Below are 144,179 nucleotides of genomic sequence, written 5' to 3'. Positions count from 1 at the left end.
GGTTATACCGTGATGCTGGCTCAAGTCTTGATACATCATTGCTACTTCTTCTATGCCGATCATTTTCTTTGTCAAGATGATATCCATTATGTCCTTCAGAAGATTGCTAAATTTGAATTTGAGGACTTATGGCACAGAATAAGACATTGGAATAGAATCTATCCTTATAGGCCTTTTTATAGGGTAACATTATAGGGTAACATTGGTTACAGGATTCCAAAAGTTGAAGATGACCAGTTTTACTATTAACTAAACTGTTCCATGATTCGAAAAGAGTGGGATATATTGAAACAGCAGAAGAGACAGTCACTGTGGCAGTCATTGCAAGAAAAGACACAACGAAAATCTTCTAGTTCATCCTGATGACGTTTATTTCTTCCAGTAAGGTTGTTACACTGGATGCCACCGACAACAAGGTTGAATTTGCGAAATCTACTCATCAATTGCTCTAACTGATCACCATTCAGTTCTTGCATATTTGTTTTCAAAGGTATGCCAAAACAGTAGAAGGCAACCTCTGCATCACTGATCCCAGAGAAAAGAGACATGACATGGAAACATGGAAGTATTTCCACCTCATCAGGTTCAAATGGAAAGGCTTTATTCCTTCTAACCCATACCAGATTCCATTTTCAGCACTCATCGAGAACATACTTCTGGACACTCGAAGGTGGCTCATTGTCATAAGCTTCAAGAGCCTTACAGATCCTTTCTGTCAATTTGGCACTTCCTGTACATGTTTATAAACAGTTCAACTTTGTTCTTGGATCCCATGAAGGCCATCATTTCTTTGTCAATGGAAAAGCATCAGCACATGGAGGAAGCAGAATAAGAGAAAATATGTTCTCAATTGGCAGAATTATGAATATAGCCCTTTTCAGTGTAGTAGCATGAAAATGCTTCGAATCTACAAATTCTGGCTCTACATCGAATAAGTACTGTGATATTCCAGACCAAACATTAACTGGAGCAAGTGCCATGTGCTCATAGTAGAAATAAGAAGACTCAATAGCTTCTTCTGGAAGTGTTCTTTGAGTTATCTGATCTGGTTTGGTATGAATCCCAAAACCAATCATTGGATTTAAAAGATGAATTTGCTCATAGTAGAAATAAGGAGACCCAATAGCATCTTCTGGAAGTGTTCTTTGAGTTATCTGATCTGATTCGGTAGGAACCCCAGAACCGATCATTGGAATTGAAAGATGAACTGCATGATCATCTTCATTAAGAAGCTTCTTTTCAAACTTCCTCTGCTTCTTCCTTTTCCAGAAATCATAGCCCAAGTTTCGCCTTTGCTTGTTATTAGGGTCATTGTATAATGAATTCTTACCTTCTACTGGAAGAAGTACATCAGTAACTTTAGCCATTTGATCAGCACATATAAAATCTGTCAATTCTGCAATTGATGAATCTGAACCACATTTCTTCATGGCTATTGAAGCCTCAGCCTCTGAGAATCTCATTTTTGTCAAGTATAACAGTTTACTCTCCTCATCAGAATCAGAATACAAGATTTCCTCGGTATCATAAGAACTATCAATATCTGTGAAATCATCCTGAAAAATCACTTCATAATCAGATGAGTTGTTATCAGAATCAACATGTTGCATGGGTGCGGATTTTTGATGAGCCTGTACCACTGTATATATAATCTTGCCATTGCATCAGATTACTATTCGCATAAATTGGTTTCTCTCCCACAGAAAAGTATATTTCAGAAATGACCTTCACTGAAAGATGATAAGCCACTGTGTCAACCTGGAATGAATGATTGAATACATCTTAAGTTTATGAAAACATAAAGAGAATTTCTCCAGTTACTTGACAACATTGCTGTTCAGTAACACCAGAATGAGAGTATTCAAGATAAACAGATTTGGGGCATGAATAAAGCCACAAGTACAACAGTGTATTGTCAAAATTAGACCTCGTGGGGATCATGATATTTAAATCAAACAGACATTGAGAGTCAATCAGAAATAGAATATTGGGGCATTTTGAAGGCTCATAACAATATGAATATTTGGGCATTTTGAAGGTTCATCTCAATAAGAAGTAATGTTGAGCATACTTTTAGCATCTGTATCAGTAAATGTTGGGGCATTTTAAAGGTTCCTTCAGACAGATCCATGTGGGGCATTTTGAAGGCTCAGATTAACAAGAAGCAAAGGTTGGGGTATGCTGAAATCACATTTCAATCAGAATCAAGAATGTTGATATATTTTGAATGCTCATATTAGCAAATGTTGGGGCATGTTGAAAGCCCATATCATCCTGTGTCAAGATCATTGATTTGAAAAAATATTTCCAATGAGACAGAAAGATATGAAGAATGAAAATGGTGAAACAGTGACAGTCGAACTGACTATACATAATTGCTTCATTCATCAGGCAGTTACATTATGATCATATTGTTGAACAAATATTTACTCAACAAGTATGTTTTCAAATACCTAATCTTCTTAACCGTATGTCACCTGACAGTGTGTTCTTTGTTAAGCTACATCATGGTTGCATGAATAATGATGGTCCATTTGTAGACCATTCAATCCAAGGATCAGTTCCTCTAGACCTCGAAATCTGAATTTGGCCTTTTGTGTGTCGGTGATAATTGAAAATATTTCTTTGAGATTCCTGGCAGTTAGTTTCAACCATATTGTTGAGGTTACGAAGCTGTTTTTCACAATAGTTTTTGCTTACTTGATGATATTGAAAAGGGAGACTCGACTCTCAATTATATTACTGTTATTCCCGTTGTTATTGGGATCATCATTGCTAGCCAAGATGAATTGAGTTTCCATCTATTTTTGGGTTTTATCATGTGCGTTTCATCCCCAGCAGCAAGAAATCTACGGATATCTTTCTATACATTGATCCTATAACTGAAGTGTTCCTACTTTCTACAATGCTCATTATGGATGAAAACATGATCAGTATCACATTTGCCTTTGCCCGAGATGATATCAAGAGCAGTTAGTGTCTCCTATTCAATTCAACACTAGCAATTCTGGTGAATTTGACCAACTTCAAGGTCATACCAACATCATACTTGAATCCCCATGGAGTTTTGTTCTCAAATGGTCTTGTGACATCATACAAAAGTTTTAAACACTGTGCAAAGAATTTTCTTGAACATCTGAGCAGAAACTACAGGAAAGGATGAATGTGTTATCAAATATTTTACGAACATCTGAGCAGAAGCCACATGAGAAGATGAATGTGTTGTCAAATGTTTTACAAACATCTGAGCAGAAACTACATGAAAGGATGAATGTGTTGTCAAATATTTTACGAACATCTGAGCAGAAGCCACAGGAAAGGATGAATGCGCCGTCAAATGTTTTACGAACATGCTATTCTGATGTTGAACCAATGTTACGATCATATGGTTTCCATTTATTGATCAAGTCTGTCTTCTTCCACCCCAAGATTAGAAGTGAGATATAATGAAGAGTTCTTTCCACAGAAGGGAAGCAGAAATTTTAACAACAAGAAACTAGAGCCGACTAAGATTGAATGACAGATTGTTGTTAAGCATCTCGACATGATATGATCCAAGTTACCTTGTTCGAGAACCAATTAAATGTGGAAACATGAAAGGAATTGAGATAAATTCTCCTTGTGATATGTTTCAAGAGTCAAATTAGAGCAAACTCTACTCTCCTAATTAATCCCTGCTGAGTTAGACGATAGATTTTTTTTTTAAAAGATGACATATTCTCTTTTCAACGATGAAAGCTTTATCGGATTTCTGCACAACTCCAAACGAAGAAAATTGGTTTTATCCAAGGAAAAATGAGACATCAAGGTCATAGGTCTAACTACGGCAAGAGTTCCACAAATGAAACATTTCTTTAGAAACTTTCATGAAGCAAAGAAGACATAAAGATACAAGTTGATCAGATGATTTTGTAGAAATGCAAGCTTGACAGCATAAGTTTCTACACTGATATCCATAGGTAACCTTGGCAATAAATGATAAATTGAAGGAAGACCAAGTTCACCACTTTGAAGTCAAATGAAGATTGCATCAACATTCATGCATTCATAAAAATATCATTTACACAATAGACAATGCATTACATTGATACATCTGAGTGCATTCAAACATGAAGTTTTACAGATCTTCGGAAGAACAAGAAGATTCAGGGTAAAAAAATACCTTACACGAAGAAGGTATTCAAAACCACAAATACAAGAATCATGCAAACATCTGAAGAAGAGATGGACGCAATCCACAAAAATGAGCATTATCTTGAGATTGGGGCATGTTACCCAATCAACATGTTATTTTGAAAAAAAAATGAGAAAACGATTTCCATAGTTTCTCATTCAATATTTTCTAAAAATGAAATTGATGAAAAGTAAGAAAACGATTTCCTTAGTTTTTTTTACTTAGTAAACTATTTCCCACATCTGTAAGTCCTTCAGTGCATGATGTTTTCAAAACCTTCGGGTCATCTGTAAGTCCTTCAGTGCATGATGTTTCCAAAAAGCCTTCGGTAGCTTTTTGATGTTTTCAAAGCCTTCGGGTCATCTGTAAGCCCTTCAGTGCATGATGTTTCCAAAAAGCCTTCGGCAGCTTTTTGATGTTTCCAAAAAGCCTTCGGTAGCTTTTTGATGTTTTCAAAGCCTTAGGGTCATCTGTAAGTCCTTCAGTGCATGATGTTTTCAAAAACCTTCGGGTCATCTGTAAGTCCTTCAGTGCATGATGTTTCCAAAAAGCCTTCGGGAGCTTTTTGATGTCTTCAAAGCCTTAGGGTCATCTGTAAGTCCTTCAGTGCATGATGTTTTCAAAACCTTCGAGTCATCTGTAAGTCCTTCAGTGCATGATGTTTCCAAAAAGCCTTCGGGAGCTTTTTGATGTTTTCAAAGCCTTAGGGTCATCTGTAAGTCCTTCAGTGCATGATGTTTCCAAAAAGCATTCGGGAGCTTTTTGATGTTTTCAAAGCCTTCGGGTCATCTGTAAGCCCTTCAGTGCATGATGTTTTCAAACATTTCCATCCTGCTCAAAAGAAGCCAAATGAAAAAATTATTGTCTTTTTCGTCTTTGCTCTATTCTTGTTAACACAAGGATGAGCAAAGAGGGGCAGCTGTAGACATCATTTTTTTTCATTTAAATTTTATTATTATTATTAAAATTATTATTACTAAATATTATTATTATTATTATTATTATTATTATTATTAATATATATATATATATATATATATTACAAGCCTAAAGGACCCAAAGGCCCGTTTTACAAATCTAGAGGCCCGGTTATCAAATCCCAAGCCCAAATGGAAACCCTGAATTGATTTGGGGTTTCATCTAGGGTTTTCAAACCCTAGCCCCCAGCCGCCGTCCACATCATCAGCCGTTGGATCTGGCAAGATCCAACGGCCCAAAAGGGTTCCAGATTGAAAACCCTAGGGTTTCTAACCCTAGCAGCCAGCCGTTTCCAGATGCTTTCAGCCGCCTCTGATGATTCCAGGTGGTCCAACAGCTGCTGCCGACACTCCAGAACGTCACGAAGCAACCCACGTCGAGCCCTATGGTGAGTCACCACCATAGCTATGGTGACTCACCAGGCCTTTTATCCTTTGGACCGATCTGAAGCCATCACCGGTGGTGGCTATAAAAGCCACCGTCCCCTGCCAGAAAGAAAAAAAAGAGAAAGCCACGAGAGAAGAGATAGACAGAGAACGAGAGACGAACAGAACGGGAAACAAGCAACAGAGACGAGCAACAGAGACGAGCCACGAACTCACAACCAGCAGTAAACCAAAACAGAAACGAAGAGAAGAAGAGGAACTTACCCTTGAAGCCTCGCTCATTGCCGGAAATACCGATGGTCACCGGAGTCTCATTTTTCGAAGGTAAAAAAAATTAGATCTACATCGATCTAAAGAGATTTAGGGAAAAAGGATACTAGAACCGTCATTAGGGTGTTTAGATCTATCTTCTGGGGGGTTTTGTAAATTTCCGGCCACCATTAACGGTGGCCGGCGGCGGCGATCGCCACCAGAGAACGGTGGCCCGTGGTCGCCGGGATTCTCTCCGTTGAGAGAGTTAGAGAGAATTTTTAATTCTCTCATTTGTTGAGAGAAGAGAGAAAGAAGAGAGTGAGGAAGATGGCCTGAATGGCCGGCCATTCGGGGTATTTAAACCCCTCCCCGAATGACGTCGTTTTGGGGGAGGGGTGTGCGTGTAATTTCCATCATGGGTAAACCAATTCCGTAGTCACTATAGTTTGTAATCCTTACGATTTAGTCACTGAAATAAAACTTCAAATGTTTTAAATTAGTTTCTTAATTTTACTTTATTATAATTTAGTCCTTTACATAGAATAATATATATTAGGTAAAATAACAGATTTAGTCCTATAATTATAATTAGTTTTATTTTAATCCCGAATGCATGTTTTAATTTGGCATTCGAATTTAAGATAATTTTATTTTAGTCACTAAATTTATAATAGGCAAAATAACATGCTTAGCCCTAACAATATTACATAATTAATTGTGAATTAAATCATTTAATTTTAGTATGTTATAATTTAGTCAATTTTCATTTTTTTTAATTTTTATATTTTGCTACTATAATTTCAATATTATTTATTTTAGCCACTCTTTATTTATATTGTAATTTTTGTTTATTTGAAATATATTTAATTATTATTGTTAAGTATTATTATTTAATTCATATAAATATATATTAAGTAATATTTATTTATTTATTTTATATCTTACATATATAAATTATATATTAATCTATTTATCATTATCATTTTTATAAAAATATTTTTATATTTATTTTTTTTAATATCAAAGAAAAGAGCTGTCTTAAAACACCTAGAAGCCCTTTTCTGATATTTCTAAATAAATAAATATTTTATTTATATATATAAATTAATAGATTTTCTTAAAAATAAATTTGAAATAACAAGATTATAAATTAAATATATCTTTGAATTTTTAAATTTCCAATAATAGAGACAATTTATAATTAAAAAGTACCAATTTTGGGCGTTGTAGGGGTGCTAATCCTTCCCGTAACCGACTACGAATCCCTTTTTATTATTAAAAAGAACGAATTTTTGGTTATAAACGCAGATCAGTTCATCTTTTAACTGATGTTTTCTTAAAAACTCTTTTAAAAGATAATTTTTAGGTATTCGACCTACCTGACCCAAAAGGCCGATGGCGACTCCCAAATTATTTTAAAAACCATTTATTCACATCACTTTTCCCACCAAGTAAAAAAAATTCGTGCCCGGGCGAAAACCGGTTACGATAGTTATGACTACAAAAATTCCGGCAATCAAAGTCGCCCAAATAGGAGGCGAATAGCCCAGCAGATAATCTGTAATGTTCATCGGCCACTACACTTCCTCTCAATTCGAAGCCAATCAGCAGCATAATTCATTTAAAAAAGAATGCTGGAAATCAAAAGGACGATGATCGCTTTTCATTTTAATTCAAATAAAGAGGGTTTTATTTTAATTGAAAATGGGGAGTCGAGAATCGGAATGAGAGATGAAGCTGTTGCACTTGCACGAACGCTGAACGTGCTCCTGCTGTTATAACGGTGATCAGTTAGATTACGTTAATGCCCCCTTTTGAGTATTTATGTTTTTGTTCCAATGCTTCGGGGTGGGGGGGGGGGGGAATATGTTTTTGGCCTAATGATAATTTTAGCCTTGAAACTTTCAAAAATATCATCCTAGCCCTTAAAGTTTGAGTAAACTGCTCGGTTGTCACTTAACTATAGGGGTAGTTCCATTTTGATCATTGAATTAAGAATGTTATCAATCAGATATTACTAAACTATTAAAATAGTTCCAATCAATTCATCAACTGTTAACTCTTAATTATTATGTTAATGTGATAATTAAGAAAAATTGTATAATAATATATTTGACCCTTGAAACTTATAAGTTTTATTTGCAGATAAAAGGGGTAAGATGTCTAATAAAATGGATTGAAGAAAAAAAAAAAGGAAAATAAGGTGGAACAAGGGAAATCAAACCTACATCTTTTGGGGGTTGAACATCTTTAATGGTAGAACCAATCTCAATACTTTATATATAGTTGACAACATAAATAGTTTTCTGTGAAAAAATTAACGACAGTCTAAATTGAAATATTTAATGTTGACTTGTTCATTTCATCTCTCGAGAGAGGTTGAAATCATCAAAGAATTACCACTAAATGTAGGTAAAGCTTGGGTTCCTCGTAGCATGCGTGTTCCGAGGAAGTGCAATTCAAAATGCTACCAGGCTCGTGTTCTACGTGTTCTGAATAACAGACATGTAAGCAATATATTTTGGCTGAAAACAGAACAGAATAAAAACCTTTTGTGTATCATTGCAATTGTTTTAGTTTTACGTCCTGAAGTATTAATGTTACATACTGTTTTGACACAAGCATGTTTTCAAAACTGGTTTTTAACCATGTTTTCTTTTCTGTTGCGGGTAGTTGAGCTTACAAAGTTTGATTATAGGTTTTCAAATAGGTTGGAAACTGATTTACAAAAGCTCAGATGCAGGGTGAACTACCATGCTCTGAGATTCACATATCCCATTCTTGAAATGTAAAATCTTGATTGAAAGGACGAGGATGAAAGCCAAGCGTTTTATTGCCTTGCACTTGAGGTAGAGAGCACTCTGTTGTTAATCATATTGTCTTTAGGTATTACAGTACTTGAAAGATATTTGGCTGTTACAATGACTGCACATATCGTTTGCCATAGGTTTGAACCCGATATGCTCGCATTTTCCGGATGTTATTACGGGGGAGGAGAAAAGGAAAGGGGGAACTCGGCGCAATCAAATATGTTTATTTTGGTACGAACTGCAGGTGAGTAACCCTGAAAAGGTGAGAAGGCATGGAAGATGCCCGCTGACTCCAAAGGAAATTGGTCTAATGCTAAGAGCATTGGGTTTCGGCAGTGATGTTCGCATTTACGTGGCATCAGGTGAAGACACTGGCCCCTTTGAAAGCACTCTTCCCTAACTTCCATTCAAAAGAGACTATAGCCAGTAGCCACCAAGGAGGAGCTGGCACCATTTGCAGCTTTTTCGGGTGGTATGGTCGCACTGGATTATATTGTCTGTGATGAAAACAATGTTTTCGTCACAAACAATAATGGAAACATGGCAAGAATGTTAACCGGTCGAAGGTATGGAGCTCCTTTACATTGTATTTAGCTTGTTTTTGTAAGTAAATCATATCGATAACACATTCGACCAAAATTTTATCTATCACAGGAGATACTTTGGGCACAGATCAACAATTCGACCAAACGCCAAGAAAATGCATAAACTGTTCTTGGATCGAAACAATATGACATGGGACGAGTTTGCTTCTAAGGTTCGAACTTATCAGATCGGCTTCATGGGGGAACCAAAAGAGGTGAAACCCAGTAGGGGCGAGTTTCATCAGATAGCTGCATATGTGAGACTAAGGATCTTAAATCTAGTCAAGATCAAACTCCTAAAGACCACGAAAACAGTAAAGAGAAGAAGGATGGTGTTGTACTGAGTGGTGAACAAAAACAGAACGTTGAAGAGGATCCCGATTGGACCGGCATTGATTATTTAGATACCGGTGGTTTATCTAAGGAGTTGCCTAATGCGGATAGTAGTGTGTTAACCAAACATGGACAGTCCTGTAATACAAAACTTGGCTGGCGTGGTCTTGCAGATTGCAAAGCCTTTTGACTGAGAACTGTTGGAGCTGGCCAAGATCCCGAGATGTTGATTTTACATTTGCTCATACAGGTGGGGAGAAGTGAGAACCTATCGGCGGTGCTTCACTCGAGAAACTGCAACTCATAGTATTCGGCATCCTGCACTACCTCTTTCATTGAAGGAAATGGGTATGCTTCTGCAAACAGAAGCAACCAATGTAGCCGAAGCATCGAGTAATTTAATCCTCCGTCAGTTCTGCATGATTACGAGCTTCAAATTTAGATCTTTGTGAGCATTTCAGAGATGATGCAGGTCAAAGGAATACCCACAAATCATATGTTTGTACAACAATTCAATGTTCTCTTTTCCATCTTGGATTAAAGTACCTAACTTTTGTATAGATAACTGCAGATTGAAGGCAACATCAACCGAGTAATGGTGCTATGAAGAACCAAATAAAATTTTGCAGTGAACGTTTAAAATGTATTGATCAATTTATCCTTCATTCAAGAAAAATCTGGGGATTGAATTATATGGTCAGGTTCATCTGATGAGACCATGTCCTGTTTTTATAATAATTGTCCCCCAACTTGACAGAGGACAGCATCTGTGAGTACAGATTATATGTTTCGACATTTTGACAGCTGAAATATGTCTCAACAAAGGTTACTGCCATCATTGCTTCAAACAAGATTCCAATCCCAGAAAGAAAATTAAATAACCTATGAATTCAGGCGTTTTTACAAACAAAAAATCACCCTGACAGATTTTATTTACGTGTCGGATATATTTTCAAATTTTTTTATCGATTTATCAATCCTTGCAAAAAGGCGCAGATCTATGATGACGTGGCACCAGCTCGGATAAGGCGCGGATGACAAGCCTTATCAAAAAAGGTATTAAATCAATAAAGTTTTTAAAAAAAATCCCTGACAAGTAATTAATTTCTCTTAAGGTGCTAGATCATTAAAATTTCAGATTTGTTTGCCTTCAAAGTCGTGAGTTGGCATTCCCCTTTTCAGATTTCATGGTACTAATTAATAATGAATATATTATTTTTGTTTTTATATTTAATTTATGAAATATCTTTCATATTTTTATTTAAAATTTGTTAAATATGTTATTAAATTCAGATCACTTTGATTTCATGTCGCCCATATACAAATCTATATCTTAAACTTTTAGCACTTCATTTCTTATCTTAAAATTTTATTTATCAGTATAAAAAATTAAGATAACCGACAAAAGAGTAGTAAGCGGATTAATTTCACGTCGACTTTTTTTATTATCAAATTTATAAGTTGAATATATATATATATATATATATATATATATATATTAATATATCTTTTTTATATTTTATTTTTTCTAAATATTTATTTTTTAAAATAAAATAATATTCAAATGTTAAAAAAATAAAATATCTAATGTCAGTTTATAGTTATGTCGTGTTTTCTTTCGGTCAGTACAACTCGTTCAATAGGATGAAAAATAAGTTGATTTTTTTTTACATTTGAGGGTAAAAATACAAGTTAATTCTATTCATGAACTCATTATATTTTAAAAATAATAAAATATTTTTATGCTTTAATTTTTAAAAGGACTGTCGTAACCGGTTTTCGTCCGGGCACGAATTTTTTACTTGGTAGGAAAAGTGATGTGAATAAATGGTTTTTAAAATAATTTGGGAGTCGCCATCGACCTTTTGGGTCAGGTTGGTTGAATACCTAAAAATCATCCTTTAAAAGAGTTTTTAAGAAAAAATCGATTAAAAGATAAACTGATATGCGTTCTAACCAAAAATTCGTTCTTTTTAATAATAAAAAGGGATTCGTGGTCGGTTACGTTTAGGGAAGGATTAGCACCCCTACAATGCCCAAAATTGATACTTTTTAATTATAAATTGTCTCTATTATTAGAAATTAAAAATTCAAAAATATATTTAATTTATAATCCTATTATTTCAAAATTATAATTATAAAAAAAATATTAATTTATATATATTTATAAATAAAATATTTTTTTATTTAGAAATATCAGAAAAAGACTTCTAAGTGCCTTAAGACAGCTCTTTTCTTCAATATTAAAAAATAAATATATAATTAAAATAATTAATATATGATTTAAAAAATAGGATATTTATTTATTTAAAAATATCAGAAAATGAACATCTAGTTGTTTTAAGAATGCCCTTTCTTAATATTGAAAAATAAATAAATATATATTAAAATATGATTATTAAAAAAGTAATTTATGAAATATAAGATTTTAACGAATAAAAAAATATTATTTATTATATATATTTATTTATATAAATAATAAGAATAATAAAAATAATAATAAAATAATATTACAAATAATAATTAAAAATATAGTATTAAAAAATAATCAAAAATGAAATTTGAATGATTAAAATATAAAATTATAAAACTAGAGTACTAATTCGAAATATATAAAAGATGGGCATTAAAAGTGTAATTTAACCATAATTCATAATATGGGATTAAAATAATAATTAATAAACTATGAGGGACTAAATTTGATATTTACCTAAATATATATATATATATATGCTGATAAGGACTAAATTAAACTAAAATAAAATTAGAAGACTAAATTAAAATAATCAAAAATTTCTTTCAGTGACTAAATTATAAGGATTACAAACTAGGATGACTGCGGGCAGGGTTTACCCCTGATGAAAATTACACGCACACCCCTCCCCCTAAACGACGTCGTATGGTGAAGGGTATATCAATACCCAAATGGCTGGCCCTACGGGCCAGCATCTTCATTCTCTTCTTTCCCTCAGTCTCTCTAAAAACGAGAGAAGCGTTTCTCTCTCGCTTCTCTCTTCACCGGATGGATTCCGGTTTCCTGTCGACAGCCGTGTTCCGGTCGATTGCCGCCGCCGGCCACCCCAAATCGAAGCCCGATTTTCCCTTGTCCTAGATCCAAGCCCCGTTTTTCCTAATAACCCTCTGATAACCCTAGATCTAAAATAAACCGAGGGTTTTTTACCTTCGATTAAACGGTGGTTTGACGACGTTTGGTTTCCGACGCCGCTTGGTAAGTCTCTTCACTCTTCTCTCGATTATTTTTCGTTGCTTTCTGTCTGTGTGTTGGTTGCCCCTCTGTTTTGGTTCTCTCTGGTCGTTCCTTTTTTTTTGTTGCAGATATGGTCGATGGCTTTTATAGCCATCGACGGTGTGGCTCTCGGACCGGTCTCAAATGGTGACCCTAGGTGAGTCACCGGACTATGGTGGTGACTCACCATAGGGTTTCAACGTGGGGCAGAAACGAGGTGCTTCTGGAGTCTTCTGTTGGTGTCGTCGTGGTACTGGTGTGTCGACAATGGCGGTGGAGGCGTTGACAGTGGGGCATTGGACCACCTGGCAGTGAAGCGACGGTTGGAAGCTTGGAGATAGCTGAGGCGGCGCCGCGTGGTTGCCCTAGGGTATCATACCCTAGGGTTTTCGTCTGGAAGCATCAGGACCGTTGGATTTTGGTCAGATCCAACGGCTGTGAGCAATGGCGGCTGGGGCATGAGATGAGAAACCCTAGTTGGGTTTTAGGGTTTATGTTGAGCTTCTGTATCTGGGCCACATTGTTTAGGTTTGCAAACTGGGCTTGAGTTCTTGTAATTGGGCTTTGTAATATTTAATAATATTAATAACAATAATAATAATAAATAATGATAATAATAATAAATATATAAATAAAATGGGTAAAAAAATTAGTATCTTCAGCTGCCCCTCTTTGCTCATTCTTGTGTTAACAAGAATAGGGCAAAGATGAAAAGATAATAAAATTTTTTATCCATTTGACTTCACTTGATTATGATGGTAATGTTGAATAATTTCTTCTTTGGGATTAGTTCTTCTAATTATAAACTTTTCCACTGGGGATGACAATTTATCTCCTTCTGTGATGTAATCTAGCAAAGGTTGAACAAGCTCTTCTCATTGTGAACTTTTTCTTCTTCAGATGAGTTCTTCTCATTGTGAACTCCTTCTGGAAATGCTGATCCATCGAGTGATGAATTCGAGCAAAAGGTTGAACAAATTATTCTTCAGATGACGAGTTCTGCTCATTATAAACTCTACCTGGCAATGTTGACCCATCAAATGATGAATTTAAACAAAAGGTTGAACAAATTCTTCTCATTATGAACTTCTTCTTCCTTCTTCAGATGAGTTCTTCTTATTATGAATTCGAACTGGTAATGTTGATCCATTGAATGATGAATTCAAGCAAAAAGTTGAACAAGTTCTTCTCATTATGAACTTCTTCTTCCTTCTTTAGATGAGTTCTTCTCATTATGAACTCTAACTGGTACTGTTGTTCCACCGAGTGATGAATTTAAGGAAAAAGTTGAACAGGTTTTTCTCATTATGAACTTTCTCTGGAAAAGCTGATCCATCAAATGATGGATTTGAGCAAAAGGTTGAACAAATTCTTCTCATTATGAATTTCTTCTTCCTTCTTCAGATGAGTTCTTCTCATTATGAACTTTTTCTGGAAAAGCTGATCCATCAAATGATGGATTTGAGCAAAAAGTTAAACAAATTCTTATCATTATGAATTTCTTATTCCTTCTTCAGATGAGTTCTTCTCATTATTAACTTTTTCTGGAAAAGCTGATCCATCAAATGATGGATTTGAGCAAAAGGTTGAACAAATTCTTCTCATTATGAATTTCTTCTTCCTTCTTCAGATGAGTTCTTCTCATTATGAACTTTTTCTGGAAAAGTTGATCCATCAAATGATGGATTTGAGCAAAAGGTTGAACAAATTCTTCTCATTATGAATTTCTTCTTCCTTCTTCAGATGAGTTCTTCTCATTATGAACTTTTTCTGGAAAAGCTGATCCATCAGATGATGGATTTGAATCTTTGCTAAAATCTTTGAAATTCCTGTCAAAAATCACATGGATAAAATGAATGAAAATGCACCTAGTTTTGCAAATGTCTAAATATGATGCATGAATGTTGATGCAATCTTCATTTGACTTCAAAATGGTGATCTCGGTTTTCCTTCACTTCATCATTTATTGTCAGGGTCACCTCTGGATATCAGTGTAGCAACTTATGCTACCAAGCTTGCATTTCTGAAAAACCATCTGATCAACTTGTATCTTTATGCCTTCTTTGCTTCATGAAAGTCTCAGAAGAATTGTTTCATTTGTGGAACTCTTGTCGTAGTCAGAACTATGACCTTGATGCCTCATTTTGTCTTGGATAACACCAACTTTATTTGCTTGGACTTGTGTAGAAATCCGATAAAGCTTTCATCTTTGAAAAGAGAATCTATCATCTTTGAAGAGGTAAGATGTAGATATGCTTGACTCAGCAAGGACTAATTGGGAGAGTAGAGTCTGTTCTATTTTAACTCTTGAAACCATCACAAGGAAGATTTATTCCAATTCCTTTCATGTTTCCATATATAATCAGATCTCGAATAAGGCAACTTGGATCATATCATATCGAGATGCTTAACAACAACATGTCGTTCAACCTTAGTTGGTACTACTAGTTTCTTGTTTAAAATTTTAGTTCTCCTTCTATGGAAAGAAATCTTCATCTTGTATCAATAAAGGAAAACCATATGATAACAACATTGGTTTAACACCATAATCACTGGTTTATAAAACATTTGACAACAAATTCTTCATCTCCTGAGGCTTCTGCTCGAATTGCTGGTCAATAAAGCTCTTTGCATGGTTTTCAAAGTTTTTGTATGATGTCACAAAACCACTTGAGAACAAAACTCAGTGGGAATACAGGTGAAATACTGGTATGACCAAAAATAGTTGGTCAAATTCACAAAATATGCTGGTGTCGAATTGAATAGGAGATACTAATTGATCTCGATATCATCGTGGGCAAGGGCAAATGTAATACTGATCACGTTTTCTTCTGTAATGAGCATTGTAGAAAGTAGAAATACTTCAGCTATAGGATCCATGTACAGAAAGATATCTGTGGAATTCTTGCTGCTGGGGATGAAACGCACATGATAAAACCCAAAATAGATAAAAATTCAGTTCAGTCCTGGCTGGCAATGAAAACCCCAGTAATATCGGGAAAGAGCAATATACATGAGCTTCTTTCTTCAATGTCATCAAGTAAACAAAACTGATGTGAAAAACAGCTTCGTAACCTCAACAGCATGGTTGAAACTAACTGACAGGAATCTCAAAGAAATATTTTTCAATTATCACCGATACACAAAAGGCCAAATTCAGATTTCGAGGTCTCGAGGAAATAATCCTTGGATCGAATGGTCTACAAAGGGATCATCTTTATTCATGCAACCATGATGTAGCTTAACAAAGAACACACTTTCATGTGACACATAGTTTAAGAAGATTGGGTATTTGAAACCATACTTGCTGAATAGATATTTGTTCAACAATAGGACCCTAATGCAACTTCCTGATGAACGAAGCAATTATGTATGGTTAGCTCGAATGTTACTGTTTCACCATTTTCATTCTTCATATCTTTCTATCTTATTGGAAATATTTTCTCAAATCAATGATCTTTAACACATGATGATATAGGCCTTCAGCATGTCCCAGCATTTTGCTGATATAAATATTCAGGATACATCAACATTCCTGATTCTGATTGAAAAGGGTTTTCAGCATGCCCCAACATTTGTTTCTTGTTAATCTGAGCCTTCAAAATTCCCCACATGGATCTGTCTGAAGGAACCTTTAAAATGCCTCAACATTTGCTGATACAGATGTTAAAAGTGTGCTCAACATTACTTCTTGTTGAGATGAGCCTTCAAAAATGCCCAAATATTCATACTGACGTGGGCCCTCAGAATGCCCCACATGAATCATTTCTGTCTGAAATGGGCTTTCGATATGCCCCAATATTCTGCTTCTGATTCACTCTCAATGTCTGTTTAACTGAAATATCATGATCCCCACGAGGTCCAATTTTGACAATGAACTATTGTAGGTACTTGTGGCTTTATTCATGCCCCAAATCTGTTTATGTTGAATACTCTCATTCTGGTGTCACTAAACAGTAGTATTGTCAAGTAACTGAAATTCTCTTTATGTTGTCACAAACTTAAGAAGTATTCAATCATTCTGACAGAAACGTCTGAAATATGTGTCTTCTGAATGAGGTGACCATTTTCTGTATCTGGAGGGATTTAGTCAGGCAATTAAGTAAAAATAGCTTGGTAATCCGTTCCAGGCTGACACAGTGGCTTATCATCTTTCAGTGAAAGCCATCTCTGAAATATACTTTTCTGTGGGAGAGAAACCAATTTATGCAAACAGTAATCTGATGCAATAGCAAGACTACATATACAGTAATACAGGCTCTTGAAAAATCCACACCCATGCAATATGTTGATTCTGATAACAACTCATCTGATTATGAAGTGATCTTTCAGGATGATTTCACAGATATTGATAGTTCTTCTGATATCGAGGAAATCCTGAATTCTTATTCTGATGAGGAGAATAAACTGTTATATTTGACGAAAATGGGATTCTCAGAGGCTGAGGTTTCAATAACCATGAAACTGAAATTCTCTTTATGTTGTCACAAACTTAAGAAGTATTCAATCATTCTGACAGAAACGTATGAAATATGTGTCTTCTGAATGAGGTGACCATTTTCTGTATCTGGAGGGATTTAGTCAGGCAATGAAGTAAAAATAGCTTGGTAATCCGTTCCAGGCTGACACAGTGGCTTATCATCTTTTAGTGAAAGCCATCTCTGAAATATACTTTTCTGTGGGAGAGAAACCAATTTATGCAAACAGTAATCTGATGCAATAGCAAGACTACATATACAGTGATACAGGCTTTTGAAAAATCCACACCCATGCAATATGTTGATTCTGATAACAACTCATCTGATTATGAAGTGATCTTTCAGGATGATTTCACAGATATTGATAGTTCTTCTGATATCGAGGAAATCCTGAATTCTTATTCTGATGAGGAGAATAAACTGTTATATTTGACGAAAATGGGATTCTCAGAGGCTGAGGTTTCAATAGCCATGAAGAGATGTGGTTCAGATTCATCAATTGCAGAATTGACAGATTTTATATGTGCTGATCAACTGGTTAAGGCTACTGACACACTTCTTCCGGTAGAAGATAGGAAGCCATTATGTAATGATTCCAATTACAAGAAAAGGCAAAACTCGAGCTATGATTTTTGGGAAAGGAATAAGCAGAAGAAACTTGATAAGAAGCTTCTTAATGAAGACGATCATGCAGTTTATCTTTTAATTCCAATGATTGGTTCTGTGGTTCCTATCGAACCAGATCAGATAACTCAAAGAACACTTCCAGAAGATGCTATTGGGCCTCCTTATTTCTACCATGAGCAAATTCATCTTTCAAATCTAATGATTGGTTTTTTGGGGTTCATACCAAACCAGATCAGATAACTCAAAGAACACTTCCAGAAGATGCCATTGGGCCCCCTTATTTCTACCATGAGAAAATTAATCTTTCAAATCCAATGATTGGTTTTTGGGATTCATACCAAACCAGATCAGATAACTCAAAGAACACTTCCAGAAGATACTATTGGGTCTTCTTATTTCTACTATGAGCACATGGCACTTGCTCCAGTTAATGTTTGGACTGGAATATCATAGTACTTATTCGATGTAGAGCCAGAATTTGTAGATTCGAAGCATTTTCATGCTACTACATTGAAAAGGGCTATATTCATAATTCTGCCAATTGAGAACAGATTTTCTCTTATTCTGCTTCCTCTATGTGCTGATGCTTTTCCATTGACAAAGAAATGATGGCCTTCCTGGGATCCAAGAATAAAGTTGAACTGTTTATAAACATGTACAGGAAGTGCCAAATTGACAGAAAGGATCTGTAAGGCTCTTGAAGCTTATGACAATGAGCCACCTTCGAGTGTCCAGAAGTATGTTCTTGATGAGTGCTGAAAATGGAATCTGGTATGGGTTGAAAAGAATAAAATTGTTCCACTTGAATCTGATGAGGTGGAAATGCTTCTAGGTTTCCCTAAAAACCATACACAAGGATCTGTTTAGAGACATGTTCCATGGTGGTATCAATGTCCTGTCTCTTTTCTCTGGGATCAATGATGCAGAAGTTGCCTTTTACTGTCTTGGCATACTTTTGAAAACAAATGTGCAAGAATTGAATGATGATCGGTTAGAGCAATTGATGAGTAGATTTGGCGGATTCGACCTTGTTGTCGGTAGCATCCCGTGTAACAACCTTAATGGAAGCAACAAACATCATCATGATGAACTAGAAGATTTTTGTTGGTGCATTTTCTTGCAATGACTGCTACGACAGCTGTCTCTTCTGCTGTTCCAATATATCCCACTCTTTTCGAATCATGGAACGATTTAGTTAACAGTAAAACTGGTCATCTTCAACTTTTGGAATCCTGTAACCAATGTTACCCTATATAAAAGGCCTATAAGGGTAGATTCTGTTCCAATGTCTTATTCTGTGCCATAAGTCCTCAAATTCAAATTCAGCAATCTTCTGAAGGACATAATGAATATCATATTGACAAAGAAAATGATCGGAATAGAAGAAGTAGCAATAATGTATCAAGACTTGAGCCAGCATCACGGTATAACCAGAGTGCAGGTAGTGACTTGTTCATGGCTTTATGATGTAATCCTCTAGAGAACAGGAATTGATGGTTGGGGAAAATAATCTGTCTGGTGATGCTTATCGCCCTCAGCATGAGATAAACGATAATCTTTCTTGATGAGCCATTAATAATGTCATAGGAGAGTGTCACAAGTTCAATTCTCCAGACTTTCTGGCTTCTTGGACCACTTGCCTTCAAAAATGTGAAGTGCTTCATTATTCTGGCCTCGTTCATTCTTTTTTCTATAACAGAGGTAGAATAAGCAACAATTGCTTCAAAGAACTTCCTCATTTGAGACTGTCCTGTTTAAAAATGTTTTTCTCATTTCTTTATTGAAGAATGAAAGAATTTTACAAAGTATTGCCCTTCTCAGGTTCACAATAGAATCAGATCATAAACAATGAGTTTAATGAATATCAAATAAATCAACTACACTTTTAAATCATTCAAAAATCATAGTCCTATGGCAAGTGTCAAAACTATTGACTGATTTAAGGTGTAGGTGGGTTCTGGTAAAGTAGGTTCTTTCAAGTTGGTTCAGTATGTCGCTTCGGGCTTCCACTAACTTGAAGAAATGGTTGTTATGCTCATCTTGTAGAGATACTTCTTGATTCCAGAATCTCAGGAACGTCTTTGGGATGTGCGGTGCTTCATTTAAGAGCTTAAGATCATCACTTATGTCGTTTATTGCACCATTCAATATTCGAGCCGCCTTTTCAGGTTTTCAACTCGAATCCTCCTTTGGTTCTAAGATGTTATTTAAAATTTTATATCTTGAACCCTCCTTTTATCATTTTTCATATCATGCATTAAAGATTTTAAAAACCAATTTTTGCAAATAAAAATCAATCTTGAGAGGCGGAATGAATTATGAAGATATTCTCTTTTACTTATAAATCTATGTATGATTAAAATGGACTTTTCAGGTACGTAACGTAGGCCTTGGCTTATGGTTACGAAAGAAATGGATAAAAAAGCCCAAATAAGTGTTTAAAGGTAATCAAACCAAGGATCAATTCATTCTGATGCCTTCACCTTGCCTTGCTTAACTTGGATCTGTTTTGTTGGGAATTTTTCCATCATCTGGATCCCTCTAGACTGCCAAATTTTGGATTCATTTCCATTTTCTCATATTTCCATCATTTCTTGCTCTTCTTGTTTGTACTTGATCAACCTTGTAACTTGAGGCTCAATAAGTCAACCATCTTGATTCAATTTTCCTTTTTTTCCTTTTTCTTCTTTTTTTCCTTTTTTCTTTTTTCTTTTTCATTTTTTCCTTCTTCTTTCTTTGCTGGATGAGTATAATACTTTAATTGCTTTGATCACCTCCTTTTCCTTTTGCATTTTGGAGATTTTCCATTATTCTTGATTGGATTGATCTTCAAGCACTCTGTATTTGACATACCTTGTAGTTCAAAACTTTCTTGACTTCATGGAAACTTGTCTTCATAATAAAACTGTATTGACAATCTTTATTCTTGTGGGCAAATATCCTTCACTTTACCCCCCAATGTGGAGGGTGATTCTTGGTTAGGGTTGAATTAGAAGAAAAATCATTCAGGCTCAAATGGGGACAATAAAGTATATATATATATATATATTAAAGGATAAATGAAACAATGACGTTCATCATCTCATACACAAAAACCTTTGTAAAAAGAGGTATCAACAGGGGGATGAATATTCAAGATTAACTTTATTTACATGAAAAAATGTAATTAATGCATGATATATTTATTTTAATCAATCACTTCCTTCTTCTTTGAGTATGCCCTAATCACTCGAAATTATGTTCGATAAGCTGGTCCATAATGCCTCATCTCGTCTCCTCTTACAGGAAGATTCACGGATAATTGAAAGTTTGGTTCTTTTGAAGTTATTTTTTATGATGGCATTGTATTTGGAAGGTCAAATGTGTGACTTTTGAGATCATATATATGGTGGAAGAGGTAATATCATAAACCAACCAACTCTATCCGAGAAGGTAAACATCTAGAGTTGGTGTCTCAAAAACAGGTAGAGACATTTCTTCAGAGTCTCAGATAAATGTACGGTCAAAATTTGGTTTTAGTAAGGATCAAGTAATTGGCGTTGGATGGGATATGGAAGATATAATTTTACCACTTGCCAAAGATCTATAACTCTTGAAAAATTAAAAGAATATTTAATCTACTTGATACTCAATAATCTCAAGGTTAAAACTTGATTCCTTGTTCATAACCATAAAAGCAACACACATTTATTTATTGCACAAAAGCGGAGAAAAGAAACAAAAAAAATAAGTTCAAATAGGATGTTGAAAATAGAAAGGTACTACAGTGGTAGATAACACTTCCACTTGTTTATGCATCATTAATCCTCTAAAGTTGGGTATGTAATAGGATCAGGGTCATTGCCCTCATTTGTACCCCATTTCTTGATCATTTCTCTTATCTGGGCTTGTTTGGATGATTCCTCAGACGCACCAGTTTCTACTTCTTTCTTAGCAACTTTTTGTTCAGATCTCATCTCCTCGTTTATCAGTTGGAAGTTGGGCTCAAAATAATTCTCATTGGTGACAATAGCCTTATCCTGGTTTTGAACACATATTGCAGCTGTGATGGGCGTAGTATTTATCAAGTTCTCTACAATGCCCAAAGTTCCCTCTGCCCTCAGGAAGTCTGATATAGGTGTTTGAGATGTTTTCATGGTCGTATCTTCCCAGTTTATTTTTAAACCTATGGGTCAATCTCGGATTACATCCATGGGAACTTTTTTGCTTCTATTTCATTTGTCATTTTCTTGCACTCCATATTCTTTGCAAGATTTAATCACATTAGTCTCCGTCGAGGCAATGATTTCTGAGTATAGAATTTTAACCCCTTCTTTTACCTTTCACTTTTGAATTGCTTGCTCTAAGGGATCTTGGAAATTTCCTTCAAGGTTACTAGGAACCTTAGCTAAACAATTTGGAGTTTCAATGTCGTATATCCACGGAACCTCCTTATAGGTCCACTTTTCATTTGGAAGCCACTGTGGCTGAACATAGCGTGGAGTAGTTAATCCAGCTGAGAGCATTTTTTAATGTAATTTTTCACCCGAAAAGTGGAAGGGAGGAAATTGAAAATCCTGAACATTCTTTTTCTCATTGATCAGCCTTTGACCCTTTTTTATGCTCCTCTTCTTTGGGTAAAGCTTATGTCTTACAACAGAACTTCTTTCTTTCATTGATTCTTCATTCACCATTAATTCATCAATGTCTCTTGGGACCAAATCTTGAGGCTGTCTTGAATTACCATACTCACTAATAGGTTCTTGATCATCAGACACTATCATGTCGAACTCGTCATTATCATTCAGAACCTCATTCATAGCCTTCGCAGCAGGATCTTCTGGTTTCTCTCCATGGATCATATCATTCATCATGTCCAGCAGTTTGGTCATTTGTTCTTTTGAATCATCTTGGAATTTTTTTGCTTGTTCAATCATCTCTTGTTGAGTCTTGATAAGTTGCTCTTGTAGTTTCTCAATTCTACCAACCCTTGCTAAAATCTCATTTATGGTTCTTATCCTTGTTTAGGAAGGCCAAGTTAGCTCTACTTTGATTTCAGAAATTCTGTCATGGAATCCTCCACGAATTACTATCATGTTTTCATGTTTAAATGTATGTAAAATAGTTTAGAAACCAAATGTAATTATGTAAAAATGAAAATGTAAATACAAACGTAAAAAATGCAAATGTAAATATGTGAATGTAACAATAAAAATGCAAATTGTATAGTACAAAAGCAAATATAAAAGTATAAATGCACAATGAAAAATGCAAAGATGCAAAATGCAAATGCATGTATGAAAAGGTGTTTACTCAAGAGTGATCATCTTAGAACAGATTTCATTGAACACAAAAGTTTTGGTACATCAAAGAAAACTTTACATATAAGGATATCTTTCACTCCTAACTTCTCCAAAGCCCAGTTAGTTTCCATTCATGCTCAAAAAGTTGAGTCTTCAGTGTGTTTCATCTCCTTGTAAAATCAGCTAAATCTATTACTTAAGAACCATATTATTTGTCTGGACTGCAACTTCTTCCATGACATTATCTTTCATCTTCTGTGTCATTTCTCGGAGTTGCTCATTTTCCCTTGTAAGAAAACCTTTCTGTCCAAGAAGTTCTTGAACAAGATCTTCATATATGTTGCAGTTCTTTTTCAGCTTGGTGACCCCTATGATCCACTCTTCTGGGGTGTTTCCTATGCCAGCATTTCGAAAGGCTTGACTGATCTTCTGGAAATCTTCATGCATGGCTTCCATTTTTGTGCTCAATTTCTTGTTTTGATCCTTCAAGTCCTTCAAATAACATGCTTGAGCTTCATAAAAACCTCCACTACTCTGAATGCCCTGACTGATGCTCTTACCATAGACTGCTTTTGGTATCAATCTGGTAGGATCTTTGTGTAATACTTTTGGTATTAATATAATCGGTTCTCTGTGCGCATTGCTTGTTTCTATCCTCGAAGTTTCCTCAGGATGTCTTTCCTTGGCTGCATCATATTTTGTTTGATCATAAAACTTTTTGTCCATTTACAATTTCTTTCCAATATGATGAACAGTCTTTCCAATAAACACCTTTTGGTTATGCCATGATCATGCAATGCAAACAAAAGAAATCAATATAAACAAGTTTAGAGCAAACAATATGTATGAAAAAAAATGAGAAGTGAAAAAAGAAATTGGTTAGTACCAATTAATGGAAAGAAAAGTCTATCTATCAAGGTATAAATCTTAACCTCATGCTTTCTAGTTCCATGCTTTGTTTGGAAAAATTAACATAACTGCATGATTTCTAGTTCACATGCATTTATTCCGAGAGGAAAATAATAAATTAAATAAATTAAAAGCTAGAGCTTATTTCTCCTTTGTGTACACCTATGGCCATGGTTTCAGTATTGTCTTAGATTAGGAGAATTTCTAAGGTTTATTATATGCAGGTTTTTAGTTCTAGGAGTAAAGGTACTCGAATTGTCCTTGTTGATGCCCCCTTGGGCTATCAACCCTCAATCCTAGTCCATTACAGACTTAAGCAGATCGAGTTCCATTCGAGGGGACACATTTCTCTATGCCTGACACGGAGAATAAATTCTCACGAAAACATAGAGCATATGAACCCCGAAAGTTACTTGCTAGGTCTGACACGGAGAATAAATTCTCACGAAGACGTCGCTTTCACTCCCACTTAAAAGGGACAAGTTTGATTAAAAAGCTTATGTTATGCAATGCAAATGTTGTGTGTGAGGAGAAATGTTCAAACCTCTAACAGAAAAAATAAATAATGAAATAAAATACTTGCAAATAAAATGAAATATTAATAAGAAAATATATAAATGCTATGAAAATAATAAGTATATAAAAAATTTGAAAAGAAAGAATTATAAATCAAATATATGAATTTTTAATTTATAATTAATAGAGACAATTTATAATTGATTTTAAAAGTTTGAACATCATCCCCAGCGGAGTCGCCAAGCTGTCGTAACCGGTTTTCGTCCGGGCACGAATTTTTTACTTGGTGGGAAAAGTGATGTGAATAAATGGTTTTTAAAATAATTTGGGAGTCGCCATCGACCTTTTGGGTCAGGTAGGTCGAATACCTAAAAATCATCATTTAAAAGAGTTTTTAAGAAAAAATCGATTAAAAGATAAACTGATCTACGTTTTAACCAAAAATTCGTTCTTTTTAATAATAAAAAGGGATTCGTGGTCGGTTACGTTTAGGGAAGGATTAGCACCCCTACAACGCCCAAAATTGGTACTTTTTAATTATAAATTGTCTCTATTATTAGAAATTAAAAATTCAAAAATATATTTAATTTATAATCCTATTATTTCAAAATTATAATTATAAAAAAAATATTAATTTATATATATTTATAAATAAAATATTTTTTTATTTAGAAATATCAGAAAAGGACTTCTAGGTGCCTTAAGACAGCTCTTTTTTTCAATATTAAAAAATTAATATATAATTAAAATAGTTAATATATGATTTAAAAAATAGGATATTTATTTATTTAAAAATATCAGAAAATGGACATCCAGTTGTTTTAAGACTGCCCTTTCTTAATATTGAAAAATAAATAAATATATATTAAAATATGATTATTAAAAAAGTAATTTATGAAATATAAGATTTTAACGAATAAACAAATATTATTTATTATATATATTTATTTATATAAATAATAAGAATAATAATAAAAAGTAATAATAAAAAAATAATATTACAAATAATAATTAAAAATATAGTATTAAAAAATAATCAAAAATGAAATTTGAATGATTAAAATATAAAATTATAAAACTAGAGTACTAATTCGAAATATATAAAAGATGGGCATTAAAAGTGTAATTTAACCATAATTCATAATATGGGATTAAAATAATAATTAATAAACTATGAGGGACTAAATTTGATATTTACCTAAATATATATATATATGCTGATAAGGACTAAATTAAAATAAAATAAAATTAGAAGACTAAATTAAAATAATCAAAAATTGCTTTCAGTGACTAAATTATAAGGATTACAAACTAGGATGACTGCGGGCAGGGTTTACCCCTGATGAAAATTACACGCACACCCCTCCCCCTAAACGACGTCGTATGGCGAAGGGTATATCAATACCCAAATGGTTGGCCCTACGGGCCAGCATCTTCATTCTCTTCTTTCCCTCTGTCTCTCTAAAAACGAGAGAAGCGTTTCTCTCTCGCTTCTCTCTTCACCGGATGGATTCCGGTTTCCTGCCGACAGCCGTGTTCCGGCCGATTGCCGTCGCTGGCCACCGTGAACGGTGGCCGAAAATTACAAAATCCACCCCAAATCGAAGCCCGATTTTCCCTTGTCCTAGATCCAAGCCCCGTTTTTCCTAATAACCCTCTGATAACCCTAGATCTAAAATAAACCGAGGGTTTTTTACCTTCGATTAAACGGCGGTTTGACGACGTTTGGTTTCCGACGCCGCTTGGTAAGTCTCTTCACTCTTCTCTCGGTTATTTTTCGTTGCTTTCTGTCTGTGTGTTGGTTGCCCCTCTGTTTTGGTTCTCTCTGGTCGTTCCTTTTTTTTGTTGCAGATATGGTCGATGGCTTTTATAGCCATCGACGGTGTGGCTCTCGGACCGGTCTCAAATGGTGACCCTAGGTGAGTCACCGGACTATGGTGGTGACTCACCATAGGGTTTCAACGTGGGGCAGAAACGAGGTGCTTCTGGAGTCTTCTGTTGGTGTCGTCGTGGTACTGGTGTGTCGACAATGGCGGTGGAGGCGTTGACAGTGGGGCATTGGACCACCTGGCAGTGAAGCGACGGTTGGAAGCTTGGAGATAGCTGAGGCGGCGCCGCGTGGTTGCCCTAGGGTATCATACCCTAGGGTTTTCGTCTGGAAGCATCAGGACCGTTGGATTTTGGCCAGATCCAACGGCTGTGAGCAATGGCGGCTGGGGTATGAGATGAGAAACCCTAGTTGGGTTTTAGGGTTTATGTTGGGCTTCTGTATCTGGGCCACATTGTTTAGGCTTGCAAACTGGGCCTGAGTTCTTGTAATTGGGCTTTGTAATATTTAATAATATTAATAACAATAATAATAATAAATAATGATAATAATAATAAATATATAAATAAAATGGGTAAAAAAAAATTAGTATCTTCAGACAATTTCATTATCTTGATTTAAATTAGTGAATTGTATATTATAAATTTTAGACTATCACGTACAAATAAATCAGGAAAAAAATATGATGTAGCAACCATAAATGATAAGTCATAATTGACTGATAAAGAATATTATTTTCATAATTAAATGACGAAGAATATTATATTTCGTGTATTGAAATAAATGAATTATCTATAAATTTAAAAGTTATATTAGCATGATATCTAGGTACTTAAAGAGATTTTTTGGGGATAAATGCATGCTTAAGTCCATAAACACCTATAATTAAACTATTACTTGATTTTTTTTATTCAAATCAAAGTTGATCTGAATTTAATAACATATTTAACAAATTTTATTGATTTAGTACCTTGAGATGAATTAATTATCTTTCAGATTTTTTTTAAAAAAATTATTGATTTAACACCTTTTTTGATAAGGCGTAAATGATATGTTGCGGATATATGTGCCTTTTTATAAGGGTGTTAGATTGGTAAAATATTTTGATAGAGTGTCTGATACGTAAATAAAATCTGTAAGGTGAAATTTTGGTAAAAACGCCATGAATCCAACCCTCCCTGACTGCAAATTCCAATCAGATCATTATTTTTTGCTTACAACTGTTTACTGGTGGATGTGAATGCCAGACAGTATCTTTTTGTTCATAAAAGAACTGACCATCATTTTCATAAATCCGGCACTTGAAGAATTATCTATTCGATCACTTATCTATTATTTAATTTTTATTTTGGTCGTTTAATTATTATTTTTTCCGAAATTACACTTAACATGAAATTTTGATTTTAGTTCGATCACATGCTGTTAAAAATTAACAATGAAGTTGATGTAATATTTTATAATTAATTTTTAATATTGATGTGATATTATCTTATGGTGAAATGTTAACATCATCACTAATATTTTAAGTGGTTAAAAGAGAATCAAAACGTAATGATGAATATGATTTTGAAATAAATAATAGTTGAGTGACCAAAATAGAAACTGAGTAATAGATGGATGATCAAATAAGTATTTTACCCAAAATTATATCAGTCTCAGCCTTAAGGAAAATGGAGCAGCCAACCAACTACCCTCTTTTATTTATATATTTCCTAAATGTCAATAGTAAAGCATCGATTATACTTTATTTATTATTGTATTCTCAAAAACATTTTATGTCATAGTAATATACTAAATCTGTCGGAAAGTTGTGCTGTACGACAGATTTAGTATAAAGTTAAGGAAAATTGTTATTGGAAATATTATTATTTTTTAATATTTTTGGTAAAATGCTATCTAAAATGTTATTTTTTCTTTCGAAAATGTTAATTTCGTTACTTAAAATAAATTTTTCTTATATTAATATTTCCGGTAGAAAAAAATAACATTTTAGGTAGCGTCCATATTAACATTTCCGGTAAAAAAAATAATATTTCTAGTAGCGCTTTTTCCATATTAACATTTTCGGTAGAAAACATAATAACATTTTCGGTAACGTTTTTTTTAACCTTATATTAGACTGTCTTTCCTTATACATCTCCAAATCTAGACCCAGCATGTTTGAACACTTTAAGTTTGGTCCCTGTCTTGAGATATGTATACTTAAATCTTATTAGAATTATTGAAGAAAATTGCTAACAGAAGAGATATATTGAGAAGATGGAATTTTTGGACACATTCACTTCACATGATTTATCATTTGCCAACACCCTTTTCATGCATTTAATTTTGCATTTTTACTGTGATTTTTAATTATTTCTGAAAAGCATATTTAATCATTCAAAAAAAATTATATTTATTTAACTAATTATAAGATAGTATGTGATCATATAATTTTTTAATTTATTAATAATATATACATTACGTAAATGTGAAAGTTTGAACTCGAATTTTGTGAAAATAATACTATTTATTTTTATTAAGATAATATTATTTTTATATTTTAATTAAAAAAAACATATTTAGGCAAAATACCTTTTACTTCTCTTACTCTTATTTATTAATCAGTAAACGTTTGTCAATTGGGAGTTAAATTTCATCTTTAATAAAAACATGTAAGATCTGATCGATCAATCAATGAATAAACATGTAAGAGAAGTACTCGGAACATAAAGAGTTATAATTGGGAAGTCTCTAATGCGTAAAAGGGATCTAAAATAGTTTAGATTTGGTAATTTTATCAAGTGATAAGACAATTCTCCAGCACCAAAGAAGGGTTGACAGATGTAAATGATGAATGTTTAATAGGAAAAATAAAGAGTGATTTTCCCAGAAAATTGATTCCTACTATAAGTATCAGCCTTCAAGTTGGATATGATCAACTACTTTAGTTTATTATTACATCAACAATACGAACCCAGGAAAAGCTTCGAGCATCGTTCCCGGCAAAGACAAGAAGAAACCTTTAACATAAACAAACTCAAAAACAACCAAAGCAAAACCCAGATCCCTTCAAAGTCCTAAACCCATTCTTATTTTTGTCAAAACCAAAACCCCTTTTCTTTTCATCTCATGATTCTGTTCTGAAAAACAAAAAGGAAGAAGAAAGGGGAAAGGTTCAATCAGAGGTGAATTATGGGTTGTTGTGAATCATCTTTTCAAACAGAAACCCACCCAGAGAAAGACCAGAGCCGGCAACTGAAACCGGAGCCCCGGAACCATAACCAAGAAGCTCCGGGTGCTGGACCCGATCCGGGTGTTGCTAATGGAGTCCCTTCTTTCACCGAGTTCTCCTTGGCTGACCTTAAGGCATCCACCAATAATTTCAGTTCAGATAACATAGTTTCTGAAAGTGGGGAAAAAGCTCCCAACCTTGTTTATAAAGGTCGTTTGCAGAACAGGAAATGGATCGCTGTTAAGAAGTTTACTAAGACGGCTTGGCCTGATTCAAAGCAGTTTGTGGTATCATTATTGCCTTTTTCTGCTTTTGATATTTGGTGGGATTATTTGATTTGGGTTTTGTGGATTTGTTTTTAGGATGAAGCATGTGGAGTAGGGAAGTTGAGGCACAGGAGGCTAGCAAATTTGATAGGGTATTGCTGTGATGGTGATGAAAGGCTGCTTGTTGCTGAGTACATGATTAATGACACACTTGCTAAACATTTGTTCCATTGTCAGTTTCTCCAAAAGAATCCTTTTTTTCATTTGTTCTTGTTCAATTTTTTGATTTCTTGCTCATCTTTTAATCAGACTTGACTTTTAGTTCTTGCTAATTGTTTCCAAGAACATGCCCTACATAACTCGAGCTTAGCCTTTTTCCCCTTCCAGTTATTCTTGATTACTGGTTGTCTTTGGTTGTCTTTCAGTGTTTTCATAGATAATGAGTTGTTTTGGTTGTTACTACGAAAGTTTAAAATCATTTCCGGATGTAAGATAAGCTGTTTATCTGTCATTGCATTGAGCTGAGCTACCTGAAAACTGTTTTCTCTTTCCAAATTGCATGATGCTTGTCATTGAATTTTGTCGAAATTATGCTTCTTGTAGGGAGAGTCACCCCAGAAAGCGTTATTTACAGCTTTGGCACCGTTCTTCTTGATCTTCGTAGTGGGAAGCACATCCCTCCTAGTCATGTAAGTGGGTTTAAGCGGCTTATATTTGTGGTAGAAGGGATCGATACATATTATTGTGTATTTTTCTTTTTTCAATTTCAAACTCTCTGCATCATGGAATCTGTCATGGCTCATTGAAATACTTGTAAATGGGAACTTGCTATTCAAATCACGAGTTCATCAGGTTAACCGGCTGCTTATATATACACCTGTTCTAAATGTGAGACAGCATTAAGCTCAAAGGTTACAAAAACTTCGATTTTACTTGCTGATGTGCATGTTTGCAGGCCCTCGATATGATACGGGGTAAAAACATCATGGTCCTCATGGATTCACATTTAGAGGGAAAATTTTCAACAGAGGAGGCAACCGTGGTTGTTGGACTTGCCTCTCAGTGTTTGCAATATGAGCCCAGGGAACGGCCTAGTGTGAAGATTCTTGTTGCCACACTTGCTCCATTGCAAACCAAACCTGATGTAAGGAACATTGCTGCTTTTACCTATTCGATTCCGTAAGTGTTCATTCTTTCTTTCTTGGTGAGCCAAAGATCTAGAATCTGGAGGTTGCATCTGTTGACTTACAGTGAAGAGTTGAAAATGATGAGATTTGTATTAGAGTTGTCCAAGATACATAAAGCTCTTTTTTATCTGTACTTCTTTACGTGCTTATTGTCACCTCGATCCATCCTCAAGCTAAAAAACGATGTGGAATTAATGATCTTGTGGCTGTGCTTTTGAAGTTATTATTGTATCACTTGGCTTGCAGGTTCCATCTTATGTTATGCTTGGAATATCAAAATACGAGGAAGCTCCACCAACACCTCAGCGTCCACTTTCGGCAATGGGTGAGGCCTGTTCACGACTTGACCTTACAGCTATTCATCAGATACTGGTGATAAATCACTACAAGGATGATGAAGGGACGAATGAGGTGATGACTTGTTTGAGTGATTCCTTTAAATCCATTTTCGTTTACTGTCATTCTAAGAAGTTCATACAATTGTGGATGGATTGCTTCAGTTATCTTTCCAAGAGTGGACCCAGCAGATGAGAGATATGCTCGAGGCTAGGAAGCGTGGGGACTATGCATTCCGTGATAAAGATTTTAAAACTGCCATTGACTGTTACTCCCAGGTGTAACGTCGAAACTTTAACTTGTCGAGAACTATATGTTCTTTGGCTGAGAGTTTGTCATCTTGCTTATTTATAGACTTGATCATTCAATAGTTCTAAGACAATTGGGATTGTATTAAACCAAATCCAGTATTAAACCTCCATGGATACCTTTTTTTCTGTGCAGTTCATAGACGTCGGAACCATGGTCTCCCCGACTGTTTTCGCTCGACGCAGCCTATGATGCTATCTATTTAGCGATCAACCAGACGTTGCCCTTGCAGATGCAATGCAGGCACAGATTGTGAATCCAGATTGGCCGACTGCCTTCTATATGCAATCAGTTGCTCTTGCCAAACTAGACATGCATAAAGACGCCGCAGACATGTTGAACGAAGCTACCGGACTTGAAGAAAAGAAGCAACGAGTCATGAAGGGGTCGTGAGAACAAAATATAGTGTTCTTTGATTCTACATTTCTGTACCATTTTCATGTCAAGGCTGCCGAAGGTTTGTGTAAAAATCCGAGTTTGAAATCGAATTTCAAATTGAAATTGTATGAAATAGCAAAGAATGTATTCCCCCCCCCCCCCGCAAAAAAAAAATAAAAAAAATCCTGTGGTGTGTACCTGCCGTCCATGCTTGCGAATTATATGACATGCTTAGCAAGGAGGCTCTACCATGTCAGCCATATGTGACGCAAAACAACAGAGTTTCTGAAGTAATTCTCAGTCTCATCAATTATCATTTTCCCGATTATCACCTTAAATTTGCTCGAACAAAACTCGGAATCGCAACCGGTTAAATCATTCCAACAGATACATTTGTGCCTTTACAGACAATCCAGAATGCTGTAGATAGGTTGTAATTTTATGTTGCTTTCTTTCTGACAAAGAAGGATACTAATAGCATCAGATAGTTTCTGGTGACCAACTCGAAATTAATTTTTATCACTCAATTATCTTTTCACTTTTATTTTGATCGCTGATTTTTTTTAAATTTAAATACATAATTTATGAGCATATGAAGATATAGGGAATGAGGGTGAGACTGTCAAGGGTGAGAGCGAGGTTTTTGTGACTTGGAGTTTAGAGTTCTGTTTTAGGGTTTGAATGGGTATGGTTTAGGGTGTGAATTAATAATTTGAATTGGTGTGAATTAGGGTTTGTCATTTGGAATTGGAAAGGATTTTATTTTTTATTTTAAAGCACATTTGGTATTAAATATTAATAAAATATACAATGTCATATATAAATATAATATTAAAATAATCCAATTCATAAAGGACCAAAACAAGAGTAACTTGAAAGTTTGATAATTAAATTGAAACTTTTAAAATTTTAATGACCAAAATAGAAGTGAGAAGATAGTTGAGTGATATACAAATGTAGTTTACCCTAATTGTTTTTCACCCGTTTTCCGAGTCCTGTTGCAGTGGCATTCCTTAGCTTCTATCTATGTCCATGCTAAGAAGCATTTGCTTCCAAAATTTCTTCAATAATGTGTCAATTAGTCGGTGTCGTTTATTTTTCAGATTTCACGTTTGCACGACCGGCATTGCAGACCTGTCTCACTTACCGACGTACACGCAATATGGTCGCTTTTTCTCGCCTGCAATCCTGTATGCATATCTTCTTTAATTAGCAAATTATTCAAAGATCAACACAAGCATCACTGGAATCTTGTCCAACATATGTTCAGTACCATATGAGACGAGACAAGGTGCATAGTGCCGTCGTGCACAATAATTAATGCTTCATTTTCTGTAAAACAGATGTTCATATGAATAAATTGCTTACAGATTCATTTGGGGTGGGGAAGGAGCATTGAGAGAACATCGGCAGCGAAACTAACGAGATTCGGATGAGGATCACGTTAGGAGTCATGGAGGTTGCTGATGAGATTCCTTTTGTCTCCCCTTTTGCCAATATATATGATCAGAGCCTGAGGGTTGAAGGGGAAGGTGTTGGGGAAACTGGGTTATTTCCCACACGAACGTAGTTTCAAAATTGACCTAAAATGTCAAGATCAAAACCACCAAAGGTTGCATAGCGGATAAACCTATCAAACTATTGAATATTGAAACACAATGAAAAAACCAAATAAAAAACAATAAAGGAGAGAACACGCCAAATTTACGAGGTTCAACGAGAATATCGTCTACTCCTCGGGCACCACACTGGATGATAACTTCACTATCAACAAAATATTACAACAAATGGAATTCTTTAGATTTCCCAAAGTGAGAGAATGAAGAAAACAAATGGAAGAGAGAACTTGTTTTGGGATGATTTCTAATGGAAATACTTAGGCCTATTTATAGTTGAGTTTTAAGGACTAAACTTATAAATAACCTAATATTTTAGGGATCAAATATGGATTTCCCATGTTCAAAGTTTGGCCACCTACCAAAGAATTTTCCAATGTGTACAAGTTAGCCACCAAATATGAAATTCCCATGTTCAAAGTTTGGCCATTAACCAAGATAAAATTTCCAATAAGTTGGCCACCAACCAAGATGAAATTTTCAACTTGCCAACTTAATTTCAAGCCAAATCTAACAAATCTCAACCTTGGCTTGAAATTACCAGCCTACTCAACTTCTTCAACTCCCCAAATTTGTAGTGCCTCTATTTGCGCTCACAAGCGTCACACACCCGAAGGTGTTCATACTTTCAAGATGTTAATCAAGTTCAAACAAGGATTGAACTTGATTACTGTTACCACCTTGGTCATCATATCTGCAGGATTTTCTGATGTCTCAATTTTCTAAAGTAGAATCTTTCCTTCTTCAAAGATCTCCCGCACAAAGTGATACATCACATCGATATGCTTAGTCCTTGAATGGTAGACTTGATTTTTTGCTAAGTGAATAGCGCTCTAACTGTTGCAATAGAGACTAATGTGACTTTGAACAACTCCCAAGTCTTCCATCAACCCGTTAAGCCAAATTGCTTCCTTTACAGCCTCTGAAACTGCCATGTATTCTGCCTCTGTAGTAGACAAGGCCACCGTAGATTGCAATGTAGACTTCCAACTTACTGGGGCTTTAGAAAGAGTAAACAAATACCCAGTAGTTGATCGACGCATATCCAAATCACCAGCATAATCGGAATCATCATATCCAACCACACACTGACCAAGTGCTTCATCCTGTTCAAAAACTAAACCAACATCCACGGTTTGTTGGAGATACTATAGAATCCATTTCACAGCTTGCCAATGTCCTTCTCCAGGATCATGCATGTACCTTCTCACAACTCCAACTGCTTGTGAAATGTTAGGACGCGTACACACCATTGCATACATCAAGCTCCCAACTGCATTAGCATATGGAACTTTTGCCATATACTCTCGTTCTTCGTTAGCTTTAGGAGATAATTGAGAACTAAGTTTCAAATGAGAAGCCAGTGGGATAATTACATGTTTGGTATTTTCATTCATGCCAAAACATTGTAATACCTTTATCAGATACTGCTTCTGTGTTAAACAAAACTTCCCTCTCTGTTTATATCTGCTTATCTTCATACCAAGAATCTTCTTGGCCTTACCTAGATCTTTCATCTCAAACTCTTGATTCAACTGAGCCTTTAATTTGTCTATCTCCTTTTGACTCTTCGAAGCGATCAACATATCGTCAAAGTACAAGAGAAGATAAATGAAAGATCAATCTTTGAGCTTTTGCAAATACACACAATGATCATATTTGCTTCTAGTGTATTTTTGCCTCCTCATAAAGCTATCAAATCGCTTGTACCACTGCCTCAGAGATTGCTTCAATCCATATAGCAATTTGTTCAGGTTACAAACCCATTTCTCACAACCACCATCTTTGTATCCTTCTGGCTGAGTCATATAGATCTCCTCTTCTAAATCATCTTGCAAGAAAGTCGTCTTTACATCAAGTTGAGCTAGCTCCAAATTCAACTGTGCTACCAAGGCCAACAATATTCTAATGGAGGAATGCTTCACAAGAGGGGAAAATACTTCATTGTATTCGATTCCCTCCTTTTGAGCGTAGCCTTTAGCTACCAACCGTGCCTTGTAGCGAACATCTTTCTTTATATGAGATCCATATTTCTTTGTCAATACCCACTTGCATCCAATTGCTCTTTTACCTTTCGGTAATTGTTCCAGTTTCCAAGTGTTGTTCTTTTGGAGAGATTGCATTTCTTCATCCATGACACTTTTCCACTTATCACTTTCCAAGCTTTGTATTGCTTATTGGTAAGTGATAGGGATATCATCATCAACAACTGGAAGAGCATAGGCTACCATATCAACAAATCGAGCAGGTCAACGAATTTCTCTCATTGGCCTTGTAATTGCAAGTGGTTCTGGTGTCTCCAATGGTTCTTGGGTTTGAACCTCTTCATCTTATGATTCTTCTATTGGAGTTGAAGAATCAGTTGCATCAACTTCTGGGATAATCGTCTGTTGAAACTCCACCTGTTTTGGAGTATGCTCCACCTGCTGCAGAGTACTACTTGTCTGGACAACTTCATTTGTTACCTTCTTTACTAGGGCATATTCATCAAATGTAACATCTCTGCTACAAATTATCTTCTTAGTGTCTAAACACCAAAGGCGGAATCCCTTCACTCCATGGGTGATTCCCATAAAGAGAGCCTTCTTTGCTCTCGGATCAAGCTTGGATTCCTTCACATGATAATAAGTAGTGGATCGAAATACATGTAAGGAATCATAATCAGTAGCAGGTTTTCCAGACCATACCTTCAATGGTATTTTTCTTCCTATCGTTGATGACGGCAGACGATTGATGAGATGGCCAGCATATGATACAGCCTCAGTACAAAATGCCTTGCCTAACCCAGCATTAGACAACATACATCGAACTTTCTCCAATAATGTTTGATTCATACGCTCTGCCACCCCATTCTGTTGTGGTGTATTTCTAACAGTGAAGTGTCGAACAATACCATACTCATGGCAAACATCAAATAATTGGTCACTTTTATATTCCACTCCATTGTCCGTCCTAAGACGTTTGATCTTTCTACCAGTCCGGTTCTCAAAAATATTTTTTCATTTAAGAAAAATTAGAAGCACTTCATCTTTAGACTTCATTGGATACACCCAAACTCTTCTAGAAAAGTCATCTACAAAATTTACAAAATAAGGTTTCCTCCCAAAGACGATGTCTTTGAAGAACCACATACATCTGAGTGTATATAATCCACAATACCTTTTGTATTATGTATAGTGGTGCCAAACTTCACTCTCTTCTGCTTTCCCAGAACACAATGCTCGCAAAAGTTTAATTTGCAAGCCTTTTGTAACATCCCAAATTAGAGTTGGTGACTAAAAAGTAATTTTGGAAACTTTGTGCTCAATTTTAAAACAAGTTAAAAGTTCAAGGACTTAAATAGAAAATTTTAGTGTTATATTAAATGGTAATTGTGGAAATTTTGAAGGGTATAATAGTAATTTCGTAAGAAAGATTTTTATTTCCCCTTAATATAGGAGATGGCACGTGGAAAGAGAGGGAATAAAATAGAAAAGTCTGGAGACTTTGGTTCAACCTTCTTCTTCTTCTCTTCCCGTAAGCTCCATAGCAAATGTAAGTTTAATTTCAACTGGTTAATTCCTGAGTTTTAAGCTTAGTTTTGATTCTTGGGGTGATAAGAAAGATTATTTAGAGGTTAAAGCATGTTGAAACTTCAAAATGGATGAGTTACGAAGGATTAAATATGAAGTGTTTTTAAGTGAATTATTGAAATAGTGGGAGTTAGTATATTTTGAAGTTAAATTTGACTTGTCAATGATTGAATTACGAGATATGAGGTGTTAGAAGTAGATTTAGAACATGTTGAAAAATTGAGTTTAATTTTTGAATCTTAGGGGTAGATTGGATTTTGAGGTTTAAGATATGATAAATGGGTATTAATTGGTTTAAGTAAGAGTAAGTAAGTTAAGGATATGAAATGGGTTGAATTATGGCATAATTGAGCTAAGTTGGGTGATTTTCGTGAAAAAAAATTGGAATTCTGGGCTAGTGTATCGGTACATTCAACCTGTATCGATGCATCAAGGGTAAATTTCCAGAAATTGTTCAGTGTGTATCGATGCACAGGAAGTGCATCGATGCACCCCTTAAAAATAGAAACATTGAATGCAATTTGTGCATTGATGTATGGGTAGTGCATCGATGCACATGTTAAGGGATGCATCGATACACTGTAGAATTAGACCTTTCTTTTGGTCTACAAAATGATAGATTAGAATACATCAATTAGTTACTGATATGTATCAATGTATATTTATGTAGATTTTAAGCTTAAAGCAATTCCGGAATATTTGGCAAGTAAGATCGATCAAGGGAAAGATAAGTGATCGAATTGACTAGTGAGGCCAGGTGAGTGCATATTAAATAAAATATGAGATTTAATGGAAATAAGACTTGCAACGAGTCTATTTCCTATTGTATTATGCATGAGTTCATGAATATGAGCATTGTTTGTTATGAGTGTATATGTTATTGCATATGTTACATGATTTATATGAATATATGATAGTGTGATAGGCACAACGAACTGGTATAAGTGATTTGTATGATTATATAAGTTATACGACATGGACATAAGGAACGATATGAACATGTGCATGTGATGTGTGAATATATATATGCTATATGACATATGTAAACATAAGGGAATATATGATAAACTATGAGATCACACGAAAATGTTATATGATCTATATGACCATATGAGGATATAACATGAAATTATATGCGTATGTGATATGAACATGTGAAAACATGAAATAATAAGAAATAATGCCCATGTTATATGAGGTGAGAGCCATAGGTATAGTTGGCATGCCAAGAGTAGAGGGTCTACGTGGTCTTTCGGGACATATATGTATTCTTCGGGACATATATGTATTATTTGGAACATGTATGAGGTCTTTTGAGACACATATTTGGTCCTTAGCATATGTATATGATTCTTAAGGAATTTTTACGTGGTCCTTAGGGACATCTTATATGGCACTTCGGTGCAATTCTACGTGGCACTTCTGTGCATTTATACGAGCTGTGGTGACAACATAGTGCACAACCTCACAGTACTCATATACCTTAAGTTCTCAGTAATGTACATGAGCTAATAAAGAGATAATAGAAATAGATTTGATATGATTGTTATGTAATTGTGTGCTTGAATATGAGTGTAATGGTTGTATGTATTGCATATGTTATTATCTATGTTAAAAATTATGTTCGTTTGATATGTTGGAATATATAAGATTATAATGAACTTATATGATATGTTTCAAGTAATTACATGAGAAATGTTATGAATTCCATAAGTATATGTATATGTAATAAAATGATGGATTATAGGATTTTATGAATAGAATAGTTATGATTGTATAGTGAGAATATACTTTGTAGATGAACTAGTATAATAGAATTATACTTGAAAATGAGAATTTAGATAAATTAATGGAGATAAATAAATAGTACATTAAATAGGGAATATATATATATAAATATGTTGTATAGAAAATTCCATATGTTTCAATGAAATGATGATTTAAAACTGATTCAATTCTTAAGTGATATAAAACATAGTACAGAGATCTAGGAAATGAAATCATATGAGAACATTATAGAAATTTAAATTGTAATAGGTTATGATAATATGTTTATGTGGCAAATTGTGTGAAAAAAATGAACTAATAGAATATAAAGAATTAGTACAAAAAGATATGATATAGAATATGTAGTAAAAGTCTATGAGTTATATGATAAATAGAAGTAAATGGAAATAAGAAATAAGATAGATGACTATAGTATAAATATTATATGACTAAGAATTATGAAAAAGGGAATGAGTTAAATGATAATAAGTGAATGTGTTATAAGTTGAGTAAGGTAAAATAAATGATTATATGAACATGAAACAGTACACAATACTATATGATACGATGATATCATTGTATGTACATATTTATTATATGAATGTGTATATGAGGTTTTATGATTTGATTGTATAAAGTATACATTAATTGTTAAGAGTTATAGTTACCTTATACGTTTTATACGCCTCATTAAGTCATCGACTTAGCGTGTGAGTGTTTCACACGTAGGTTTCTGGAAGCAAATAGAGAAGCGAAGCAGCGATACTCAAGGCAAGACAGGTCAGCCTCTCATTTCCTATGATCATATCAGAAAAAAAGAGTTTAGAATTATTTGTATTTGGTTATTGGAAATAGTTGGCACATAATTAATGTTTTGAATTATATACGCTCTGATCAGTTTTGAAGATATTTTTATTTTAATGATATGAATTATGAACTTATATTGAATAAAAGTGAAATTTTTCATATTGGTATACAAATATAAGTTTTGAAAAGTCAATGTGACACCTCAGACTCGGATCCGAGTCGGATACGAGTTGGGGGTGTTACACCTTTACACCTTTCAACAATCATTTCTTTGCTAGAATTTGGAAGGATTTCTGTCCAGCATGTCCTAACTTCATATGCCACAACTGGGTTGCGTCCAAATCATCACCTCCGGAAGCTGCTGCAACTGCTCCAATAATTGTACTACATTGGTAGTAATACAAATTATTTTTTCTGATGCCCTTCATCATCACAAGTGCGCCATATGTGACTTTTAAAACTCCATCTCTCATAGTGACTACTGAGCCTTTGGATTCCAAGGCTCCCAACGAGATGAGATTTTTCTTCAAACTGGGCACGTATCGGACATCAGTCAGAACTCTGGTTGATCCATCTTGATTCTTCAATCGAATTGAACTTATCCCAACAGTTTTACAGACATTGTCATTGCCCATATAAACAACTCCAGTATTTAGTTCTACTAAATCGGAGAACCACTCCCTATTAGGGAACATATGATAGGTACAACCCGAATCTACTTTCTATTCATCTTAATGGAATGTTGTTGATGAAGCAACCAATGATATGTCAGATTCATTTGCATCATGCTCTGCAACACATGCATCTGGAACAACTTTTCCTTTCTTCTTCAGCTTCGGACAATCTTTCTTTCAATGGCATTTCTCATGACAAAAGGCACATTCATCTTTTCCCAGTCTGGACTTCGACTTTGATCTCCCTCTCCACTTTGGCTTTTGACTTTTCGAGCGACCTCTTGCCACCATGGCCTCCGATGCTTCGTACTTGCTCTCCATCTTGGTTTTCTTCTTAAGCTCATAACTATACAAAGCAGCAGTTACATCTTTAAGGGTAACATTATCCTTACCATGAAGTAACGTTGTCTCAAGGTGCTCAAATTCATCTGGAAAAGATGACAACAACATCAAGGCCAAATCTTCATCTTTGAAGGTTTCATCCATGCCCAATAAGTCTACCACTAGCTCATTGAATGCAGTGATGTGTTCATTCATACTGGTGCCTGGTTGATAATCAAATCTGAACAATCTTTTTCTTCATGTGGAGACGATTCTGAGAGCTTTTCTTTAGGAATTTTTCCTCCAATGCTTTCCACATCTTACTTGCAGAAGTCTCGTTCTTGTAGCCATACTTCTGCTCCCTGGAAAGACAAGATCGAATCGTATGATTGATTGTTCCCCATTCTTTCTCCTCCATATATTCGGGCTTTTCTTCCTCAATGGTGATGTTTAGACCTTGTTGGAATAAAGCATCTAACACCTCGCCTTGTCACATGCCAAAATGACCGGATCCATCGAACAACTCCACCGAGAAATTTACATTTGACATCATCCTCCTCACCAGTCCAGATGAAGAGCTTGATGTCTCAACTTATCCGTATTTGGCATTTTAATTCCAACGAACAATATTCAATATCACAAACTGTATCTTTTCAGCAACGAAACCACCAGGATAACCTCAACCGAAGCTCGGATGCCAATTATTGGGGAAACTGAGTCAATTTAAGCCTTTCCAACTGTCGACCTAAACCCTTTCCAACTTTCGCTCCTCTTCCAAGAGTCAATTTAAGCCCCATCTTGGTACAGTTTGACAATCGAGGCTTTGGTATCTTCCTGCCCTCGGCCACGAATGTAGCATTGACAAACTCCAACGATCTGAAAGAACACTCGACGGCTTGCTCATCAACTTCAATATACGGAGCAGTAGTAGAAACAGAAGCAATAATGTCCTCTTCAGCGTGAATACATACCAACCTTCCATCAATTACAAATTTCAGTCTCTGGTGCAATGTGGACGGAACTGCACCGGCCTGATGAATCCAAGGCCTTCCCAACAAACAATTGTACGTAGGCATAATGTCCATTACAAGAAATTCCACTTCATAAGTTGCTGGACCAATATTCAGAGGAACATCAATCTTGCCCAACACTTCTCTTTTAGTCCCATCGAAAGCTCGAACCACGCTTTGACATGCTCTCATAAGTGTACTATCTAATGGAAGCTTCTTCAGAGTCACTAAGGGCATCACATTCAAAGCCGAACCATTATCAACCAAAACTCGGGACAACACATACCCTTTACATTTAACTGTAATGTGCAAAGCCTTCTGATTACCCATCATCCCAGAAGGGATTTCATCCTCAGAAAAAGATAAAAAATTATCAGCTTGTACATTGGAAACTAAACGATCTAACTTTTCAATGGGCAACTCTTTCGGAACAAAAGTCTGGTTCAAAACCTTTAATAGAGCATTCCTATGGGCCTCTGAACTCAAAAGTAATGATAAAACAGAAATACGGGCAGGCAACTTGTGTAACTGTTCCACAACACTATACTCACTGTGTTTCAAAAATTTTAAAAATTCTACCGCTTCATTCTCGGTTACTGGTTCATTGATAACAGACTTATCTTCTTCTATCTGCACATCAACCTTTTTCCCCTTATCAACTGCAACCTTCTTCTCAGACTCTTTAGGTGGATTAAGAGAATAACACCTACCGCTTCTAGTAAAGCGTCCCACCTCATCTACTTCTTCATCTCTTTTGTTACATCTCCCATCTGGCAATCATATCTCCAAGGCACTTGTTTATTATCCCGATATGGGGATGGAGATGGAGGTGTAATAACCACTTTCGGGGCTACCTTCTCAGCAACTCGATTTTTGGGTGTAATAATTAGGGGACAACTGGCATTGTATACCCCTTTAGACGATCCTTCTGAAGCGCAAACTTCCGCTTCCTCTTCTTCAGCAATCTCTCTAAAGAACTCAATTTCTTTACTGTCCATCATGTCTTGTACCAAAGATAGGAAGTCAGGACATTGTTGAATATTGTGTCCTTCACTGTTATGATACAGACATGCCTCTCCACTGTTAAACTGTTCACCTGTCAAACTGGGCTTCAACAATCCTACCTTGACCATCTGGCACCACACCCAACTCATGGGTGATACCACATCACTAACATTCCTTACAATTCTCTTTCCTTTCTCTTCAGTAATTGCGTTAACTCCTGCCCCTGCATGGCTTGGCAACGGATTCTGAGCTATATTTGGCTGCTCACTGTCACCAAAGTTGATGACATTCCTCGTTTTCAAAGCTTGGACAACCTTCTTAAAAGCAGTACAATTCTCAATGGAATGCCCAGGGTTCCCTGCATGGTACTCACACTGAGCACTAGCATCATACCATTTGGGAAAAGGAGGTTGCATTGGTGTCACGTGATACGGTGAAACCACATGCCGATCATACAAAATCTGAAACAATTCTTTATAAGACATCGGGATGGGGTCAAATTGAGGCCTCTCTCTCCTCTGGTCCCTTGCCCCTTGTCTATTATCATTTTGTGTTGACGACCCTGCTCCTTGAGGACGAGAAACAGTGATGTTATTAGAATCGTACTACCTCACATTAGTGACTTCGCTTTCCTTTTTCCTCGTTGGTGGCCTCTTACTAGACTCTTCTCCTTCGAGCTTTCCACTCTTAATCGCCATTTCAATCATTTCTCCTGCTGTAACCACATCAGCAAAACTTTGATAAGGATTACCGATAAGATGCGAGAAAAAAGGAGCCTTTAAGGTGTTGACAAAAAGCATATTTGTTTCCTCCTCTTCCAATGGCGGGTGGACTTGCACTGCTACATCTCTCCATCTTTGAGCATATTGTCTAAAACTCTTGTTAGACTTCTTTTCCATTCCTTGCAACATCATCCTGTTGGGCCTAACATCTTTCACATGTTTGTATTGCTCAAGAAAAGACTTAGCCAAGTCTTTCCACGATTTAATATTAGCTCTACTCAGCTGGTTATACCATCGGATTGCCGAGCCAGTTAAGCTTTCCTGAAAGCAGTGTATCAACAATTGATCATCCCCTATGTATCCGGTCATCTTCCTACAAAACATCATGATATGCGCAGAGGGACACCTAGTACCATCAAACTTCTCAAAGTCAGGAACTTTAAACTTTGGAGGCAAGACCAGATCAGGAACTAGACTTAACTCCTTTGCGTCAAATCCATAGACATTGGTATCTTCCTTCATGGCTCTGACCTCTCTTTCTAACTGCTTCCATTTCTCTTCCAACAGATTGTTTTGGTCCTTCTTGGCTTCTTCATCAAGGTCCGAAACTTGATGATATTGATGTTCTTCCTGATACGAACTAGATCCAGGCTGTACGTTAACAGAAGCACCGACTGGATTAATATGCACATTCCCGACATGAACAGGGGTCACTTGAACATTCTGAGATTGTTCTGGGGTTAACCCTTGATGATGAAGTGGGTCTTCAGTTACACCTTCTGGCATAGGGATTTTCCCATGTTCTGGATTTCTTCCTTCCAACATACTCGCAAACTTGGCAAACATCTCCTTTTGGGCATTAATCATATCTTCTTGCATTTTCTTGATATTATCTTGTAACTCCAACTGAGCCTTCTCAATTTGGGCAAGTTTGTCCTCCATAACTTTCTTCCTGGTTCTGTAGGTATGCTTGGGATTTTCCAGTATTACTCTGTCACAGAGTCATTTTGTTATCGCTGATATTTATTAATGAATATAAAATATATGATTATGAATGAATAAAATGCGATGCAAAAATTTAAATGTATTAAAAATGCATATGCAAAATGCAGGGTGTTGATCCTGGAACGACTCCTTAGAACAACTCTTTATATTAGAACGACGTTCAATTACAAAGTTAAAACATATCACAAATAAATCTACACCATCTCTCCTATTTCTTGTACATGTGCTAGCAACTCCACGATCTTCTGGTTTTCTTTAGCCTCGGGATCCAGTTCTTCAGTCACATCAGCAGCTTCCTCGGATAAAATGACCAAATATTGAGCTATTCTCCGCGCGTGTCCTAAGTAACAAGCAATAAGGTCTTCTCTTTGCTTAACTCTCGCCTGAGCTCGCTCCCATCGAAAACGCCATTGTATATCCCCCTCATAAGGAACTATCGATAGCTCACTTGATTGCCTCTGAAAATCTCGAACCATGGCTTCAAGCTCGCTCACTTGTCTCTTCAAACTTTCAACCTCCCCACGGCTCGAGCTACCTTCCCCGCTTCGGTATCGTCGTAATGCAGTCTCTAAACTTGAAATTTTCCCCTTCAACTTCTCATTCCGGGCTTGACTCTCTTGTAACCGCTGCTCTAAAGAATCATTTTCCTTCAATAAAATCTTAACTTGGTGTATGCCTTGCTTGAGCTCTTCTTGACTCTCTCCGGCTACTCTTTTGAGGCTCGCCACCTCTTGCCTCAATTCGACAGACTTACTCGAGCTAGAACCTACTTGAGCTTTTACCATTCGCTGATAAGTTGACCGAAGATCGTCAAAGTCTAGCCGAAGTTGCTTCTCCACTTTTTCAATTCGATCTGCTCTACTCTTCTGAATGTCAATCTCTAATCCCTTTTGATACACTTCATCCTCTAGCTTCTGTAAAGTCATTCTCCATTGTCTCCGTTCTACTTCGAAATCGCGCTTGGCTAACTCTAATGAAGATGACACCACTCTTAACTGTTCCTCCACCGGCTGAATATTTTCAGGATTCACTATTGGGATGTTGTCGTTTACTCGACCGCTTCTCCACTGCTCGTACTCTTGAGATAACTCGAGATCATAGGTGAATAAATTCACGCGACGAGTTTGCTTTCAAGCCTCAGCAACCCCTTTAACTTTACCCTTATACTGATCTCCTTTGAATGCAAAATCCGACCCTACCAAGTCCCACGTGGCTGGAATGAATTGCCTCGATCCATACTGTCTGGAAACTAGTAGCGGAGCATACCCAACAGAACCCCATATACCTGGCAAAGAAACCCAATCTCGCTCTCCACATCGGTAAAGTATATCCGAAGAGGTATTCCACGAAGCTCGCCACAAAATATCTCCATCTCTGATATCCTTGAAGATGACCATCCATTTTTCTTCGGTAAAACCCCCAGGCCACTCTTTAGAAAGAAAATCCTTCAAAAGTGAGAAACCGTCTAGAAATACTCGTCCTGGTGCCCTTTCAACATGTTTGAAATGACTCAGAATCCACACTAGCAGCAAAGGCGCACATCCTATAAAGCGTCATTCTCCCTCGCGCCTACAAGAACTCAAAGACCGGAACGTCTCAGCTAGAATAGCTGGAACAGGATCCACACACTTGTCTAATCTTTCAAACAGGTCAACAACTGATACATCTACATATCCTAGCACTTTTGGAAAAATAATGAGCCCATAAATCCCTAAAGCAAACAAATCAAGCTTCTTTCTCTTATCAGGATGATGAGCAATTACTTCTTTCAGAGTAGCCCAAGAGATGCATTCACTGTCTCCATTCTTCTTAATGTTTCTGACTACCCAATCTTCACTCATTCCGGTCATCAATAGTAATTTCTTCTTAAACGAAGGAGTGACTGGCAGCTTGGTATATACTCTATCCATCTGGGACCTCGGACAACGGACCAAAGCTTGATACTCCTCTATTGTTGGTGTCAGATCTACTCTACCAAATGTGAAACAGCTATAAGCTGGGTTCCAGAACTGTGACAATGCTCTAAACAGATTTCGGTCAATGGAACATCCAGAAGATAAGGAATATCGCCGTACAACTGATAAAACATCTCCTTATCGGCTACTGTCCATCTTCCCCATATCTCCTTTAGCTCACTTAGATCATTCTGACGCACGTTGATGTGAGTATAACCAAATAACTCCGACACGTATCCAGGCATCACGCTGTCCCCATTGGTCAGTTGGGACTGTTCCGACCACCTCAAAACATCTGCATTGTCTTCAACCTCTTTCTGAGCCGTTCGTTCCATATTACTGGCCTTCTATATGGACATCGATCCCAAATCAACACCATGAAATGGATCGTGCAATGCAAAACATAAAAAAAAAAACAAGGCAAAGATAACAAAAGATCGGTTAGTAAACATAAAGCAATTAAGTTGGGATAATAATTTATTCAAGAATCCTACCCACACATGTTGGCTACCCAATCATGTTTTATCATATCGTACCCAACATGATATCTACCCCCATGCTTTGTTATTCACAAAAATAAATCCTAACCGCATGATATCTAATTCGCATGCTTGTTCAAAAAATAAACCTGACCACATGATATCTAGTTCGCATGTATTTATTCGAAAAAAATGAAAATAAATGACTCAAAAAAACTTTTCCTTGTGTACCCTCCTCACGGGATTCTTAAGGTTCGAGTTTAGCTCAACCTAAGTTCGGGCTCTACGTTCACTATATGCCGGGTTAGGTTCTAAAGTAATAGGTTCTCGAATTGTCCTTGCCGGTGCCCCATTGGGCTGTCGAACCCTCAATCCTGGCCCATCACAGGCTTTAGGGGATCGAGTTCAATTTCGAGGGAACACACCTCCTTATGTCCATGCGGAGGTGATTACCATCACGAGGACCATAAGGCGTGAGCTCCAGGAGCGATCCACTATCCCATGCGGAGGTGAAAACCACACGAGGGCATAGTCTCTCACTCCTACTTAAATAGGACGGAGCGGGGTTTTAGCTCATGTTATGATAATGCAGTTGTGCAGTGTGTGAGGAAAAGCGAAAAAACAAACAATAAAAACACTCAAAATTTCCTAATTCACACAATTAATCTGAAATCATTAGCAAACAAATTAGTACAACTATTTAATTGTTAATCGAATTAAATTAAAAAAAATACAAACAAAACTTAATAAAAACCAAACAAGGGATCAAAAATCAAATTAAAACGAATTTGTAATTTTCAATTGCAAAGACAATTAATTAATCGACTATCGGCTTGACTCTCTAAAAAAAATCTCCAGCAGAGTCGCCAAGCTGTCGAAACGATTTTTTTCTTAAATGTGAAAAAGTGAGATTTTAAAAAACCACATTAATTATTAATTATCTCTTTTTAATTTAAAAACAAATGCGATTTAAAAGACCTCTTGTTTCGAAAATTTTGAATTTCCTTTACGATCGAAAAATACGGTTCGAAGAGTCGCCACTAATCTTTGATTAGGGTGTGATTGGGCACCCAAAAATGCTTTATCATTTTAAATAAAAATTAATTTTAATTAAAACAACAAATTGAGGTCTGCGTTACCAAAATTCGAGTTCGGGAGTCGGTTACGTGTGGGGAAGGATTAGCACCCCCACAACGCCCTAAATCGGTACCTAGTCGATTAATTAACGTCTTTGCAATGAACTTTACAAATTCGAATTTATTTTGATTTTTGATCTCATAAAATAAAAATGTAAATTTTAAACATTCAAAAACACTTAAACAAATTAAATTAAAATTACCAAGTCATTTTAGAAAGATAAAGAATGTTCGATTATTTACAAATATCGAGACCAGATCTTAAAGATATAACAACCTTTTCTCGATATATTTAAATAAACGAACATTTCTTTTTCTCTCGTTCCCAAATTTTAGGTGACGAATCAATTTTTTTGTTTCACTTTCGGGATACACTTTTATTTTAAAATCATTAAAAGCGGACCTCAAATCAGTTATGACTGCCCACTTCAACAATTTTAAATTAAAAGGGTATTACCCTTAATCCAATTATGTGATATGTCGAGTTATGCAAATGAGGCTATCATGTGAATTATGCAAAAAGTATGTCATGCCAAAATTAATTAAACAAAATTAAAAAATAGCATACAATGTGATATACAAAAAATTATGTACATATGTTTTAATTAAAAATCATAAATTATGCATATTGACATATTATGAACACATGTGACCTAAATATAAAAACAAAATCATAACATGTTAAACTATAAATTTAAAAAGTGTATATATACGTGTTAAAATAAGGACTAAATTTAAATGCACGTAAAATCAAACATGTAAAATGGGAAATAAACTAGAGACTTAAACAAAAAGGCACATGAAACTAGAGGGTCTTATATACAATTCATCCTATTCATTTTAAATTAGGATAATATGTAAAATAACATAAATAGTACATGCACATTTGAAAAGAAACAAGAAAATTAATACAAGAAAGGACTACTTTGTAAAAGAGAATATAAATTGTGAGGGCCTAAATTCTAATTTACCTAAAACTATTAATATTAAACCTAAGTAAACTGCTAAACTATCCTAATCTTCAAACAGAACATACCTAGACGCACTCCTAATTTCCTTCTTCCCTTTCTTCGCACACTGCCCATCTCTTTCTCGGCCATGCATGGCGTCGCTCTCAACCACCATAGCTTCTAGCCGCCTAGCTTTTCAACTCCGGTGAAGCATAAATCTATTCTACATGGCACTATCGACAACCATAGAAGTAAAAAAAAAAAAAAAACCGACCCTATTTCCTCCATACCCATGAACGCCGCCGTGATACCCAAAACCGAGTACTCTGATCGTCACCTTCGATTGTCGGATAATCCAGAAACGAATTTAACCGACCCTAAATTCTCTTATTCTCGCCATTTTAATACCTCCCGAACACTAAGACCCTGCGCACCCTCAATCTTGCCGACGAATTCGACACCAAACAACGATGCGTTGCGAGGTAAACTATTCAGACCCTTCTCTTATTATTATTTTGGTTCAAATATGAGGAAGGAAACTTACTGGAAATACAAAGAAAAATGGTTGATAAATATATTTACTATCCTTTGTACTCTATTCTCGTATGGGAGAAAAGACATTAAAAATAGGAATGATTGCGTGTCTTGCTTTCTCTGAAAAATGAAGGAGAAGAAATTACAATGCTTTCCTTTTTTAAAAAAAAATCCGAGAAGCCTGTTACAAGTTTCCACTCTCAACGAAGACTTGGGATCACTCCTCTCCGACGAAATTGAAGCAAAATAAGGTATAAAACTAACTATTCATTTATGTTTCTACTTCAAAACTTTCTTCTTTTATCATGCTTATATCAAAATAGAACACACACTACACTGTAAATAAAAAATGAACTTAGAATAAATATACCTCGAGAAACTGCTATTGCCTTTGTGAATGAGTGATATTTACTTCTACTGGCAGAGTGAATAAAAAAATGCTTTCCTTTATTCCTTCTAAAATGGTGGTCGAGAGACCTTTACAAAAGAAATTTTTTTGATTTGTTCCCTTTCTCTCTTCCAATGGTCTCTGTTTTCACTCGTTCTTAATTAATCCCCTTGTTGTCTCTCTTTTTTCTTTTTTCTTTTGTTCTGTCTCCCTTTTCCAGTAGTTAATTCCCCCTTCTCTGTATGATTTCTGATGGTTAATGCCTCCCCAAAAACCGACCCTCACCTTCACTTTTCTTTTTCACTCCCAATAACCGTTTTTTAGTTTTTTAGGATTTCACGTGGACTAGGCTTGGTCATTGAATTGGGCCTCCAACTACTCTGCTTCGGGTCTGCTCCGACTTAGTCCCGGATAAATCGAGCATCTACAGCTTCTAAATCCCTAAAGATAACATGGAAATTCAAAATGAAAATCCTAAATCTTAAAATATAAATCCCAAGTGTTTTTAAATTTAAATGCCTAAATATTTCGTCCATCTTCTTCCAGATAATGTTGATTGGACTGATTCTAGAACCCGCTACTGTTGATTGGATCTTCTGGAAGCTGCCACGTCAGATCTCGTCGTGTCCATGCCTCCGACCATGATCAGAAAATAACAAAAAGTTGCAGAACGCGCCTTTTGCTTCCAATTCTAGTAAACTGTTCTCTGCACAGAAAATAAGCCAAATGCAACCAAATCAGTAGTGCACATGCCTCCGGCCATGATCAAAAAACAACAAAAAGTTGCAGAACGCGCCCTTTTGCTTCCAATTCTAGTAACGGTTTCTGTACAGAAAATAATCCAAATGTAACCAAATCAGTAGTGAAAAGTTCACAAAGCAAGAGAATTGACAAGCAAAAAGTGTCAATTGCAAGCAGTCATCATTGATCAAAAACTTGTCCATGTTAGTTCTAATTGTTTATTTAAAGAGATTGAGATTCCCTTTGTCTCCCCTTTGTAATATATATGAGCAGATTGCAAGGGAAAGAGCATACAATTTCAAGGCCTTTCCTCTACTCTGAAAACAAGAAAAAAATGGCTACTTCTTACTATTCTCGATCCAACATTGAGCCGGTTGAGGGAATCGGAGGGGGCATCTACATCATCATCATCATTAGGTCATACACTAAATGCCCTTCAGGATTTGCATGAATGTGTTGATATGTTTCTTCAGCTACCCCTCACTCAACAGGCATTAACCCGAAAGCAGCACCGAAAATGTTCCGAAGAGTTGTTGGATGAATCCCTCATGATCTTGGATGTCTGTAGTATTGCCAAGGATGCTTTGATTTAAAAAAAAGGAATGTACTCAAGAACTTCAATCGATCTTTCGCAGAAGACGAGGGCTGAAATGGAGCATTTGAATGGGGTTAAGAAATACTTAACCTCTAGGAAGGCTGTTATGAAGGTTTTAAATAATCTGAAGCAAATGGAAACTAAATTTATCACCTCTTGTTTCGACAACGGCATTGATGATGGTGATGTGATTAGTATGTTAAGGCAAGTGGAAGAAGTTACAATCAGAGTGGTCAAGTCCTTTTTGTCCTTCATCTCAGGATCAGAAGCAGAATCGAAGTCGAGCCGATGCTCACTAGTTTCCAAGCTAATACAAAATAAAAGAGTAGGATCTGAAGAAGGTCGCAAAACAATGAAATTGCAAAGGCCGAAGATGCATTGCACTCCCTCATTAAATCTGGCAATACCAAGCACATTGAGTACGTGCAAAATCAGCTCCAAAAATCAGAACTGTGCATTCAAGATCTTGAAGGACTTGAAGGCCTCTTTAACCGTTTGATCAAAGCTAGAGTCACCGTGCTCAACATTCTCAACTGTTCATCTTGAGATACCAATTGTACATAAATGGAACGTACATGTATACAGTAACTAATAGAAAAGTTATATGATCCAAAGTTTTCCTGCACTGTTCTTCCCTTTTCTCAGTTTTGGGTTAAATTTTGATCATTTTTATAGAATGGTCTGGTGTTTATTTTCATAAGTTTTAATACAACTGAAGCCAAAATTTTGATCCTAAACCATTGGATTGACACCTGCAAATTGAATGACAGAGTGAAAGAAGAGAATGGACACCCACTCTTCTTCAATGTCAAGTTTCCTGTTGTCTCAATTCAGAACAAATTATTAAACACTATTAGAAAATCGATTGTCATTCACATGGTTGATTCAGATCATACACGAGTTGTATTATAGAAATTTTTTTAGCTGTATTTCAGTTAGGGGACAACTGAAACTTCATGTGCTATCTTCTTCCCATCATTAAAAAATAAAAAAATTTGCAGCCAACACATGCTTTCCAGCTAAAAATATAGTATACAAGTGAAGTATGCAGATCTCTGTCTCCCTTTCGGTGAATTTTTTTTGAAACTAACACGATAAACAGCAGACAAGTTGAAAGCAATAATTCATTATATAAGGGAAGAATAGAAAAAGGAAGAAAGGTAATATATACATGTATAAAATGGCCATTGCCTGTATACTGTCTTAGAACCTGTGTATTAGTACATTATTGTTGCATTAGTATTATGTTATTTAAGGTATGATTGTGGAGAGGAGACAACAGGTGAACATTTTCATGATACTTGTGTAGATCCAAATCAAGTCCAGCTTAGTTGTAATTGATATTTAAATAGGATGAGATTCCTCATGTCTCCCCTCAACCACTAACATATATTCAGCAGATGATATGGGAAGAAAGCAAATAACTAGACTGGGTTGAATCACACAATTTGAAAGCCTTCTTTCTTCTCTAAAACAAAGAAAATGGCTGTCTCTCCTTTGAATGTCCAGCCTTCTTTCCATGCTCGCTAAAACAGCTTGCCTTCGAGGCAACATCCCATCGCTTCACAAATCGATGAAAATCTGAACCGATTGAGGGCACCCCAATCGGCCTCTACATCATCGTCAGTAGGAGATAAACTGAACTGTCTTCAAGATTTGTATGACTATGTCGATATGTTTCTTCAGTTGCCCCTCTCTCAACAAGATCTTGCTCAGGAGCCGCAAAGGAAATTGGTTGATGAGCCTTTGGATGGATCTCTCTTGCTCCTGGATGTATGTGGAACCGCTAAAGATGCCTTGCAGCAAACAAAGGCATCACAGGCTGAATCCTTGTTGTCCTTTATTTCAGGGCCAGAGGCTGAATCCTTGTTGTCCTTTATTTCAGGGCCAGAGGCTGAATTGAAATCAAGCCGGTGGTCACTAGTCTCAAAGTTAATACACCAGAAAAGAGTAATGTGCGAGGAAGCAGAACAAAAAACAAAAGAAATTGCAAATGCTGAAGCTGCGTTGCGTTCCTTCATTAAATCTGGAAACATGAAGCATGTCGAGAGTGTGCAAAATGAGCTCCAAAACACAGAGATGTGCATCCAAGATCTTGAGGAAGGTCTTGAAAGCTTCTTCAGGCGTTTGATCAAAGCTAGAGTCACTGTCCTCAACATCCTCAACCGTTAAAATCTTGGCAATGTAATTATACACAAGTATATGACTTACATGTATACAATTGTTAACAAAAAAATTTATACAGCCTTCTTTCCACAAAATTTGATCTCTTCCCTTGTGTTTCTAGAATGATTGCAATGCACTGGTAACCCTTTATTGCATTGATATGAAGAGAAACAATGAGTGAAGGTGGTTCATCTACCCTCACCATTTCATCGGTCTCATATAATAATTCATATGCAAGAAGTTAAGATGATTCATTATCCCCGGTGACCTATGTTATAGCCAAAGTCAGTGCACAATCACTCCCGGTGGACTAACCAGTCTTATATCCTGAGATTTGTTCAATCGGATGCTTTTACATAGAAACGATGGCGCTAGTCTGGCACGTAACTTCTATACGTGCAATGCTTTCATCGCTGCCACTAGTTCTTACCCTGGCTTCGCCACGACCGGTGACCAAGATACTCGGAAGAGGGAAATAGCGGCTTTCTTGGCCCAAACTTCCCATCTCGAAAGTTGATTACTCGATGTTCATTGTATTTTTTATGATGATCGATGTTACAGGTGGGTGGTCCCTATTCATGGGGATACTGATTCAATAGGGACAGAACCCACCTTCAAGTTACTGCCAACCGAATCCAGCCTACCCTTGTGCCCCTGCTGGACAATATTTTGGCAAGGGTCCCATGCAACTTTCTTGGTTCGTTTCTTCTCTCGAAATGATATAGAGACGTTTAGATTGTTGTACAAATGACTAATCAACTTTGGTGCTTGAGCACAGGAACTACAACAACGGGCAGTGTGGAAGGGCCATAGGGGTGGACTTGTTACACAACCCCGACCTGCTAGAAACTGATGCTACAATTTGCTTTAAGTCAGCGTTTTGGTTTTGGATGGCCGCACAACCGCCAAAGCCTTCTTGTCACAATGTGATCGTGGGAGCGTGGCAGTGGTTGGGATGCACAGGTGCAGGACCGGATTGGGTTCAATAGGAGGTACTGTGACATCCTCGGAGTTGGCTATGACAATCTTGGTCGCATTATATTAAGTTAAAGTTCAGATATGTAATACGTGTTTTTTTATAAAACAAAACCTTAAGATGTAACAAACATTATAAAGTTAAGGATAGTGCCCATTCGTTTCGAATATCACAACATGTATATCAGCAAATCAGGTTTATTTTATTTATAAATTTATAACTGATATTATATTTAATATTTTGTACGATATAAATATTTTTTTAAATTCATAAGGTAGAAATTAAACAATTAAGTTAACTCATTAAGAGTCGATAGCCATATCATCTTGCAGCAGTTAATTCATGGCAGCCAGAGGGTCCATGCCATTTTCGTCAAGTCATCCGCAACCATATGATTTCACGAAATCATGTATATAAATGTTAAATAGACTAATATAATAAATAAATCATATAATTTATTTGTGAATAACAATAATTTATATTCTTGATTGCATTAAATAAAATAAGGGTAAAGTAAACAAATTGTCCCCCGACTATAAGATATTATTTTATTGACTCCATCTACTATTAAAAGTTACAAAACAGTCCTCCGATTACAGGGTGTTTCTTTGTTGAGTCCCTCGACTATTAAAAGTTACAAAATGATCACATGACTATTCATATGTTCGAAATTCATCCTTTTTTGTTAAAAAACTGATGGTCGCCTGAGTTGAACGTTAACATGCTAACTAGGATATGATAGTCATTTGAGATTCTATGATCAGGTTTTATCATATCCTAGTCAATAGGTTAATATCCAGCTCAAATTGTTGTCAATTTTTTTAACATAAAGGAATAAATTTGGAACATATGAATAGTCGGTGACCATTTTGTAACTTTTAATAGTTGAAGACTCAACAAAACAATACCCTATAGTTAATGATCAATTTTTAATTTTTAATAGTAAAATGACTCAATAAAATAATACCCTATAATCGGGAGATAATTTGTGTACTTTACCATAGAATAAATAAGAAACTCTGATCCATAAATCATAAAATAACAATTAATTTATGATAGACAAATTAATTTGAAGAAACTTCATTCTCCTTTTGTAGAATGTTGCTTTAACAAATCTGAAAAGGATCCACTCCAATGAATCAGATTGAAGTTGATGATCATTCCATACTTATTTTATAATCCAATGTGTAATAATTCATTAAGAAATTTTATTGAACAAACATTTCTTTTTGATGAAATGACCATCCAGCTCAGTTTGTAGAGCATAAGGTTTTTAACCTTGAGGTTGTGGGATCGAGTCCCATGGAGGGCATTTCATAATTTGGAGGTCTCCTACGGAAGCTGCTCTCAATCTAGTGTTCTAGTGTTGGGGGCAGCCTACTATCTTATCTCCCCTTACCCCATTACATATGGGAACAAGGGACAACCAACCATTTCTTTTTTATTAACAAAATATAATTTCAACGAATAGTTTATTCATAAAAAAGAGGAAAAGTCTTTTGATTTATGAAATAGTCTTCCAAAAAAAATAAAAAATACATAGACAATTAGGAGTGAGTATTTAGATCAAGTAAAGTTAATTTAAAAAACTTTGGTTTACGAGTTGACAAGTCATGTTTTATTATTCAAATCTTATTTGAACTTTTCGAGTCGAATTAAGTTTGTGAAATTAGAACTTAATCAAATTGAGTTGTTTAACTTTCTCTTATATTTTTTATAAAGTTATGGTACATATTGGTTTCAGTTTAAACGACTTTTTCTAATCATGTAATATATACATATATATATATCTTTATATTCTTTGTCACACGTGTAAGTAAAATTGATAATGTTATTTAATGAATTAACTAGCATTTAAATTATAAAGTATATTTATAATATTATTTCTAAACAATAGTTTTTTAGGATAAATTATCGATGAGATTATAAATGACTCAAAGGACTCGACAAGAAAAAAAATTACAAAGCAATTAATCAAATGATTAAGTTAAATAAAATAAGATTAAATTGAAAAAAAGACTAAATTTTATCTTAATAATAGAAATTGAAGTTATAAAGGTATCATTTAGTGTTAGTGAAAATTTAAAATCTATATCCATCACTTATTCACAACTTATAATAAGTAAAAATTTTAAATTCATATCCATTTACGAAGGTACGTTTTCAAATTTATTTTCATACCCACTACTCAACTGGATACTTACCAATCTCGTACATGTTTGTATCCGTTCATACTCATCAATTTAAGATAGAACAAGTACCTTCAATTCTAAAAATATTTATATTCTAAAAATTTTAAATCCATATTCATCTACCAAGGTACGATTAAGGTAAACAAATTCATACAAAACACGGTATCGACAGTACCTCGTTAAAAAACCTTCATGAACCTAGGTGGAGAAAAAAGAGTGCACCTAATCAACCCCACAAGATTTGGTCTGTTACAACACAGAAAAGCATATAACCACTCAACCCGTGCACAAACACAACAAACTAAAAAGTACTCCATGATATTATTGCAGATGCTAAACTTCTCCAACTCACGCAAGGAAATATGGAGACCATGAGGCACTCCGACACTCTGCACCAGCCTTTACAATCCTTATTGCAAGCAAAAAAAAAAAACAGATTGGACTGCAGCAAATCTTACTAACTTTACCAATCTAGCGACAACCCGACCATAACTATACCAATAAACCAACCAGCTTGTACCAGCAGAGAAGACAGACACGAAAGTCCAGCACTAGCAAAACACCTTCACAACCACATAAAAAACCAATCAGCGACCTTCAAACGATCTTAACACCTTACAGAGATATCATAGGGCCACTTCATTGCACTTGTGAAATAACAAGACCATCCTAGAACCCGCATAACCTGCCCACTGTACTTAGCCAACGGAGCGGTTAAGGTCTCCTTAACCCTTCTTTTGCCAGTGCGTGGTCGATATGATTCTTTTCTCTGAAGACGAGACTTCGCTTGAACAGGGACTGCGCACCCAAAGCGAGGCAAATCCTAATAGCTTCAGCAAACAAAGGAGGCTCGATGCAAGGGTTTTCTATCTGTTAAACTGGAGCGACAAATTAGACCAAGAGCAAAGCTTATCCATTAACCTTGCCCCAAATGGAAGGAGTAAGACTTAATTCAAGTTTATGGTGACTTCATCCAATTTGAAATTTGACTAGACTTTTTAAATAAAATTTGTATCCGACACAACTCGATCCAACACAAACATATAAAAAGATTATTAATTTTATTCGATAAAATATTGGTATAATTGAAAAGAAAATCATATAGAGGAGATATTATTGCAATTATATAAGGTATAATTACATTATTTTTTAGGATTGGTAGAGCGAATACTTTTTACTCTAATCTCCAACCCGACTCAAGTTTATCCTCTAAAAAATTCAAGTTGGCCAAATCTAAATACAAACTTTAAAAAAATGTGACACTCAAAACTCGTTCAATTTGGATCTCATGTCCATCCCTAATCATAATTTTTATAAAAAAAAATGTATTCAATGAATATCTTCATGGGGTAAGCATGATTTTTATAAAAAATATGTATTCAATGAATATTTACAGACGAAATGATAAAAATATTATTATTATAACGTTATTTATTATTTAAAAATTTGTTTTTCTATTTTTTATAATTTAATTATTTTATGATACAATTTAATGAAAAATTAAATAATATTTTTTTTATTAATTTAGAATGATTTCAAGCGATAGTATATATTCTAAAAATTCAACTGAACGTTCAAATACCCTACAGTCATTGGTGCTCAAACTCAAGATCTCTAGAGATAACAGTCATCCTTTAATCATTGAGATCAATTGGTTCATATAAAAAAATTAAATAATAGTTTAACTAAATCAAATATAATTGAATTGATATTGATTATATTTTAAAATTTGAGCTTCAACCTATAATTTTCTTTTTAACTTTCCAACTTTTTTTACAAAAGAATCAATATACAGAACCATTTTTTTATTTGTCACGCACAGATAGAAGGTGATTTTTCCGAAAAATAAATTTTAACACTTTATATACCACACGTCCTTCTATCTTTATTTACCAATTTAACACCCTTTGCAGAAAAGGTGCGCCCTCTAAAACGCGCCTTATGTTAATTTGACGTCACGTGGGGTAAGGTGTGCCCCTAAAGGGCATCTGAAACGTGTAAAAAATTTGGGTGTTAATTTTGTATATATTTTTAAAATAGTGCCTAATATGTAATTAATTTTTGTTAGGGTGATATTTGTGTAAAAATGTCAACTTTATTTATTTATTTTTTGTGTGTGAAAAAAAAACTTTCTACATTAAAATCTTTAAATATTCTTTTGTATAACTCGACAAATTTTGATTTTTTCATGAAATTATACAATATGTATAATCTAGTATAGGAAGGAAAACTTTGAGGGCAAGTATTTTAAAATATGAATAATTTTATAAAAATTTTATGACTAGTATTTCTTTTTTAAAATGATGATGATGATGATGATGATAATATTTTTATAATTTAAAAAATTATAAATTTTATATATTTTTGAAAAATTTATTGACTTTTAAAATTAATTGTTTAAAAATATAAAAATTATTAAAATAAACTTTTAAAACTTTTTAACAACAGTTAATAATGTTTATTCATTTTTAATAAAATTAGAATTTAATATTTATTTAATATTTTTTAAAATTAATATTATAAATAATATTTTAAATAAATAGGTGATATTTTTAGCTTTATATTCTTTTTTTTATTGAATTTTATTCACTTTTAATTATTTTTTTATTGCATTTTTATTTATTTTTTTTAAAAAATGAATAATAATTCATTTGATCTATCAATTGTAATTAAAAGTTTATTTAATATTTTTTATATTTTTAATAATTAATATTAAAAGTCAATAAACATTATTAATTGTTATTAAAAAATAATATCACACAAAAAAATAAATAAATAAATAAATAAAGTTAACGTTTTTATATAAATATTATCATAAAAGAAATTAATTATATATTAGACACTATTTTAAAAATATTTATAAAATTAACACTTAAATTTTTTACACGTTTCACAATGGTGCGCCTGTATAAAGTCTAACATTTACACTGTCTCAACTATTACATCATCGGCCTTAAATTTCTAAACCGACAACCTGCTTTATATCATCCACAACTTCACCGGTGGGTTCGAATTAATGTCATCCCATGTAAGAATTTATGTGCAAGAAGTTAACATGTTCCATTAGCCGCCCCACGTGCCTATTCTTTAATTTCCAATTTTTAGTTGGCGAAGATAAGATGAGAAACTAAATCTGACTTCGCAAATTGAAAAGTCAAGCATTATAATCTATCGTTCTCCATTATATATGTACCATCCTTCAAAACCAACCCTGCTTCATCCCACATCGACAGAACCAAATTCAAAATGAACTTTCTTCATGCCTTCTCTGTCTTCCTTTTGTTCTTGTCCTATGTAGTCATAGGTTCGGCCGAGCAGTGTGGGAGGCAAGCAGGTGGTGCCCTTTGCCCCGGTGGCCTATGTTGTAGTAAATTCGGTTGGTGCGGCAACACCGATCCCTACTGCAAAGATGGTTGCCAAAGTAAGTGCACCCCCGTTGGCCCAACCCCAACCCCTCCCAGACCCGGTGGTCTGACCAGTCTTATATCCAGAGATTTGTTCAATCGGATGCTTTTGCATAGAAACGATGGGGCTTGTCCTGCACGTAACTTCTATACGTACGATGCTTTCATCGCTGCCGCTAGATCTTACCCTGCCTTTGCCACGACCGGTAACCAAGATACTCGCAAGAGGGAAATCGCCGCTTTCTTGGCCCAAACTTCCCATGAAACTACTGGTAATTAGTGCCGTCTTGAAAGTTGATTACTCGATGTTGATCGTATTTTCGATGAGTTTAATTCTATGATCGATGTTACAGGTGGGTGGCCGAGTGCACCGGATGGTCCATATTCATGGGGATACTGCTTCAATAGGGAACAGAACCCACCTTCAAGTTACTGCCGACCGGATCCAACCTACCCTTGTGCCTCTGGTAGACAATATTTTGGCCGGGGTCCCATACAACTTTCTTGGTTCGTTTCTTCTCTATATATATTTATGGTGAGATGTTGACATGTTGTACTAATGACTAATCAACTTCGGTGTTTTAGGAACTACAACTATGGGCAGTGTGGAAGGGCCATAGGGTTGAACTTGTTAAACAACCCCGACCTGGTAGCAACCGATGCCACGATCTCCTTCAAATCAGCATTTTGGTTTTGGATGACCGCACAACCGCCGAAGCCTTCTTGCCACAATGTAATCGTGGGAGCGTGGTCACCCTCTGCTAGCGATCAGGCAGCAGGTCGGGTTCGAGGATACGGTATGATCACGAATATTATCAACGGAGGGCTTGAATGCGGTAGGGGTAGGGATTCAAGGGTGGAGAGCCGGATCGGGTTCTATAAGAGGTACTGTGACATACTCGGAGTTAGCTACGGCAACAATCTCGATTGCTACAACCAAAGGCCTTTCGCGAATGGAGTCGCGGTGGATTCGATGTAGCTTTTGTGCCAAACTAGTGAAATCAATAAACGTGCAAGCTAAGATGTTCGAGCTTCTCAGTGTATTTTAAAAATGTTTGGGCACAGATGGCACTGTTCCTTTATTTAGTATTTGAAAGAACAATAAAAAAGAGTGGTTTCTTATCTACTTAACGATGTTTGAAACTCAGGAGAGAACATCGTACAAGAGATAATTTGAAAACGTTGGCAATCCTCTAAGGCTAATCATCAACAATATCAACGTTTAGATTAAGCATTGCGTAGTGATTTAGCCAACAAGGCAATATATGCTTGGCCCCACACTAAATAGGTAATTTAATGTTTTTTTTTTAATGTAGGCTTGGCCCCATATACTAATTCATATGCAAGAAGTTAAGATGATCCCGACATGCGAATCCTTTATTTTCCAATTGTTGGTTGGGAAAATAATATGAGAAAGTAAAATCTGACGCCGAAAATTGAAATTAAAGTGCTTGTTATCATTAAAAAAACATGTTTCATATTGGGTCAAGGTCCCTACATATATTATAGTTGTAAACACCATTTTTTAGGGTAAAGTATAGTAATGGTCATTGAACTTTTCTAAAACTTTCATTTAGGTCCCTTAACTTTTAAAACTTGCAATACAGTCCCCCGATATTTATTCCGTTTGCAATATGGTCACCAACAGTTACGTTGGGGACCATATTGCAAACGGAATAAATGTTGGGAACCATATTGAAAACGGACTAAATGTTAGGGGACTATATTGCAAGTTTTAAAAGTTAGGGATATAAATGAAAGCTTTAGAAAAGTTCAGTGACCATTACTGTACTTTACCCTTAAATTAATTGTTGAATTTGATTAATATAGAAGAGAATCGATTGAGTTAAAAAAAAACAACTATAAAAAAACCAATCAAACAAATCGAATGCTCACATCTTGCTTCTCCTGTTATAAAATTTGATTTAAACTGAGTTATTAAATTTTTCAAAGAGTCGGAAATACATATTTTGTTATTTAACGAAAGGTAAAAATGGATTAAATTAAGTCCATAAATGTTTAAGAGGGACTAAACCTAAAATTGTTTCATTTAACAAAAATGGATTAAATTTTGGTTGTTTATGTTTGTTCCAGAAAACGTGCTGAACCCGAAGTTTCTTATTGTGGAGGTCTACAAACTTAAGGACACAATTATAACGTAAACAAAAAGCCTACCAAATTTCCATTGTTAAGAAGAAGTTTTGGCTGAAATCAAGTACTAGAAAGATGTTATGGAAGGGACATTTTCTAACAACGATGAATGGATTCTTTCAAATTATGTTATCCACCCCTAATACTATATTTATGTTTTGAGTTACTACCGGTAACGGACCGGATAAAGTTCCTTTGTACATCACGACAAGCAGCCGCCGTCGATGTACCTTCATTTTGATATCATACTTGATTATCTAGAAATCGAGTTTCTAGTTTTCTTTTCAAATGTGTTACCTTTAAGACCGAGTCCATTGCATTAATTAAATTAACTAACTTTTATTATTCACCTGGCACCACCATTTTTGGCTGCATCTCTCGTTGTGTGGCTAGGGTTCTTCCACCTTTCGGTTTGATAAACAACCCTAGAAATGACTGGCATTTACCGTGATGATGAACACACAATGAGCTGAAAGTTATAAACAAGCAGTGTTGGAACGATGCGATCGTTTGATTAATCCCGAAAGGGGCTGAACCTACAGCACCATCAACAACACAGTGTTGACTTCATGGCCGAACATCAACCTTTGTTTCAACATGTCTTCCCGCAACTGTGTTTTTCACATTTTTGTCGGTTTGAACATGGGAAGACACTTTCTTTTTATTTTCCTTATTTTCATTCAATCTTGCAAACAAAGAAAAAGAATGATGTGGGTATGGTTAAGGTTGATGGCTCGTACGCTTGATTAAGACCATGCATGTTGGTGGCCTGCCCAGCTTAACTGCAAACACGTTCAGTGTCGGTATGTTTAAGGAAAATGCTGGAGAATAGCATCCATTTTCTTCAAGGCGATAGATAGATATATGGTAGCATTAGCAAGTTGAATGATAAAGATGGCTAATCTTTCAAGTTGAAGAAAAAGTATCCAATCATATTTCCCCTCATCTTGATCAATATGTTAATTATAAAACATGTCAAAATTTGCTTATAGAATCTAAAAACTGTGATGAGCCAGTATATAATTTATATATTTCGAATGCTGGCAGTCTAATATTGTATTTTTAAAGAATCTATATTCGAATTTTAATGTCACCTTTTAATGCTTGGTTGGCATTGAGTTGAGGGTGCGAACCTCCTGATGAAGAAAAAAACTGTGATGAACCTTCATTTTTTGACCCTCTTTCAATATTAGGAGGCAAATTCTGTCTTCTCCTACACTCATATTCCACTGCCGACTTATGCCCCTATATATCTTCTCTCTATCCCAATCAAAACTTCTTTTAATTTTATTAACAATGATATTCTCTCTCTACTTAAATTTAACCATCATATTTCATTAATTTACTCCATATAGTAACGAGTCAACTCAATTATTCATAATCACAAAACATAAACGGTTGATTATTGCCTATTTTATGTGAATATATTATTTCAATGTTTACTCATTTCTAAACATGAGTTATTGTACTTTTATTATTATAATATTATTTGTATGTTGATAAATTAACTTTTAATTATGATTTAGCATCGATGACTCTAATAAAAGAGAATCTGAAGCATGGAGATTTAATGATAGATACATATCGGGTTAGTCAGAGTTTGTCATATTTAAATTCAGATTGAGTATTATACCCTCTGTCAGTCACCCTAACCAATTTAATTTTGAGAGTTCCGACCAATCCAAATCTCGGGTTTAAGTTTTTATCTTATTTTATTTTTAAAAAAATAAGGATATAATTGAAAAAATATAGATAAAAGGGTGTTACTGTAATTATTTTTAGGGTAAAGTATAGTCATGGTCACTGAACTTTTCTAAAGCTTTCATTTAGGTCTCCTAACTTTTAAAACTTGGGGACTATATTGCAAACGGAATAAATGTTAGGGGGCATATTGCAAATGGATTAAATGTTAGAGGATTGTATTGCAAGTTTTAAAAGTTAGGGGACCTAAATGAAAGCTTTAGAAAAGTTCAGTGACCATTACTATACTTTACCCTAAATTTAACTATCAGAATGAGTCACTGTGATGGTCTATCTTCAAGCAGCGAATGTCTGCCCTTACTGGTTCCAATTTCCAGTATATTATCGCTCTTCATCAGAATTCTCCCTCAGAAAGTTCATCCAATTCCTGCTAGGATCCCTGCATTTATTCTCATGCAGTTCAACCTCAAAATGAGTTGTCTAACATGAAGACGAGATGAACAATCTGATCTATGCCATACAACGACACGGTTTCCTTTGGCATCCGTGGCTAGTGGCGCTTCACCAAATTCAGATTTGTCTCTGTTAAACATTTGCAGCAGACATTTCCGAATTCCCAATCCTCAACGGGTATGGATTATTCAATCTTCAGTGTTACCAAGCTGAAATCGCTGCCTGTCAGAATTTTGGAAGGCCTCTGATCTTATTAAAAACTTAAGCATTCCTACACTTACAAATATCTCAGGCAACACTGGTAAATAGTGCAAGTGTTCTCCCCCTTGAATAATCAACAAAATCATTTGATCGTACTAGATGACTCCGACCAAAATCCATTTTTTGACGGGATGGAAGTTTATATTCTCAGATAATATCAGCACCGGATTTGTGATCTCTGAGAAAATTCAGTTTCCCTTATGATTAGTGTCTTACACGGAAGAAATAACAAAAATCTCATAATTTCCTTAAACGATTGAAAAAGTTACAAGGATGATTTCAATAGATCGGTCTCCAATATAGAGGATCAAAATAACAAACACAAAGCATGAACATACAAAAGAACCCACCACCAGTGCGCCAGAGATTTCGGAGAAACACTGCTGGTTGCAACTGAAACTAGGGGAAACCGTTGAGTCAGATATCTAGGAGAAACCGCGCTGGTTCAGTTTTTGCTGCATACCCAAACTTGTATGAACTATGCTTTCTTCGCACTGCCATTAGTTTTCCTGATCCAGCCTTCTGATGGTAAGTAACCATCAACTTTGAACATTCCCTGTTGGCAAAACATCATAAACAAGGACGAGCACCCTTCGTAATAGAACTAGGCATGCCTAGCAATCAAAATATCATAAGAGCTTACAGTGTTGGTAATGCTCAATCCCACATATAGTTGGAAACACTAGTGGAAATGGTATTTAAGGTTCACATTCTTCATTCCCTTGTTGAGTGATAGAGAACAATGTGTGATAATATGTGTCTTTGACACGTCTGCACATATACTATTTTTTTAGAGAAAATTCGTAAGGAATTTTTCTTTGAAAGATTAAATGAAAAATGTGAAAGATTCATATGATGTTTATAGGCTACTGAGATTGTTAAAGTTCGAATATTTCAGATGATAACATCTAATTATTAGTTGTATGAAATTAAATAAATTAAACAGTTACTTTCCTAAATTAAATAAGAACTTCAGATGTATCTGGATTGATTTTCAGTTTTGTTCATGTGAGAGACAAGCTCTTAATATCAAGAGTTACAAGAGTTACCTGATTTAATTTCAGAAGTTATAACTGTTGAGTTTTTATGCAATGAACCTGGACTCTTTTTAAGCCGGATTGATCAATAGGAGTTACAAAAAGGGTTTAAATTCAGAATTAAATTCAAATTTAATTTGATTTTCTTATTGGACGGATTTACCCTTACTTATAGCTTATAAATAGAGAGATGAATTCAGTTTCTCAACTCACACTCTCTACAATTAGAATTAACTCTCCAAATATTTTCTAAAGTTGTTCTTTTCGTGCTTTCTGATCAGAAGTGCAATACCACCAGCAATTCACTCCGGTTTCGGGTGTACGAAATTTGGAGCGACCTGTTAACCTCGGGGGACGATCCGCCTATTAGAGTGATTACACACATCGGGGCGAATTTGTTTCTAAGGCAGTGGTTAATACCACGACACGGTTAATCGGTTCTTTATTTATATATTTCAGTATATATTTTCCAGTCAATGCTAATGTCTTGTTTTGCAGCAGCCTATTTTACCAACAATTGAGAAACGAATTCCAAATATTGTTGCAAAACTCATTCGAACAAATAATGAAGAAGTTGTTGAACTTGATTGAGAATACTGATGGTGTTCAGAAATATTCGTGAATGTTAAAATAGTTGAAAGCAAATGAGAAGTCTCATTGGCAGGCTGGAAAAATTCGTAAGTTACAAAGGATGCTATTATTAAAGGTAATAATATTATATCCTTTAAAATTAAGTATACTTTTCCTAGTTTTAATGTAATGTTATAATGTTCTTTAAAGCAATTTGATAAATGTTTAACCACATGGAATTGCTTTTAAAACATTAAAACAATGGAAATGATTACTTACGTTTTTTGGTATTTGAATTGCAAATATGATTTAATATGTTTCATGGGGCCATTAATTGGTGCAATGAAATAAATCTATCTTATTAAATGGTTTTTTAAAGAAAGTTTAAAACCATTTTAAATGGTTAGTTAAAGCCAGACTGTTTGGAATTACAATTTGGTGGTAAATAATAAAAAATTGGTATACGTTTATTGTTTCAATAAACATTAAAATGATGGTTATAATAATTATGAAATTGTTCATTTTATAATCATTTATTTAGCAATTATGATTTATGAGAATAGTGAAGAACCATGAATAATGAAACGTTTGATTAAAATCAAATGCATGAGGTTTGATTTAAAAAAATAGTTGTAACTTATGACATTAATTACATTTCATGGTTTCTTCGGTTATTATGGTCTCAATGAAAATGATTTGTAATGGTTGATGTGAAGAAATCGAAACCATATTTATTATTTTGGTGAAAGAAGCTATTTTATATTTTAATGCATAATAATGCATGAGATTAATGCATATGAATGGAATGAAAACGATTGATATGGATTATTTTGAAACTTATATGCTATAATCAATAAGTGACATTATTATAATGTTATGAACATTGACATTTCAGTATGAGAGATAATGTATGTATGTTATTTGGTTCATGCGGAAATATGAAATCATTTATTCCCATGTGGGGGTAATATTATACAGCTCCTAAAAACTAAGGTGAAAATAATTGCAAATATTTTTTGCCATACTAATCATTTCCTTTGAGAAATATGTTAAGCCATAGGACATGTGTACTTCTTGGAGAAGTATGGAGCTGATGAAGCTGAAATGAGAAGATTCTCCAAAATCTATTAGTTGTTAAATTCGATTTGATTTCCACAATCTCTTGAAGATAAGATACCAAAATCCTAAAGATAAGGATCTTGTCACTATCAATAAATTATTTTAATTATTGTTAGTAAATTAATTTCGCGACTAACCATGTGTATTCTTCATTTGACTTCAGAAGATACAAAAGAGATGCTGGTTAAAAAATATGATGCAAAAAATGATGTTGTATGCATGGTGAACAAGTCTATTTGGAATTGTGATTCTACCTGCGAGGTCAGATTATTTAGACTTGTTGCATGTTAATTCATGCCTTTTAAATACATGAATTATATTGCATGAGCCTTTAAGATAGTCTTTAAAACTTAGTGGATACTATGAAATGAGATAAAATCACTAGTAAAGACTAAGGTAGTTTTACTAAGGATAAAGTAGCAGTGCATGTAACACCCCCAACCCGTATCCAACCCGGATACGAGTCCGAAGTGTCGCATTGACTTTTCAAACCTTTATTCGTATAAAATAGTGAGTAATTTTAAAAACTTTTATAACATTTAACTTATTCAAAACATTTACAAAACTATTCAGAGCTTATTCAATATATTCTTTTGATTACATGCCAACTAGAACTTTATATAAAAAAATATACATATTATTCACCTCTCTTCTGATCTGACATTCGGTAAGGAGAACTGACCTGCCTTGTTCCTCTTTACTTCTCTTTTCGCTTTCCAAACCTACGTGTGAAACAATCACACGCTAAGTCGATGACTTAGTGAGGCATATAAAACATATAATATTTCATATAACATAAAGCATACATAAACATATACCATCATTATCATAATCTCTATCATTATCATTAAGAAACACATATAACATCATATGGTTCATGTAACACATTTCAAACCACTTACTTTTGATAACCATTTATAAACCCATCGTATACATATCACATTCAGTATGTTTGTTTAATCTCTTTATTAACCCATGTACACTAATGAGAACTTAAGGTATGTGAGTACATTGAGATTGTGCACACATATGCTGTCACCACAGCTCATATAAATGTCCCGAAGGACCACATATCATTCCTTAAGAATCATATACATATGCCAAGGATCAAGTATGTGTCTCACCAAACTTCACACATGTTCCAAAGAATACATATATGTCCCGAAGGACCTATCCAGAGGTCATAAAGATCCTCGGTAACTATCCAGAGGTCATAAAGATCCTTGGCAACTGTCCATAGGTTCCGAAGAACCTAGGTAAACTGTCCATATGTTCCTTAGAACATATGTATACTGTCCATATGTCTCGAAAGACATAGGTAATTCTGTCCATATGTTCCGTAGAACATAGGTATACCCTCGACTCTTGGCATGCCAACTATACCCCTAGCTCTCATATCACATAACATGGGCATTAACATTTATAACATTTCATATCACTTGTTATTTCTCTTCTGTCACATACCACATGTATGTGTAGCCATATATCTCATATCATATCACATGTATCACAAGTGCATGTATTCACGTAGATCGTTTCATATGACTTATATCATTTCTCATTTGTTCATGTAACTTGCATGTCATATCATGTAACATATAACACATAATCATATAGGCTCACGGTTTTATCACCTATCATGTTATTTCACATATACACTTTTATATCGCATAAACTCATATATATATCATATCACCTATAATAACATATGACACATATACCCATAACTTCATATCACATACTTATATCAATTCACACTTAGTCACATGGGTCATTTCTCATAACATATATCACATCACATATGTTCATGGTTATATCCCATAGCATATAAAATAACATATAAACTTATATATTTATTCATGTGTATACTTTCATTTAGCCTATATATCAATTTCATATAACTTATCTCATAACTTATTTGATATTCATATATATATTCTCATCGTATAACTTATATTACATATGCATATAACCTTATGACTTATTATCAAGTACTCAACTAATGTTCCTATATGGTTTCATCCTTATCATATAACCTATGAGCTATTCTTATATTACCCTATATCAACCATACTTTGTTTATCTCACTTTTCATATCATTCATTTATCACATATATGTCACTTTTCACTTATCACATAGTTTACATCCTATGATCATAGAATCATATCAATAACACATATAAATCATAACAAACACATACCTCTATGAATTCATGCATTTTACTATTGGAAATAGACTTATCATAAGTCTTATTTTCCATTTAACATCATACACTAAATAATGTGCACTCACCTTAGCTTTGCTTTGATTCGATTCTAATCCTTCAAATGATTCAGAACGGGATCACGTTCTATATCTACATAATCATACATAGATCTATATTAGTATTATAACTAATATACTCTAATGGTTCACTCTTTAGATTAAGATAAATGTCAATTTCTTCTTTCAATAAGGGTATGCATCGATGCACTACTGATGCATCGGTGCATAAAATACATTCGATGTTGTATTATTATTGGGATGAATCGATGCATGCCTTATGCATCGATGCACTAATTGCATTCGATGTTTCTATTTTAAAAGAGTGCATCGATGCACTACCTGTGCATCGATACACCTTCAAACAAATTTCTGGGTTTTAACCTTGATGCATCGATGCACTCTGCCCAGAATCCTCTTTTTGAACCCGGAAATCATTCATTTTGGCTTAAATCCTTCATGTTTCATCCCCTTTTTCATTCTTAACTCTAGTACACATACTTAAACCAATATATACTCATTTATTTCATCTTAAACCTCAAAATCCTATATTCCATATGTAATTCAATAATTACATCAATTTTGCAACATGTTTCAAATCCAATTATATTACTTCATATCTCTTACTTAGATTGATGACAAGTCAAATCCAACTTTCAATTCTTATTATAAACTCTATTTCAAGATTTCATTCAAGAACCACTAATCTTTAATCTTCTCTATCTCCTTTATCTTTTGATTTTAGGACAACATAAGCTTTCCATAAGCTTAGTTATCATCTAATGATCAAAACCCAATCTTAAACTTAACAAATAATTAACTAAGTAGAAGACTCACCTTTGAGCTTGGAGATACGGGAGGAGAGGAAGAAGAAGAAAAAAAGAGAGTTTCTGGAGAAATCTCTCAATCTTATCCCATATATATCATTATCTTATCCTTTCCAAGTCAAATGACCACTTTGCCCTTAAAATCCTTTAATAATTACTAACAACTTTTAGGATTTATTTTCAGATAAATCATTGAACTAATTCATTCTTCTACTTTAATCATTAAATTCTGAAACTTTACAATTAAGTCACTAACCCATAGTTTGGGATGTTACAGTGCAAGCCCGAAATATATATGCTTAATAAGATACTATTGTGATTAAAAGTATCAAGCATAATTCTTTAAGAAGCCTTAAGAAAGAGAAAATCTATAAATAATTTATTGGAAAGTAGTGTGATGAGTATGAAAGTGCATGTCTAGGATTGGTTCTGTGAAGACTTGGTACTTAAGTGTGCCTAGTGCACCACCTCTCTTTCATAGAAACCTACGTGGTGCATTGTTCATTATTATGCTCACTATTCTAATTTATAAAATATTATGACAAGATAAAAACTCTTAAAACTTAGTGCATAAGTTAAAAGAGTAGAGATTAGTTTGGTTGAGTGGAATACCAAATTTAATCATTGTAAATAAAATATACGATGATCTCTTTAAGGCTAATATGTTGAATATCATGAATGAGAATATGATAGACTCTATTGCTATTAAAAGTGTGTTGTAACTATTAAATCTCTTTAAGTGATTTTCCTAAGTAGATGACAGAAAAAAGATTATCTATTTCAGAATTTGTGCTAAAATCTCTTGTTTTAAACTTGAGATCATTTTTCATGATGTTAGGAAAAAATCGAAATTCATTTTAAATGAGGAAAAGTCATAAAGAATTTCATATTGGTTTATGCATTTAAATCTTAATGATTTGTAACTTCTCAAAACTTTGAGAATATAATTATGTGTAAACAAAACTTAATTTCGTTAAAATATAGTTTTATGGCTAAATAAACTTTACTGTAGTATGATTGAGTATTTGTTTACACGTTTTACAAGACACTTATGGATATCCTAAAATGTTAGAAATGTGGGGGTGTCTTAAAATGTAGATTAAATGCAAAAACTCTAATAGAAAATATTATATCAACTTTTTATAGTATTCCTACTAGGTATCCTCAAGAAATTGATTTCGAGCCTAGAAGAAATAAAAGGCTATTTGGACCAAATTTTATCACTTCCTTTATTTCTGAGATAAATGATTTAGATTCTCTTTCTGATCATATAGCTTAAATATTATATGAGAATCCTAAAAAAGCTATAAGATCTATCGATGCTAGTTTCTAGAAAAACGATATTAATGATGAACTAGAATCGGTAATGTTTAATCATACTTGGGAATTAGTTGACTTGCCTAGAGGATTTAAACCAATCTGTAGAAAATGAATCTTCCGGAAGAAAATGAGACCAGATGGTTTGATCCAGTGGTACAAGGCAAAAGTTCACTCAAAAGTTTGTTTTAGACTACTCTGATTCTTACTTCCCCGTTATGAACATCTCAACGATCCGTGCATTATTTGCACTATCCTCCATTCGTAAGTTGCAAGTACATCAAATGGATGTTAAGACTGCATTTATGAATGGAGATCTAGATGAGGAGATCTAGATGAGGAGATCTATATGGAAAAAATGGTACAAGAAATTTCATAAAACTATACTTAGTTTTGGTTTTGTTGTGAATGGTTCGTATGCTTGTATGTATTCAAGGATGTTTGGTACTGATTGCATCATCATAAGTTTTGTATGTTGATGACATGTTGATTTTCAGTTCTAACATTGAGTCCATTAATAAAACAAACAGTTTCTTGTCCACTAAATTTGAGATAACGGATCTGGGAGAAGTCAATGTAATCTTAGGAGTCAAAATTACTGAAAAGGGATTTTCTTTATGTCAAGCACACTATCTTAAGAAAGTGTTAAAGAAATTTGAAAGTTTTGATGTCGTCCTTGTTCGAACCCTCATGAACCTAGCATATACCTCTTTAAGAATAAAGGAAGTAGCATTTCTCAAACAGAATATGCTAAATTAATCAAAAGTTTAATGTTCTTAAGAACTATACTCGGCCTGATATTGCTTATGTTGTGAGTAGACTAAGTAGATATACTCATAATCGAAAACTGGATTGCTCTTAGACGCTTACTGAAGTATCTTAAGGTTACTTTGGATTGGAAACTTGACTTTGTTGGCTATCCTATGGTACTGGAAGGATATTGTGATACCAACTGGGTTTCTGATAGTGATGAGGTAAGTTCTACGAGCGGGTATGTTTTTACTTTAGATGGAGCAACAATCTCGTGGAAATCATCAAAGCAGACTTGTATTGCTCGTTCTACCATGGAGTCAGAGTTTATAGCTCTTGACCTATTTAGGCAAGAAGCCGAGTGGCTCAGAACCTTGTTAGCATATATTCCGTTGTGGGGAAGACCGACTCCTCCAGTTTCCTTTTTGTGTGATTCACAAGTTGCGATATGTGTGGCTAAGAACCAAACTTACAATGATAAGAAAAGACACATTAGCATAAAATATGAATCATTTAGACATTTAATAAAGAATGGAGTGCTCTCTTTAGAGTATGTGAAGTCAGAAAGGAACCTAGCAGATCCACTTACCAAAGGGTTAAGTAGGAAGCTGGTCCTAGATTCGTCGACGGGGATGGGCCTAAAGCCCATTGCTTGAGGAATTCATGATGGATACCCAACTTAGTTATCTAAGTTCAATGTGGTCAAACGAAACCATGAAAAGAGTCATAGTGCACATTCTTACTGCCTATCCCTGTGATGAATAATGTGCATGCCCAGGATGAGCTTAATTGCTCTTAATAAATTCATAGCTCAGTCTTTGAGTGGTCTTAGTGAGAAAGACTTGATGAATTTACTAATTTTGACTAAATATTTATTCTTAATAAGTTTATAACCCAGAGTGAGTGGGTAGTCTTAAACGAGAATGAAATAATGAACTTAGCGACAGAAAGGTTGAGTTTGTTAAACTCTTAATAAATTTAAATCCAAGAATTTGGATGGTTCTAGTGAGAAGGACTTATTGAATTTACTGATTAATGAGGTTGAATATTTATTCTTAATGACTTCTTATCCCATAGTTTGGGTGGTTCATTAATAATGAACTTGAAGAAAGTCATCATATCATTTGTGAGATTGAGCTATTATAAAAGCTCTTAATTATTTCATATCCCTGTTAAGGGTGGTTTATGTCGAGATAAACTTGATGAAATAACCTATGTAAGTGAGAAGGGTTAGCGCCTTCTATGAAAAATGTGGGTCATTTTTCTATCACACTTACTAGAATCCTGAGATAAGATGACCAAATATATACTTTTGTATATATATATTACTAGAATCCTGAGGTAAGATGGCCAAATATATACTTTTGTATATATACTTTTACCGAAAAGTATGAGAAAGTACTGAAAAGTGAACATAAAAATCAAATTAGACAGAACCTTGTGTTGTCTGGTCTTTCTTCCAGAGCCGACTTCTTTCTGCAAACTTCATCTTTCCTTTCTAGGACACTACTAATGAATATGAAACCTTAATTAACATCAAAAAGAGTAATAATGGAGTTCGAGGTTACAAAAGTATCGAAAGTACCCTCGACATTCTAGTCTGGTAACCAAACCAGAGTGGTGAAGTGAAGCTCCTATAATGTTCTGATCAATGCTACTCAGAGCCCTTCTTTGAACTTGCTCCATGCCCTTCTTTAGTCCATCTTTCAGTTTCCGAAAGAACCCGAAAAGGTTTATAAAAATCAAATAGATGACCTTTTCACAGCTGGTACTCAAAACTAATCATATAATGAAATAATGTATTCTGCATAAGCGAATTGGCACAGAAACCATATACTTGTGGCCAAAATGATAAATTTATAGCATGATTATGTGGTAAAAAGGACAATTTCTACCATGTATCACACTTTCAAAAATTAAACATGCTTTCAAAGATAAATTGTCTGAATCATAGCTTATATAATCAAGTTGTCCAAAGACACTTTCATTAGCATAAAAAACACATATAGAACTAATCACTGTTAGTAATAAAAAGAATATCATATTGGGTATGAACCGTTAGGCGTGGTCCGATTCAGTTTGCATGTGTTTCTTTAGATAAGATTCTTCCAGTAAATTATTATTTATCAGAGTTTATTTTATCGTTTATAGCCGTTACAAAATATTTAATATAGTTTATGGTCATTAAAATAATGTTTATGATAATTAATTATTTTATAACTGTTGTTGGATCTTTTACCATTTTACCTCTATGATAAGCCTATAAATGAATGTTTAATTTTTCATTTCATATGCACTTCAAGAGAAATCATCCTTAAGCAAATTGTTTGCTTTAGAAACACTCTCATTGGTTTTAATAAACATGTTCGGGGTGTCGTTTTGAGTTTTGAGAGGAGAGTAGTACCACCAAGTCCACTCTATATTTCAGGGGTACGGAGCCATGTTAATCTCGGGGGTCATTCGTACATTATAGCGATTACACACATCGGGACAAATTCGCTTATAAGGCAGGAGTTAATACCACGACACGGTTAATCGATTTTTTATTTAAATATTTTATTTAATATTTTCCAATTAGTACTAACGTCTCGTTTTATAACATTAATTTTTTTCAACAATCACAAACTTTAAGCAATAAATAACTTATAAAGATACTTAGCTTTAATCCAAGCTACCAAAAACATTAACTATAAAGCTTTCAAAGTCCACCACCTCTGCTTTTCATTCAGAGATTTCACATTCAATCTCACTTTTGAAAGCTTCAAACACAACATCAATAGCAAAGATACTAAATTTATAAATAAAGAAATTAGAAGTGTTAAACTTTTTAAATAATTTGAAGTGATTATAAAATAATATCTATTTTAAAAAAAGTTTAATCTATTAATAACACATATTCTACCGATATAATTATTCAAACTCGAATTCTATAAGATGAAATCATATATGATATAAAAAACCCAAACTTTTTTTGGTACTCAGCATCTGATCACCAAACTAACCATTGGTTAACTTAAATTGATACATTGAATATCAATTGTACAATATACATGTGTGTAATGTAATGGAAGAGCAGGGAGCGTGAAGCAGGGAGGCAACTTGAGCTGGCACCATTATTTCAACTTTAGTTTTAATGGCGGCCCCATCCCAACGGAAATGGTGGGGGAGACTTCGATTCCCACGCCCACCGCCACCCCCTTCCGTCTTACCAACATCAATTGCGCGACGACCGAGGCGATTCCGATCGGTGTCAATCATCCAAACAAAAACATTGCACTGCATACCAAAATCCGGCCCTGTCTTTGTATGGGCGCGTTGTAGTTCGGGATACCCACGTTCCATTGTACTATTTTTAAACTTTAAATTAGGTTACACCTCTGGGCCACATTGTGGAAGAAGAGTGCACGTGAATACGCGTCACATTGTCAATAAACCGCGTGAACCACATTACTGTTTCAGATTTCGCTTTTTGTTCTTTTCCTCCTCCGGTTTTCCAATTTTAGTAAACCGGAAATTCCGCGAACAAACCGTTGCTAATCATCACCCTCGTCAATAAAACCGCCAAATAAAAATAAATTAATCATCATCATGTTCATTGAAACATCACAATTCTTCTTTATTACCAGCTGACACCCCTCCATTTCTTTATTTACCGAAAGCTCACAAGTTATCTTTTTCATACTGTCCTTTTCAGATTTAAAGCTCGTCGGTCTGCAATGGAGAGGCAGGTTACGATGGATTCGAGTTCATCCAATGTTGGTGATACCAGTGACGTGGCCAGTGACTTGATGAAGGTGATAGAGACCGTTGGATCTTATTCTGGATTCAGGGTAACTCAAAGGAAGGAGTGTTTGAATTTGGTGAGGAGAATGAAGCTTTTGGTGCCACTCCTGGAGGAGATAAGGGAGCTTAACGTATCGGGTTCGGGTTTGGATTCTCTGCTTAACTTGAAGAAAGCGCTGCTCGGAGCAAAGAAGTTGTTGAAGAATTGTAGCTATGGAAGCAAGATATATTTGGTAATCATCAATTGTTTCCTTTTTTGTTTGGCTTTTTTTAGTGTTTTTGTTGAATTCGACCCTGATTCAACTGGATCTTGCATTTCTTCTGTTTGTTGAAATTAGGCAATGGAAAGTGAGGCATTGACGTGTAGATTTCATGCTATTTATGATAGACTGAGTCTGGCGCTTGATGGCATCCCTTATGATCAACTTGGAGTTTCAATTGAAGTGAAAGAACAAGTAATGCTTCATTTATCTTATTTTAGCTTAATCCATTTTCTGTTTTAGTTAATATTATTCAGATTCGAGTGTTTAAATTTTTTTATATATATTTGAAAGATTTTTAGAGATCGTATTCTCATATTCATGTGTCGAAGCAAAAATTGAACTACATAAGAAATTGATTGCTTGAACATAGATTTCTACATTGTTAATCAATTTATAGGATGAATCATTGCCTGGCTTGCTTTATATGAAGTTCTTAATTCTTGTTCTTGTGGTGACTTACCGCGGACTAGGTACTCGAATTCTCTACGCCGTACATCATCGTGTCCATAATTCGGTGTTGGGGGACGGTATCGAATTGTTGACACGATGCTGAGCAGTTTGGGGAAATAAGAGTATTTGGCCGGCCGGTTGTGCTTGTGACAGTTCTTATTGCATCTGGCGTCATGGTTTCTTAGTTCATTGGTTGAATTATTATTTCGGTTGAATTCAGGTTGAACTAATGCGGATGCAACTTAAAAGAGCAAAGAGGAGGACAGATACACAAGATATGGAGTTAGCAATGGATTTGATGGTGGTTTTCTCGAAAGACGATGAACGGAACGCAGACATCCCCATACTCGAAAGGCTAGCACACAAGCTCGAATTGCATACCATTGTAGAGTTAAAAGCTGAAAAAACAGCTATAGGGAAACTGGTGAAACAGAGAGGTGGACATAGTGAAACCATGCAGCAAATTGTAGATCTTCTGGTAAAGTTCAAGCAAATCGCAGGGATCGGTGAAACTGTTTCGCTTGACGGTCCTGTTTCCACTAGAACTCTCCAAACATGTCCGTCTCCTTTAATACCTCATGAGTTTCTATGCCCAATTTCATTGGAAATCATGACAGATCCTGTTATTGTAGCAACCGGACAGGTAATCCCACATTGCTGTATTAACCGAGCTGTTGCATTTAACCTGTCACTATAATACACTATGTATGCAGTAAATTTACTTCCATGTTTCTAGCAAACTGAAGTAGTTTTCTTTTTCTGGTTTTTGTTGAAGACTTATGAAAGAGACAGCATTCGGAAGTGGTTGAATTCGAACCATCGAACATGTCCGAAGACTGGACAAGCTTTAGAACACTTGTCTCTAGCACCGAATTTCGCGCTCTTTAACCTTATTATGCAATGGTGTGAGAAGAACAACTTTGAACTGCCCAAGAAAGATAGCTATGCATCTTCAGTTAATTATTCTGCGGAAATAATGGAAGAAATCTCTTCATTGGTTCAAAATCTATCTTCAAGTCAGCCAAATGTACGCAAAGATGCTGTCGTGAAGATCCGTATGCTCTCGAAAGAGAACCCGGAAAACCGAATTTTCATCGCCAACAACGGCGGAATCCCCCTTTTAGTTAAGCTATTATCCTATCCAGATTCCAACATTCAAGAACACACTGTCACTGCCCTCTTGAACTTGTCAATTGATGAGACAAACAAAAGGCTTATAGCCAGAGAAGGATCAATCCCCGCCATAATCGAGATCCTTCAAAATGGGACCGATGAAGGTAGAGAGAACGCTGCAGCCACCTTGTTTAGCTTATCGATGCTCGATGAGAACAAATTTATTGTAGGAAACTTCAACGGGATCCCACCATTGGTGGATCTCTTGCAAACCGGGACAATGAGGGGCAAAAAAGATGCTGCCACTGCACTTTTTAACTTGTCTTTGAACCAAGCCAACAAGTCCAGAGCCATCAAAGCAGGCATAATACCATCATTACTCCGATTACTCGACGACAAAAACCTCGGTATGATCGACGAAGCACTATCGATCTTGCTACTTCTCGTGTCCCATCCCGAGGGCCGGAACGAAATCGGTCGATTGTCGTTCGTCGAAACTCTGGTGGAAATCATTAGAAATGGGACTCCTAAGAACAAGGAATGCGCAGTGTCCGTTCTACTAGAGTTGGGATTGAACAATTCATCCATTACTTTAGCTGCTCTCCAGTTTGGTGTTTATGAGCCCCTGAGAGAAATAGCCGTTTCTGGAACAAACAGAGCTCAAAGAAAAGCAAATTCTTTGTTACAACATATGAGTATGTGTGAACATATTCCATGAACTTCCTCAAATGGTTCCAATTTTTCATATGTATTTTCCTTTTGGTTCAGTCTGTCATTGTAAAATTTGCATCTTCACAACGTATTAGGGATTGTGAATTTTGTGTAAGTTAAGTTATTCAATCTTTTTTTTATTAAAAATATATATATTTATGATAAACACATACTATTTTCCTTTTGCAATTGTTGGTATTTAAACTCGTAACCTGAAGTAAATTGGTTCATGCGAATGAAAATAAATAATTGAGTGCTCTCCGTTCACATTTATTGATAGGTGTTCTAGGAATAGATCGGGAGTAAGAGGGGGGAGTAAGAGGGAACAATTGTTCTCTAAAATGTTCAAATTCACATATATTTTAAATATATTATTATATTTTTTTTGTTAAAAATATATTTTCGATCTCCAAAATCTTTTTAAGTTATGATTTTAATAAATTTACTCTGACCATAAAATTCTGTCTATTATTATTAATATTTTTGAAAATTTATGCAATCGAATAATATGGTTTTAAATTTTTGATTATATTATATATATAAATTGTGAATTTAATTTATGTATCTTAATTCGATCATTTTTACTTTCTATGATTTTTAGGTTTTAAAGTTTTGATCCGAATTCAAAAAATTTTGGTCAAATGAGAGTACATGGACTAAATTCATAATTTATGCATAGTATAGGTGCTAATCATATAATTGACTTAATAGTAATAGAAACATCATTTGAAAGGTTAAATGCTGGTTTTGGTACCTCTTGATGTTCATCTTTAAGATTGTATTCCTATTCTTTAATGTAAACCCAAACAGAACATCATTTGCAATTATTGGAAACCCCATTTTCCTTCAAAACTAAACATCCTTTTCTATTTTGTTTCTCCCAAATTCATTAATAGTTCTGTTCCTTTTCAGATTTACTTCAATCCCCTAAAAACAGAGGAAATACATGCAAAACTATTTAAGAGGAAAGGGAAAGGAATTTATTTTCTCGTATTTATCCAATTTTCTAGGGTTACGTTTTTTTTGATCGATCTGAGAGAGGGAGGGTATGGGTACGGAAGGCGATTCGAGTGAGTCACGAGTCGGTACCAATGAAGGAGAAGGTGAGGGAGTGATGGTCAACATCCGCTGCTCGAATGGTACAAAATTTACGGTGAGGACCAGCCTCGAATCAACTGTTGGAGTTTTCAAATCTGTTTTGGCTCAGAATTGCGATGTCCCAGCTGATCAGCAACGTTTGATTTATAAAGGGCGAATCTTGAAGGATGGCCAAACTCTTCAAAGTTATGGTAAGTTTTAATCGCCTTCAGTTTTTTTTTTTAATTCATTTTAGGTTCGTTTTCAATTTTTGGGTATTTCCATTTTGGTAGAAATATAAGAAATAACCGAGAATGGTGAAACTTCTAGAACGAAGTACTAAATTGTAAGCTTTGAAAGTATCAGCAGAATGCTTAATCTACCAAATTAGGTTGTTACTCTGATAATTTGGTGATTTTGGTGGTTTGTTTTTTATTTTGTTGTATTTTAGCTGGTTTAGATGGCCATATATTTATTCCCTAATTTGGAGTTACTGAAGATTGTGTGACACGATCACATGTGCTGTCTGTTAGATGGCTATATCCATGTAGCTTGAAGAAAGAGGAATTGTAAGCCTAAGCAATTACTACTAACCTTGATTTTGCCAGTCGTTGAAAACTGATGTTGTTTTATTTGGTTAATGAGTTATGCTGATTTTACTTCCTAGCTGAGGGAGGTTGGAAAGGTATGAAGTTATTTAACATCTGGTGTAAGGCACTCTTTAATGATGGATGGAGATTGTGATGTCATGTGCTTGTGCTTGCTATGCCCTTTGTTCTTTTAGCTAAGCAATTTACATCAATTGTATTTTGTATTTAATACATACTGCCCACCTCTTTATGTTCACCATTTTATCTTAAGAGTTAGTCATCTAAAATGGTGGTTCAGAACATATGAAAATGTATGATGTGTATTTATGTGCATGTTTGTCGGTATATATATACACATGTGGGATCCTACATTGAATATTTCCTTTCTTTATACAGAACATTTACAGGAGATCTTAAAACAAAAGTGACTAGTATAACTGTATTTGATAAATATCATGATATATTTATCGTAATATGTTCATTAATCACTATTCACTATCATGATACATTGATGCCTAAAATTTGTAAATTAATGTTTATATAATGATTACTTTTAGAAGATAAATCTATTTCATACGAGGGCTAAATGTGACTTTGTAATTTATACACCCAGATTTAGATTTTGCACAAATACTTAACGACTGCTCAACCATTTCACTGTCTTCGCCCTTATTTAAGGTTTGCAAGCTGATCATACTGTCCACATGGTTCGTGGTTTTGCCCCATCTTCATCTGTACCACCTCCCACGGCTGCCACAAATGTTGGAACTCCTAATACTACACCAGGGGTCACACGAGGTGTTGGTTCTAATGAGGGTGCTGGTGTGGGGGTACCCTCATTCCCTGGACTTAATGCACTTGGTGAAAATGGAGGTTTTGGTTTGTTTGGATCTGGACTTCCCGAATTTGAGCAAGTACAGCAACAACTAACTCAAAATCCGAACATGATGAGCGAACTAATGAATGCACCTGCTGTTCAAAGTTTGATGAATAACCCAGAGTTAATGCGTAGTTTGATTGCAAGCAATCCCCAAATGCGTGAGATCATTGATCAGAATCCAGAGCTTGGGCATATACTTAATGATCCTAGCATTCTTCGACAGACATTCGAAGCTGCAAGGAACCCTGAACTCATGCGTGAAATGATGCGAAACACTGACAGGGCTATGAGTAATATTGAATCCTCTCCTGAGGGGTTTAACATGCTCAGGCGTATGTATGAAAATGTTCAGGAACCATTTATGAATGCTACGACTGGAAACGATGGAAATAATCCAAGTACAAACCCATTTGCAGCTTTATTGGGCAATCTAGGTGATTCTCAAGCTAGGGCCTCTCCTAACAACACTTCTGCACATGGTTCTGAAACGACTCAGGGACAAACTAACCCAAACACAAATCCTCTTCCTAACCCATGGGGCAACACTGTTGGTGGTGGTAAGTTTCAGCCTTCTGTACGTTTAAAGCATATTTCTGTCTAGCCATACTCTGTTTTGCAATGTGCACTTTTTTTGTTATATGCTCTTGCAATTCCTGTTGTACAGAAGAAAGGCAGAGTAGAATCCAAAATGATACTGCTTGACGGAAAAAAAAAAATCAAAGAATCATGATACCAAATTTATTCAGTTTTGTTATATATCTGTCTAGCCATACTCTGTTTTGCAATGTGCACTGTTTTTGTTACGCGCTCTTGCAATTCCTAAAAGCTGAGGGTCTAAGTAACTGTGGTTATGTGGATTTGATCAATATTTGAAATGAAACATCATACCAAATTTATTCAGTTGTGGGGTGAATGATTTATTGAGAGTCATCGGAGTATAGTTTGCTTTGCATGTTTGATTTAATGGTTATGCTTTTTTCCCTTTTCTCTTGAATTTTGCAATATGAATGGCAAATTCTTTCTTATTTGGAAGTGTTGTACAGTAAGGTAAAGTGACGTGTTGTATAATCTTTTACCACAGTTGCTACATGGAATCAATATATTGGACTGAACCAGAATGTATGAATTGTTTAAAATGGAATGCTGTATGGTTGTTTGGTTGCATGGAATCAATATGTCCACCTTTGCATGATTTTGAATTATTTTTATCTCCTCTTTCTTTTATTCGGTTGACGTTTTCCAATATAGATGGGATTCTTTACATTTAGGAAAAAATTGTGTTGTAAGTTAAAGCTGATTTGTCCTACTCCACCAGAATTGCAGCATGAAAGATCATATATGGTGAAGTAGAATATCTAAACCTTTTTTTGTCTTTAAATGCAATTTACTACTTTTGCAAGTGTGTTAAATTCTGATTTTCTTGGAAATATTGTGTTACAAATTTTCAGGGGGGGCCCAGACCAATGCTACTGCAAGGTCAAATCCTGCTGGGGATGCTAGGGCACCAGGTCTTGGTGGTCTTGGACTTCCGGATATGCCGCCCATGTTAAATGGAATGCCAGATGCATCTCAGTTGACTCAATTGTTGCAAAACCCAGCTGTATCACAAATGATGCAGAGCTTAGCATCTAATCCCCAATATATGAATCAGGTACTGCAGAGAATCGCTTCAGTTAAGAGATTTTCATTTTGCTTATATCCTTTGTATTAAGAATCTGTTTTACTTTTTAGATTATGAATATGAACCCACAACTACGTGGAATGTTTGATTTGAATCCTCAATTAAGAGAAATGATGCAAAACCCGGAAGTACTTCGTCAGATGTTTTCCCCCGAGACAATGCAGGTATATTATATGCTGTCTGCATCTCAGGGTTCTCTCCTAATAAATGCTAAATGCTTTCATGACTTTATGGTTTTGGATCTTTCTTTTTCTGTAAGGTCACCTACCTTATATGGTCTTCTAGGCATGTTAAGACTACCCTGCTGGATGGTATCAGATTATTTGATTTATTTTCAAGTACTGTTTTGACATTAAATGTACTTGTGTTAATTTATTTCTTGCAGCAAATGCTGGCTCTACAGCAGTCACTTCTGTCCCCGCTCAATCGACAGCAGTCAACACAGTAAGTCATAGTACCTCTGTCTATTTTATTGGTAACAAAAGCCTCAATTGCCTCTCAAGTCTTGCATTTTGAAGTTGTCCTTAGTACGATACATGATGCTGTTAAAATCATCAGAATTCTAAATAGAATCAAATTCTCTGTGCTTTTTAAATGGTAATGTGATCCTAAGATGATCACATTTAATGCGCTGTTATGATTCATGGTTTGATGTTTACAACTTCTTGACTTTCTTGCAGGGATTCAGCACAGACTGGTGCTACTACAGGTATAGAATAAAAACGAGTCCAAACTGTATTTATAAATTTTCTCAACAAAGGGCACAAAGAGTACTTGAACTGTCCTGGTCTCTCTCTAATTTGCTTTGCCGCTTTCCTTTATCAACACTTCTTTCATGTATATGTTTTACACTTGATTTGGTTTAATCGCATTTTCAGGTGCCCCAGGTACTGCTGGTCTGGAGTCATTGATGAATATGTTTGGTGGTCTAGGTGCTGGTAGCCTGAGTGTTCCCAACCAACCTGATGGTTAGCATTCTTATATGTTTCTGCGTCTTTATGAATCAGATTCGACACACTTTGTGGTCCCCACTAACTTTATCTTCGTTTGTTTCCAGTTCCACCAGAAGAACTGTATGCTACACAATTATCACAACTCCAAGAAATGGGTTTCTATGATACAGTAGAGAATATCAGAGCACTACGTGCTACCGCTGGAAATGTCCATGCTGCGGTTGAGAGGCTTCTGGGGAATCCCGGGCTGTAATTCCTCCTCAGATTATCAATGCTCTTAAATTTGAACAAGAACTCTCATGTAAGACGTGTAAGATTAGTTGATTTAGCTTGCTGCCTTAGCAAACCTCAGATTATGCCGATGCCTTTTCCGTCATGTTTACCTTGTTTAATGAGCTAGTAAACAATATGATATACCCTGAGAACTTGATATTGGTCTCTATGCAGTCTTGGATCTTGCCTATGTACATACACCTTGGATTATTCTTTTTTATCCCCTAATTTCAAGAACTTGATGCTTCTAGCTTTGTTAATTTATGTTCTCTGTTGCCTTCTGATTCTGTGGATTCTTACAGTAAATTTTACTCAAAAATCAAATATGAAGTCGAACTGCGACTTGGCTATTCAAGCATTTGATTTTTGTTCAGAAGCCTGAAAACAAGGAAGAGGTTGTGTTATGAATCAATTGATTTAATCATACGATTTATAACAACAGATTTATTTAAGTATTCATATATGTCCATGGATGTTCTTCTTGGTTACGCGCCAATTTGGCCACTACAGTTGAAACGTATTATTTAGGGTAAAATACAAAAAAAAAAACACTGCACTTTAATGCATTTGATTTGGATTATCCATCTTTTAGAACTTATAATTCAATTACTGAATTTTTAATTCATTTTCATTACAATTACGAGACAAAAGGCAAACAATGCAACAAGACGCTTCAGCGAATCTAGAGGCAGCACCATCCAAATGTCCACACAGTAAAACTAAACACGGATGGAGCAGTTAAGCACCCTTTGATCGAAGCAGCTGGAGGAGGAACCCTTCACGACAGCAATTGGACGTGGATCGTTGGTTATTATAGAAACATTGGTTGTTGCCCTACTTTCTAAGCTGAACTCTGGGCGGTGTTAGATGGACTGGCCATCACCTGGAATCGTGGCTTTCGCAACGTAGTGATAGAGATCGACAATAGTGAACCGGTGAGATGCCTCACCGAAGCTGAGCGATTTCACGGTGACGTCATTATTCGACGCATTCGTAGATACCTAGCAAAACAATGGAGAATCAAGGTTATCCATATCGATCGTACTACTAATACCCTTGCTGACGCTCTAGCTCACATGGGAAAAGACAGCCAACTGGGTCTCTCGATAGTCCAAGACCCCCTGCTGAAATCCTGAATATCCTCACTCGTGACAATGTAGTTTCTATTAATGTTTTAACCCACTAGTTAGTGGGACACATTAGCGTTATCTTCTTATATCAAAAGTTTTAAGCTTTTCAAGTAACTATTGATCTCTTTTTCTTTTAACACCATTACCATCCATTGTTTTTTAATCATCGTCATCTCTAAATACAACACTTATCGTATTAAAATAATTTAGTATCTACCGAACATCATCAAGAGAAGAAAGAATCCATCTTAATCTCCTAGAACGATGGTTGTCGATTTTAAGTTTGAGAAATTTAAGTGGGGAAGAAATAACTTTATCGTCATTATTATTTAACTATACTCCACGATAGTGACTGTAATGAAAACGAATTAAGAGATCAATGATTTTATTGTAAGTTTTGAAATTTTGGTGATCAAAATACAAGTAACCTAAAAGTTAGGCAACTATATTTGTAAGCAAGAATGGTAAATTAGTAGCATGCTCCGTCTGAAGATCTCTTAATTTGAATTACAACTTAGTGCCTCTTGATTTGGACTGTCTTTTTTTCTCTCCCTAAAATTCCACATTATCTGGCCAACGTAATTTTAAAAAAAAATTCTGAGACACCCGATTTTTAGTAGCTATATGAATTTTGGTTAGATCTAAATTTTATTCAAGTTGAACTCCTAATCAACTAATGGAATTTGTTAATGTTGTTAATTTGGACTTAGACATAGCACTAATAACAATGAGATGATTAAATTATATTAAATTAAAGTATTTGGATTAAATATTGAATAACAAATAAGGGCCAAACCATAATTTGACCTATTAACAATTGTTTGAAAAGTTTGGGGAATTTTAATAAATTCTCCAAAGATTAGGGGTGTCATGTCGAACATTCCCAAGACCCATTAAAGAAACTTAAAAATAATTTAAAAAAAATAGACAAGGACTAATCAGTAAATTGAACTGCTTGATTAGAGAGGCAAAGTTCCTTGCTTTTGAAACCTATCTTTCTTTGCGTCTCTCTTATATTCCATCTTCCCTCGCGTTTTGAATGAGCTAAGGTAAATATATTGTCCAAATTTGTTTTAATTCTAGGTTTTCTTCACTTATTTCATTTATAGAAGTTCAATCTCCTTAACACCTGCCTTCTCGCTTTCATTCGTTTAGTAATTTTGAGTAGTAGTTGGAATATGATCGACTTAAATGAATATTTCGATTTTTGTTCAAATTTATGCATTCTGATTCAGTGGGTAATATTCTATCAACTCATTTTGCAGAATCCATGTCGAAATTTTGATTAACACGTTAGATGGAACACTCAGGTCACTGGGTCTTTAAAATTTTGCAATCTGTAATGTGCTTTTTTTATTGTTGATGTAATTCGAAGAAATTGAAAGAATGCTGCTGTTATTGTGCACGTGTTCGTCTTCACCTTTGATTCTTTGTTTTGGTCTGTTAATTTCTGCTTTTGGTTGATGTAATCTGCAATTCTGTCATTTATTCGTGAAAATATTCTTTGTTCAATTGTCATTGGGATGCGAAGTTTGTTTCCTATTGCTGTGAAAAGTAAGTTAAACCCGAATGGATGCTGAATTTGATGAATTTCATTTTTAATATGGTTTCAAGTGTTAGCTCGAGTACTGATACTTCGGTGGACCGATCTGTTTAGTTATTCGTTTAACTTGGATTATTTTATTATGACCACGGTCTTCTTACCAGAATCAAACATCATCAGATGGTTCAACAAATGCTAGACTCTAAATTCAGTGAATACGGACTCATGAATCCAGTGGATAACTCACCCACTTGTGGTAAGCAACGTCCGGTCGGTGCAAAGAAGACGCCGTTGAGAGATCTCCAGAACGAAAATAGGGTTGTACACAACCCCACTGGAAGCTCCCCATTTTCTAAAGATGGAGGACTTCGTATTGATCATATCAAGGTCTCTGGAACTAAGAGAGCATCTCCTGAATGTCCTCTGAGCCCCTCACAATGCCAATCTCCAAGCAATACTGCTGCAAATGGACACCTTGTCTATGTCCGGAGAAAATGTGAAACCGAATTAGCCAAAAGCAGTGCTTTTGATTGTACCGACACAAGTAATTTCCAACGGATGATGCAAGTTACACAACCGGAGGAAATTGGCCTACTAAAATCCCGAATAAAGGAGTCGAAAGTTTCTTGTTCTCCAGCATTTGCACCACTTCCGAAAGCATCCTTAACAAGTTCATCTGCCAAACCTTCGGTACCTTTACCTCTTGGGAATTCTGCTACAAAATTAACACCCTTAGACTCCAATCAACTTCCAGTTGTTACCACTACCCCTTTGTGCGATAGTCCGAAAGGAATTAGTAAACTTCATTGGGAAGAGCGATATTATCACTTGCAGATGCTACTGAAAAAGTTGGACCAATCCAATCTAGAGGATTATACCCAAAGTATGTCCATGTGATGAATTAATCTTTTGGTTATAACATGTCAAAAAAAATGTTATAATACTGATTTACGATCTATTCATTTTATCTTGTCAGTGCTTCGATGTTTTTCTGCAGTCGAACTCAGCAGACATGCTGTTGAGTTGGAAAAGAGATCAATTCAGCTCTCACTGGAGGAAGGTAATTCATCTCTGTGTGCGCTTCGTCCTTTACAGCAAGTATAGATATAAACAGTATGCCTAAACTTATTTGGCTTTTACGAGTTCAATGCATACCATATTTATAACATACCACCCTTTGCAACTGGGAAGTGGTGTGGTGTCTGTAATCTTCGTTAGCTGCCGTGATTTAGTATTTATTTGCTTGAATTAGTGGCATTCCTATGGTGCCATCCATTTCCTTTATTTGATCTTTTAGCATCCCTGACTACATCTATACATCATGGATCTGATATAATCTAACATTTCCTTGTCCCCAGCGAAAGAATTGCAGCGTGTCGGCATTTTAAACGTCCTCGGGAAAACTACGAAGATGGCTTAAGCACCCTTCACTCAAACAGATCAGTCATGCAAATGAAAGGGGACCAAACTGCAAGGTAGCAAGTGTGGTAAAAGCTGTAGCCTGTTTTAGAGAGTGAATGCACGAACATGGATTATCTTCTGTTTATTTTTCTTAGCAAAAGCTAGGGGAAATTATCAATTTCTGGTTGTACTGTTATATTGTGGTGAAATGATCCTCTTTTTCTACTATTAAGCATAATCCTTCCTGTTAAATTTCCTTCCTTTTCTATTTGACTTTTGGGATTAACTGTATAGGATTTGGCTTAATACAAAATGTAAGACATATTTTTCGGAAGTAGTTTCCCCTAAAACAAAATAAAGTAAGATTATTAGTTTGAGACACGTATAGGGGGTGTAAATGAATTGGGCTTAAAATCCGTGTTAATGTTTGTTTGTTTGTTTATTTTACCGGTATTTATATTCGGTTCACGATCATTTGAATTTTTAATATCAAATTTGTATTTGTTTATTTATTTTTGAAAGTGTTTTTGTTCGGTTCGTTTAACGTTTGCGAACATATTCGCCAACATGTCGTTTAGTGTCCGTGAACATGTTCTTTAAATGGTGAAACTATGCCACTAGTCTTTAAGCTCCTTTGACTTAACAGTTTGAACTCCGAATTTTGTGTTCAATTTTGTCGTTATCTTCATCAATATTTTAAATATAACAAAATAAAAGGAAAGAGAGAATCGGGTAAATGAGTTTATAAACGAATCGATAAGCGAGCTTGAAAACGAGTTTGCTCATGAATATAAATAAATCAAACATATTTTTACTCGCGTTCGTTTGTTTATTAAATAAATGTAAACGTTACACAACCATAAACAGTTCATCGAACTTTTTGTTTATTTACACCACTACACATACGTGGCATGCATGTTTTAAAACTAGATATATTTTTTATCTCCTTTATAAATAAAAAAATGTAAATAAATTTAGCTATTTGTCCATGAACAAAGTTGAATGCTTGTAGGCTCAACCGTGTGCAGCAAAGCACGTTTTAAACATGGTGAAAAGCAGTGAAGCATGATCCAAACGTAACCACCCATGTTTCCGACATCCAACTGAAAAAAACCGCCCACTTCATAACTTCCCTGTCCCATAGAGCAGGTAACCGCCAACACTCCTACATAAACAGGCCGTCAACACGATTCACAAATTTTCCCACTTTCAACTCTCTCCATTGTCTCTTTGATGTCTTCTGAAAATGAATGAAAGCACCGAATCTGATCCCGGATTTCGATTCCTTTCTTCTGTCACTCAACATAGCATCCCTGGCTTGCCTTCTTCGTCAAGCAATGCTGTGAATTGCGATCCGAAGCCCCGAAAGAAACGCTCCAAATTGATAAAGATTGGGGTTGGTGGATTCCCGGCTTGTTCTAACACCGTTTCCAGGCCTAAATATACCAAAAAACCCGACCCTTCTGCACCAAAGATTACACCGCCTTGTAGTGAATGTGGGAAGAAGTTTTGGTCATGGAAAGCACTTTTCGGACACATGAGATGTCACCCTGAGCGACAGTGGCGTGGAATTAACCCCCCTCAAAATTATTGCCGGCCTGTGGCTGTCAAACCGACAAATAATACGGAGGCCTTGATGACGGAGGATGATCACGAAGTTGCAGCAGCCTTATTGATGCTGGCTAATGGTGCCCCCGCGAGTGAGAGCAAATGCGGTACATGTTATAAACCCAGGGCTCAAGAAACCGAGACTTTTTCCGAACATTTGGGTGCAAACTTCCGGTTCGAGTGCTCGAGTTGCAAGAGGGTTTTTGGGTCACGTCAAGCACTGGGAGGGCACAGGGCTAGCCACAAGAACGTCAAGGGTTGTTTCGCGATAACAAGAAGTGACGGCTACGATGACGACGACAGCATGACGAAAGAAAATGTGGAAGACGCTAGTAAGTTGATGATTGTTTGGGGTCACAAATGCAGCATCTGCTTGAGGGTGTTCTCTAGTGGTCAAGCCTTGGGTGGGCATAAGAGGTGCCATTGGGAGAAAGGGGACGATGACACATCACTGAACCAAGGGCTCAACCTTTTGGCACCAAAGGAAGAATATGGATTGGACCTGAATTTGCCTGCTCCTCTTGAAAATCACTCATCTTCTTCCTATTCTTCCAGCTTAGCTTTGGATTTAAGGTTAAGCCTCTAACAGTGGCGGACTCACAGTGTACTTAGGATATACACGCGTCTATCTAAAACCCGAATTTCTTCGGTTAATTATTTATTTTATCGATAGCGTCTTAACTCAAATTTTTAAGCATATATGGTAAAGTTATGTGACTTGTAACCTATAGGATTAGAACTATTCTGTATACTGATATATATATATATATATATATATATATATATATATATATATATATATATATATTCATTGGTTTCTGCAAAATTAACCTTAGTATTTTGCCTGTGCTCTGAAATTTATACGAACTCAAAGCACAGAATTGATAAACTGCAACATGAAGGGAGAACAAATTTGTTTCTTCAAACACAAAAGTTATTAATCAAACCAGTAACAGGAACATATTTCTCAATGAAATCTCTACCAAATAGCCATATAATTTCTGGGTTTGTTTTAACCAGTCTTTATCCATCTTTTTCATAATTAATAATGGAGATTTCGTCACTGATCCACCTGCAATGTGTTGAGTGGAAGTCAATGATTCCAGTTTTGTTAGTAAAACTTGAATCTAATAATATAACGTTCCAGGTATCTTTCATTGATCCAAGTAGTAAATAAACAAATTAAGCATCGTTACAAGTATAAGAAATTGACAGCATGAATCCCTTGGAACAATCCAGTTCGTCCCTGTAAATTTCACAGCCCAACATTTCTGTTTTTGATAGGATTGACTCTATTAATGGGCAAATGTGTCACGTCTCGTATCTATTTAAACTCGAATTCTTCATCTACTCAATAATATGCATGATTAATTTAAGGTATATTTAAATGTTTATTTTAAATTTTTATTATAAAATAATATTTAAGTATATTATGTTAATTTAATCGATTAAAATATAAAGTATTCTTTTTTTTATGTTTTATAATAGTTAGCAACCGAAATCTCTGTTATGAGTACGTAAGCAGAATCCCATTAATTAATATGCCAATTGGCGATTATAAAATTAATTTTGAAATCTTTTACACCACATGGACCGTCGTAAAAGTATGGGTCAACAACCCCAAAAGCAAATTTTGGTAACTCGATGCACTACGAATTATATTTTATACATTTATCAATAATTATAAATATTTGGATCATAATTAACAATATTCAGTGACGGAACTATGTAGGCTTCGGGGACCACTGTTGTAACACCCCTAACTCGTATTTAATTTGAATTCGAGTTCGAAATGTCACATTGAGTTTTCAAAATTTATATTTGTATACCAATATAAAAAAATCCACTTTTATTCAATATAAGCTCATAATTTATATCATTAAAATAAAAGTATCTTCAAAACTGATCATAGCGCATATAATTCAAAACATTAATTACATGCCAACTATTTTCAATAACCAAATACAAATAATTCTAAACTCTTTTCTGATCTGATCATAGGAAATAAGAGGTTGACCTGCCTTGCCTTGACTATCGCTGCTTCGCTTCTCTATTTGCTTCCAGAAACCTACGTGTGAAACACTCACACGCTAAGTCGATGACTTAGTGAGGCACATAAAATGTACAAGGTAACTATAACTCTTAACAATTAATGCATACTCCTTACAATCAAATCATAAAACCCCATATTCACATTCATGTAACAAATATGTACATACAATTATATCATCGTATCATATAGTATTGTGTATTGTTTCATGTTCATAAAATCATTTATTTTATCTTACTCAGCTTATAACACATTCACTTGTTATCCTTTAACTCATTCCCTTTTTCATAATTCTTAGTCATATAATATATATACTATAGTCATCTATCTTATTTCTTATTTCCAATTACTTCTATTTATCATATAACTCATAGACTCTTGCTACATATTCTATATCATATCTTTGTGTACTAATTCTTTATATTCTATTAGTTCATTTTTCACACAATTTGTCACATAAACATATTATCATAACCTGTTACAATTTTAATTTCTATAATGTTCTCATATGATTTCATTTCCTAGATCTTTGTACTATGTTTTATATCACTTAAGAATTGAACCAGATTTAAATCATCATTTCATTGGAACATATGGAAATTTTTTATACAACCTATTTCTATATATATTTCCTATTTGATGTACTATTTATTTATCTCCATTAATTTATCTAAATTCTCATTTCCAAGTATAATTCTATTATACTAGTTCCTCTACAAAGTATATTCTCACTATACAATCATAACTATACTTATGGAATTCATAACATTTCTCATGTAATTACTTGAAACATATCATATAAGTTCATTATAATCTCTTATATTCCAACATATCAAATGAACATAATTTTTAACATAGATAATAACATATGCAATACATACAACCATTACACTCATATTCAAGCACCCAATTACATAACAATCATATCAAATTTATTTCTATTATCTCTTTATTAGCCCATGTACAATACTGAGAACTTAAGGTATGTGAGTACTGTGAGGTTGTGCACTATGCTGTCACCACAGCTCGTATAAATGTACCTAAGTGCTACATAGAATTGCACCGTAGTGCCGCGTAGAAATGCACCGAAGTGCCATATAAGATTGTCCCTAAGGACCACGTAAAAAATTCCTTAAGAACCATATACATATGCCAAGGATCAAGTATGTGTCTCAAAAGACCTCACACATGTTCCAAAGAATACATATATGTCCCGAAGGACCACATGGACCCTCGACTCTTGGCATGCCAACTATACCTCTAGCTCTCATGTCACATAACATGGGCATTAATAATTATGTTATCACACATTCACATATACACGTAGTCTCATAGTTCTTTCACATAGCTCACTGTCATATAAATCACACATCACATATACATATAGACACATGGTACACTTACACGTAGAACATTTTCATATGATTCACCTATCATATGTACTTTCTCTTTCATATCTCATATCACATAGTTCACTTCTCATATGATTTCATATTCATATATCCCATAGCTCATATTACTTTGCATGGATTACAAAAACACATATATATATATATTATCATGTTTATCATCTAGGTTCATTCACTTAATCTTTTATACGAGTATATCACATATTCATATCATTCATTCAAATCATGTCACACACATACAATAACATATAGCTCAGACACTCATAGCAAATACATGCTCAGGTTCAAGAATTCATGCATAACACTATAGGAAATAAACTTATCGCAAGTCTTATTTCCATTAAACATCATATGCTATCTAATATGCACTCACCTTGGCCTCACTAAGTTCCAATCCACTATTATAATTTCCTTTCTTTCGATCGAATCTTAACTTGATAATCGTTCCAGAACTTGTTCGTAGTCGATATCTACATAAATACACAATTTAAGTTAATTATCATATATCTACACCTTGTAATTTGATGCTAATAACTTGAATGAATTTAACAGACCAATATTCACTTTTTCCTTTAGGGGTGTACCGATGCACTATAGGTGCATCGGTACACAAAATAGCTTCAAAATTACCATGCATCGATGCCTTCCAGTGTGCATCGATGCATATTCAAAATTATTTTTTGTGCATCGGTACACATTCATAGTGCATCGATGCACCTTCCCATAATAGGTTGTTTTTACCCGAAAATTATCAACACTTCACCCAAATTTTCCAGTATTAAGCCCTAGTTATGCTACCAAACTTAGCTATGATCACTTTAACCAACTTCTATCATTCCAACACCTTATTTTCTTCCATATATTTCCCAAATCCTTAAAACCAAGAATTTTACCACATTTTCCATGTTATCTAAACTTAATTCTAATTCTTATAACTTTTTATTCTCATAGATGACAAGTCAAATTTAACTTCCAACTTCAATTACTAACTCTTTTCCAAGATTTCAATTTGAAACCTCTTATTTTCAATCTCTCATAACTTGATAATCTTTGAGTTTTAATCCATCTTAAGCTTTCCTTAATCTTTTGTATCACTCTAAGAATCAAAACTAACTTTAAAACGAAAGAATTAATCAACTTGAAACCAACTTACCTTTGCCATGGAGCTTACGAGAAGAGAAGAGGAAGAAGAGAAAACAAGCTCCAGAATTTTCTTTCCTTTCTCTCTATACCACATGTTGCTCTCCTATATAAAGGGAGAAATAAAATCCTTCCTTAGAAAATACCATTTTACCCTTATTACTTTCAAACTTTGTTATTAAATCCAACATCAACACTTTTCATTTAAGTCCCTAACCTTTTAATCTTTTCTGAGATTGGTACTAAATTTTAGAATCTTTCAATTTAGTCACTAACCCCGATTTTGGGATATTACAACTGTCCCTCTCAAAAAAAATTATCATTAAAAAAAGGGATAACTAACAATTTATACTTTTAAATTTTGTTTTATTTTGATTGTTTTTATTTTTTATTGTTAATTATACTCTGTTTCCTAAACTAAAATCATGGTTTCTTCCCTGACAATATTTTATCATTTTCTCTCTCTTTTAAAATGGATTTAAAAATTGGATCGGTAGATAGAAGCAGACATGGCAATGAATTAGGTCCACTTTTATTGTGACCAGACTCGAGAAATATTCATACTCTATTAGAATTTAATAAAATATAAATCTCGGAAAATTTTATCTGATTTTAAATTTTGAGAGAAAATTCACATTTAATTTAGTTTATTTGAGAAATAAAGGCTTAATTGAAAAAATTATAAGGAGTGAGATATTATAGTACTATCTTTAAATGTATAAAAAAATTATATTATTATTTCGGATTGAATCAAGTTAAAGATTTTTCATCTTTAAATCAAACGTAATCTAAAATGACCCTTTTTTTTTCATAAAATCAAATTTGATTTAAACTTGATTTTTTAAAAAAATATTATCTTATAAAATTGAATTAGGTCAAAATCTGTCGAATTCGAGTTAAAATACCATGATGTGGAGTGATTAAAATGGTTAAGGAGGAAGGAAACATGTTAATTTGGAGGTTTGTTGAGATGTTATATTTAGAAGGTGAAAACTGAGAGTGTTTCTTGTAAAGCAAACAAGGGATTGACTGCCTATGTTTGAGGAACCCTTGTTTTCTGCTAAATTATCATCATCGTTAAGGGTGTAAACGAGCAAAGTCGAGTTCGAGTATTGCTGAGATCGACTCGACTCGAAAACTTTGAAATGAAGCTCGACTCGACTCGAAAACTCACGAGCTTAAAATTTTTAAACTCGACTCAAACTCGAAATCTTGAACTGAAGCTCGTGAGCAGCTCGAAAAAGCTCGAAATGAAAAAAATTCTTAAACTTAAATCGATTGAAACCTCAAATTCGAACTCGAACCTGAACCTTAAATACATTAAAATCTTACTGTATATTTAAAAAAAATCAATACATAAATGTTAATATTATTAATAATTTATTTTTTAAAAAATAAAATCTTAATATATTATATTTTCGAGCTGCTCACGAGCTTTTCGAGTTGAATATCAATAGCTCGTTTCGGCTCGTTAAGAACTCGAGTCGAGTCCATTCGATCGAATATTTATCGAGTCTTGATCGAGTTAATCTCGAATAACTCGCGATCTGTCTCGTCTTATTTAAAACTCTAATCATCATCATCTCCTATTCTTAATTGCAGCTCTTAATTAGAAATTAATTATTAATTATATTAATATGTGGCTAACACAGTGTATGCGGCGCCTCGAGGGGCATATAAGAGGTCGTGGCTATGCCTATGGCTACGGCTTCCCGAGATCTTGAGAGCCACTTATTAATTAACCATCCTCCGCATATATGAAAAGAAAAAAAACCCCTTATCCCTTTTAAACGAGTAAAATTCAGCTCGAGTATTATTGAGTTCGACTTGAAAACTCACGAGTTTAAAATTTTTAAACTCGAATTAAACTGAAGCTCGTGAGCAGCTCGAAAAGGCTCGAAATGAAAAAAATTCTTAAACTTAAATCGATTGAAGCCTCAAACTCAAACTCGAACCTGAACCTTAAATACATGAAAATCTTACTTTATATTTAAAAAAATCAATACATAAATGTTAATATTATTAATAATTTATTTTTAAAAAAATAAATCTTAATATATTATATTTTCAAGCTGCTCACGAGCTTTTCGAGTTGAATATCAATAGTTCGTTTCGACTCGTTAAGAACTCGAGTCGAGTCCATTCGATCCGAATATTTATCAAATCTTGATCGAATCAATCTCGAGTAACTCGTAATCTGTCTCATCTTATTTAAAGTTCTAATCATCATCATCTCGTATTCTTAATTGCAGCTCTTAATTAGAAATTAATTATTAATTATATTAATACAGTGTATGCGGCGCCTCGAGAGGCATATAAGAGGTCGTGGCTATGCCTATGGCTTCCCGAGATCTTGAGAGCCACTTATTAATTAACCATCCTCCGCATATATGAAAAGAAAAAAAAAACCCCTTAACCCTTTTAATATTATGTGTCTAAATTACCAAAAAATATATTATTATATTTCTATCCATAAAAATTCTCTAAAAATAAATTATGTGTATTTTATGTAAATTATTTAACAGATGATTATTGGTGGAGTGATAGAGATTTTATATTTAGATTATTTGATTAAATTATAACTATGATTATTTTAGTTTTCTATTTAAATATTATATAAAATCATGAAAAAGTTAATTTTTTATAATAATATTAATTATAGTTTTAATAAATTTAAAATTGAATTATTATGTTGCCATGTAGCACAATTAAGCAATATCCGTGATTAAAGAATTATTGTCATCCCTTGAAGTTTCGAGTTTAACATCACGTATACACGAGCGTTAATTATCAAACAATTAAGAGGCTTTGAATATATATTATCTTGTACTCACCCTAAAATTATAAAAAAAAAATATTTTTTGAGAGATTATTAATTTTTTTTAAATATCACATTCATGCCTCATTTGATTACATAAATATAAATACAGAAACTTATTTATCATATTAATTTTGAAATAATTTATCATAAATAATATAAATTATTAATAAAGTAAAGGTATTTACCAATAATAATAATAATAAATAAATAAAGATTAAAATATACTCTAGTCTTTGTATTCTTCATACATTTAAAATTTAATATTCTAAATTTTTAAAAGGAATAATTCGATTTAAAAGTTTAAGTCTAGTTATTAATATTATTAAAAAATATTTTATAATGTTAAAACCATTACAGCAAAACATAACCTTTTGGATTAAACAGCAAAACAGTACAAAACCAATATTGGATATATACGAATCACAGGGAATCTCAGCAGGCTAAAGAAGAACCAACATAACCCCAAAATTTCAAAAAACCCAAAAACATTTATAATGTTAAATTCAGCCTAATCACACCGATGTATGAAAAACAACAAAGAACCCAGATTTTTTTATGTTTTTCTTTTCCATCTCTGTTTTGTCTTTTGTTCTGTTACCTTTAAGACCCTTGCTCTTTATGGCGTGTTAGAAAAATGAGAAAATTTAACGTGGGGTGTTAAAGTTTTGTACATGGAGAAGATCCCACACGCGCACGGCTTGAGAGTGTTGTTTTATAAGAACGAGCACACAAAGAGACCAGAAAAAACTGATTACTTTGATGCAACTTGCGCTATTTTCGCCTTTTGTAAGAAGGAAAACAAAAGGAAGTTTCATTGAACAGGGACACATGTTTGTTCTAGATTTTTATTTTGCTTCACTCAAAGTCTTTTTTCAGTACACAGACAAAGAGACCCAAAGTACCAATCTGGGTTTTTTCCTCATAGATTCTTCCTAAAGTGAGTCCCTTTCCTTTCATTCTTTCACCCTTTTTAATTAACAGTTTGGTTTGGAATTTGTATGCAAAAATGGGGGTTTTGAGGGGAAGTTTAGACTTATTGAAAGTACAAATTCATAGCACGATGATTGTGATTATTTTGCATATGAAAGCTGATGTTTGACATGTGGGGATCAATTGTTTATAGTCAACTGAAGTTTTGAGTGGTTTAAAAGTTGGAAATACAATTGAGGATTATATATATATATGTGTGTGTGTGTGTGTGTGTGTGTAGATATAGTATTTTTAGTTTTTGATTAACTGTGGATGAAAAACTATGGAAGGTTTCTTCCTTCTGAAATGCATTTCTGATCGCAGTTCATGAATCCAAACAAACTTTTTGCTGACGATGTTTCTGCACCTCGGACAGATTGGGATTTTCGATACCGGCGAAAGGAACCTTTCCTGGAAATTCCTCTTTTTGTTTTTCATCTTTACTCTGCTTTTGTGTTTCGGGTCATGATCTTGTTTACGATTCGAATCTAATATACATATAGGCTCTGTTAGAATCGAATTTGTCGACATGGAAGGCAATGGCGATGCTGGTCCCGACGGGTACACACCGAATTCTACGTATTTGGATGCTGCCATGGATTTGGATTTTATGGATGAACTCTTGTTTGAAGGATGTTGGTTGGAGACTAATGATGGTTTAAACTATATGCAACCTGGTCCTTCGACTTCGAATGGTCTTGATGAGTTTGATACGGTTCCTTTTAGTGTAAGCTCACATCAAATGTATCACGGAGAGACGGAAACGCCAGTTTCTCCCCGTTGTTATATGACAATTGAGGACCTTTCTGGAAGTCAATCACTGAATGGGACGGCTGATGGAAGCGCTTCATCATTGTCACAACCTGGAAGTTTTATAGTTCAAGGCACTGAGTTAGGCAGTAGATGGTGGATAGGGCCGAGCACGGGATCCGGTTCTTCTTCATCTGTGAAAGAGAGGTTAATGCAGGCTGTTGGATATTTGAAGGAATCTACAAAAGATAGGGATGTCCTTATCCAAATCTGGGTGCCTATAAAAAGAGAAGGCAAACATGTTCTTACAACCGAAGGCCAGCCATATTCTCTTAATACTAATTGCAAGAGTCTTGAAATCTTTAGAGATGTCTCCAAATCATATAACTTCCCAGCCGAGGAGGATTCAAAGGAATCAGTCGGGTTGCCTGGCCGTGTATTTTTGGGGAAGTTGCCCGAGTGGACACCCGATGTTCGTTTCTTCAGAAGAGATGAATATCCCCGTATTAGTTTTGCTCAGGAGTACAATGTTGGGGGATCTCTCGCTCTTCCTGTTTTCGAAGGAGCCACGGGAACTTGCTTGGGTGTTGTTGAGCTCGTCACGACTACTCAAAAGATCAATTACCGTCCCGAGCTTGAGCATGTCTGCAAAGCTCTTGAGGTCTAACTGTTCTTTTTCATGTTCTTTGCTTATCAATATCACCTGAAGCTCTCCCGTAGTTTAATGCACCAACTGTCCCTAGTTCGTGTCACTTTTCTCCACTTCAATAATTATAACTTTGTTTTATGCCTTATTAGAACGACTTTTCATTTTAGAAAAGAAAATTGAAATAAATTAAGGGAAAAAAACCTTTCAGAAGATCCAGTGGTCAGGAATATGTTTATAACACGATTCATCTCTCTATGGTTGCTTGTTCTTTAGTCATATTCGACTCGAAATAAATTAAATCTTTTTGCAGGCTGTCGATCTAAGGAGCTCTCCCAACTTCACTCCTCCTAATGTTGAGGTAAATGAATGGTATCTTAAACCTATATAGTTTCCAATGATTTGTAATTTTATCATTTGTTTCCGAGACCAAAGAATGTTGTCAACATTTGCAGGCATGCAACGAGTTGTACCAAGCTGCATTGACCGAGCTAGCGGAGGTTCTAAGATCTGTCTGCAAGGCATATAAACTTCCTTTGGCTCTGACATGGGCTCCATGCCTCAGTCAAGGTAAAAACGGATGCAGACACTCTGACGAGAACTTTTATCATTGTGTCTCCACTGTGGATGCTGCTTGCTTCGTTGCTGATAAAGATTTTTCGGATTTCCTTGAGGCGTGCTCGGAGCACCACCTGTTCAGAGGCCAAGGTGTAGTTGGCAGAGCATTCACGACGAACAAACAATGCTTTGCAACTGATATAACGGTCTTCAGTAAGACAAATTACCCTCTCTCTCACCATGCTAGGATGTTCGGATTACGCGGCGCTGTAGCTATCCCGCTACAAAGCATTTTTACTCGATCGGTCGAATTTGTTTTGGAGTTATTCTTGCCGAAAGATTGCCTTGACAGTAAAGCACAAAAGCAGATGCTGAACTCGTTGTCCAGTTTTATGCAGCAGGCTTGCCAGAGTTTGCATGTAGTCGTGGACAAGGATCTCGAGGAAGAAGTGATACTGCCAGTTAAAGAAGTTGCTGTGTTAGACGGGAGATCAGACAAAGAAATTATTCAATTTAAGGTTTCTTCTCTGAAAGGGAACTCTCTGGAAGAGTCGTCATGGATTGCTCACATGATGGAGGCCCAACAGAAGGGTAAAGGCGTTTCTGTCTCGTGGGAGTATCAAAAGGAAGAACCGAAAGAAGAGTTCAAGGTGACAACCCATTGGGAAGACACTAAACTAGACTTGCACAATAAGCAGATACTTTCGGATTTCCAGCAGCTTGATCAAAACGCTGAAACCAAAGCCAGCGTTGAGGGAGATGGTGGTGACTCCGTTTCTTCCGGCGGTCATTACATTTCAGCCAATAAAAGAGCTGGCGAGAAGAGACGAACCAAGATGGAGAAGACAATCAGCTTGGAGGTTCTTCGGCAGTACTTTGCTGGGAGTCTTAAAGATGCTGCTAAGAGTATTGGTGGTAGGAAAATATTTCATTAGAACTAGACACCACTCATTGTTACTTAATGATCAAAGTAACCATAGTTTTTCAAATAATCATATAGCTCAAGTAAGTTTTCCTCGTAAATATCACTATTTAAGCAGAAGCATAGCAGCAGCAATGTATCTCTTGAAGATATATATTGCTTTAGCCTAGTATATATCGATAAAGGTGGTATATAAGTTCAAACACTCTAGTTCTTTATTGATATACCGAAATGATAGTTTCAAAGACGAAGTGTCTGTAGAACAATGGGAGGCGTATTGCCTTTATGATGTTATTGGACTGGTTTGTTCCTTTGCATTCTAACTACGACATTTCTGTTACCATACCTCATTTTCGAGTGATACATACAAATGCCTTTGTCATCCGTGCATTAGCAGTTTGTTCAGTTTGTCTCAATGAAAGTTGCTTAACATAGTTCATTCCATTGCAGTGTGTCCTACTACTTTGAAAAGGATATGCAGGCAACATGGGATCACTCGATGGCCTTCTCGGAAAATTAAGAAGGTAGGTCACTCTTTGAAGAAACTACAACTCGTCATCGATTCAGTCCAGGGTGCTGAGGGTGCCATTCAAATTGGGTCATTCTATTCGAGCTTCCCAGAACTTAGCTCGCCAAATCTTTCTGGCAATGGCCCTTCTTCGTCATTCAAGATCAGTAACCGTTTAAAGCCATCTGAACCACTACAAGGAGCCGCTGCTCCGAAGTCTCCACATTCTTCGTGTAGCCAGAGCTCTGGTTCAACTACCTGTCTCTCCACGGAAGCAAAACAGCATAATACGAGTACTGATGCCTTATGTAATGCAGATGGGTTGATGGTGGAAGACCCTGGCGGAGTAATGAAGAGAGCTCACAGTCATGTTGAATTGCACTCGTTAAATCAAGAGGAGACTAAGCTGCTTGCAAGATCCCAAAGCCATATAACATTCAACGAACTTCCAACCTTCGAGACTCTGCCACCCTTGCCGAAAAGCGGTGGCCAGAACTTTCGAGCCAGGGGTGCCTTTAGAGTAAAAGCAACATTCGGAGAAGTTAATATACGGTTCAGATTGCAACCGAGTTGGGGGTTTACAGAATTGCAACAAGAGATTGTGAAGCGATTTAGTATCGAAGATGTGAGCAGAATGGACCTAAAGTACCTGGATGATGACAGCGAATGGGTTCTTTTGACATGCGATGCTGACCTTGAGGAGTGTATAGACATACACAAATCTTTTCAAAGCCACACCATTAAAATCTCCCTTCATCAAGCTTCTCATCCGAATCTTGGAAGTTCATTCGGTAGCAGTGCGCCATTATAACACCAGGGTCATCGTTAGCTCCCTTCAAGGATCCGGTGGAAGTAATTTGAATGGTCGTAGTAATTTGTTTAGGATCTCTCTCATATCATTTGTGACAAACAGTTATGCAGTCCCATTAGTTAATGAGGATATATGAATTTTATAGACTGCAATAAGAGCATGTAAATTAGGTTAAGTCAATAACGTTGACCGAGGATTGTGGTGGTTATTTTTATCATATGCACTGTTATGCCTCGTTGAACTAGTTTAATGCAATTTCTCATTACAAGAAGTTTGAGTATGCCTAAATGCACGAATTTCGCACATACCATCTCTCTTATCACTTGCTTTTGAGAAGGGGGATTAAGATCCCAAAAAAAACTGAATGATCCGAATTACAGTATTCAAATAATTTAAAAATGATTATACAAACCGAGTTCGTTATTTAATTTGTAATTAGTTTTAATTAGTTTATAGAGTACAAAGTATTACGAGACTAAAAGAATGATGTGGCAAAGTTTTAATTCATCCATCTCATAAAACGGAAGCCATGTCTTACAAATTCAGGTACCGGGATGAAATACACAACGTGTACATAGTACAAGGACCGATTACATAATTTAACCAACACGTTGTGTGTGTATCGTTGTGGTAAAAGGGATGGAAAAATAAATGTTCGAGGACTTTATAACTAATTTTTGCAGAAATGAGGGGTCCTCCGCAAACTCTGCTAGTCAATTCCAAGGTTATATCTCTAAACAATATTTCTTGCGGGAGGACCCATCAAACTCAGCACCACCTGCAAATCAAATGAGCATTAGATGTACAAATATCTATCAATATACAACTATTTACTAACAAATACTAAAGCACAAGCAGATAAACAGTTGAATGCAACACATCAACAGTATCCAGTAATGATTCTTATAAAGTTTTCGTTTCCATGCATACCAAATTTGTAGGCTAAATCTTATGTTTAATATATATATATATATATATATATTGTGTTTAGTGTAGGATATTACATAGTTAATGTAAGATATTACTTTACATATTATAGGTTATAGGACCTCTATACTTGTATATATACCCATAATGTTGAGGATTAAATATAAGACGGGTATTCTATTTCAGAATTCTACGGTTTACTTTCGGTACAATTATCTTCGGCGGTCACATTTTAGAGAGGTGCTATTTGCTTTGATACTATTTAGTATCACTTTCTATCAACTTTTGGATGGGGGGGGGGGGGAAACAAATAAATAGAAGGAAACATCGAAACCAAACACAGCCTTGGCATAAAAACCAGTTAGAAACACAGCCAGCAAAGATAATGGAGTCAAAGAGTTGCAAGGGTTCCGTTAAACTTACAGGTAAAAACACAAGCCCGTGCAAGAAACCGATAAGAACCAATGCTAAGTACATCTGAAAGTAATATACCTGCAGGGAAAAAAAGTTGCTGTACATGTATTCTATCAACCAGGAAAAAGAGATAATTGAATGATAGAAGGGAATGGTTAGAGACCACAAAAAGTTCTGATCTTGAGAAGAAAAGCACAACCACTCCTACAAGCTTCGTGAGGGTTATTCCACTGCCAAAAGAAGTGAAATGGAGACGATCAATTACACTTTTCAGCAACTGAACACCAGCTTACTGGTGCTTTTTACCGAGCATTATAGTAAAAAAAAAAAGAAGAGATAATCCCTTCTAGATAACTCTATATCATTTTCACGGTGTACGGGGTGGGGGAATTTTGTTTTTAATAAATTAAGATAATCCCCCCTTCCGTCCTTCAATCCCCAGTTCCCCACCCTTTTCCCAAACCCTTGAGATAAATTGAGATTGTTCCTCAGCTGATCATGAGAGATAAATTTCAATAAAACAGTTCCATAAAGAACAGTTAGATTCATAAACAAGAATTATTTTTTTTTTTTTGATAGGAATAGGAAGCCTCGTTAAAAACCTCCCTCATAGTTGACCCTTTCCTAACAGAAAGGATCAAGTAGTGGAGGGAGGAAAAGAGTGCCTCATTTTATTACCAAACCGGAATTACATAAGACTTAACAATACAGCAGATGATTTTACATTAGACTTAACAACTTCAGCTACTTCAAAAACCTACAGCCATAGAAAAATAAACTATAACTAAAACAAACAATCAACTGATCCCCTGCTTTGCTAAACTATCTGCCTCCCCATTACAAGACCTTGGAATTAACCTAATTAAAACCACCTTTTCAGAAAGGATCAACAAATTTTCTTTAACAAGAGGCAACATGAAAACTGGTGCCAAAGACGGGGTGTGAATCCACTCCACTGCTGACTTACAATCACTCTCAACAACCAATCTACTGGCAGCAGACCAACTTGAAGCTAGAAAAATTTCGATGCCTCTTTTAATAGCCTTTAACTCTGCAACTGGTGGGGGACCTTGACCAATATTCTCTGAAAAAGTCAAAAGAGTGCAACAATTCCAGTCCCTTAAAATGCCTCCAATACCTCCAATCGAGTCATTTAACCTCACAGCTCCATCAACATTCATCTTTAAGAAATCAACAGGTGGAGGAAGCCAACCAATAACAGAATGATCCTTAGGTTTAGGAACAGAAATACCATCAGCAAGTGATGGATCCCCAATTAGCAGATCTTCCTGAATAGGGAATTTAGGATACTTGGCTAGGAACCATTTAGATAACCTAAATCTCACAAGGAAAAAGAGAGACAGCCTATCAAGGTTTAAACCTTCAAACACAATCGCATTCCTTGCTTTCCAAATAGACCAAAAAATGACTCCCGGGATAAACTTCCAAATCAATGAATTCAACCTCAAACTCCCCCACGAATTAAGTAAGGAAGGAGGGTCCTGTGGTAGCACAATAGACAAGTCCCAGAAGCTTGCCAGTTTATTCCATAGTTCCCAAACTACAAAACACGAAATGAACAAGTGTTGCACAGATTCCTCATGTTCCTTGCAGAAAGGACATAGAATATCTTCTTCTAAGGACATTCCTCTTTTCCCTAACTCCATTTTAACTGCAACTTCTGCTGAGCTAACTGCCATAGGAAAGCTTCTACACGAGGCGGAGACAAACCCAACCACACCCCTTTTGACCACAAATCAATACCCCCAACTTCCTTACCAAGAGCTTTCTTGTACAATTTTACTGAGAATAACCCATCACCACTTGCAGACCAAGAGAGAAAATCTTCAACCGAATCAGTGAGTTTTATTTCCTTTAATTTCATCATCAAATCCAACCATTGTTCCAATTCCCAATCAGACAAATTCCTCCTAGTAATAATGTTCCACTGCCAACCATTCAACTGAAAGCTTCCAAAATCAGTAACCTTACCCCATTTGTTAGTAGAGAGTGCAAAAATTCTAGGGAAAAGAATTTTTAAAGGAACCTCATCCACCCATGGATCAGTCCAAAAAGATATGGACTTACCATTGCCTACTTGCAACTTCGAAAATGATCTAAGACACTCACCCGCCGAATCATTCTTCAAAAAATTATTAGCAATACTTCTCAAATTCCAAGAAGATTTTGGAGAAATGACCTTACTAATAGACAGTATTACTACTAATATTTTGCTTACTACATAACACTCTTTTCCATATGGATTCCTTTTCATTTGCGAACTTCCACACCCATTTCCCCAATAATGCCCGATTAGAAAGATTCAAGTCAAGAATTATTTAGATTGTATACAATGTTTATATAGTCTTCCGACAGCTATCATAGATACCACACCAAAATTGGGACAATGGAAGAACAGTAAACCTGAATACAGATGCTCCAATGGTACTAAGAGCCTCCTTCATTCTTTGATCCCTACTCCCATTACATACCTGTTTAAAGGAAATATAGAATTATGAAATCAATAATTTTAAAAGATAACAAGTCAATGTGCAGTTCCTTTGTTAATATAATATTTGCCTTACTACAGTATACAGCACCATTTTCCTGGAGAACTAGAGTTCAATTGGAGGTTAATGTCACAATTAGGCAATATACAAATTCCTTTCTTCTTTGTACCACAAATAAATCTACAGAAACATTACTATTATGCTTGGATAAACAATTATAAAAGACTTTTCTTCAATTATACCCTTTCTATAAATAGCTTACGTAAAAAATTAAGGGGATAAAAAAGGTATATCACATCTTAAAAAAATCAATTTTCTTTCCCAGCCTTCCCCCAAATTGGGGTAAATAAAAATTGTCTTGAGGGAAAGAAAGGGACACTCAACTCCCTTTACTCTTCCCTTCTTTTAATAGTTTATCCAAACAAGAGAAAGGTTCTTGTTTTCTTTAACTTTAACATTATTTCCCACAGCCATGTATGATACAAGTAACCCAGTTCCATTACCTACTCATCTCAGACTAAACAAAACCGAGTAAAGATTGAATACTGACCAAGAAAGCATTTGCTATATGGACACAGAATTCAACGGCAATCCCTATTGACATGATAAGGTTCACGACTGAAACTGCGTTGAGCTGAATACCCAGAATTGCCATTACACCCTGCAAAATTAGAGAGAGGATAACTTTCTTTCTTTTAGGCGAAAATATAATTAAGAAAAAGGACACAAAAAAAAAAGTTACATAAGCTTTATTATATTTTCAATAAAAAAGGTGGAGAAATAAAAAAGGCTGAAAATCAGACACACTATCGTAAATGTCAAGGCAGAAGATATACCATGAGATCTACAACAATCATCACCAATACCAGTACAATGATGGCGGAAATCCACAAACTGCATTTTCCAAACCAAAGAGAAACATACTAAAGTTGACAGAATTCCAAAACAAATGGGTAAAAGGAGATTAAGCACGCAGATAAAAAGTCTGCAAAAAGGACCAGAGAAAGAATTTGAACCTGGATGTGATGACCAGACAGACAATAAAAATAGCACCTGTGATTTAAGAAAACGCACTCAATGAACTTTTACATAGAGATTCATTTAATAAGGAATGCATGCCAACTCGTACATCTACTTCAGGAAACATGGTAAAAAATAAAGGCACGAAGAAAAGGTAATCATAGCAGCCAAAGTTAAAGAACAAAGCATCTCATAAAATGAGGGATAAAATCAAATCTCTTTAGAGAATAATGATGTGAAAGATGATAGAAACTCCATACGTTAAAACATTTTCCAAAATGCCAATACTCCTATAAACCGTCTCTGAATAGTTGAAAATGATTTTTACAAAAGAAAGCACAAAATATAGATGCCACTAGAGAGAGCAGAAAACCAGTTGTTTGAAATACAACTTGCTTGATGGATGTAAATTAATCAATGTGGCATGCTGGAAAACCCACCTAGTGCAATAGCAATATTCGTCAAAGCAATCCTCCAAATATCAAGATATTGCTCAAAGAAAATATAGAAGACTGAATAGGGAAAGATTTGCATCTGCACCAGCAAAGTAAACAGGAATTAGGAAAAACATTGTTTCAAAAAACAATAAGAAATGGTGAAAATGTCAAACACAAGACCAGCAGCATGAGGAAGATATTTTTCGGAAAAGAATTATGATCATATCAATGAATTATAGAAGGCCTTGTTTCCTTATACACATTCCCCTTAAAGCCCACTAACCAGGTTATTTTATTTCAATACCATATCAAATCTGAAGACAAAATATACACTCAAGTTTGGTATTAACAAGAAGAATATTGTCATGACATTCAAAAAGAGAGACCAAGCACTATTCATGGCTTCATAACTAAGAATTCAGCCTCACTCTGGGATCCGGTTATTCAGAGGTTCTATAAGAAGCTGTCAGGGTGGAAAGCAGCCTCTCTCTCTTTAGCAGGAAAAGTGGTGTTGGTAAATTCAGTCCTATGTTCATCGCCGATCTATTTCTTGTCAATGTTCAGAATCCCTTCCTGTGTTTTGAGGAGGCTAAACTTTACTAAGGCAAATTTTCTATGGCGAGGTTCAAATGAAAGGAGAAGGATACATTGGATTAATTGGTCCACTGTCTGCAAGCCTAAGAATTTGGGAGGATTAGGGATAACAAATCTGAACCACCTGAATATAGCACTTTTGGGTTAATGGGCGTGGAAGTTTGTAAGTGAGAAAAACTCGTGGTGGAAAAGGATGATTTGTAGTAAAATGAATGTTGATTCGAGGGCTATCTTGGTGGATATTCCACTACCATCTCAAGCCTCTTGGATTTGGAAAGGGGTGGTTAATAATTGCATGGTAAGTGACGACTTTGGAGCTTGTTTTAGGGATCAAGTCTCCTTAAAAGTGGGTAAAGAGAGGCCATCCTTTTCTGGCATGATGTATGGTTAGGCAATTCCTCTCTGAAAGTTCGATTCCCAAGATTATTTTCTCTTTCGGTTAATAAAAATGGGAAAATTGCAGAGTTTACAAGTCAGAGTTGCTCGGGTTGGGGTTGGGATATCCAAATGAGGAGGAATCTTGCAGATTGGGAGTTGGAGCAGTGGCTAGAACTTAATCTGTTACTTTCCAATTATCCTGGTGGGTCTTCTAATGAAGACTGTTGCGTTTGGAGGGGTCTGGAGACGGAGTCTATTCTGTTAAGTTGTGTATCAGGTTATTGAATGAAAGGGTTGAAGTTGATCCGTCTTGGAAGAAATCTGTGTGGCTCGGGATTGCCCCTCCTCGAGTGGAAACATTCGTCTGGAAGGTATGTCATCAGAAGGTGGCAGTTAAAGTTGAGTTGATCAAATGAGGCGTTCCCGGGATCGTGGACAACCTTCGTCCTCTCTGTGGTTTATCTCCGGAAACTATCTCCCATCTGTTTGTCTCTTGTGGAGTCGTTTGGGGTTTATGCACTAATTTTCTGTGGCTTTGGGATGTATCATTTGTTATTCCAGAAAACCCGACAGTTCTATTGTCCACCTGGATGGATCTTGTCCCCCGATCGATCATTTGGTCCCTTGTCCCAGGGGTGATTTTATGGTCGGTTTGGAAATGTAGAAATGAGATTGTATTTAAAGAAGGGAAACTAGATTCAATTCATCTTTTCTTCTTAGTGAGATACATCTTGTCTGCTTGGTTCTCGGCGAAATTTCCTTCCGTCGGTATTCCCTTTGATTGTCTTGTGGGGAATCCTTCCTTGGCAGATTCTTGGATGAGTTATAAGAAGACCCCCTCTTTTCCCGTCTTGGAAACCTCCCCCTCAAGGTTTCTTCAATGTTGATGGTGCAATGGATAAGTTTTGGTCTAAAGGAGGTATAGGGGGTTTAATCCAGGATGCCGAGGGCAAAGTGTTGGGAATATTTTCAGAAAATGTAGAACTTGGTCCGCCTATCCTGGCTGAGTTGTTGGCTATTAAAGTAGGATTATCCTTCTTCGTGAAGTCTGCTTGGGGTTCAAGAGGGCGACTAATTTTGGAAAGTGATTGTGCTCAAGCCTTGGAATGGATTAGTAATCCTGGGTCTTGCTCCCCTATGTTTGAGTCGCTGGTTAAGGAGATAATGTCTATGGTAGTTGACAGAAATGTTATTTTGAGGCATGTTTTGAGATATGTGTGAATTGTGAGGCTGACGAGTTAGCAAAGTTAGGGATTGGGCATTGATTGTATTGTTTTTCTGGTTTTTTTTGGGATAGTGTTACTGATTTAGGTTTGTTTCTGACATTACATGGGTCTGTGTAATTTGGAGATTATTGTTTTGGAATAAATTTCTGGTTTTTAATGAGACCTCCCTCTTTTATAAAAAAATGACAAAGATCATAAAATGGGGTGAAATAAAAGGAAAAGTGTTTCTGCCATCAGCATTTCCATTCTTATCCCCTGAAATGAAAAGCAAACTTAATGCAACCTCTTGACACAAGAAAACTTTAAAGCTTATCTAAGATCAAGGAAGCCAAAGTTAAAGATTAATTGAGAGCATAGCTAATTGAAACCTTCAGTGAATCAGAAACTCTTGAGCTGAACTCCCTTGCAGCTCGCAAAGCATTAACATAGTCACCCTGAGGAAAATGATGAGATCAAGTGAAGTGGTGTGATTAACTACAGTCACACAATGAAGTAATCAAAAGTCATATTGAGATCAAATAGTCAACCAAAGACATTGGCTTACTTGTCTGTTAACTGGTGTGTGATAAGTACGAAACTCTGATGCTTTTATAACACCATTTTCATAACCTGTAAAGATGTATACAGGAATGTAAGAAATGCCTTTTATTATCCTGTAAGAGAACCAGAAAATGATGTTTAATATACATAGGAAAATTCCCAATCTACAAACCATTCAAATCCACACTGCTAGTATAAGCCCCATGACCACCTTTGGCACAATCAGCGGATGGCAGAGCATTAAGGAACCAAGGAAGCTTCTCTCTAAATTGCTCTGTAAATGGGCGATCATTAACCAAATCCGCGTGGCGGAAGCACTGGAACCAACAAAAAAGATTTTAGTGCTCGCAATATTTTTGATTTGGTACTTGGAATAAATCTCAAACCTTAATAACCCACTCAAATGCATATGTAATGGACAATTTCTGAAAAACATTTCTAATTTATATGCTACACCTAATCCCAAAAGACATGAGGAAGAGAGAGAACAGGGACAAAACCATTGTACAGTCTTTGCAGACTCCACCTAAACCACAAGAACCTCCACCGGGTGAACAGCAAGGTGGCTGGAAAGAGTAATATCTAGTTTAGCAATCCAGTGATAATCATCTAAAAAGCTCAAAAAGATGGAGAAAATATATCAAACGTCACACTAAGTAAGCATGATATTATTGTTGAACGATTAAACAGAATATTGAATTCCATACACATTCAGATCTCATCATAAGAGGGAATCATAAGAAATGTTAAGCTTGTGTTAAAAACTTGATATCAATACAAAATCCATTTGGCTAACATAAAAGAAACTAGTCACATATAAAGTACTAACTTGATCATCTGGAGGACAGTAAGAGCCATTTGTAAACTTCCGACAACAACTAAATGCCTCTGGTGATAACCATACAAGAAAATCATCAAGCCATGAAGCAGCTGACTTTGCAATGAAGCTTGATTCAGGAACTAATGATGCCCTTGATATCTAGCCAAAATGATAAATTGTAATGTTTTAGATAGGGAGTCAGAGACAAGACAGATAAAAATAATGTTTCAACCAACACCAAGAAAGCCTCTTTCAACTTTCACACTCTGTAGTTAAATAAGTTTCAAGCAAAGCAACATACAGCATAATGCTACATGCATAGAAAAGAACATATATCCCAGATTGTATTGATGTTAGCATTATATCTTACAATGAAAACTGCTAGAAATTCATTACCCCATTCAAGAGAGAGTTAGAATCACAGTGGTTGATGGAGCATAACTTATTTGTATCTCTTGATTCCAAGCTGAGTGGAAAAGATCGTTAGATCAAACAGTCATAAGGATTGAGAATAAAACCAATGATACACAGGCATTGACAAAAATGAGATGAGAAGAATTTCCACATTTTCTTTTGATATAAAGCTTTAGAAGAACATTGTAATTAAGTTTGGACATAGGTAATTGACAGTCAACTGTACTCCATCAACTCTGTGAACATATTTACCCATTAAATAACTAAATTACCAATACCTTCTCACTTGACATCAATCATTTCATTACAAGTAAATTTTACTGTAATTCTTCTAAAAATAATCCAAAATATAAAGCAATTAATAAAAATTTTATTACAACTATAAACTGTAATCCACTAAAAATTGCAATTCAATGAAAGAAACCATTCTATTATCCATCCAAAGGCAAGGATAACAAAAATTTGAAGTTTCGTCATTTTTGCAGCAAACTACAACCCCGTAAGGGATAAAGAACTGATCCTGAAATACAGAATTACTTTTTCTTCACCTTAGCTTTTCTCACCCAAAGGATCAAAACTTGATCAATCATGTCTAAAACATTACAACAGATAACTTAGACAGAAATGTATCCATTTCAATGCCCCATACGCAATTACGGAGTTGAACAAAATCTGCAAAACCTCTACTAAGCAGTAGCAGGAATGAAACTGGCAAACATTTTATCCACTGTTCGTTCTTCACTAATGAAATTGCTAGTTAAGATCATGTTCCATACCTAAAAGCAGTTTCTTATGTACGTTAGGATCAAAACTCAAATGTTTCACCTCAAGCAATCACACTTTTTCTACATGAAGAAGTCAAACTGTCTATCATATCTCAAGTTAGCACTCCATGTGAAAAGAGGAGAGAGAATTATAGCACAATCTCATGAAAGTCTATTTTCATGCATAGAACTGTTCATCTAAAGTACACTAGTTTTTCTGACTCAACTGCGTTATGTTAACAATAACAGAGCTCATGTCTGAGATATCTGAGCAAGGTTAAATCATGTATCCCCGGTCATGCATACCATTTTAGGCAATGACATTTCTCACTTCTCATTCACACCAATATCACATGATGGCATTTACTAGTTTGAAAACAACATACACTACTTGCGGAAGAATTTGGTGGAGGGGAAAGTAAGTATCAAACTGAGAAAAGAAGAATGAAATAATATTCAAATTGATACCTGTAGTTGTAATCCTTAACAACAAAGTACAATGGTGGTCCGATTCTGAGATATTCTGAGATATTGGTGAAGTATCCCTAACACAAATACAAATTGGACTGTGAGATTGACAAGAAAAAAAATATGGAACTCCAGAATGAAAGGGAAATGTCAAACAAGATGGCTTAAACCTGAAGATACGAGTCCCGAGGAAGAACAATTTGTTGCTCCAAACCAGACTCAACCCTTGTGGAAAGGGCCTAAAACACAAGTAGAAAACTATTCATATAATGAAAAATCAATTGGGAAAATATTAGACAAAAAATGCAGGCAACTTACTATGCTTGCCAAAGAAAAAGCAATAAAGACGGCAATTACTACCACTTTGACAGCCCAAAGTCCAAGAAAGGGCGCATGTATTTCCTACATTATCAAAAGTTTTTGAAAGTTGCCATGAAAACAGATAATAGGCCATATAGCATTTGATATGACCATTCATTAAGAAATTCAGTTGCTACAAATTCATCATGAGAACATGATTAACCTGACTTTCAACCAATGGCAGAACATATCCTTCACCAAAAGAAAAAGCATTTTTTTTTATTAAAGTAGGAGGTCTCATTAAAACCCCCCTTCATAATTGACCCTTTCCAAAAGAAAAGAAACAACCGGAAGGAGGAAAAGAGTACCTCATTTTATTGATATAGCATAAGTACAAAAGAAAAAACATATAATAGTGCCTTGAATATAATTCAGTACTAGTAACTTTGAATATCTTACTTGCATATATCTTGCCAAAAGTCCAGGTCCTCCTGAGTTCATGCCTGAATTTATCAAAATGGTTGATCAGTATGAATGCTGAGTTACAGAGTAGAAGAATGTTCACATTAAATTTTTAGTGTGCTTGGTTGAGTGGAAAAGTGAAAGGAAAGGTAAGAGGGGAACGGACAACCGGAAAGAAAATAGGAAAGTTGACCTTTTTCCATCCTAATGCACAAAAATAAGTCATCACAAATTGGAATGATAAGAGGAGAGAAAATGAGATAAATTGAAGATAATTGTGCATTTCTTTTTTCTGATAAGAAAGGAGGTCTCGTTAAAAACTCCCTTCATAACCATCGTAATAACCGTAAGGTCTCACGACGGCCATTGGAAGGAGGAAAAAGAGTACCTCAATAATATTATTATTCCATTAAGAAAGCCAGCTCCTACATATTACAGAAATACACCCAAGCTGTAATACCCAGTAGCTTATACATTCCCCAAAATATAAAACCGTCCCATACATACAAATTACAACCCTACACTATCCTATTCCAGCTTTTGCTAATTCATCCGCCTCCCAGTTTGCACTTCTCGGAATATGCCTTAAAATAACATCACGATCCAACACATTCTTAATCCACTTCAACGCGTTCTCGCTATCACTTTTCAAAATCAATCTACCTTTCGAACTCCACTCAGACTCTACAAACAATGACAAACCCACTTGAATGGCTTTAAGTTCTGCTAGGATTGGGGGTCCAGAACCAATAGAAGTTGAGAAAGATCCCAATATCTTGCTGTCTGCATTTCTTAATAATCCACCAATACCACACTTAACCCAATCCTTATTAGCAGCCCCATCTACATTTACCTTAAAGAAACCTTGAGGTGGGGGGACCAGGATGGTACCGACAAGGCAAGATGTTTTTTTTCCCAAAAAACTTCATTTTCTCTCCTATCACTTTTCTACTCTACCAAGCAATGGATGGATGGAATTTCCCCCCCTTTCCTTCCAAGCACAATAATTGAAAGAAAAAATATATTTTCTTTCACCTTCAACGTATCATCTTTTTAGTTTTCTTTCCAACCTACCAAGCAAAGCCTTAGAGCTATACCAGACATTCAAAGCAAACAGTACATGATAAATTCATAAAACAATAACCTTCATCAGGCTCTTGAGTAGATGACGGAATTTTTATGCATGGAAAACAGTCAATCCTGTTATCCTCAGCTCTCAGACAGTCGAAGACTATCAGTGAAACAAAAGCAGTAACTTGTAGAAGGAAGTCCAGCAAAACAGCCACAGCTAACAAAAGAAAAACAACGGAGGAATAGATATTAAGGTCAAACAAGGAGTTGATAATTTGTTGTTACAAGATAGTGGATGTAGGAACAGATCATTACACCTGCAAACAGGGAAAAGACACGGCATGCTGGCATAGGAGTGAAACCTCCAACAGAAAATGCAAGGATCTCAGACAAACTAGCTAGTGTTATGGATAGACCAACTTCAACCATTGCATTACTGATTCGCTCCTCTAAAGGTAACGCCAACGGTTGCCGTTTTACGGCATGAACCAGTATACACATGTTATCCACTCCAACCTGATTAAGATAAATAGAATGGGAAATGAAAGAGAACTATAACAAAGAACTAAGCAAACCAAAAACACAGTAATCATTTCAAACACTAAAAGAGGAAGAAAACAGAGAAGTTTCAGAATAAAAAATCATATAGAATGTCTAAATGGATGTATGGTTTCACATTTAAAGAACATAAGCTGCATAATACAGACCACAATATACAAATGAGGTATATATATATATATGAAAAAGAATGTATGTAATACCCTCTTAAAAGTTTTTGTTTTCTGAAGTGAATTAGAATGGGAACATGTCTGCCCCCTCAATCATGACCACAAATTGAGAATAGAGCCATCATAAGAACAAAAGTTTCAGTTTCAGGATAAACAAACAGATGGAATAAACTGTTCCATATAAGTATTTTTCCTCCTTCCGCTGGTTGCTGGTAGACCCGAGGTCTATCCGCAATTAAGAAGGGGTTTTTAACGAGACCTCCAATTCTTATAAAAAAAATAAAGCCCAAATGTGAGAAACTCAGCACCTGTAATGTCTGTAAAGGATTTTTCAACAAGGGAGAGGGGGAATAGAGGTCAACTCAGGACTAATTATTATAATCTTGGATGCAGATTCTATCACAGAAAGAACTAAAGAAAATCTGATTGAAAACTTACAGCCAAAACCAAAAAAGGTATCACTTCCATTATGATCAATGTTGACTTAACTCCAAAAGCACTGAACAACCCAACAGATCCAAGAACGGAGAGCATGACAAGAACAACTCCCGAAAGACCAAGCAAGACCTGCAAAACAGTAGGTGAATGGTGAGTTACAGAAATTTAATATTCCAAATACAGGAAAATTTATTTAATTTCAACAGAAAATAGCATATGACAAGAATCTATGTTACATGGACACAACATAGACAAGTAATATACAAATGTTTGCATTACCAAATTTCCATCTTTGTTGACGCATGTATCCATAATAACATGAGCAAATGCATCTAGGAAAACCACAGCATTGGGGACTAGAAAGTTAAACACACATATGTGCTTTTCCGTGTATATTATAGCCCATGGGGTTTGAACCACACAATATTCTAGCTTTCTACAATAGGCAGGGAACAATGGCACCCTGCCTTTCATTTGTCCGAGGGCTTGGTTCTGGGTACTTTCTCGGAGCAAGTTGGGGCTGGTCCTCCTATTTTGGCAGAGTTAATGGCAGTTAAGGCGGGGTTAAGCTTATTCTTTGAATCGGGCTGGTGCACTAAGGGTAGATTGATTATGGAAAGTGACTGTGTTAATGCTTTGGATTGGATTAAAAATCCTGGTGCTTGTCTTGGCCTATTTGCTGCTCTAGTGAAGGAAATTGTTTCAATCGTTTTAGAGCGGAGTGTAGTAGTGAAACACATTCAGAGAGATGCAAATTGGGAGGCGGAAAATTAGCAAAGCTAGGAATTGGATAGATTTTTTGCTATTTCCTAGGTTCTGGTAGTGTTTATTATTCTATAGGCTGGATTGTTGGTTTGGACTTGATAGGATCTCTGTATTTATTGTATTTTCTGTTGGAGTTTTAATAAATTTGAGGCACTCTTTTCCTCCTTCCAATGTTCATTGAGATATCTTCTAGTATTTCAATGGATATGAAGGGGTTTTTTAATGAGGCCTCCCCTTCTTATCAAAAAAAGAAAAAAGAAAAGAAGAAAACCTAACATGCAAAAGTGAAGACACAGATCGAGAAATTGAATATATTGAATAGTGCACATATGTAAAAGCAACAAAGTAAGTGTATCTAAATCAATTCAAGCATTGAGGTCGTCATGAAAAGAAACGGATATGTAAGTAGCAGTAGATGAGAAAGGTGTTAACTGAATGTATATTAGAGTACACCACATTAAATATACCTTGGATGAGATATAGAAAGTAGACAAACGAGGTTCATCACCCAATGTGATAGAAATGTAAGCAAACATTACAAGATAGCTTACCTGAAATGAAATTAGATTAGGAGAAAAGAAAAGAGGAAACAAACAAATATTTGTCAAGTATAAAACGAGAAAGTTGGAAATAACTGGAATCATTTGGAAAAGTTAATTTATGAGAAAAGAATAAAACTAGTAACTTGCCACAATTGTCATAATATCTGCAGTGCTCTCTCTTTTCAGTTCTTCCTCAATTGAGCTTTCAGATGAAAATGAAAGAGAGAGATTTCTAGACTGAACTAAAGGTAGCAGCTCATCCTGTCATGTCCATACAACCATCCAAGAGTAAGTAAGACATTATCTTTTTCACTGTACAATTACAGCAGTTCCTCCTAATAATCAAGACAATACAATATCCACAGACGAGAATAAAAGAAACTAGGGCTGCGCAACAGAAAATCAAACCAAAATGTAGTATTTGGACAGTTTATGATACATAACTTCAAAACTGTGATTACCCGAATCGAATCGAATTCTATTTTATTTAATTTGTAATTAATTTTTATTTTTTTATAATGTAAAGATAAATATTTTATGTTTCAAATAGTGAAAATAACTAAAAGTTACTATATAAGAATTATTAATTGTTTTTATTTACTTGAAAAAAATTAGAAGTGTTAAAGGAAAAAGATTTAAAAAATTTATCAAATAATGTAAAAGAAAATAACATGAAACAAAACCATTCTCTCAAAATGAAGTCAGAAAATCAAAACCCAAAATTAATATGAAAAAATCAAGAACCAAACCGAGCCAAACCAATTAAAATGGACGGTTCAAAAATCCAAGAAACCCGACCGAACCAAACCTATCTCACCCCTCTAAGAAACACATGTGCCCTTGTACCTTCACTAACTGAACAAAAGCTTTTTCCCAAGCCACTGCCTTCCCATTCCCGTTGCCTGCTTCATCAATTGCATTATTAACTGGGTATGTCACAACAAATGCAGAAGCCTGAAATTGAAATGAAATAGTATTAGAAATTATATATATACTCGGGCTGTAAATGAACAGAGCGTTCGACGATCTACTCGTGAACAATTCGTATATTGTTTGTTCGTTAAGCTAAATAAAAGAGTTAAAAGAAATTTTATGTTCATTTAAACAAACAAGTTTGAACAGTGGTGTGTTTAATTCGTTTATGTTCACAAGCTAGCTTGTTTATAAAGCTCGTTTATTTAAATTTGATACTTTTCGTGTAAAAGATACTTAAAAAAATTTAAATTTGTTTTTATTTATAATATAATCATCAATATTTATATTTTATTATTTTATATCTAAAATATAAGAAATATGTTTTTTTTATAGAAGTTGGAGGTCTCATTAAAAACTCCCTTCGTATTCTTCCACATACTTAGAAGTATGTTGAAGAACATTGGAAGGAAGAAAAGAGTGCCTCATATTTTATTAAATAGAAGACCAATTACATATGGAAACACCAAACCCTCATACGGGAATAACACCATTACAAACCATAACCCCTAAAAATCTTCCATCTTCAAACAAAAACCCCTAAGACATAACCCTAATTCCAAAATACACCTCAAGATGAAAGATTACATATCAAAATAAAAACCAACAATTAAAACCACAAACTACAAAAAACTCCTCTGAAAACCGCTGTCGAACAATCACGATCCAATTTGAGGGACAAGATCTAACGAAATATCGCAATCTTCAGGGACCCAAGAATTAGGTTTGAAGGAAGGGTCAACTTCATACACCAAGATTTTGAATAAATTATCACCGACCTTCAACTCCAACATCTCATCAATTTTCCCATGAACATTTGTGAGTTTTTGGATTTTAGCCCAATCAAATGATGATGGAAACTCACAACTGTTGTCAATTACCATTAACTTACCCCACTTAGTTGCGATGTTTTTGAAAGTATCCCAATTCCAAGTGTGAAAAGGAATACCTTCGCAAACTAACCACACGAGCCGACACTCCACCACAAGGCTATCTGACCAAGTTTCCACTCTGGAAAACCATTCTGCAAGAGTCTTTAGCTTATCATCCTTCACGCTTCTCAACGAATCTGAGTTTTCAAAAACCATAAGAACTACATTCCCAACAGCTCTCATTAGCGTGAAACCAGCTAGTCCTTTGGCTTGTATTTGGTTAGCAAGATTACCAATTTTGATAAAGTTCATGCACCACCCCACAAGACAATTACTTAACACTTGAAGTTTATCTTCGTCCACAACACCCTCAACTTCACAGTGTTTAATCCTCGGATAATCTTCCATCCCAGACTTACTCTGAACAACCGTCGAGGACTTTCGCCAGTAAGATTGTCAGGGTTTATATTTAGCCAAAGAGACTCTAATTTTACTGCCGTAAATATGAACGCCATTCATGTTTAATATCGCTTTCCTTGCTTCTTCAATAGCTGCAAAGCGAATGAATCCAAAGCGACCTCCTGTCGAATTCCTTTTGATAGGAATGAAGGCATCAATAACATGACCATAGGTGCAAAATAAAGATTTGAGTCTCTTCCAATGGATCTTCTCCGGTAGGTTCTCAATGAATAACGAGACGCATCCACTTCTACACCCATTACTACCATTTGAATTACCTTCCTTCCACCAATATTGAAATCCGTTCTCCTCCTTCTCGCAACTTCAGAAGGTTTTCCATTGGAGTACCCCTTCGTGGTGCTCTCCTTGATTCCATGGTGATCAACATCTGCTTCAGAAAGGGCTGGTGCTGCCTCTGCTGGAAGAGACTTCTCAGTCCTAAGATTCCCACCTTGTGGAGGAAATCTTTCATTGTCGTCAATCCTTACAACAGGTGGTTGGCAGTCTAAAGTTGCTTTAGCAGAGCAATTTTTCAAACGCCTAGTTGATAAAGGACTATCACCCGACCTCGCTGAATTTACTCTTACATTTTGCTGATTTTGGGGCGTAGGAGACTGCCTGTAGGTGGTGCCGTCAGCCTCAACTGTCCAACCTGCCTCACATTCCAAGGCGGACAGAACATCGTTCATATATTTTTTTTTTATAAGAATTGAAGGCCTCGTTAAAAACCCTCTTCGTAATTAATGGAGCTTGGAGAAAGCTCCTTAATCAATTGGAAGGAGGAAAAGAGCGCCTTAGGATTTTATTCAACAACATAAAATACATAAGAAACAACCAGGACCACACCCCCATCAAACCATAAACAACATAAAGCGCTCAAAACCCAAAGCAAACCAAAACTATAACAGAAACCTACTCAAAACCGACACAGCAGTACCCTAGATCAGAGGGTGAGTCCTGATTCCCAAACTAGCAATACTATTACAAAGGATCAACCACAACAAACCCATCGAAAAAGCACAAAACATTACAAGAAGCCTGTTACACTTAACCGATCCCCTGCTTAGCTAACCTGTCAGCCTCCAAATTACAGCTCCTAGGAATCCATCTAAGAACGACCCCCTTAGCAGTAATAAGAGCTTCAATATCCTCCACCAGATCACTGAAAAATGAAGGGGTAGGTTGCAGCTTTAAAATCCAATCCACTACACATTTGCAGTCGCTCTCAATAATAAGTCTTCCCTTCTTAGCCCAATTTGAAGAATAGAAAAAACCCAATCCTTCCTTAATAGCTTTCAGTTCAGTCAAAATAGGCAAACCAGGCCCTACTACAGAAGAGAAAGAAGCTAAAGAGCCGCTGAAATAGTCTCTCAAGACACCACCAATACCCCCTTGCATCCCATCGCCAGTCACTGCTCCATCAACATTGAGTTTAAACATATCCGCTGGAGGAGGAGACCAACCAATAACCTTCTTAGGACCAGAAGTAATGAGAAAAGAATCTGCCCTCGTAGGATCCCCTACTAAAAGGTCTGTCTGAATCCGAACCGAAGGATGTTTAGCTAAGAACCATTTCGCCAATCTAAATCTAGTGATAAAATACAGAACTGAACTGTCACATTTTCCATTTTCAAAAACAACCAGATTTCTTGCCTTCCAGATTGACCAGAAAATAACAGTCGGAATAAACCTCCAAATGATAGAAATTATGCCTATGATTGGACCATGAGCAGAGAATAGAGGAAGGATCTTGATGCAGAGCAATAGAAATATCCCATAACCTTAGAAATTTACACCACAATCCCGAAGCAACAGAACACGTTAAGAACAGGTGAGCTATAGTTTCATCCTGGGAATTACATAATGGACACAGTACTTCCGTTAGAGGGATCCCTCTTTTCTTCAATTCCACTCTAACTGCTAGTTTCTGATGGCAAATCTGCCATAAGAAGGTTTGAAGTCTAGGCGGAGCCAAACTATCCCAAACCCACTTCTTCCACTCAAAACTATCTTCAGAACTATCATATAACGACAGTCTACAAGCTTTGACCGAGAACATGCCATCCCCCTTACCCGACCACCCCAGGAAATCATCAACAGAACATGACAACTTAGTCTTGTTAATCAACATTAGATCGATCCACTGGTCCAATTCCCAATCACACAAATTCCTTCTAAGCTGGATGTTCCAAACCCAAACATTATCTACATACCCACCAAACTCAGAGACCTTCCCCCATTTATTTGTAGACAAAGCAAAAATTCTGGAAAATTGATGATTTAAAGGCAGACTAGTGATCCAAACATCAGTCCAGAAAGCAATCGACTGACCATTTCCCACTTGGATCTTTGAATTGTCTCTCAAACAGTCACCGATCTAATCATTCTTCGAAAAGTTACTTAGGATGCCTTTCCAAATCCAAGAATCAAAAGGATAAGCCGCATCTGAAATAGAAAGGGACAGGACATCAACATTGTTTTTGCAGCAGATCAACTCCTTCCACAAGCTTCTTTTTTCATTTGCAAATTTCCAAATCCATTTCCCAAGTAGGACTCTATTTATCACCCTTAAATCAAGGATTCCCAAGCCACCCTCTTCAATAGGTTGACAAACCGACTTCCAACTCACCCAATGAATTCGTTTCTTATCAAGGTCTTCACCCCAAAGGAAGTTAGCCATCAGAGAATTCAACTTCTTAGTCACTTTGAGAGGAATCTTGAAAATAGATAAAAAAAAGATCGGCAAGGATGAAAGCACAGATTTAACTAGAACAAGTCTACCTGCCAACGACAATGATTTTGCTTTCCAACCAGCTAGTCTTTTATTAAAATTCTAGAAAACAAGATCCCACACTCTCTGAATTCTTCCTAGTCCAATCGGTAGACCAAGATAAGACATAGGAAAGGACCCCACTCCATAGCTCGCTTTCGTAGCCCATTCTTTAACCAGGTCAACATCCATATTAACTCCAAATAACGAACCCTTAGACAAATTTAAATGTAACCCAGACACGACTCCGAAAATCCTCAATACTCTTATAATATTTAAAATCTGCATTGGAGAATCTCTGCAGAAAAGGATTAAATCATCTGCGAACTGTAAATGAGTCAAATGAAATGAGTTACCAACCCTACCAATGCTGAACCCATGAAAAAGACCTAAATCAGCAGCCTTAATCAACATAAGATGTAACATTTCCCCCACTAGATTGAACAGGAGAGGTGAAAGACCGCACCCTTGTCTCAACCCTTTACTAATGTGGAATTCATCAGTAGGACAGCCATTAACTAACACCGAGATAGAAGCTGAAGAAACACAACGTTTAATCCATGAGATCTATTTTTCCCCAAAACCCATAACCTTCAATATTCTGAATAGGATAGGCCACTCAACCGAATCATATGCCCTACTAAAATCCGCTTTGAAAACAACTCCTTTTCTCCCTAGTTTTCTCCAATAGTCAATGCCTTCATTTTCCAGAAGCGCACAATCAATCAGTTGTCTACCCGGAATAAAAGCGAATTGTGAAGGGCTTACCAAGCTATTAACAACAGAGACAAGCCTTTTCGATAGCACCTTAGATTAACAACAGAGACAAGCCTTTTCGATAGCACCTTAGAAATGATCTTATAAAGGCTGCCAACAAGACTTTTTTTTTTTGATAGGAATGGAAGGCCTCGTTAAAAACCCCTTCTTGATTAAAGGAGCTTAGGGGTAAGCTCCTTAATCAGCGGAAGGAGGAAAAGAGTGCCTTAAAAACTTTATTATAATACAATTAATAATATTTAAAACACTACACCACAATACATCCCAAAACTTAACAACAATTTAATAGACCGTCTCGCTGGACCAGAAAATCCAGTGACAAGGCTTTACAGTCAACCTATCCCTTTCTTAGGTAAGCTATCAGCCTCCCCATTGCTCGCTCTTGGAATCCACCTCACTGAATGAACCTTGCCATTTGAAAGTGTCAAAATCTGATTAACCAAAGACGAGTAGAAAACAGGAGCCAAAGCCGGTGATTTAATCCATTCCACTACCGACTTGCAATCACTCTCAACAATCAATCTCCCAACAGAAACCCAAACTGAAGCCAAAAATTTCAATACCCCTTTTAATAGCCTTTAATTCAGCTAGAGGAGTACCTTTGCTCCATCAACGTTCATCTTAAGAAATCAACAGGGGGGGAATCCAACGCAGGTTATGACCAACTTTTGCTAAAGTAGGAGAAAACCCATCTGCTAGAGATGGGTTACCAATCAGCAAATCCTCTTGAATATTAACCGTAGAAACTTGGCTAAAAACCATTTTGATAGCCTGAATCTAACTGTAAAGAACAGAGACATGCTGTCCAGGTTAGAACCTTCGAACACTAAGCATTCCTGGCTTTCCAGATTGACCAGAAGATAACACCGAATAAACTTCCATATCGTCGAGTTTCCCCTCAACTCACCCAGGAACTAAGCAAAGCAGGAGGGTCTTGAGGAAGAACAAGCGAAATATCCAGAAGCTAGCTATTTATTCCACAATTCCAAGCAACAATACAGGAAATATAATGTTGAATTGTTTCCTCCTGAATCTTGCAAAAAGGGCACTGTATATCTTCCCCTAAAGAAACTCCTCTCTTAACCAACTCAGCCTGTGCAAGTTGCCATAGAAAAGCTTCCACTCTCGGTGGAGCAAAACCCTTCCAAACTCCTTGTAGCCACAAATACTCCCGACCTCCGAGCCTAAGGTTTTCCTGCATGATTTAACTGAAAACAATCCATCCGCTAGCAGACCAAAAAAGGAGTCCTCCACCAGCTCTGACAGTTTGCATCTTAAGTTTGTCTCAAAGCCAACCACTGGTCCAATTCCCAATCACTTAGATTCCTTCTAGTTGGACATTCCACTCCCAACACTCGGTCCATAGCTGCCAAACTCAATCTCCCCCCTTATTAATGGAAAGCACATAGATTCTAGGAAAAATTATTTTAAGAGGGACCTCATCAGCCCAAACATCATTCCAAAAAGAAATTGATTTACCATTACCTACCTACTTGCAGCTTCGAATTCGATCTAAGAAAGTTTCCTACCGAATCATTCTTAAAAATTATTAGCAATGCCTCTCATCCATGAAGATTTCGGAGAAGTAACCTTTCAATAGCATATTGTTCCAGCTGACCTTTTGCTTACTACACACACAGATTTCCAGAGAGAGTTTTGTCATTGGCAAATTTCCACCCACTTGCCTAGTAAAGCCGGTTAGTAAGATTCAAATCAGAACTCCTAGTCCACCACAGTTCATAGGCCTGCAGACGTGTTCCAATTTACCCAGTGAATCCTCCGCTTATCCCTTCTCACCCCAAAGAAAGTTAGCATTAAGGAATTAAGCTTCTTTCCGATTGCACGGCATTTTGAAAAGAGATAGAAAGAAAATCGGCAAAGAGGTTAGCACCGACTTCAACAGAATGTCCTCCCAGCCAAAGACAGACATGACGCTTTCCACCGCAAGTTTGGAACTAAATTCTTAAAGACGGATCCATAGAGCCTCTATGTTTTCCTAGCTCCCAAGGGAAGTCCCAAGTATTTGTGGTAGAAAATCAACTGAACCCACTTGTTTGCCCAATCCGATAACACTCCCTCTTCCAAATTGATACCAAACAGCTTACTCTTTGCTAAATTGAGATGTAAATGTTGACGAAAACGGGTAAAGAAAACAAAAGAACACGAGAATTTTACGAGGTTCGACAATGTGCTTACGTCCTCGGTGCCTAGGCGGCGCTAGAAGTTTTATTCAATGATATTTTAGGTCTAGGTACATCTCTTTATAATAGAAAACCCTGGTACATAATTACAAAATCCTTTACCGTACCGCGGGGGCTGCACCCAACCACATAATTCGTAACCCCCAACGAGACTTTCTTGTAGGACCTTTGATGTTCGCTTCGCTCACTCCGCTCCATCTCCTGTCCTCTTTACTGGTATATTTATGAGCCATACCTAACAGTAAACCTGTCATAATGCTAAAGATCCTCAGCACCCTTTTTACATTCTTAATATGATTAATGGAGGCTTGACAAAAAATTATTAAATCATCGGCAAATTGTAGATGGGACAGCCTGGTAGAATTTCTAGAATTCCCCATAATAATACCTGGAAATAAACCCTCTCGAAGCTGTAGACAGACATTGAGAAATCCACGAGGACCATCTGTTTCCAAATCCCATTTCTTTCATTGCTCTAAACAAAATAGGCCATTCCACAGTGTCGTATGCTCTTCGGAAGTCAACTTTAAAAACTACCCCTTGTAATCCTTGTTTTCTCCAGAAATCAATACCTTCGTTCGCAATGAAGGCGCAATCCAATAGTTGTCTCCCCGGAATAAAAGCAAATTGGGATTGACTGATTATGTCCCCAACACAGCCACTCAACCTTTTAGATAATACTTTTGAGAGAATCTTGTATAAACTACCTACAAGGCTGATTGGTCTGAAATCCTCCACACTTTCCGGATTAGTCTTCTTCGGAATAAGTGTAATAAACGCGTGATTAACTCCGTGTTCCCATTTTCTACCTTTGTAAAAATCCTGGAAAAACTTCAATACATGTTCCTTTAAAACCGGCCGACATTTCTTGAAGAAGCCCATGGTAAAGCCATCTGGTCCTGGTGCTTTAGAACTATCCGAAGAAGCTATCGCTTGCCATATTTCTTGTTTCGTGAACTGCTCCTCAAGTTTTAAAGATTGGAACACTAATAGCATAGCAAACTCCAGGGATAAATCCTCTACACCCAGCGTTGACTTGGAACTATAGGATTCCTTAAAATAGGCTGCCAACAAGACTAATAGGCCTGAAATCTTCAATTCCCTCTGGATTCGCTTTCTTAGGGATTAGAGTAATAAAGGAATGATTCACTCCCTTTTCCCATTCTTTACCTCTATGAAAATCTTGGACAAATTGCATGATATGCTCCTTCAAAATGGACCAAAATTTTTTAAAAAAAACCCATAGAAAACCCATCCGGACCAGGTGCCTTAGAACTATCCGAATAAAAGACAGCTTCCCACACTTCCTGTTCAGAAAAGTCCACCTCTAACCCAGCCTTTTGTTCCTCTGTCAATTTGTTGAAATTCAGATTACATTCGTCCACTTCCAAAGCTGAATTCGAATTGTAGTTGACTTTAAAAAACTCAGAGATAATTGATCTAATCTGATTAGGAGTAATAATATCTTCCCCATCCACTTTCAAAGACGAAATGGCATTCACTCTACTTCTATTAAGAGCACATAAATGATAAAACTTGGTATTTCTATCCCCATCCTTGATCCATTTAAGTCTTGATTTTTGGAACCAGATGCTCTCCTCCTTCCTATGCAAACCCCACAATTCATTCCTCCAAGTCAATAATTGACCCCAATCTTGTGCAAAAATCCTCCCACCCTAACACCTCAATTCCAAATCATTTATCCTATTCTCCAGATCTGAAATCTGTTCAGAGAACCCCATATTATTACTGTTAGGCCACTTTTTAATCACTTTCTTAGTTCCTTGAAGAATACTCAGCATACCCCTACGAGCATTCTGCATCTTTAAATCATACACAACATTCTTTACCACCCCATCAAACCCATTCTCCTCTAGTAAGTAATTAAAAAACCAGAAAGGTTTAGGACCCCAATTTTTGAAATCATCCTCAAGTACTATAGGGTTATGATCAGATAAAGATTTCAGCAACACTTTCTGAATAACTTTTGGAAATACCTGAAAAAAAGCACCACTTAACAGAAAACGATCTAATCTAATCCACGTGGAAGCTTCTCTATTATTGCACCATGTAAATCTCCCTCCAACTAACGGTAAGTCCATAAGATTTAAATTTAAGATAAAGTTGGAGAATAAGTCCACCGAATGCCAATTTTGAGCCACTCCAATTTTCTCCTCGGGATCTAGATAGGCGTTGAAGTCCCCCCCTAGGCATATAGGCAAATCCTGGTTGTGCATAAAACACATCAACTCTCCAAAGAACTCCTCTTTATCAGCCTCAACCGATGGACCATACACATTAACAACAACACATTCAAAGTTAACCAACTTAAACTTTCCTGATAACGCAATGAATCTATTCTGTTTAAATTCCCTACTAACTTCAAACAGATTTTCATCCCACAAGCATATTAACCCCCCTGCCGAACCAGTAACTAGCTGAAAGCTAATACCTTTCATGCAATTACCCCCCAACTTCCTCAGTAAACCCTTTCGACATTTATTCAATTTAGATTCCTGAATAAACATAATTACCGGTTTGACTTTTGATACTAATCTTGCAACTGCTCTTATTTTTTCTTTTTTTCCAAGCCCCCTAACATTCCATGAAATCAATCTGATTTGTGACATAATTATCAATATCAGCAAAACCTGACCATCCTGAAAACAGCAATTCAAGACCTCCTAATAGGCCCATTCAGCTCCATCTTCAAGATCTCGTCTTTCAAGACATGATTTCCCCCTTTGAAAGAGATCCCCAACATATCACAGACTTCCCTAGTAACAGCAGCTTCCAATCTTGCTTCCACATATTTGTTAGGTGACTCAGAAGTAGCACTATTTTGATCTAAAGGAACCCTGACCAGACCTCCATCTACCCTTTCATAAACTTGGTCATGGAAACTAATGGAAGCTTCACCCTCCGAACCAGCGCTACCCGACCAAGTTGGAGCAATCCTAAACTTCTTGTGCTTTAGAAAACCTCTTCTTAGACCAAGAGAGAAAGGCTTTTTATTTATTCCCCTCCCCTGATAATCACCCAATAGCACTAGCGTTCCTTCCCTTTCCCTCTCTATCCCATCTAGAGTACCATATTCCTTTTCCAAGACTACAACTTCCTCTACTAGGTCTTCCTTTGAAAACTGAATCTGTATTCTGTTATTGGACCCACCAACTAAATTTGAATTACAATCAGACGAAGCTCTAACCAAATCCTGCAAATTTGATTCAACCATCACATTATGCTGTAACTCTTCCTGTTCCTCCATCTGAGCTTCCTTATGTTTACCATAGCCCACTCTAATTAAATTAACATCTGGCCCAGCTGTGATGGGCTCACTCAAGTCCTCTGATTGGGCTTTATTACTTTCGTTAGAAAAATTACTTCTATTCCCCATACCCTGAAAGTTCCCTCTTAAATTCAAACTTCCTTCTGGAATTTCTGACACCTTTACTCCACTAGGTTGACCTTCTCCTTCCACATTAAAACCTGACCCCCTTTATCGACTGCCACAGCTGTACCAACCTTCTCTTACCAACCACCTATCTACACTGTCCCTAGTATTGCCAGCTATTAAATCATGTCTCCCAACCCCATCATAGCACCGACCTTCTTCCTCCTCTGAAAGTTCATCGCCTCTGATCACACCCTTGCCAGCCACCGTTGAATTTCCTACTGAAAAACTTTCCTGTTTTTTATAGACCGACCCCACATTAATTTTGACCTTGAAAGATCTCCCATACGAACCCAAAATAACAGAATCCTGAATATCAAAAGGACTGGCCACCCTCAACAGAGCCCTTGCCACCGCCATGTCCTTTCTTCTTGCTGTTGATTCGTGGATACAGACAAGCTTCCCCCACCTTGAAACAAGCTTTTCCAGAAAAGAAACATTCCAACATAATAATGGAATACCAACAAGGTCAACCGAACCAAAGGCCATCGAAATACCTTCATCATTCAAAAGCGGATCAATCCAATCAAACCAAAAGGACAATTTCTCCAATCTGCTCGACCACGCTTCCTTAAATTCTTCCACCGAATCAAAAGTTAGGATACATGAGTTCCATGTATATCCCCATTTAGCACCCTCAACCATAATCCCCTCACTAGCCAGCCCCTTCAGTACTAGTTCCAGATCAAAATGGGATTTAATAATCCCAGTCAATGATCTTTTCACCCAATCCCATTCAGTTGAGGGTAAATGCATCTCCCACAGATTTCTCATTCCAACATCCTTACTAAGATGACCCTCCTTACTATTTTTTACTCGTCGGATCTTCCCTCAACCCATCAAACGATGCTAATGCTTCCTTATATGATCTTTCATCCCTCATACGATTGAAAGACTCAGATCCAACTCTTCTTTTCCAGTTCGCTCTCTTAAACACCTTATCATCATCTTTTTTGAGATTTCTACTTACAGTTTTCCTATGGCTCTGCCTCCGATATCTAGCTGCACCTACCGAAACTTTCTTCCCATCTATCCAAATACCATTGACATTCGCTATCGCCTTCTTCATTCCTTCCTCCTTCACAAACTGAACGAACGCAAACGTATGATCTCTATAATTTGGCTTGTTAAAATTATTCGGGATGTAAACTCGCGTAACACTACCCTGCTGACGAAAAAATATCCTTTAATGTTCTCCAAGTGACTCTCTTACTAAGATTGTCTACAAACACCGTCCAATCCTCACCAGAAGACTGACCACCTAAGACACTCTCTCTCATCTTTTCAAATTGCCACTTTGAACTCCTGATTACCTTCTATGTTGTCAGTGTTTCTTGACTGGCAAATTGCGAGCACTTTAGCCTGTTCAAAAAGCATATAGCATAGAAGTTTGTAAGACCAACATCGTTCATATTTGAACGCTCGGAAAGATGGAAATTACCATATTGCCTCAATCCGACAAGCATACGTCTGGTGAAGGCTCTCCTATTCCGTTTCCAAAACTTTGTCCTCTCCTTTTCATTCTCCCTCTCACGTTTTTCCTTGCCGAAGTAGGAAAAAGAGGTTGCGTTAACTGGTCCAGAAGATGTACTAGTGGGGTTCACAACAGCAGCACCTGCCGCGACTGTTGCAGCAAGCCCACTAATTCACCTGTGTTGAGATAGGCGTATGGGTTCCATGGTAAGATCTGGGAAGCTGGAAAGGAGTTACTGTAAAAACAGAAGGTTTGGAGGCTGGGTAAATATCAAGCCGAACCAGTTCAGAGGAGATAGAACCGATTCTCGACACAATGGAAGGGGGGTTTTATCGTGAGAAGGAGCTTAGTCCGGTGGTGAGGCGGTGACGACCACGAGCGGTGAGAAGTGGCGAAAAACAGCGATGTACTTCGTGAAGATTTGCGTCGATTGAGTGTCTCAATCGCAAATCTAAGGCCAAATTTGGAATCCCTGTGGGCCGGCGAACTTCCCAGGAAAAAAAAGCTTCAAACGGTGGTCGGAGAATGGCGGCGGGCGGCGGGCGGCTGACGGCGGCGGCAGCAGATAATGGGTGGATGACGGTGGCGAAAGAAATTCAAAAACACCTGGTCTCTAGGCTCTAGAGAGAAGCGGGACCTTCTCTCACATCACATAACCTTAATATAAGAAATATGTTCATTTATGATTTGCATGTTTATTATTCACAAATAGATTTTTAATTGTTTGCAAACATGTTAAGTTTAACATGTTCATGAACATTAATAAATGAACACTTTCACAAACATTAAACAAACAAACATGAACACACATAATTTTTAAATAAGCAAACATGAACACGATTCTAAAATTATTAAGGAACCCGAACCGAAAACGAACAAGCTTAAAAGAAACAAACAAACATGAACATATGTCTATTTGTTTAGATCGATTAATCTACAGTCCTAATACTCGGAAAGCTAAGTAAGACAGGATAAAAATATTACCTCAGAATAATTGATCCCAGAAAATCCCCCTAACGCAGTGCTAGGATCAAGTGGAGCCTCAAATGCACTCATACATGTATCTGAAGAAGTGTAATGCTGAAAGTGGGGAACAAAGGATATAAAATCAAAGACGGGTTTAGACATCCCGATGAGAATCATCATAAATATAATGCCAACTGTAACAAATATCGGCATTCCTAACATCAAAGAAAGTTAACTCTGATAAAATGTAACAGATATGAGGTAACTGGCTGGTTATGGTGGGTCGAATGCTTCTGTTTTTACATGAGCAAGTCCTATCTATGAGCAAAATGAAAAGCCTTCACAATCATGACATGAGCTTTGTCTTTTTAAACAAAGTAATGAATGCTTATTCCTGCCCTTGATTGACATCATAATAACAAAAGCAATATAAGAGGAGGGCTGCCAAAAGTTGTGATGGTATGGATGATGGTATTGGAGCAGGAGAAAAGAATCAGAGGAGGACAGAAGCAATGGAGTGCTGGACAGTAGCCAATTTATTGGGGTAAAGTTAAAGGCGGAAAAAGGAATTCCGACCAAAGTTGTCCCTTTGGTGAAGGATAGAGATAATTGAGGGGTGGTAGTTGGTTTAGGGGGTATGGTCATAAAATTCTTTTGATGGTAGAATGGTCCATTATGTGTTGGAATGTTAGGGGTCTGGGTAGGAAGGTTAAAGCACGTGCCATTAGGAGATTTGTAGAGGAGAAAAAACCAACTATCTTATTTTTGCAAGAATCCAAATTGGAAATTGTTAGCACTATGTTAGGTAGGAAAATGGGAGGCAAAATCCTTAATGGGTGGGCAGTTGTGCCTGCTGTAGGTTCTGCTGGTGGCCTAATAACAATGTGGAATCAGAAGGTATTTGTGGTGAAGGATACGGTCATCCGAACTAGATTTGTGGCGTTAAAGGGTTGGTGGATGGTATGACAACCATTGTTGTTTCATAAATGTTTATGGTCCAAGTGTGGAGGCTGATAAAGAGCCATTTTTCAGGGAATTACTCTCCTTTCTGGACAGGTGGACTGCCCAGTTTGTTTAGGTGGGGATTTAATGCCTTTTGACGAAGGAAGAGAAAAGGGGTGGTGATGTGAATTTGACGTTGATGAATATTTTTCGAGATTTGTATCTAAGGCAAATCTAATCGATTTACCCTTAGTGGGAGGTCAGTTCACGTGGTGTAATAACAGGGAAGTTCCCACCTTTGAGAGATTGGATCGGTTTTTAGTTGATCATAGTTTTTTCTCGCAATTCCCAATGATCAATCAAAATCTGCAGCCTAGGTCCATTTCTGATCACAATATCATTCTGCTGGAGAATAGGGAGTGCAATTGGGGGCCAAAGCCGTTTAGATTGTTTAATTATATGTTGGAGGAGGAAGGGTTTAGTGAACTGTTGACAAAAGAACTGTTCAATCGGGGTACACAGGAAAACTCGAGACCCATTTCCAAAATCTTAGCCGGGTGAAGGATGTTGCAATAATTGGGCTGGTAAGGGTTTTCTCCAATTACCAAGCAGAATCAGAACCTTGGAGACTGAGATACAGGATATGGAATTAAAATTGCAACAAGGGTCTTCTTTGGTGTCAATGAATTATTGTTGAAGCAAAGAGAGAATTATGGGAGTTACAAAAAAAGGAAGAATCAATTTGGATGCAAAAGTCTAGATTGAAATGGAGATTGGAGGGGGATAAGAACACAAGGTTTTCCATCAGAGTGCAGCAATTAGAGGGAGGATAAACTACATAAAAGCTATCAAAGTTGATGGTGAAATTGTTGAAGACCCAAGGTCAGTAAAAGCTTCAGTGGTGGAGTTTTCAAGGGTTGTATAATCAAACAAACACCCTGGAGGCAGAGGAATAAATCTGGATTTTCTCAAGTTGTCCGAAGGTCAGCGTTTAGCCTTGGAGAAGCCTTTTTCTGAAGAGGAAGTTTGGGAAGCTATTTCTCATTCAGATATCAACAAAGCTCCGGGTCCGGATGGTCTAAACTTAGGATTTTTTAAGAAGTTCTGGCCTAATTTGAAGGATGATATGATGAGGTTTTTTAGGGATTTCTACGTGGGAAAGGTTTGGGAGCCGGAGGTTAACTTCTCCTTCATTTCTCTTATTCCAAAGAAGGCAAATCCGGAGGGATTGAAGAGTTTAGGCCAATTAGCCTAGTGGGAGGGCTTTATAAAGTCATCTCTAAGGTCTTAGCTAGAAGATTGAGTTTGTATCTCAACGATATTATAAGTCAGTCCCAATTCGCTTTTATTCCGGGGGGATATCTGGATTGCTCTTTCATTGCAATGAGAGTATTGATTTTTGGAGGAAGAGAGGGCTGAAGGGAGTAGTTTTCAAGGTGGATTTTATGAGAGCTTATGATTCGGTAGATTGGAAAATTTTGATTCAGATTATGAGTAAAATGGGGTTTGGAGAAAAGTGGAGGTCGTGGATGTTCCAGTGCATTTCAACTGCTGAGATTTCGGTCTTGTTAAATGGATCGCCAACGGAGAAATTTCATATAGCCAGAGGTTTAAGACAGGGCTGTTCACTTTCACCTATGCTTTTCAATTTGGCTACGGAATGTTGCATTTACTGTTATCTAAAGCAGTAGATATGGGATTGTTTTCGGGGTTCGAGTTAGGACTGCAGGACCGAGCATTCAAGTTGTCACACCTTCAATTTGCGGATGATCTTATAATTTTCAGCAAAGGTTCCATTCGTGAGTTGAGGAATATTAGAAGTGTTACTGATTTATGAACTTATGGTGGGGCTGAAGTTAAATCTAGGTAAAGCAGGATTTTTGGAATCAATGTTGAAGAAGGGGAGCTAACTAATTGGGCTGAAGTTATTGGCTGCTCGGTTGGATATCTTCCATCTGAATATTTAGGTCTGCCTCTGGGGTACAAGAGGAATTCGACTGCTATGTGGGATCCGATAGTGGCGAGATTTAACGCTAAATTGACTGGTTGGATAGCTAATTCTCTATCGGTAGCGGGAGTGGTTTTGGTCAAATCGGTACTATGCTCTCTTCCGGTCTATTTTCTATGTTCAGAATCCCAGCTACGGTGATACTCAAACTTAACTCTATTATGGCTTCATTTCTGTGGGGGGATACGATTGATAAGAAGAAAATCCATTGGGTCAATTGGAAGTCGATCTCTAAACCAAGATTTATGGGGGGTCTAGGGGTCCCTAATCTAGCACTTTTGAACCGAGCTTTATTAGGAAAATGGGTTTGGAAGTTTACTTCTGAAAAGAATTCTGGTGGAAGAAAGTGATTTGTGCCGCCTACAATTTGGATCCCAAATCTATTATTTTGGAGAATTCGGTGCCAGCTCGTGCATCGTGGATTTGGAAAGGTGTGGTGAAAAACTTTTTCAATAGTGATGATTTTGGAGAATGTCTTAAAAGGAATATGCGATTGAAGGCGGGGAAAGGGGAAGATGTGCAGTTTTGGAATGATGTAGGTTGGGTGATGTTCCCCTCAAATCATTGTTTCCTAGACTTTATGTTCTCTCAATTAATAAATCGGGTAAAGTGAAAGAGTTTAGGGAACAGAATGCTTCGGGTTGGGTGTGGGACATCCAAATGAGAAGGAATTTGGCTGATTGGGAAGTAGAACAGTGGATGCAATTGATTTCTATGTTGAATAATACCTCTCCTTTTCCCAGTGTAGATGATTGTTGGATTTGGTTAGGGAATGGTGAAGGAATTTTACAGCTAAATCTTGTATAAAAGCTTTTTATGTACAACGGGACTCTGAGCAAAATCAAGTGAATTGGGATAAGATTATTTGGTCTGGTTTAGCTCCTCCAAGGGTGGAATTGTTTGTCTGGCAGCTAGTACAACATAGAGTACCGGTTAAAGAGGAGTTAGTTAAGAGAGGTGTTGCAGAGATTGTTGACCAACGTTGTGTTCTGTGTGGTAGGGAGGTGGAATCATTTTCTCATCTGTTTCTGCATTGTAGGGTTGTGTGGGGTCTGTGGTCCTCCTTCTTGAAAATGTGGGATGTGTCATTGGTGACTCCAAAGTGTACAATGGAATTTCTAATTTTGTGGGACGATTTAATGACTAACTCTTTGATTTGGAGATTCATTCCTAGGGCAGTGATTGGTCAGTATGGAAGTGTAGAAATGAGATTATCTTTCAGAAAGGCAAGCTGGATTTGGTCAGATTATCTTTCATTGTTAGATTCAGAGTGGCTTCCTGGTTCAGTGCTCATTTCAAGGATGCGGGTATTCCTCTAGATTCTCTAGTAGGTGACTTGAAAATTGCTGACTCGATTGGTAGATCAAGAACGGTTTGCTCTCAACCTGCTTGCTGGGTTCCTCCACCGGAGGGGTTCCTAAAGTTAAATGTTGATGGAGCGATGGTTTCGGGGTGGGAAAAAGGAGGTATTGGTGGTCTGTTTCGAGATAGCAGAGGTCAATTGCTTCAGTGGTTTTCTGAAGCAGTAGGGGGTGGTCCTCCTATTTTGGCTGAACTGTTGGCTATCAAAAGAGGGATTTGTCTTATGGAGGAGTTGGATTTTGTCGCAAATCAAAGAGTTATCTTGGAATCAGACTCGTCTAACGCTCTGAAGTGGATTCAGAATCCGGGTTTAACCCCTCATTTGCATCTATCCTTGGTGAAGGATATAATTTCACTTTTGATTGGAAAGGATATTATGTTTAGGCATACTTCAAGGGCGGCAAACTGGGAAGCTGATAAACTTGCTAAAGATGGGATAGGGTGATTTTGGTTATAGTTGTGTTGTTTAACAGGAATTGTTCCTCCCTGTTTTGTTGAATGTCTGTGTTAAGTTTTATGTTCTTCCGTTGGAAGTGTAGGAGTTTGTTCAAGCTTGTAATCTGGTTATTATGAATAAAAGTTTTCTTGGCTCTCTTTTCCTCCTTCGTTGTTCCTCATGTTACTCTCATAACATGGAGGGATTGAAGGAGGATTTTAATGGGGCCTTTCTATCAAAAAAAAAAATATAAGAGTAAACTTAAACAACGAAATAAAAGGGAAATGAGAAGGATGAATTCGATTTTAATAGAATGCCAACAGGGAAACATCTGATTTCTTCCATGATATCCACTTATCCAGATACAAAAAAAAAATATGTATAAATATGCACATGCCCACCTACAAATACCTATACATGGAGACCAAAAATAATTACCTGAAAACAGTACTCAGCATGTGTAACTCCTCCATAGTTTTTCAAAGTTTTCCCGATCCATCTTGAAGTACTAGTTAAAGAGGCCAAGTAACAAAAACAAAGATGATAATGTTTTAGTAAAAGGAAGAGGGAACTCAAATTCTAATTGCTTAATTTCAAAAAGCATTATAGATATCCTGAACCCAGGGCCTCCAAAATACAAATGCAAGAAAACCTGTAAAATACTCTGAGTAGCACAATCGTGGCCAAGTGGCTTCAAACAAATATCGGTAAGAGACACATTCAAACCAGAATAAATTGCACGAAGTCCATCAACCTGTCCAAGTTCAGCAGGAACAGACAAATAAGATGAAGCAAACAGAAAATACATGTGAAGATATAGTTCAACTAAGATATACTTCAAGCAATGTCTTACTTATATCAATGACTCAGAAAAGTAGCAATGAGTGTGTACCGTACCTTCTCTTGAATTTCAAAAAGCAGTCGGATGTTATCGTCTGAAACTATACTGGGGGACTTCCCTTGTGTTTTATCAGGCAAAGTTGCTAATATAAGCTGAAAACAATCAAGTTTAAAAAAAAAAAAATTCATTGCTATCATATAAACTTAGCAGACGTCTCAATTCCATTAAACTGAGATAGGTAAACAGACAAAGAAATAGACAGAGAGACAAAGATAGAGTAATAGAGAATTAGTGATCAAGAGAATGTATATTTATTCTCAGACTAAAACTTCAACTTTTTGGCACAGAGAATTCAATCAACATTGGGGGGGAAAAGTATATTTAGATAAACATAAAACAGTTGAGATATGAAATTAAACCTTGATGCTCAGACATACCAAACCCTTTCTGTAATGGTGTTCAATCAGCAAGTAACTAGATACATAGCATCGACCTCACAACTTATATAATTGCCAAATGACAAAAATCCCCAAAATATGCATTGATTTTTTATATGTTTGGCTTTCTAGGTTCCTCCACTGAGATATCCTTTGTATATTTGAAATTTAATTAGGCATATTATGTAACCTTACAGAAAAACGCACTGAAATGATGCTTAAGCTTAATCCTCACAGCTTTTGTCACCTATAATACTCAACTCTTTAGGTTCTACCACTCGGATATTCTTTTTCAATTTGACATTTACTGAGGCATATTAAGGCATCTCATAGCCAAACACACTAAGATGCTGTTTAAGCTTAATTATATTTAGGATTGTCAACCTGTAATCCTCAAAACTTTTGTCACCTTAATTCTGAATCCTAACTTTCTAAAATAATATTAAGATAAAGTCCACAAAGCAACAGATAGCTTAGGGAAGGCAAGAAATAGTTTCTCTTATCTTGTATACAGAATCAAAAAGACAAACATTTATTCGATTCATTATTTCAGGAAGGACGGGCACAGAAGTGTGGGGATTGAATACAGAGAAACAAATTGTATCATAAATGAAGAAAAATGAATGAAATGAACCTGTTCAATTCTGTAGAAAGGTGCAAGGTGACTGTCAAAAAACTGTTTCTCTTCCGCTGCCTTACTTCCAGGGCCTACCCACAACTATAAGAAATCACATGTCAAGCCTTGATAGTATGCAGAAGAGTACTGGTAAAAAGAAAACAGGAAGTATATGACACTCAAATGCATGTCCTCACAGCTTATCCAAGGAGCAGTCAGTACCAAAAAGATACTTCAAACACCTTTTCGTCCAAACATTTAGGAATGGGAAAAATATATGGCAAAACAATTTTCCTTTCCCCTGTTTTAGAATCTATATAAGAAATTGAGCAGACAGATGAAAAAGGTCTAATATGGGCCTAAAACAGGCAGCAAATAGAAGTGAAAGGAATTAAGAAAATAGCTAATTACTAGTAAGAAACCTTTTCTAGTACATTGAACCTCACACGTCTCACACCTGCCCCAACCGATGAACTAGAGGAAGAGAAAGATAAGTGCAAGAATAAGGGTAGAACTAATACGTTGATGGTAACTCAACAGTTTCTAGCATAAAGATGAAATATGATACCTTCTCTGGCCGTGTCTCCACTTCAATATGAATGAGACCAAAACATAGCACAATAACAACTGCCAACGATGAACCCAATACAAGAGTAGGATTTCTAGCAACCCATATTCCATAACTCCTGGGCATAGCATAACCAAACATTTAGAACATGCTAGACATTTAATCATCCAGATACATGTACGTGCATGTATGTATTTGTGTGTTTGCATGTGTAATAGAATCTAATCATGTACATGTTCACCTGTAAAACCTCGACATATATCCTTGAATAATGGAAAGTTGCGCCTCATTTTTCAGTTGTGAAGCCACCCCACGTCCCTGATTTCAGGACAAAGAGGCACATAAACATCTAAACCCCAAAGTCCACCTAGTTCTTTTCTAGGAGGAAATATAGCAAGCTGAATGAATATCATATGAAGATATTAAAATAAAGAGGAAGATGTTCAAGGGAAAAGAAGGAATAAAAGAAATATTTAGAACATAGCTAACAGATTGCTATTTTTCATCACTTAAAATATTGGAAAAAAAACATAAGAACACCAATTGTAACACTCAGCAGCAGAAACTGTTGGAATTATTTAATCAAAGCTGCTTCTTAAGTACGAAAAACGGAAAAAGGTAAATGTCTTTTAAACTCAACATACTATGAGAACGTCCAAGTCAACAACGTACTAATAAGGGAAGTAATAATCATCACTTACCTCCAAAGCAAGGTTCTCATCATATTGCATGTTAGACGAATTTGCTTCATCTTCATCTATTGACTTCAGTAATGGTTCCCTTTCAGATTCAAGTATTCCTTCTCGTTGCCAATGAAACAACGCCCATCCAAAAAGTCCCAAAACCAATATGATATATGCTATAGCTAATGCAAAGTCTATACATCTTACCTGCAAGTGACACTAGATATCACTATATGCATCAAACATATATAAACAAAAATTTTCACATATGAAAATCAACTGATTCAGCCATGAAAATTAAGTGTTATGCAGTATTTAAACAAAAACTAAAGCATATGTTATTAACTTTAACAAAAGAAAAGTCATCAATTAGACCTTAACAGGCCCAATAGTTATTGAGCAGTGATCTTTTTTCGGTGGTGAAGGAGGTTCAGAGTTGGAGCATTGAGGTGATGAAGGGCAATCACCACAAGAGCAGCCAAGAGAGGCATCACCACATGAATAAGTAGAAACGTTCATCAGCCTCATTCCAGATAAGTCGGGAACAGTAGACTTGAAATCAATAGCGTAAGGTGAACCAGGAAATCCAGGAGCAGCTTTCTGACCAATAATATGCTATTGGATAGCAATAGAAAGTCATAAGTAGGCCTGGACCTCACACAATACTGACGAAAGTATCCTCAGTTATGATTTTAATTAGTTTCATAAGCAAGATAAGAACACATGGCCTCCGAGCAGCCAAATTCTTTTAATGTGACAAGAACCATAAGTTTCAAGGGTATAAGTAGGTGGCTATAAGAAGATAAGTCAACCTCCCTTGACTCGGAGATGCAAGCTGGTCATTGTTTTCACAATACAAAATTCAGGAACTTTAGACCGTAGGTATAGACTAGATATCCCAATTATATTTGTCTGCATATTAGCTTCACAAGATACATTAATCAAGAAGGGGGTTTTTAATGAGGCCTTTCAATTCTTATCAAAAAAAATATTTGTCTGCATAAGTTCTGTCTGTGCAGCCTGAAAAACTGACATAGCCACAAAAAATGAATGAGACCAACCTATCATTTATTTTCTTTCACCACAAATTTAGCAGAAATAAACAAAAAGGCCCTAGAGGAAATCCAAGCTTTTTCACAAAGCATTTCCTCCAAGCAATGAAGAGATAATACCATTTTATTATAAACTTCCTCTGTACTGCTTAATTCACTCAACATCCAAACCGTGCCAATTTTGTTGATTCAAAAAATATAAATATGCTTAAACCAAATTTTAAGAGAAATATATATCTTACACTCTGCTAAAAGATGCCAGATAATACCTGGCAAACTGTTTTCACAAAATAATTTTTTCAGCCATGCACAAAACTTAAATTCACCTTTAAAGTTTGTTGCCCCAGCTCCTATGAATTCAATGGCTCTTGTATTCATGGTCCCAAACTTTACCTCCTTACAGGAGTCATAAAGCCCTTCTCCAAAAGCATCAGATACAAAAAAGTCGATGCCATCCACTGTTAAGTTGCCATTAACCTGACAAATTAATAATACAATGTGAATCAGTTAAACAGGATTGAACATAGAAAGTGGAACCCATCCTAAATGTTCTATTAAATCCAACCACTTCATGGAAATCATTAGCTTTGAAGCATGAGAGAAACATTGAAAATAGGAAGTACATTAAACCAAAAGCAAGGTATGGGTACTGCTCATTATAAGCTTGTCCTAACCTCTGAAACAGAAGTCACATTGATGAATAGACTTTGATTAGGAGAGCATGAAAGCTCGCAGAAGAGATTTAAGAAGTTCCTCAAGCACGCTGGACAACCAACAAGGAAAGGAATGGCCTGACAACATTTAGAATTAGAGCGAGAAAAGCAGCATTAATGGATAAAAATAACAGAAAAGCTACTAGCACAAAAAAACTTGAGCCTTTCCCACATACATCATCATACTTTAAGAAGTGATAGCTTATCAGCTCATTATTTGTGGGGAAAGCGTACTTGTGAGTTCAAATTATGTACAATAGTAACGGTTGTACAAATTTGAATTTGAGCTTGAAATCTTGAATAAGCATGCACACATCGTAAAAATAAAAAAGCCAGAGGTTTTACCTGCTGAACTTGTGCCCGCAATGTGTCAAATTGATCCTCTGTGCAACAAACATTACCGCTTATTGATGGACACAAGCTTTGAATTTTGGCAGAAAATAGCACATCGGGCTGATAAAGCACAAAAGCAAACATATAAGAAACATAAAAGTATACATATAGTGTCAGAAGAACAGCTTTGAATTTTGGCATAAAACAACTCATCAGGGTGATAAAGCATGAAATAAAGATATAACAAATAAACATTAAGTAGCAGAAGGCAGTGTTTAGAAAGGAACAACTGAGGCGCGCCTAGGCCCTAAGGTGAGACGAGGTGAGGGTGAAGCGCCTAATTAGGTCTAGGCGAGGCGATTTCAATGAAACACAGCAAGGCGTGCCTAAGGCGCAGAAAGGCACCGCCTTTTCAACTTTTTTTTTTTTTTTGTGTTTTTTTATTATGTTTTACATACTAACTTATATATCAACAACAAAAAAGAAGTAAAATGAAATGTCAGTGAAAAAAGGAGTAAAACATGGTGGGAGTGATTAGAAAAGAGACTTTCATGGGAGACGTATGAAAAGTTGGCGTGAAATACAGATAATGGGGGTGCTTTACCTTGTATAATTAATGTTTGTCTTGAAGTTTGAAAGAGAGAAGCAAAGGGGATAATTAGAGGCCATTTTTGTGTTAAAAAAGACAACCGACTGAGCAGGCAAAATGAGAGAGAGGCATGCATGCAAGAATTTAGAATCGGGGGAGGAAAATATAGGTTTTAGTGAGTTTTGTTGCATGGTGATGGGTTCTTGAGCAGCACTTTTAGCACATGGTGAAATTTGAATCCATGAGAAAGAAAGAAAAGCTTGGAAACACATTTTAGAAATAAGAGAATGGAGGATTAGGGTGGATAGAGGATGGGTTTAGGGTGTAGGCAGTGTTAACAAGGAAGAAGACGCGTTTGTTGAGAGGTGCGAGGTGGAGGGACAAGAAGGAGACAAGTAAGAAGTTGATGCCAACTCATTATTAGACTTTTATTTATTGTTTCAATTTCTTATATGGAATTTTGGACCAAGGAAGAAAGGGGGATTTGCTTGGGTTCTCAAGGTTCAATGGTTGATGGAACAAAAGTGATGTTTAATACATAAAATGTTGATTATGAATATTTTTTTTATTTATACTGCATGAACTGTTCTTTCTGTTTGAACATACAACTGGAAAAAACTTGTATATCTTTTATTTTTAAAAAGTGTTCCTCACTTCAATAAGGCGCTTGCCTTGCACCCTGCATCTTGTGCCTTGGCTATAAAACTCCTATAGCCTTAGTGCGCCTTGCGCCCTTTTAACACTGGCAGAAGGTTATACTTGAAGGGCAGAACAATCAGAGAAAAATAAAGCAACAAAAATGTAAATTGGACAAGCATGAGGTTGCTCACCTTCACTGATGGCGAACCATAAGGGCAATTTAGAACTTTCCCATCACTACGTTGTCCACATATGTCATACATTGCACAATATTCTTTAGAATGCCTCTCCCTGGCCAGCAGATCAGGAGTTTTTCAATTCAAGCAAAAGAAAATGAGACAGATAATACTGCAAACTTGTGACAAGTAAGATGTTAAAACAAAAGGTAGCCATCAGATAAGCTCTTAGTAATTGCAGGACCTTGATAATATTCTTGAGAACAAGCTCAATAAATTCAACAAGCAGTCCACAAAAACTAAAAAATGTAATCTAAAAAGCTGAGAATTGTACACAACACACATTAGTACATATATTAACAAGACCGGAAATATTTAACACACATTATGCTCTGGGACTGAAAAAGCCTTACCCCAATGTGGGACAGGAAACGGAACGGCCACAAGAATCAGTCTTTTTCGAGCACAGTCCAGGTATCAATAAAATTACCTAGAAAAAAAAAGGAACAATTTAATTAACACGAAGTCAGTAGAACATAAACGGCTTCCAACTCGGTATGAACAAGCTTTTATATCCATTTCAGCGAAAAATATATATATATACTGTCACAGCTTGAACAAAGAAATACAAAGGTACTAATTTTCGTTCAAAATCTGATGTTCAAAATCAAACGCAAGTCGATAAAGTTTCAGCTCCGTTTAGTAAGAGCCATCTTTTCCCCCCGCTCAAATCAAACAATAAGCAGATTCGCAATGACTAATAACAGAACAAACACCATTAATAGTGCAATACCCAAATGAAAAATCTCAAGTAGAAGCTGCAAAGTCCCAATTCAGCTACGTTATAGTGAAGTAGACTATGCACTTAGAAAAACCAAGTGATCCAAGATCACGGTATCATAAACCCCCCAAAAAAAACTTAAATTCAACAAAAAAATGTTCAGGAAACAGATTGTGCTGACGAAATAGGATCAAAGAGCGGAGTCTTGCCTGTAGAAGAGAGAAAACAGCGAGAAAACTGGGAAACTTCATCCTTCAGTCGAGTGGGTGTTGAGTTGGGATTTAGTTAGTTGAAGAAAATTTTCGAGGAAATATAGCAAATATTTTCTCCCGCAATGGCGTCAAAAGGACGAAAGTGAGGTTGGAAATTGCAACTAAAAGAAAAATATTGGCTGTATACAATCGTTATTAATACACCTAATTAACGAAGGACAAATTAAATAATGTAGAAAATGGTCGATTTTTCATGAAAATGCTATTTCCACTCTGCTCTACCTCAGTCTACATTTGTCTCGTACTCTTTAATTAACCGTACAATTAACCGCGGGGATTGGACATTGCGTTTTTCTTTCACAGAAGTTCTTTTAAAGATATTTTTGTTTGGGTAAACTACATTTTTTACCACTAAATTTTAATTTTACTC

The 144,179-nt window shown here is 35.8% G+C and overlaps 9 protein-coding genes and 1 pseudogene across 14 annotated transcripts; 9 read left to right on the top strand and 1 right to left on the bottom strand.

Moving 5' to 3' along the window:
* The first annotated feature begins 8,131 nt into the window (after window positions 1–8,131).
* On the top strand, window positions 8,132–9,707 carry LOC120145387 (annotated as a pseudogene).
* Window positions 9,708–29,377: 19,670 nt separating this feature from the next.
* LOC120145279 (serine/threonine-protein kinase BSK1-like) lies at window positions 29,378–32,250 on the top strand. The gene is made up of 7 exons (XM_039159158.1): window positions 29,378–29,905; window positions 29,981–30,116; window positions 30,488–30,573; window positions 30,840–31,028; window positions 31,318–31,482; window positions 31,572–31,685; window positions 31,852–32,250. The coding sequence occupies exons 1-7, from the start codon at window positions 29,579–29,581 to the stop codon at window positions 31,906–31,908; spliced, it is 1,074 nt and encodes a 357-aa protein (XP_039015089.1). The 5' UTR covers window positions 29,378–29,578; the 3' UTR covers window positions 31,909–32,250.
* A 19,176-nt stretch (window positions 32,251–51,426) lies between these two features.
* On the top strand, window positions 51,427–53,543 carry LOC120145386. Its single transcript, XM_039159234.1, has 2 exons — window positions 51,427–51,575; window positions 52,907–53,543. Exons 1-2 carry the CDS (start codon window positions 51,427–51,429, stop codon window positions 53,541–53,543), a joined length of 786 nt encoding a protein of 261 aa, XP_039015165.1.
* A 6,381-nt stretch (window positions 53,544–59,924) lies between these two features.
* LOC120145522 (endochitinase 1-like) lies at window positions 59,925–79,181 on the top strand. 2 transcript variants are annotated; one of them, XM_039159348.1, is made up of 4 exons: window positions 59,925–60,381; window positions 60,463–60,616; window positions 60,695–61,119; window positions 79,168–79,181. In XM_039159348.1, exons 1-3 carry the CDS (start codon window positions 59,952–59,954, stop codon window positions 61,086–61,088), a joined length of 978 nt encoding a protein of 325 aa, XP_039015279.1. In that variant the 5' UTR covers window positions 59,925–59,951; the 3' UTR covers window positions 61,089–61,119; window positions 79,168–79,181. The 2 variants fall into 2 exon arrangements, with proteins under 2 accessions (XP_039015279.1, XP_039015278.1); XM_039159347.1 differs by lacking the exon at window positions 79,168–79,181 and having other exon boundaries at window positions 60,695–61,120.
* LOC120145521 (U-box domain-containing protein 15-like) lies at window positions 76,169–79,040 on the top strand. The gene is made up of 4 exons (XM_039159346.1): window positions 76,169–76,574; window positions 76,680–76,796; window positions 77,275–77,697; window positions 77,830–79,040. Exons 1-4 carry the CDS (start codon window positions 76,275–76,277, stop codon window positions 78,883–78,885), a joined length of 1,896 nt encoding a protein of 631 aa, XP_039015277.1. The 5' UTR covers window positions 76,169–76,274; the 3' UTR covers window positions 78,886–79,040.
* Window positions 79,182–79,773: 592 nt separating the features above from the next.
* On the top strand, window positions 79,774–84,572 carry LOC120145303 (ubiquitin domain-containing protein DSK2b-like). 3 transcript variants are annotated; one of them, XM_039159183.1, is made up of 8 exons: window positions 79,786–80,167; window positions 81,224–81,982; window positions 82,874–83,076; window positions 83,157–83,270; window positions 83,492–83,550; window positions 83,787–83,815; window positions 83,994–84,074; window positions 84,164–84,572. In XM_039159183.1, exons 1-8 carry the CDS (start codon window positions 79,927–79,929, stop codon window positions 84,310–84,312), a joined length of 1,635 nt encoding a protein of 544 aa, XP_039015114.1. In that variant the 5' UTR covers window positions 79,786–79,926; the 3' UTR covers window positions 84,313–84,572. The 3 variants fall into 3 exon arrangements, with proteins under 3 accessions (XP_039015115.1, XP_039015114.1, XP_039015113.1); XM_039159182.1 differs by having other exon boundaries at window positions 79,789–80,167; window positions 83,985–84,074; XM_039159184.1 differs by lacking the exon at window positions 83,994–84,074 and having other exon boundaries at window positions 79,774–80,167.
* Window positions 84,573–86,449: 1,877 nt separating this feature from the next.
* On the top strand, window positions 86,450–88,632 carry LOC120145305. The gene is made up of 5 exons (XM_039159186.1): window positions 86,450–86,511; window positions 86,728–86,772; window positions 87,170–87,888; window positions 87,982–88,065; window positions 88,364–88,632. Exons 3-5 carry the CDS (start codon window positions 87,186–87,188, stop codon window positions 88,423–88,425), a joined length of 849 nt encoding a protein of 282 aa, XP_039015117.1. The 5' UTR covers window positions 86,450–86,511; window positions 86,728–86,772; window positions 87,170–87,185; the 3' UTR covers window positions 88,426–88,632.
* A 997-nt stretch (window positions 88,633–89,629) lies between these two features.
* Window positions 89,630–90,600, top strand: LOC120145304 (zinc finger protein ZAT3-like). The gene has a single exon (XM_039159185.1). The coding sequence runs from the start codon at window positions 89,653–89,655 to the stop codon at window positions 90,598–90,600; it is 948 nt and encodes a 315-aa protein (XP_039015116.1). The 5' UTR covers window positions 89,630–89,652.
* A 7,593-nt stretch (window positions 90,601–98,193) lies between these two features.
* Window positions 98,194–102,869, top strand: LOC120145415 (protein NLP2-like). 3 transcript variants are annotated; one of them, XM_039159251.1, is made up of 5 exons: window positions 98,194–98,371; window positions 98,907–99,814; window positions 100,113–100,160; window positions 100,255–101,272; window positions 101,730–102,869. In XM_039159251.1, exons 2-5 carry the CDS (start codon window positions 98,933–98,935, stop codon window positions 102,596–102,598), a joined length of 2,817 nt encoding a protein of 938 aa, XP_039015182.1. In that variant the 5' UTR covers window positions 98,194–98,371; window positions 98,907–98,932; the 3' UTR covers window positions 102,599–102,869. The 3 variants fall into 3 exon arrangements, with proteins under 3 accessions (XP_039015182.1, XP_039015181.1, XP_039015180.1); XM_039159250.1 differs by having other exon boundaries at window positions 98,780–99,814; XM_039159249.1 differs by having other exon boundaries at window positions 98,728–99,814.
* A 263-nt stretch (window positions 102,870–103,132) lies between these two features.
* LOC120145542 (NPC intracellular cholesterol transporter 1-like) lies at window positions 103,133–143,246 on the bottom strand. The gene is given in 39 exon segments (XM_039159366.1): window positions 103,133–103,376; window positions 103,949–104,017; window positions 104,103–104,169; window positions 106,364–106,427; window positions 106,996–107,110; window positions 107,286–107,343; window positions 107,466–107,502; window positions 107,910–108,003; window positions 110,473–110,538; window positions 110,649–110,713; window positions 110,817–110,961; window positions 111,145–111,210; window positions 111,474–111,623; window positions 111,861–111,930; window positions 113,111–113,187; window positions 113,281–113,349; window positions 113,429–113,512; window positions 113,870–113,913; window positions 115,017–115,160; window positions 115,261–115,459; window positions 116,110–116,238; window positions 117,342–117,425; window positions 117,564–117,677; window positions 118,263–118,370; window positions 131,380–131,475; window positions 136,548–136,586; window positions 136,588–136,617; window positions 136,762–136,863; window positions 137,007–137,102; window positions 138,022–138,105; window positions 138,572–138,689; window positions 138,813–138,889; window positions 139,273–139,461; window positions 139,630–139,869; window positions 140,616–140,783; window positions 140,981–141,097; window positions 141,365–141,472; window positions 142,772–142,871; window positions 143,170–143,246. Coding segments are annotated over 38 exon segments (3,699 nt in total). The 5' UTR covers window positions 142,844–142,871; window positions 143,170–143,246; the 3' UTR covers window positions 103,133–103,331.
* Between the last annotated feature and the right edge of the window lie 933 nt (window positions 143,247–144,179).

The sequence above is a fragment of the Hibiscus syriacus genome, unplaced genomic scaffold, assembly GCF_006381635.1.
Source record: "Hibiscus syriacus cultivar Baekdansim isolate YM2019G1 unplaced genomic scaffold, ASM638163v2 tig00110893_pilon, whole genome shotgun sequence".
Classification (NCBI taxonomy): Eukaryota; Viridiplantae; Streptophyta; class Magnoliopsida; order Malvales; family Malvaceae; genus Hibiscus; species Hibiscus syriacus.
Note: the sequence above shows the minus strand (reverse complement) of the source record. Positions and strands in the feature narration are given on the sequence as shown.

Coding starts and splice junctions, on each gene's coding strand:
- LOC120145303 (XM_039159182.1), top strand. CDS start 79,927: ATGGGTACGGAAGGCGATTCGAGTGAGTCACGAGTCGGTACCAATGAA. Junction 80,168..81,223: donor CCAAACTCTTCAAAGTTATG/GTAAGTTTTAAT, acceptor CCCTTATTTAAG/GTTTGCAAGCTGATCATACT. Junction 84,075..84,163: donor TGTTCCCAACCAACCTGATG/GTTAGCATTCTT, acceptor GTTTGTTTCCAG/TTCCACCAGAAGAACTGTAT.
- LOC120145305 (XM_039159186.1), top strand. CDS start 87,186: ATGGTTCAACAAATGCTAGACTCTAAATTCAGTGAATACGGACTCATG. Junction 87,889..87,981: donor TCTAGAGGATTATACCCAAA/GTATGTCCATGT, acceptor TTATCTTGTCAG/TGCTTCGATGTTTTTCTGCA. Junction 88,066..88,363: donor TCAGCTCTCACTGGAGGAAG/GTAATTCATCTC, acceptor CCTTGTCCCCAG/CGAAAGAATTGCAGCGTGTC.
- LOC120145279 (XM_039159158.1), top strand. CDS start 29,579: ATGGGTTGTTGTGAATCATCTTTTCAAACAGAAACCCACCCAGAGAAA. Junction 29,906..29,980: donor CTGATTCAAAGCAGTTTGTG/GTATCATTATTG, acceptor ATTTGTTTTTAG/GATGAAGCATGTGGAGTAGG. Junction 30,117..30,487: donor TGCTAAACATTTGTTCCATT/GTCAGTTTCTCC, acceptor TGCTTCTTGTAG/GGAGAGTCACCCCAGAAAGC.
- LOC120145415 (XM_039159251.1), top strand. CDS start 98,933: ATGGAAGGCAATGGCGATGCTGGTCCCGACGGGTACACACCGAATTCT. Junction 99,815..100,112: donor ATGTCTGCAAAGCTCTTGAG/GTCTAACTGTTC, acceptor ATCTTTTTGCAG/GCTGTCGATCTAAGGAGCTC. Junction 100,161..100,254: donor TCACTCCTCCTAATGTTGAG/GTAAATGAATGG, acceptor CAACATTTGCAG/GCATGCAACGAGTTGTACCA.
- LOC120145304 (XM_039159185.1), top strand. CDS start 89,653: ATGAATGAAAGCACCGAATCTGATCCCGGATTTCGATTCCTTTCTTCT.
- LOC120145522 (XM_039159348.1), top strand. CDS start 59,952: ATGAACTTTCTTCATGCCTTCTCTGTCTTCCTTTTGTTCTTGTCCTAT. Junction 60,382..60,462: donor AACTTCCCATGAAACTACTG/GTAATTAGTGCC, acceptor TCGATGTTACAG/GTGGGTGGCCGAGTGCACCG. Junction 60,617..60,694: donor GGTCCCATACAACTTTCTTG/GTTCGTTTCTTC, acceptor TCGGTGTTTTAG/GAACTACAACTATGGGCAGT.
- LOC120145521 (XM_039159346.1), top strand. CDS start 76,275: ATGGAGAGGCAGGTTACGATGGATTCGAGTTCATCCAATGTTGGTGAT. Junction 76,575..76,679: donor ATGGAAGCAAGATATATTTG/GTAATCATCAAT, acceptor TGTTGAAATTAG/GCAATGGAAAGTGAGGCATT. Junction 76,797..77,274: donor CAATTGAAGTGAAAGAACAA/GTAATGCTTCAT, acceptor GGTTGAATTCAG/GTTGAACTAATGCGGATGCA.
- LOC120145386 (XM_039159234.1), top strand. CDS start 51,427: ATGGAGCATTTGAATGGGGTTAAGAAATACTTAACCTCTAGGAAGGCT. Junction 51,576..52,906: donor GATGTGATTAGTATGTTAAG/GCAAGTGGAAGA, acceptor TCGCTAAAACAG/CTTGCCTTCGAGGCAACATC.